General features: G+C 43.2%; 1 protein-coding gene and 1 long non-coding RNA gene across 5 annotated transcripts; both read left to right on the top strand.

The window, feature by feature from the left end:
- Window positions 1-16713: 16713 nt before the first annotated feature.
- On the top strand, window positions 16714-127174 carry Rnf130 (ring finger protein 130). 4 transcript variants are annotated; one of them, XM_052758075.1, is made up of 9 exons: window positions 16714-16986; window positions 44293-44487; window positions 67509-67759; window positions 81470-81541; window positions 83093-83175; window positions 91643-91739; window positions 93355-93559; window positions 97071-97164; window positions 103813-104024. In XM_052758075.1, the coding sequence occupies exons 1-9, from the start codon at window positions 16740-16742 to the stop codon at window positions 103826-103828; spliced, it is 1260 nt and encodes a 419-aa protein (XP_052614035.1). In that variant the 5' UTR covers window positions 16714-16739; the 3' UTR covers window positions 103829-104024. The 4 variants fall into 4 exon arrangements, 3 of the variants coding, with proteins under 3 accessions (XP_052614035.1, XP_052614037.1, XP_052614034.1); XR_008222442.1 differs by lacking the exons at window positions 97071-97164; window positions 103813-104024 and adding exons at window positions 120117-123493; window positions 125571-127174 and having other exon boundaries at window positions 16715-16986; XM_052758077.1 differs by lacking the exon at window positions 97071-97164.
- LOC128122471 (uncharacterized) lies at window positions 67766-77764 on the top strand. The gene is made up of 2 exons (XR_008222443.1): window positions 67766-72596; window positions 73920-77764. It is a non-coding gene; the product is annotated as an uncharacterized LOC128122471 (long non-coding RNA).
- Window positions 127175-130579: the final 3405 nt, after the last annotated feature.

Below are 130579 nucleotides of genomic sequence, written 5' to 3'. Positions count from 1 at the left end.
CCACAGAGGTGGGAAGGGTGTGGTAGAGCAGACAGGAAATGGAGGGGAGGGACCGGAAAGAGAGCAGGAGAGGGGTGGGAGAGAATGGCTCTCCTACCCTGCAGCCTTTCTCCTGCCCGCTTACTTCATCCAGGCCGGTAGCCTGTGGGTTGCTACTGCCCAAATTCAGAGCAAGTTTTCCCTTAGCCAAGTCTCTGTGGAGACACCTTGACAGATGCACAGAGGGGAAGCTTAGCTACTGAAAGGTTTACAACACGCCCCCACGGTCGGGCGTGTTCGCATATGCCCAACAGACACTTCCACCTAGCCAGTTCCAGGTCAGGATAGCCATTTCCGGGTCAGGGCATCTTGCGTGACCAAGATCCGTGACGTTCCATTGGCTACGTAGGCGCGCAACGTGGCCATGTGATCTACGCGCTTGCGTGTAATAGTGACGCTGATCTGTCCACGCCCAGCCTTTAAAATCCGGCGCCATGTTCCCGGTTCCTTCTTCTTCTTCTTCCTCCTTCTTCTCCACACACGTGCTTCCCGCAGGCCTGTTCACTCTCTGTCCCTTTACTTTTAATAAAACTCTTGTTAGCGGATTCTGTCGTGTTTCGTGACATTTCCTTGCAGGGTAAGAACACAACGCAGCCGAAAAACTAACAGCTACCCTCCGGGCTGCTTCTCAAGTCAACACGTTGACGCTCGGGATCCAAGTGGTCAGAGGAAGGAGGAGATGAGGCAATAGCAAGCTCCCCTCCCAAATGTCCATGAGGTACAGTACCATGAGGGTGGGGATCTTTGAGTGTCTGCTGATACTCTAAGTACCCAGAGTTATCGCTCCATAAAAACGTGTTGGGTGAAGGGGTAGATGGATGCTCATTCAGGAAAAAAGAATGGAATTTTTATCTCCTAGAGCCTATAAAGTAGACTCAGCTACTCAAAAGGGACTACGGTAAGCACTAAGTGACCCTCTAATATCTGACACCTTGGTCCCCAGGCAGTCTCTCGACATCCCTCATGGACCTTTATCTTCCACAAAAAATTTCTTGAATTTTTTCCCCCTGTATCTAAGCAGATCTGGAGACCCCATCCCACCCACCTTTATTAGGAGATTCTTACCCTATAAAGCATGTGTGTTTCACTGGGAAGATGTGTCCCCCAATCCCTTCAACTTCTCCCAGGCCAAAACTACTGGCAGAATTAATATCCAATCACAACTCCAGCGGATGTCATGGCCCATCACCTTCTGCCTTTAGTAAAGACATTGGACAGCAAACTGATACAGTTTTTCCATAAGGGTTTATTGCAGGAACACTTCCAGCATTCACATTCCATGTGCAGAAATGATGGTAGATTTTCCTTTAACAGAAGTATAGGCAGTCAAACCAAATTCATGTTTCTTTTTTCCTCAAAGAGATGTAGCTAGAACCAGCCAATATATGGAGAACATCAGAGAGGCCTCAGTGCTGTGGAATGAAGTGTTTCTTCCCACCCTGTGAGCACTTGCTGAATTCCTAATCCCCCAAAGCCAGGATATTTGAAAATGAGACCCTTGGGAAGTCATTAGGATTAGGTGGGGTCATGGGGATGAGGCTCTTAAAATAGAATCAGGGGTTCATGAGAAGAGAAAAAAAGGCTGATGAGATGGCTCAGTTGGTAAATAGCTTGTGTATTCCTGGTGATGCAGGTTCAAGCCCTGAAACCCACATAAAGATGCAAGTATCAACTCCATGCATACCATGGCACTCCTGTACACACATCTCACACACAGGCACAAATAATAATAATAATAGTAATAGTAATCATTTAATTAAGAAAGAAGACAATTGTACTCTTTTTTTGTCAAGTAAAGAAACAGTGAGCAGATGGCCATCTGCAATCCAGGAAGAAAGCCTTTGGCAGAACCCAACTCAGCCAGCAACTTGATCTTGGACTCAGTGGGTGAAACCCTTACTATGCATGCTTGAAGACCTGAATTCAAATCCCCAAAACCTATGTAAAGCTGCCCATTGTAGCACATATGCAATCCAGTGCACCTACTGTGAGATGGGAGAGAGGAGAATCCACGGATGCTCATAGGCCAGCCAGTCTGGCCTACACGGCAGAGAATAAGAAAAAAAGAGACTCAACCTGTCTTAGTCAGGGTTCCTATTTCTGCAATAAAACACCATGACCAAAAAGCAACTTGTGGAGGAAGGGGTTTATTGGGCTTACACTTCCATGTTGCTGTTCATCACCAAAGGATAGGAACTCAAACAGGACAGGAATCTGGGGGCAAGAGCTGATGCAGAGGCCATGGAAGAGTGCTGCTTACTGGCTTGCTCCCTATGGCTTGCTCCACTTGCTTTCTTACAGAACCCAGGACCACTAGCCCAGGGATGGCACCACCCACAATGGGCTGGGCCCTCCCCTCATCAATCACTAATTAAGAAAATGCCCTACAGCTGGATCTTATAGAGGCATTTTCTCAGTTGAGGTTCCCTCCTTTCAGATAACTCTACTTGTGTGTCAAGTTGACATAAGACTAGCCAACACACCACTTTAACAAGTTGGAAGATGTAATGGCTAACCTTGGTTGTCAACTTGAATGCAGATTCCATTGATCTGGAGTCAGCCAATATTCATGCTGCTGGGCACTCCTGTGAAGGATTTTCAAGACCAGATTCTTTGAAGCAGAAAGACATACCCTAAATCTGGGTGGCTGCTTCTGGTAGCAACCTGTATAAAAGGACATGGAAGAAGGAAATTGTATTTTGCTTGCTTATGCTCACTCTCACTAGCAAATTCATCTATCTGTTGCTGAGGCATTCCTCCACTGATATTAGAGTCTACTCCTTCAGGATTCCAACATAGAATAAAAACCAGCAGCTCTCCAGGAATCGTCCAGGCCTCCAGTACCAGGCTGGGACTGCTGAGACATCAGCCTCGTGGACTGAACAACTATGGGATTTCTTAGCCTCTGCACTGTGAGACAGCCATTGCTGGACACACACCACAGCCTGTGAGCCAATATAATAAAGCTTCTTTTAACCTACATATCCATTCTATCATTTCTGCTCCTTTAGAGAACCCAATTGGATCTGGAGAGATGGCACAGTGATTAAAAGTTCTGGCTGCTGTTCCAGCAGACCCAGGTTCAATCCCAAGCACCTATATGGTGGTTCACAACCATCTGTTATTCCAGTTCCAGGGGACCCAACACTCTTTTCTGGCCTACTTAGACACCAGGCACACACATTCACAGGCATACATGAAGCCAAGCACTAATACGTATAAAAATAAATATTTAGAGAACTCTGACTAATATGGATTACAAGGACCAACATCTGAGGTTGTCCTCAGACCCTTGTGTCTGAGGCATGCATTTATTCAGACTCATGTACACACACAAAGATAAAACATTTGTCATTTAGGCCATCCAATTTAGAGGAGCTTGTTAGAGTGGCCTAGCAGACTATAATACAGGTCTATGGAGGAGGATGTCGCTCGGGGCCGCCACCCGACTCTGGGAGCCTCAGTCTTTAGCACTAGCCATCTAGTCTCCCTACCTTCGGTTCTGCTTCCTTCTGCAATCTGACTATTCTCATAGGTGTCTCCTTGGTGCCTCCTGATAAGTCATCAGAAGATCACCTTTTACCATTGCAAAACAGAATATATTTTGAGAAAAGGAAAACAAGGCAGCTAAAAAGTCACCCACAACCCTCCCAAATAAGCCCAACTATTTTTTGTTTGCTGGTTCCCTTCCAGTGCCTGTTCATACATGTGGACTTACCCTACACAGTGTCGACCAGATATTTTGCATTCTCCTCTTGCACTCACCAGAATATCAGAAGCGCTATCCATGTTGCTCCAGCTTCATGATGTATTAATAGCCTCTAATCATCCTCAAATTTGTTGCACCATAATTTTCCTAACAGACAAATGATCTTATTTCCAACTTTTTGTCCCTATAGAAAATGCTGTAATCAACATGCTTGTGCACTGAGTTTGTTTGTTTGTTCTTGTGTTGGAATGTTGGTTTGGTGGCAGCCTGGACTCTGGCATCAGCTGGGGCTGGCAGCTCATCCTGTCCCTCCCAAATCTACAGGCTGCTGGTTATGAAAGAGCTTTGCGGTCCCAAGTATCAGACTCTCCACTGACCATAAGCGACCTGGAAATGATGTGGTCCCTTCCTGGATGATGTCTTAGTATCATTCCTGATGCTATAACCAAATACTACACACTGGGAAATTTACAAAGAATAGTTTGTAGCCCTATGTGAAGGCGCAAATTTGTAATTCTAGCACGTGGGAGGTAGATGCAGGAGGAACAGGTTCAGGATCAGCTTTGACTACATTGCAAATTCAAAGCCAGCCTCAGCTACAAGAGATCCTGTTTCAAAAAACTAAAATCAGAGACTAAGGAGGTGACTAAGTAAAATGCTTGTCATGCAAGCACAAGGGCTTGAGTTTGATCACAAGAACCCAGGGGGTTTTTGTTTGTTTTTGGTGTTTTTTTGGTTTTTTATTTTGTTTTTGTTTTTGTTTTGTTTTGTTTTCTTTTGTTTTGTTTGTTTTTTGAGACAGGGTTTCTCTGTGTAGCCCTGGCTGTCCTGGAACTAGCTCTGTAGAACAGGCTGGCCTCAGACTCATAGAGATCCACCGGCCTCTGCCTCCCAAATGCTAGCATTAAAGGCATGAGCCACTACTGCCCATTCAAGACCCCAGACTTTAAAAAGCCTGGCTACGGATGCTAGGAAGTCCATTGCACCAGCTTAGTATCTGGGGAGGGTCTTGCTGGTTGAGACTTCAGAGTCCCCAAACAGCATAGGATGTCACATGGAAAGCCAGAAGCCTGCTAGCTTAGGTATCTTTCTCTTTACCACTGAAATCACGGGAGCCCCTCCTAAATTACCTCCCAAACGTGCCAAGTATCGTCTTTCTCTTATGACTTTGGAGATTAAGTTTCAACATGAGTTTTTGGGGGTGACACCTAAGCCAGGACGGATGACACGTCTGAAGAGAGAGGCTCACAGCCCCACAGCTACTTCTTTCACCTGGCAAGAAGTGAGATCAGGGAGACTGTGCAAGCATCTGCCTGCATCAGATAAAGGCTGCCATTGTTTGGCCCACACCTGTTGAGCCACGTGGCCCTGGTGGGGCTACTTTTCTGCCATCAGATGCTCCCTGGACAAGGCTGGTGGTCACGGTGTCATGTGTGTCTATACTCCAGGTGTGAGCACCTGGCTCAGATAGAGAAATCTGAGGCAAGACCTGGAGAAACACATTGATGACTGAGCCACAGGTTCCTGATGAAGCTGCTCCCAGAATCCAGCTGCTCAGGTCCCCAGGTTCAGGTGAGGGTGTCCTATCCTTTCTGAGGCCAGTCCAACAACCTTCTCTTTATGCCGAAGAGCATCTGGGTCGCCTCCCCAAACAATCCTTTTCTGTACTGTTGACCAAATCTGTTTCTCTTATTTTCGTGCTGAAGGCCCCTTGGGTACAATAAATCCCCTGGTGAAGGAGCCATTAGAACCCTAAGGATGTCCACTTCAAGTCAGTCTGAGTGCCAACGGTCCGACAAGAGGGCCGGCTGATCCAGGCTGGCTCCAGCCGGCCGTCACCTACTTGCTCTCTCAGCTTTTTGTGGCTCAATCATTCATCATTCCAACCAAAGGGATCTTGACAAAGGGCAAAGTGATACCTTCGATTCTGCTAAAAGGGCAGCCACCCTGGCAGCTCATCCCAGCTCAGCATCCCAGGGGAGGGATCAGGCCTAGGACCCACTCAAATTCCTGGACAGAGCTCCGTTGCAGGTCTCTGGCTTCCTGGACTGAGCCAAATGCAAGGAAACACAGAGTTCATCTGAATCTTGAGCCTGGCGCCAACCTGATGGTGAGATGCAGGAGGGCCCTGAGACCAGCCAGGATTTGGTTTGTTGTCTCTGGCCTCTCCTTTACCCTCATCTACTGGGAAAAGAAGTTACTTCTCTAGCTTCGATTTCCTCATCAAGTATCCTCTGGAGAATTCAATTCTGCTCTGCAACACACAACAGGCTCAGTCCGACCTCAAACTTCCTTTGCAGACCTTGACCTCTTTCTTGGTCCTTTGCCTCCACCTCTCAAGTGCTGGGATTATAGGCATGCACCACCATGCCTAGTTTTGAGGTGATGGTGATCAAGCCTCAGACTTCCTGAATACTAGGTGAGCACTCTACCAACTGAGTTACATTCCAGCCCATCTGTTTATAGACATTTTTTACAGTGGCATCTCACCTGACCCCAAGGCCACTGTGTCCAATATGGCCTGTGAGCCCTGGGCTTGTGGGTATGGTCAGTGTGACAGGTCTTCCCTCTATGCGCTCTGCCATATGGCTTCCCTAAAAAGACTCTGGCAGCAAAGGAAGGATGCCAGCTTCCTTCCTCTAGGCTGTCTACTTAGAGGTAAGGGGAGTCTGACCACTTCCATTTTTTGAGGTTTCTGGTATATGAAAATTAGGATGGTTACAGTAATCATTAAATAATTCCGGTATTTAGACAGAAAAAGAATACAAGGCATTTGTGTTGTTAACTAAGTATTTGAAGAACTCAGTATGTTTCTTGGTAAATTTTGAGGAGTGTAGTCCTGGGCAGGAGACAAGCTTCAAGCCTCAGGAAAGCTCTCTACTTCTTTGAGTATGGGGGTGTGGATGCATGTGTGTGAGTGCACATAACAGCCAGAGGTCAAAACTAGGTGTTAGTCTTCAAAAGCCACCATATATTTTTAGGAGACAGGATCTCTTGCTGGCCTGGAACTATGAAGTAAATAAACCCCTTCTCTTTATAAAGTACCCTTTCTCAAGTATTTCTATAGTGATGGAAAATGGACTAAGACTATCACCAAATAATTCAGGCAAAATAAGAAAGCAATGTAAAAATAGAGCCTTTATGACCAAATGGTAATAAATAGGGCTAAATTCAAGTAGTGAGCATACAGGTGCCATTTAAAAAGCTTTTTCACATACTAACTATTCTTCATTAAGTAATATTAAATTTTGGAAGAAATCACTGTTGTTTGAACTTTTCTTGGGAAGGCATAAAATTTTCTTCACCAAAATGAGCACCAACAACAAACCAAAGAAACAACTCCACTCAAGCCTGGTTTGGTGAAGCATTGAGTTTATTGAGCTTGCTTACAGGAGTGTGAGTAAGGGGTCACTCACAGAAGGAGTATGAGTGAAGGGTCACTCACAGGAGTATGAGTGAGGGGTCACTCACAGAAGGAGTATGAGTGAAGGGTCACTCACAGAAGGAGTATGAGTGAAGGGTCACTCACAGAAGGAGTATGAGTGAGGGGTCACTCACAGAAGGAGTATGAGTGAGGGGTCACTCACAGAAGGAGTATGAGTGAGGGGTCACTCACAGGAGTATGAGTGAGGGTCACTCACAGGAGTATGAGTAAAGGGTCACTCACAGGAGTATGAGTGAGGGGTCACTCACAGAGGGAGTAGGAGTGAGGGGTCACTCACAGAAGGAGTATGAGTGAGGGGTCACTCACAGGAGTATGAGTGAAGGGTTACTCACAGGAGTATGAGTGAGGGTTCACTCACAGAGGGGGTATGAGTGAGGGGTCACTCACAGAGGGAGTATGAGTGAGGGGTCACTCACAGAAGGAGTATGAGTGAAGGGTCACTCACAGGAGTATGAGTGAGGGGTCACTCACAGGAGTATGAGTGAGGGTTCACTCACAGAGGGGGTATGAGTGAGGGGTCACTCACAGAGGGGGTATGAGTGAGGGGTCACTCACAGAAGGAGTATGAGTGAGGGGTCACTCACAGAAGGAGTATGAGTGAGGGGTCACTCACAGGAGTATGAGTGAGGGTTCACTCACAGAGGGGGTATGAGTGAGGGGTCACTCACAGAGGGAGTAGGAGTGAGGGGTCACTCACAGAAGGAGTATGAGTGAAGGGTCACTCACAGGAGTATGAGTGAGGGGTCACTCACAGAGGGGGTATGAGTGAGGGGTCACTCACAGAGGGAGTATGAGTGAGGGGTCACTCACAGAAGGAGTATGAGTAAGGGGTCACTCACAGGAGTATGAGTGAAGGGTCACTCACAGAAGGAGTGAAAGTGATGTGTCACTCACAAAAAGAGTATGAGTGGAGGGTTAGAGAAGTGTGGGTGACCACAAAACAGCAGTGTCACTAAAGTCTCACCAGAGCATGGATGATGAAGTTACATCTATGAAACTGAAGTCCCCCTTAAGTTAACTCTCCACCCTCTATGAACTCCAGCATCTCCCAAGATGACATACAGCTGTGGCAGAATTACTTACAACAGGGAGAAAGGTGCAAGATAGAATGGCCGAACAGAAGGTGAGGGTCTCATGATCCTCGCTCCCCCTTCCTCTGTGGGAGGTTCTTGTACTCACAGATAGGCAATGGGGGGCGGAATCCAGGCATAGTTTAACCACACAGGTTGTTTGTTTGTTTGTTTGTTTGTTTTTAAAGGAAGGGATGCATAACTGGTTATCTGCCCAGAAGGCTGGGAGTAAATAAAGTTAATAGCTTGGTGAGCTTTGCACTATTTATATAGTCAAGACCACATTGGATCCTCCCCAAGACCCTTACTGGAGAGTGTCAATCTATAAAACCTATCTCCTCTGTTTGTGTAATTTTTTTCGGGACAGGGTTTCTCTGTGTCCTGGAACTCACTCTGTAGACGAAGAGACCTCCAAATTCCTCCTATGAGGGAAGTCAACATGTGTGACCTTGGCCTCTTGTGATCACAGCCGCTCTGATTAAGATGGTAATGGCTGTTATACCTGGAAGACAGCATTCCACAACAATCGCTGACACTGTGGATTTTCTATGTTGTTGTGCCCTGCCAGCAGGGTGGCACCTGGTACCCAAGTGTGCAGGACGCTGGTCCACCTGAGCATCCATGCACTCAGGCTGGCTTGTTCCAGGGATGTCTGTGGGAGAGCAGGACTTCAGACTCATCTGACCATGAGCTAGATCTTTCCAAAGTCCTTCTGACAAGTCATGAGGAAGTGGGCTGGCTAGTAGCTATAGGTTGCAGGTGCCCATCACCAGAGGAGCAGCTGTTAAAAATTAGAGGGATAGGAACTACATCTCTACTTCATATAGGGATGCTGACCTGGAGGCAAGGGGACAAGCAGACACCATACAGCTGACCTATGGCCAAACACTTATGTGAACCACTGGCATTGATATAAATCATTCTGAAAAATAAGGAAGAACTAGAGGGAGAAGGAAAGAAGGAGGATGTAGAGTCCTGAGGACATCCTGGTTCCTAGGGACTGTCAATTTTCACGATGTAAATATTAGCCCGATAGCACGGTCAGTTTCAGGGTACCATTGGCTCTCTACATTCCTGAATATATAACACGCTCTAGTGCACCACTGATGTGAACCCAGTCCTGGTGTCTCTCTCACACTACTCTTTTCTGTTGGTATGTCTTATAATTTGACTTAAAAAAATCTATTTCAGATTTTCACAATATTCAGGTTCCACTTACCAATTACTCAAATAATTTTTTTCAAGATTCTTTCCTTCTTTCCCTTCTTTTCTCTTCCCTTCCTCACATGCTTTATTTTTCTTTGTGGTTAGGGATAGGATCTAGGCTCTCATCAATGTCAGCCAAATACTCTACCATTGAGCTATACCTAAAGACGAGTGATTTGACTATCATTGAAAGTCAAATCATTCACCGCAAAGGAGAAGATAATATTGAAATGAGAGTTTTAAAACCAGACATGCTGGCACACCTGTAACCCCAGCGTTTGGGAATAGAAGCAAGAGGATCTGAATGTCAAGGTCATTCTCAGCTACACAATGAGTCCAGGCCAGCCTGGCCTACAGGAGACTATCTCAAAAAAAGAAAGGAAGGAAGGAAGGAAGGAAGGAAGAAAGGAAGGAAGGAAGGAAGGAAGGAAGGAAGGAAAAAAAGAAACAAAGAACTTTGAAACAAAGTCTCACTCTATAGTCCTCACTGGCCTGGAAATCAAGGTGTAGCCTTTGAACCTTGAGCCATTCTCCTGCCTCAGCCTCCTGAGTGCTGAGATTATAGCTGTAAGCCACCACATCTGGCTAAAATGAATGAGAATGGCCCCTGTGGGTTCATATATTTCAATACTTGGTCACTAGTTAGCAGAACTGTTTGGGAAGGATCAAGAAGTATGGCCTTATTGGAGGAGATGTGTCACTAGGGGGTGGGCTTTCAGGTTTCAAAAGCCCACATTACTCCTAGTTAGTTCTCTCTGCCTCCTACTTTCTGATAAAGAGGTAAGCTCTCAACTAGTGCTCTAGTAATAGACCTGCCTGTCTGCTGCCATGCTCCCTGCCATGATGAGCACAGACTCTAACCTCTGGAATTGTGACCCCCAGTAAATGTTTCCTTCTATAAGTTATCTTGGTCATGGTGTTTTGTCACAGAAATAAAAAAGCTACTAGGATACTGTGTGTGGGATCTGATGATCCAAAGATTGGACTCTGGGACCCTAGAGGCTGTCCCTGTGAAGCCATTATATGAAAAGGACACGGCTGTTCACATCATTCCCAAGGAGAGAGGGGGGAATCCAAGGTGAATATGCTAGCATGAGAAGCAGTTCCTACATAGATCTGGGTTAGGATTACAGGTAACCTGTAGCACTCTGAGGATTGGCTGACCCACAGGACATACCTCCAGCACAGCCTGCTCCATAGTATTGGATCAGTTTCTGTAATAATTTATCCATGGTCACAGCTTGGGAATGGGATGTGATCAGTAATAATAGTGGAGACATCCAGCATGGAGACAGAAAAGAGAGGTTCAAGTTGGGAGTCCAAGAAAGGCTGCTAAGAAAAGGTAGTAGAAAAGGTACTTCTTCCAAAGCTAAGTACACCTCTGTCTTGGCTCTAAAGCTCATACTCTTCGGGATGCAAATAGGCAACACCCAAACCACGGACACTGTCCAATTCCTGTTGCTATAGCACATTACCTGAGATTGGGTGATTGATAAAGTGTAGATGTGTATTTGGCTTATGGTTCTGGAAGCTGAGAGGTCCAAGATCATGGCCTCGACATTTGCCAAGGGCCCTCTTGCTATATCCTGTCATAGTAGAAGGCATCTCGTGGCAGGGCAGAGCCAGCAAGCCAGAGAGCACTTGCTTTTATAACTAAGTCACTCCTCAATAACTCACTGGTTCATTACTCCAGAAATCCATAAATGGCTCAATCTATTCATGAACCAGCACCCTCCTGACCCAATTACTTCCAAATACCATCAACATATGACTTTAGGGATTAAGTTGCCAACACATAAATACTCGGGAATAAATATTCAAGCCATAACAAATGGGCTGTATATAAAACTTAGTAGTAGAACAATTGTCCTGTTACTTTGAACAATCTCTTCATTGGTATATTTGTGGAAACAATGTAGGGCCCCTCCTAAGATGGGGTATAAGTCACTGTGTGTGTGACATCCCCATAGGCCACCACATTCACTGGCTCCATGAGGCCTCTTGGTTCCAGGATCCTCCCTTCCAGGGGAGCTAGGCCAGTCTTGCTGCTGTCTACTGTTAAGGACTGTAGGATGTGGGGTCACACACCAGAGCCCAGACTGGGGCCAGCAATTTTGACCTTGCTGGGATCCACAACATCTTTGGCAGGGAGAGGCTGCCAGGGATGTGGAAACCTCCATATGTGATATCAAAGTCATAATCCCTCAGAGCAAAAGTAAGGTCACAGGCTCAAAGTCCAGTAGCATGAGGAGAGGGGGCAAGGAGGAGGCAGCATAGTAAACAGTTTCTTAACGCCTCTGTTGGTCATAGTCCTAAGAGAAAAATCAATCACAGTGCTCATCAATAGGATAATAAACAAATCAATAGTGGAATACTACACAGGAAATAAAAAACAACTATGACTGACTAAATTAAAATGAAGGAAAAGAATTTCAGCCATAATGTTAAGAAACCAGTGGCTGGAGCGATGGCTTATCAGTTAAGAGTGGTGACTGCTCTTCCAGAGGACCTGGGTTCAATTCCCAGCACCCACATGGCAGCTCACAATTGTCTGTAACTCCAGTTCCAGGGGATATGATGCCCTCACACAGACATACATGCAGGCAAAACACTGATGCACATAAAATAAAAATAAATCATTTAAAAAAGAAAAGAAACCAGACACCAAAGAGTATGTGTTGAATGGTTCTATTTATGTAAATCAAACTAACCTATGGCCACAGGAATCAGAATACCAGGGTGCTCATCATTGAGAAGGCCAGGGAGATTTTCAGAGGTTCTAGTGATGTTCTCTGTCTTGTTCTAGATAGTTATTACAAAAGGGTTTTCACCTTGGAAACATTTGTTGGGTGTGCACACAAGATTTCTGCACTTTCCTACAGATGTGATCTTTGTGTGCGTGTGTGTGTGTGTGTGTGTGTGTGTGTGTGTGTGTGTGTGTGTGTGTGTGTGTGTGTTCACTGTGTGGTGGATGTGTTTATGCCATGGTGTATGTATGGAGGTCAGAGGACAACCTTGGATGTCTGTCCTTGCCTTCTACCTTGTTTGAGGCAAGGTGTCTTCTGGATATTTTCCTATCTCCACCTCCCTTTTTCCCATAGGAACCCTGGGGTTATAGACACGTGCTAACATGTCTGCCTTTATGTGAGTTCTGGGGACCAGAACTTAGGTTCTCACACTTTCACAGTAACCACTTCATTCCAGAGCCACCTTCCCAGCCCCTAGATGTTACATTTCAGCATAAACATTAATAAATGTAAAGCTAAAAACCAAATGTAGTACTGAATGAAGAGACTGAAAGACAGAAGATATTCATAACCCAGTAGTATTTAACAATTAAAAAGTACATGATGTTAGAAAACACACATCTTGAAAAAAAACATGGAGACACATTAAGTACATTAGAATAGCTGTCTGTGGGACAGGAAATGAGAATGGGAGGGGGGATAAAAATGAACATACCGATAATAAAAAAAAAAGTAAGGTCTGGCGGGACCAATGGATCATTTAGAAAATTTAATAGGCTGGAGGGTATGGTGGCACACGCCTTTAATGTTAGTACTCAGTGAGCAGAGGCAGGCAGATCTCTGTGAGTTTGATGCCAGCCTGGTCTACAAAGTGAGTTTCAAGTCAGTCAAGGCTGTACTACAGAGAAACCCTGTCTCAAAAAACAAAGAAAGAAAGAAAAAGAAAATTTAATAAAATAAACAAGGAAGCACAAGAGAAAGAAGATGTGAAAGAGGATTTGGAGAAGAGGAAAGAGGAGGGAGAGGAGGAAGGGGAGGAGGGGGAAGGACTGGCTTTGAGAAATCTGGACAACCCTTTGAGAGTTTCAGCACTGCCCATGGGACCATGCTTAGGCTTTAATCCCTGGAGCCCCCCAAGCACTGTTCAATGAGCCTTACACACAGGATCTACATCCATGATCCTGAAGAAGGTAAACACTGCTGTGAGGTATAGATCAGATCCTGATAGATTGAAGCCCTTAATAAGTCTGGAACCTCGGAAGGCCGTAGCTGAGATCTCGGTGGCACTCTGGGAAGAGGGGACTCTGACATACAGGTGATCTAGGAATTCTTATGAACTGGGAGATGGGATGAGAGGCAGGTGACAGATTTGTAGAGAAGAGGAGAGTGGTGCTTGGTGAAGACAGGGAGAAGACTCTGTCAAGGTGGGCATGAGGGCAGCTCACTCACAGGCAACTGAGGCTCTATTCAGATCTCAGTCCATGTCTTCCATGAGACCTGCCACACCCAAGTACCTCAAGTGTGCTGTTCTTATTACCAAATACCTTTATACGTTTTGTTTCGATGACAGGATCGCAGGTATCCCAGGATTGCCTTGGTGGCCTTGAACTCATTATGTAACTGAGGATGACTTGATCCTTCGGCCTCCATCTCCTTTGACAGCTGGGATTACAGGCATCTACCACCACACCTTGTTTACATGGCGCTGAAAAGTGAACCCAGGGCCTTGTGCAGGCTAGGCAAGCACTCTACCAATTGAGCCACATTCCAAGTCCCTACCTTATACTTTTAATGAATTCATCTTTAACTTGATTTTTAGGGGTAAGTGCATAGAGAGATGCTTGACACATCACTAATCAATAGGAAGATGCAAATCAAAACTCCAAGGAGATACCCCACCACATCCACTACAATGGCTGTTGTTAAGAAAATAAGAGAAATCAGGTGTTGGTGAGGCTGAAGGGCAAGTGGAACCCTGGCCTACTATTGGTGACTACGTAAAATGGCACAGCGGCTGTGGGACACAGTATGAGTGACTCAGCACCCCCCCAAGACATGCAGCATAAAATGACTGTCTGGTCTAGAAATTTCACTTCTGAGTACATACACAGAGCAACTGAAAGCAGACTCTTCAAGAGAGACTCACACACCTGTGTTCACAGCCCCCTTTCTTAGCAATAGCTAAACTGTGGGAGCAACTCAGGTGGCCCTCGGTGGGCAAATGAAAGTGAATCAAGACGCTGTCAGCCTGAAAGAGGAAGGAGCACATCGTGACAGCATGGATGGATCTTGAGGATGCCGTAAGAAAAAATACCGGGTAGTTCCATTTATATGAGACTAGAGCAGTCGACTCCGGAGAGATGGTGCACAGGCGGTGGCCAGAGGCTGACAGCATGAAGAATTTGGAGTTGTTTGATGAGCACAGCTTCATTCTGTGAGATGACAAGCATCCTATGGATAAATAGTGGTGATGGTTACCCAAGAATGAGCATTTAGTGCCACCACTGTACATTGTTAAAGTGCTAAAATGCAGTTGTGTGTGTTTTACTCTTTGAAAATAAGGCAACTTTCTATCACTACTATAGTGAAGTCAAAGACAAGGACACCCTCCAGAACAAAGTGGCCTTAGCATCGGCCGAGATGCTGGTGTCTACTAAGGCTGTGCATCAAGACCTCCTCTTAAAGTGGAGGTCATAACCAGACGTGGTAGCACTCCTGAGGTAGAGGCAGGAGGGCTGCTGTGAATTTGAGGACAGCTTGATCTATATAGTGAGTTTCAGGACAGCAGGGCTATATAGCAAGACCCTGTCCCAAACAAAAACAGTGTATGTGGGGAGTCCCTCAGTGACTGTCAGGGGAAAGTTAAAAGCACTCTGGAGGACTGGAAAGATGGCTCAGCACAGTGGTTAAAAAGCTCATACTGCTCTTGCAGAGGACGCAGGTTTGATCCCCAGCACTCACATGGTAGCTCACAACTATCTGTAACTCCAGTTCCAGGGGATCTATTTCCTGCTTCTGGCCTCCAGCATGTATGTGGTGCACATAAACCCATGCAATCACACAAACATACACTTTTTTTTTTTTTTTTTTTTTTAGTTTTTCAGGACAGGGTTTCTCCATGTAGCTCTGGCTGTCCTGGAACTCACTCTATAGACCAGGCTAGCCTCAAACTCACAGAGATCCTCCTGCCACTGACTCCCGAGTGCTGGGATTAAAGGCGGGCACCATCACCGCCTGACAACACATTAATTTTTTTAAAAATAAATTTTTTAAAAGTGCTCTCAAATCAATTTCCTCCTTGATAAACTCACAGCAGCTGAAAGAGATCAATAGGAGCACCCCCTTCTTGTGGCCTGGTTTAATAGGGTGGCGTCTGTGGACTTCTGCAGTATTACTTCTTGTCAGGGGCATAAGCATCCCCCACACTGAAGACCCTTGTAAGGGCAAGAACTAGGGGCCATGAGCATTTTTAACAGAGAGGACAGAGCACAAATGGGAGGGGCAGAGGAGATTCTTATTAGATAAAGCCCCATGTAGGCTCTAAACATAGCCTGCGACTTTCTGGCAGGCAACTCCAGGGTCTCAGGTCTGAGAATGGGTGCTCTAGTCCTCCCTGTGAAGAAGGGCCCGACTACAGGAGAAACAGAGCAGAGCCCTTATTAAATGCTGCAAGTACTATACCATTTCACAGAAAGGAAGTGAGCGTCTGTGGATTTGGGCATCCTGGGGGGAGGAGAGGATCGTATCAACCTTATGAGGTTTACATCTGTCTCTAACGGATCTTGCTAACCACTCAGATGCCTCTACTGCCAAACACAAAGCCACCTCCCGACCGATGTCAATAATTATACAATATGCAACCGACCCGGTGGGAATGTTATTTCTCACAGACATTTAATTTAAAACAACGTTTAGCTTGGTTTCTTTTATAGTCGTATCTCTAACATCTCTATAGGTTCTTGGAAAGCTTCACGGATCCAGGTCGTAGCGGGCTATGAAGCCCGGGGCAATTCACCGAGCCGGGTGCCAGCAAGCAGGTGACTGGACCGCCCCTGGCCCTCGTGCGGGAGGGCGGGAGTAGGCCTGGCGCGCATGCGCGGTGGTCGGGTTTGCGCGTAGCCGCCCGGCTGAAGAGGACGGGGGGGGGGGGGCGCAGCGGGCACGCGCTTGAGGCGGCATCGCTGACCTGGGGCCGTCGGCGCCCCTCCTTCCCATCCTCCCGAGTCCTCTCAGGCGCCCTGTCCACAAGCCTGGTCCCTCGGCGTTCCAGCGGCCCTGAAGAGGCAGCACGCCGCTTCCTCCTGAGGGCCCCACGGGCGCGTACTCGCGCGCGGGCCGCGGACGTGAGGGCGGCGAGCGGCGGGGCCGCGGCGCCGAGGAGGGCCGTGCTCGTGCCCGGGTCGTCGCGGGGCGCGCGCGCGCTCCCGCCGCAGCCCGGGCCGCGCCCGCCCCGCCTCTCAGCGCCGGCCCCGGAGCCCGGTCCGCGAGCGGCGGCGGCGGCGGCGGCGGCGGCCGGAGGGACGATGAGCGGCGCGGCGCGGGCGGGCCCGGCCCGGCTCGCGGCGCTGGCACTGCTGACCTGCAGCCTGTGGCCGACGCGGGCGGACAACGCGAGTCAGGAGTACTACACGGCGCTCATCAACGTGACGGTGCAGGAGCCCGGCCGCGGCACCCCGCTCACGTTCCGCATCGACCGCGGGCGCTACGGGCTCGACTCACCCAAGGCCGAGGTCCGCGGCCAGGTGCTGGCACCGCTGCCCATCCACGGAGGTGAGGCTGGGGCCCGAGCCCGAGGTCGGGCGGGGGGCAGGGGGCCGCGGGGGCGGCGTGGCCGGGTGTCTGCGCGCGGTTCGGCCGCCAGCTTAGGGAATCGAGGTCCCCGCGCTGGGGAGCCTGGCCTGCTCCCCGCTGGGGAAAGAGGCTCCAGAAAGCCTGCTGCATCTCCTCCCTAAAATAAAAAAAAATAAAAAAATAAAAAAAAAATAAAAAAGACTTAGAACGTCCCCCTCTTTTTCATTTAGGTAGCTTGTTTACTGGAGGGCACTGAAATGCGAGTTTGCAGGGACAGTTGAGACAAAGGAGGTGGTGCAGGGGCGCAGAACTACTTCATGGTGGACGAGATGCTTAACCTGTATTTTTGGAATCGGCAGGTTTGTTCCTGAAATCCCACGGATTTATTACTGCAGTGAATCTCGAGGGATGAGAGCCCCCGTCCCGTCCCCCCCCCCCACCGCCCCGAACGTCAAAACGTGCCGGTTTTTTTCTTTAGTGGCTAAGGGGAGGGGGGTCCCTGTTGCTTTTGGCTTTCTCTGGCCCGGGTAGTTTTGCTGTCATGAGACGCTGGAGATTTTCACATTATAAAGAACGCGAGAGTAGCTGAACTAGTAGCCAAGTCTTCGATCACGGGTGCCCACCCAGAGGGAAAGTGGTAAAATGGTCAGGAGTTGTCTTTGAAGCCATTTGATGTAGCCTTACGTCCCCGCCCCCGCCCCGTGTATTCTGTCTGTGCATAGCTAATGATTTGATGTAAAACTTGTATCTGTTAATTACTGGTAGTGTTTTAAAGGGCACATATCTCCGTGGAGTGTGGTATTTGGGGGCTTTGGCAGGCAGAACTTTGGGGAGATGTCTCCTATCCTCTCTATACACTCTCACATTTAGAATGTTGAAAGGATTTAAAAACAAAACAAAAAAAAAAAAACAGCTGCTATTCGTGTTCAGATGACCTATAGTCTTTAGGGTAATGGTGTTTGCTTTTGTAGTCTAAAATATTTTTAAAAAAAATGCCCCTCTGGGCGGGCTCTGTATTTGAATGATAACCCATACTAAGCTGTTTTCCTTGAGACATACTGGCTGGGGGTGGGGGTGTCACATAAGGCTTTACTGTACCTGTCTTTCACTTAGACTGGGCTCCTAAACGTTCATTTTACACCAGTGACCAAATGCTTATGGTGTTTTTCTTATTCCACTAGGTTAGAAGCAGCACTTAAGGTCCCTACTTGACCATAGAAGCAGTTTTTGTCTTTGCTCCATTCAATAAATATTTGCTGCCTGCTCTGTGCCAGTCACTGTGGTTGGGACATGCAATGTTGCCAAACTATGGCAGTAACAATGCTATACTATTTTCTGATGGGGAAAAGAACCGTGAGGGTCATGTGGAAGGGGAGGAAGAGGAAGAAAGAGGCAAGCTCCTCCGCAGCAAGAACTGTACAGTGTTGTGAAATCTGTGGTTTGCACTTGGGGCTTGGTTCCCCCAGGTACCCCAAGACCACCGCCCTCACTTAAGATGCTAGACTCCAAAATGTTTCCTGTGCTACTATGTGTTGCTTGTCACCCCCAAATTAAGCCCCATCTTGGAGAACGCTTTTAGAGGTTCCAGCTGATAGGTGTTGGGAACTGAAAGTCAATCGTCTTATCCTATCACTGGGAAAATAGCATTGTGAGGTTAAAGGCTCCGTCCGTATCAGACCTGTGCTGCACATACACTGTGTGATACTGGCAAAGTAATTCTGCCTAGTGGCTTCATTTCCTATCCAAAAAATAGACTGATAATGTATTTGCCTCTCCCGTGGAGAAGAGGTGTCATTATTGTATCTTTAAAAAACATTTACTTATTTTATGTGTGAGTATTTTGCCTGTATGTATGTGTACAATGTGTGTGTGGTGCCCACAGAGACCAGAAGAGAGTGTTGGATCCCCTGGAACTAGAGTAGAGTCATCCTGTGGGTGCTGGCAACCGAGCCCTTGTCCTCTGCAAAACCAACTGCTCTTAACTGCTGAGCCATCTCTCCAGCCCTTACACATGAGAATTGTTCCAGGAGTTCTCAGGATGATGATGGTGGGAACCTGTAGGTGGCTTCAATCAAATGTTGGACAAATGGTCTTTGCCCATGTGGCCTCTGAGTCCAGCAAGTGCTGATTGAAACTCACAAGCACCATTAAAAGCCCTGGCGGAAAAGGAGGGCAATAGCCTGCAGTAGAGCTCTTAAAAGCATCTTTAAGAAGCTCCCATTCAGAGGGGCTCTTTTCCCAGGTAGTCTACTATAAGTTGTTTCTGCACCTGTGGGTTTATATGGAATCCAAGGTGACGTTCTGCTTGTGCACTAGAAACCCAATAATGTATTTTAAAAAGAAGACTGTAGTAGAAGACTGGTAAAATTATTCATGTTTAAGAAAACCATTTAAAGCTAGGTGTAGTGGTGGATGGGCATTTGTTATCCCAGAAGTGGAATTGCCTGAGGACTGATGCTCGATAGTGGGTCCCAGGACAGCCTGGGCTATGGTGTAAGGCCCTGTTCCCCAAAACAAAAACAATAGTACCTTTTCAAAAAGACAAAAGAACTTCACAGTTTTCCTAATGCTTACTGTAATGGCTAGTTCTATATCTATAGCTTGATTTGTGAAGTTAGAAACTCTTGTTATTTTGCAATGCTCCTTATGGGCCACTATGAGTTGCACAGTTAAGCATGTATGAATTACTGAGTTTTACTGTCCTGTCTTTGTAAATGACAAATTGGCTTTACTTTTCCTTAGAAGCTTTGCTATTTTAAAAGTACATTTTGGAAAATGTTACCATTCTACTTTGTAAATTGCTTCCTAAACAAGTATACTTTGAAACAAATATTTTTTATTAAACCAGTTGCAGTGAGTGAAGATGCTCTTTGTTCTGGGCTAACGTTTACATGTTACCTGATAAAGTGTTCACTTTCAGAAAGGGAGTTTTGAAGGAGTCTGTTGTAACATTTATGAACAGATCATAGTTGCTTTTTGACTGCTTGCTGCAGTGGCCATCTTTGAATTAGAAACACATAATCCCTTTGCAGAGCAGACCTCGCTAGTGTGCGGCACAGACATTGTAAATGCGCTTGATGTGCATGCACACTAGCTTTTTGTTTGAGCCCGGAGTGGGGGTTGGGGAAGGAGAAAGCCCTGTGGTGGTGATGTAATTAGTATGTATGCAGATTGCTGGCAGCAAGAGTTTGGCATTGACCACTTTATGCCTTGTGCAGAAAATTTCAGGATGGGGTGTTAAAAGCTTAGAGAACAGCTTTGCCAAGTAATAAACCTTACCGATACCTTGCTGATTGTAGGGTTGCAACACCGTTTTTAAAAGGTTTATCTTAGGTTTTTATGTTTAAAATTGTGGTCCTGTTGGAACCCGAAGTTGGATTTAGGAATTTTCATGAGCAGTGAAGGAGACTGACATAAAAACAGAAGGTGAAAGAGATCATGTAACATTAGAGTTGATAATAGCAGAGGAAAGCTACCAGACATAGAGATGTCAAAATAGTTACAGAAAAGGTACATATGATCCTGGGAGCAGGTACTCTGAACATTCAGAAAGAGCGCTCAGAAGAGCTGAAGGCTTTGAAAACAGTGCTGAAATAATTAAGTAGCTGGGCAAGAAGAACATGTGGGGGGGGGGTGTTATATTTGTATTCAGCTTTGCAGTGTGGACAATGTTTTTACATGGCTTGTTTTCCCCTTCACTTTTTGGATGATTTCTATTAGCATATAAATGTTAGGAAAAATCTAGAACCACCCACCCTCCTTACCAGGCTCTCAACTTGCTACCTTCTTACTTCAGTGTCTGTTAGAACAAAGTGTCTGATAAATGTTTCTTCACTTGCTGCCTCCACTTTTTCCTTCTGCTCTTTCTTACATGATGAAAGTCATTGATTGCTATGCTAGTGTTAAAACAACAATAACAACCTATTTAACTGATACATTGGGTGACATGGTCAGGATTCCTAACGTCTCAGTATCTAGAATGGTGGGTTGAAGTTAAAACAAAAGGTTTTAACTTTGCTAAAGATAAGTATATTTATTTATGTATTAATTAAGAATTAAGAAGCATTGCCTTCTTTGAGGGTTGCTCATGGAGATAAGATTTAGCCATCACATGTCACATGTCATGGCCATCACATGTCACGTGACGCAGCTGGTAAATTTTCCTGACTTTGCCCAGGCCAGTACGAGGTTGCATCTGGATGTAGGGTGGCTCCACCACTCTTTGTAGAGGACACACTTTTAGTTTATGGTTAATTCTGATTACAAGTTGTAAGAGACAAACTGCAGAATTTCATTTTGAGTGTCAGAAAAGGAATCCTTCACTGGTAAGAATAGACTAATGTCTTCTAAGATCCTCTCACCTGGCACAAGATGTGACTGAAAGAATAAGACAAATCTTTTAAGAAACCTGCCAGAATATACTCATTAAAGAGAATATTGTTCAGTTTTCTCTTTGTAGTACTCGTGGCTAAACTCAGGGCTCACCTGTGCCAGTCAAGCACTTTATCACTGAATTATATCCTGGCCCAAGAATATTGTTCTTTTTAAACCAGTCACATTGGGAGACTGTGTGTACATACACATGTACATTTATAGTAACAAATCATTAAACATGATATTTGCTTTGTGTTTTTTATTAAACAGTTAAAAAACTTATATACCAAATCTTTAATTTCTAGGTAAATTTGAATTTTGACAATCAGAAATTGCTTGTAGGCAGTTGGGAGTAAGTACGTTTTATTTAAAGCAGAGGTGGGACTAGAGAGATGTCTCAGTGGTTAAGACAGTGTACTTCTTGCAGAAAACCTGAGTTTGGTTCTCAGAACCCGTATTGGGTTGCTCACAACTGCCTGTGACTGCAGTTCCTGGGGGTTCCTCTGGCTTTCATGGGCAACTGCAGTCATGTGCACATACCCTGCATGTAATTTAAACTTATTTTAAAAATATTTTTAGAGGAGTGGAACAGAAAAGTCAGAGAGAGGGGGGATGGGAGGGAGGGAAAGCCCATACTCAGGGGGCTATAGCAAGAAGATCAAGAGTTCAAAGCCAACATGGTTCCGTGTGTGTGTGTCTGTGTGTGTGTGTGTGTGTGTGTGTGTGTGTGTGTGTGTGTGTGTAAAAGAGAGAGGAAGTGTATGTGTGTTGTATACTTCATCGTTTGTATAATTCCTGAAGAGGGAGGTTTAGTGGTTGGGTCATATCAGTGTTAGTGGGATGAATGGAGTGTCTTTATGGCTAGTTTGTTGTTGTTGTTTAAGTATAGCACTCTTGACCCATTCATAAAACGCAGCCATTAAGTTTGTCTAGACCATCACCCTTTATTATCTTTAAGTTTTCTGAGTTTTTTTTGTGCACTAGGCATTTATTATTTTCCATAAGTTTAATGGTGCAGCTTTCCTGTTGTTGGAGGTAATTTTGAGTAAAACAAAGAGAACCCTTCAAATGCCATCAAAAAGAACTTAAAAGCCTACTCTGTGCTTGTACTATACCAGCTCTGTGTGTGCACAAAAGGAATGTGTGTAAATTCTAACCTGAAAGAACTTTGGGTCATCTTGTTGACAAGATCAGCCTTGGCTGGGTAGCACAACTTTGGCATAACATTCTGAAAAACTGAAGGCTTTGTGTAGTTTGCAGGTGGATTTTGTTCTGAAGCAAGGGCTTCCAGAGCATTCTATTGGAATACAGCTATGCCTGTGTGTTAGCTGGCATCAGTAGCTGCTTTCATATTGTACCTTCAGAGTTTGTGGTTATGGAGGGTCTACAGGACCTGTGATAAAACGTTTCTCTCCAGCCCCTTTAAGAAAATACCATATTCCCCATTAAGGACTGCATTATAACTGATGCTCTGATTGCTAAGTTGTCCAGGCTGAGCTCTTGGAGGTAATGGGTCCTGTCTTCTCCACTTGATCCAAGCTAGTAAGGTTGGGCTTGAGACAATATGTAATTGTGTTTAATCCTGTGGCACTTGGTGAAAGTGACAGCAGCGTCTTAGGAGAGGCTAGAGTAGGGTGGACAGAGAAGGGCTCCATTATTGTCCTCTATCGAACTTTAAATAGTGTGGAGACCAGACAAGTGAAAAACATTACATGAGCTTGTGGTCTAGAAAGGTTTCATTTTCAAAAATGAGATTTGTTTAGTTGGATGTGTTGGCACATGATTTTAGTCTTAGCTCTTAGGTGGCAGTTCTGAGTTCAAGGCCAGCCAGAAATACAGAGAGAAACCCTATCTTATTCCTGCACAAAGGGGCTTGAAGTCAAACCTGAGAACTTCCACTTCTGACTGTAATAGATCAACTGATACTGGTTCCCTCTCCAACCTTCACTGATCAGAAAACCGGACAGCCTGTGAGCAGCAGTTTTAGATAAGGTCAGTAGGCAGCACAAGATGGGGGTCCCTGAGAGAACAGAAAGGTAAGGGAGCCCCACCATTGCCTCCTACTGTCTGGGGATTTCTAACCCAGATGCAGGTAGATAGTCTTATGAGCTCATGAGCCAGAGTACCAGGAGGGTGAGGCAGTGCTGGAGAGGAGGAGGGGGCTACAGAGAGCCAGTGGCTGCTGCAGGGGACTGACTTTCAGTCTGGGCACTGACCTGCATGAAAAAGTTACTGGAGGCTGGGAATCTGTGAGGTTCTCATTCATCAGAGTAGAAAAACTTCTGATAAGCAGGAGCATGTAGTGAGGCCAGATTACTCGTAGAGCAAAGCTGTCCTGGGACCCTCTCCCCATTGAAGCTTAAAAGCAAACCTTTAAAGAATCTGACTGATGGAGGCCATGTAGTTTATTCCAAAATGGCAGGGTGATATTTAAAGGAATGCCTTAACACCTACCTCCAGAAACCATGAAATCTGAAACTGACATTCAATCCAGAATCACCAGACTTATGAAGAAGAAGAAAAAGAGAACCTATAACTAGATGTCAGGATTGAAGATGGGAATGTTAAACCAGTCTTTAGAAGTATGTGCTCCGTGTGCTCAAGAACGGAAAAGGAAACATGAACACAAGGAGAGAGAATGAACGGTAAAAACATCCTAGATCAAAATTCTTTGTAGAGCACTAGCCTTGAAAATGCGTAAGATTTCTACTGACTCGTGGGTGGGGGTAGGTTGGTGTTCTCAGTTTATCCCAGGCAATAATGTAGGTAACACGTGCAGGATATGTGCTGCAGGGTATGTGCTGTGTTCCAGGATATGTGCTGCAGGGTATGTGCTGTGTTCCGCAAGTAGTGCTGATGTTTCACACCGAGTGTGTTTAATCTTCCTAAAGGCCGCAGGTGGTTCTCTTAATCCTCTTTTGGTGCTTAGGGAATTCAAGGCACTCCAGTCTTTCATTTGGTGCCTGTTTTCTTTACAGCACTTAACATAACTGAAATTATGTATCTATTTTCTTTGTTTCTGAGGGCAGGGAGCTGTCTCTTGTGTCCACTCTTGTACGCTCAGTGCTGCATATGGTGTTTGGAACATAGTAGAGGGGTTCTGAGCAATTAATGTTAGGTAAATTCAAAAGAGTGAAATAGCACACCCTGGCCTTGGAAATTGGGCAGGGCCGGGGCTGGAGTAGGCCTGCCTGATTTTGTCGACCATACTCTAACCACCTCTTTGTGTTGCTTCCCAAGTGAGTTTAATAAATTATGATATATCCACTCAGTGAAATGTTACACAGCCATAGAAGAGGACATCATTAAAGCTCTGTATGTGCTACAAAAATAAATGCAAAGTGTTTGAACTGTGACTGAGTTAAGCTTGTTTACAGTGGACAAGGACTCAAAGTAATACGAAAAATAAAAAGGGGTTTGTATTGATTAGATCATCAGTGGCATTTCTCTAGATTAAAACAAATTGCTGCAGGTCCATGAGCTCAGTGATGTATGTGTGCTCCCCCTGAGTATGAGCTCCAGGAACAAACACAAATTACTAGTTTTCATTGAAAAGAAGAGAGAGTAGGCTGGTGCGGTGGCTGAGTGGGCAAGAGCACTTGCTGTGCAAACCTGACAACCTGAGTGTGATCCCCAGAACCCTTAAAGTAGTAGGAGAGAACCAGCTTCACACAGCTGTCCGCTCACCTCTCTGGGAAAACGGTGGCTTTTAGAAAAGATGAGGAGGGCGAGTGTTCATGAGGACAAAAGGGGGTATTCACTGCCTGAAGGGGCTGGATGACTGAGGATGAAATATCTGGAAATTTGCTTGTTTTGCGGTGTTTAGCCTTGAGCCCAGGGCCAGGCTCATGTTAGACAAGTACTCTATGACTCAATTATACCCCCATCCCTTACCTTCAGTAAGAACAGGATGACTTCACGGTTTGGTTAGCATGAGCAGGCACCAAGAATATGTTGAAAGAGTCTGCTTTTCTTTAGTAAAATAACTAAGACCAGCTAAGACTGGTCCAGAGGTAAAGCAAGCTAATCTAGTATATGACTTTGAGTAAGAAGTCTTGGAAAGGGAAATGAGATCCAAGTTCAAGGACTCAACTTTTCTATGTATTTATAGGGTGGGAGTAACATTTATTTTAGTTATAGTTTTTCACTGTGTAGAAATGATCTGGTGATTAAGCATGGGGGAGTAATTACAATTTCAGAGCAGAGAGTCGGTGTTTGTGACCTTAAGGATGTCTAGGTAGATGACAAAGCTGAAGAAATAAAGGGAGAAAAGCGTGTTAGCCAGCTCTGAGGGAACCAGTGGAACCCTCTCACGGGCTTGCAGACACTGGAAGGGTTTCACCACACAGGAAAACAAAGAAACAGTAAAGTCAAAACAGATTCAGAAGAATAAGTGAATTGAACCTTCTTTTGTGACAATCACAAATCCACAGGTGCTGTGTAAAGTTGACAAACCAAGAAATGATGGCTGCTGTCTTTTTAGAACTGTGAAGGCTGGCCAGCAGAAGAGCTAAAAACAGAAGTTGGTTGCCCCTGGGGACCAGAGGAGTGAGGGGTAGCTGTACTTGTTAGTGAGCTGTTGAATGAATTTGCCTTTTCTTAGTGTAAAATCCCACCCTTTCCCCTCTGTTCACAACAAGTGAATCTGCTTTCTATTTTTCTTTTCCTCTTTTGAAGGAGTTCCCTATTTTCCCAGTGTCTGAGATCCTTTCTGCGCAGACTCCAGTGGCATGCGGTATTTAGGATTGTGTAGAGACTAAGCTATTTCTCAAGATCTACTTGATCTATGAGATCAGTTGACTTTGTTTTCCTAAACAGATCTAGGTTCATGGACATAAAATAATTTACTGTTGTAGTCACCAAATTGCCTGGCTAGTGTTTTCTTATTCTTTCCAAGGTACCTTCCTTACCACTATATGACAGTTTAAACTTGAGTTCATTGAACTGTTTTCCTGTCCCCACTGGACAGAATGAGTTTCTGCCTCTTCTTGACTTCTAATGTGACTCTTCCTGCATATCCGTCCCTTTTTTCCTCTGTTCTAGATCACCTTGGCAAAACCATCATGGAGGAGGCATGAACTTTTTCTTTCTGTCTTACTTTTTTTTTTTTTAACCATTTCCAAGTTTCTTATTGCCAAGGCAGCTGAATGCTGGGGGAAAGCAAGGAACTTTATAATCCAGCTGAGATTTGAGATCATAAACTACAAATAAAACTCAGTGGGCAATTAATATCCAGTAATCAGAAATATTTTCTTTTTTAAAAAGTTAGGTACATACTACACATGTGTGAGTAATGTCAGCTACTCAGAAAACTAAAGCAAGAGAACTGCAAGTTCAAGACTAGCCTGGGCAATATACCTTGTCCCCAAAAGTAGGGTTAGGAATGTAGCTCTTGGTGTAGAACTCTAAGGCTCTAGATTGGATCTCCAGTACCACTAATTCAACTCTCTGAAGGCAGTTCCTATGTGCCTCCTGTAATCCTCTTGTTGATGGTTTGGCTTGTCCTCGGCTGAGTTCTAGATTCTAGATTTCTCCGTTTAAATTCTACTTGCTATATTTACTTAAATATCCTAGAGTCTTTGAAATGATCAGTCCCAAGTGGAGCTTTAGTTCTGTTTTCATCCCCCAGTCTGCTACCATTGCTGGCTAGTATTCCCCCCCCACTAAATACCATCCCCGTCCATCCCTCTTATTTAGACAGAGTTAGGGGTCATGCTTGCTTATTTCTCTGAAGCTCCACCTATAATCTGTCCCTCACAGTTTCTTTGTTCAATGTGTACTTGTCGTTTTCAGAATCTCTGATAGGCAGCTGCCATCCCCCCCGCCCTTTTCCCCCCCTTGGTCTCTGATTTTTTTCTTAACTTCTATCAATCTTTTGCAGTATCCAGAATTTTCCTAAAATTTTATACAGCCATGCCACTCCTTGTTTAGCTCCTTCAGTGGCTTCTCATCCCTAGAATGGGAGTCTGAACTCTGATTTAGCTCTAACCTCACTCTCCCTTATGCCATTCACTCAGCTTACCATTAGCAATTTACTTGCTAAAACCATTCAATGCCCCTTTGGTTCTTAGGACTTCTAAATTTTTTTTATCATGTGTACCTTATGGCTGGTGTCTTGTCCACCCATACCCCTTCCCCTACATGCGCTCTTGCATGCACACGCACACACAGAGTGTTTATGTTCTTGGTGGAGCTTTAGAGTTCTGTATACTTGACATTAAAGAGACAGGTATGGGAGACAGTCAGAAACTCCGAATTCAACTTGTTGATGATCCACAAACCTAACCCTCCCATCAAGGCTGCATCTTACCTAACCTATGCTTGAAAAAGGCTATGACAGAGATCAACCACCCCTCAACCTTTGAAAACTTAGTGTTACAAAGGATTTTTCATCCAAAAGAAAAGTTAGTTTAAATGTTTGTAGATAGTTGAGAATTTCCTTATCTGACTCAAGTCCTCTAACCTTTGGACTTCATATTCCTGTTTCTTTTGGCCGTTCTTAGAATGTGGCATCTTAGGTCTCAAAGTGTATCCATCTGTCTTATTAATATTCCACCCAGGGGGTCTTGTGTGTTGCTGTGGTCTGAATGTTGGTGTTCTCCCAGAATTATTGTGCTGGACCTTGGCCCCCCAGAGTGACAATATTTAGAAGTGGTACCTTTTGGAGGTGATTAGGTAATGAGGGTGGGATCCTTATGAATGGGATTAGTGCCCTTATCAAAGAAGCTGAAGGGAATGTCATGCTCACCTAGAACCTCAGTGGGACCTTGTTTGGCAATAGAATCCTTGCGTATGTCATTAGTTAGGGATTAAGATGATAGTTTACTAATTAACATGAGCCAAAATTCTAGTGACTAGTGAGTAACAGGAGGATACAGAGAGAGGCACGTAAAAGAGGACCAGAGGGAGGAACTAACCAGAAATTCTTCCACAGCCAGTGAGCACCAAGGATTGTCAGCAGGAACAGAAACTGGAAGAGACCTGACGGGATTTCTCTCCAGCCTGCAGAAGGAATCAGCCCTGCCAATACCTTGATCTTAGACTCGTGGCTTCCAGAATTCTGATACAACAGACTGTTGTTGTTGTTGAAGTTGTGCCAGTGCACACGCCCACCTAAGTTTTTTTTTTTTTTTTTTAAGATTTATATTTATTATGTATAGTGTTCTGCCTGCATGTATCTCTGCAAGCCAGAAGAGGGCATCAGATCTCATTACAGATGACTGTGAGCCACCTTGTGGTTGCTGGGAATTGAACTCAGGACCTCTGGAAGAACAGCCAGTGCTCTTAACCTCTGAGCCATCTCTCCAGCCCTGACTTCTGTTATTTTAACCCAACAAGTTTGTGATAATTTTTTATAATAGCCATGGGAAACTAATAAAAAGAAAAATCCAAAGTTGGACGGTCTTGCAGGGTTTGATTTTGTTGGTGTAGAAGTGCAGCTCTTTCTATCTCTGGATAACGGTCTAAAGTTCTACAGATGATTCTGGAGATCCGAATGACTGACTGATCCTCAGCTTACTTGTAATTAAACCTGGGGTCTTTTTCATAGCGTCTCATCCTAAGCCACATAATTTTTGTATCTTCGCTTCGTTCAGCCTATAAAAAGCTGAATGTCACCCTGATTTGTCACCAGTCTTTACTCCTTCCAGTAGACTTGTGTCACTGTTCAGTCGTGAACATATTTTCTGCATCTTAATCCAGGGTTTGGGGCTTATAGATCTTGACAAAAAGCCGTGGCCCATCCTATAGGAAAATGTACTATATATATATATATATATATATATATATATATATAGAGAGAGAGAGAGAGAGAATATGTGAGAAGGCATAGGTTCTAGGGATAAGACATGGTCATCTTTGGGGGAGTCATTATTCTCCTGTACCTAGTTAATGTATCAGCACTGACACCCTATGATTACAGCTTTCTCTTTCACAGTGTCTACAGATTATTTCTTTATGATCATTTTTTTTTTAGTTTTGCTAATGGTTATCAGTATCCTAACTGGTCCTTTGTTTGCATGTTTCTCCATTGTTATTTGTAAGTGTTGAAGTGCTATTTACGGTAGGTAGTTTCTTATTGTCTATTTTCGGTGATTCCTCAAAGATCTTACCAGTGACGGAGTTTCTTGTTTCTATGTCGTCTCCAGACTAACTCATGAAACTAGAAATCTACATTTGGGTGGTGGCAGTTGCTCTAAGTTTTCATTTGTCAAGTATTTAAGTATTTCATACTCTGCCTGTGTGCAGTTGCTAGCAAACATAAGGCAAGTATAATATGTACTCTATAGTGGAGAAAAGAGATAGGAAACGAAATTTTAAAAGTAATTATTAATAGTCTCTGTGAGCCTTCTGAAATACTGTGATACCAACAGCTTGCCCTCCATCACTTCCCTAAAGAAATGGTATTTAAGCTGAGGTAGAAGCATGTGCATAAGCAGTTTAACTAAAGAGGAGGACGGAGGGGAAGATCACTTCCTTTTTTTGGCATGAAGACCAAAGGGTCCAAATACTCACTGAAAGGCATTTAGAGAGTAAGGGGAGAACGGTCTACAGAAGGGCTGAAGAGAGAGGCAGTGTCCCTTAGTCTGTTGGGGTTTGGGATTTTACAAAAATGATGAAAGATTATTAGAAGATGTTTTTGTGAAAAATACTTTTATTGTGGAGCTGATTTATTTAAAGGTAACGTGTGTGTCCTTAGCATCTATGGTAGTCCTTAGTGACAGCATCATTCTGAGTGGGAGTTCATAACTGAAAGAATGGACTGATCATCAGCAACATCTCCAGCCAGCATGTGGCTCAAACTTCAGTTCCCAGCATCACAAAAGTAAAAAAATAATGATAGGGTGAGCTTGACAGGAGATACTGCTGCCTTTTTTGTTTTTCAGACATCTTTATGAGCACATAGTGTACAAAATAATTAGTTTCATTATGACACTTTCATAGATGTATTTGATTTATTTTGATCATATAAAATTAATAAAATTTTAATTGTAACAAAAAGTGTAAGTATAAATTTAGCATTTTTATAATTTGAGAAGATATAGTTCATTAGTGTTAAATACATTGATGCTATATGAACCCAATTTTTAGAAAGCTTTTCATCTTGTAAAACCCAAGTTCCATGAAACTGAAAGTATCTGTCTCCTCCTTGCTCCAGCTCCCTGCCCCTACCAGTCTCTGGAAATAGTCTTAACAGACACAGTCAAAACACTGCTTTACAAATGTCCTAAGCATCACTCAGTTCAGTCAGGTTGACAATTAAGATTAGCCATTAGGGGCTGGAGAGATGGCTCAGTGGGCAAAGTGTCTGCTGCAGGAATGTGAGGACCTGAGTTTGTGTCCCTAGTACTAATGGAACATCAGCACTGGAAGGGCAGAGGTCTGGATCCTGGGGAGTCACTTCCACCCAAAATCGTGAGTTCCAGGGTCAGTAAGAGACCCTACCTCAAAAACATGTTGTGAAGAGTGGTAGAGGAACACGGCCTATGTCAACCTCTGACCTCCTCAGGAGTGCACAGGCAAGCACACCCACACACTTGTGTGTGCACACAAAAATTAAAGTAAATTTAAGGAAAAAAAGAATAATTAATTTATTAGCAGGGCCTGCCTCTTCAGATTCTTAGTGGTCTCGCTGTAGCATTCCTTCCTCCTAGGCAGGACTCTTCCATGAATGAGAGTTCTCAAGGGAGAAGGGATAGAGTGACCTTGTTAGGCTTTACACTTCCTTTGGCAGAGAGGGATAATAGTTTCTGTGACTACCTGAGGGAAGGATAATTGTGAAGTTCTGGTTTCTCTGAATTGCTTAAGAAGAGAAAGATGGACAAGAGATAGGAGTTGGACAGAAGTTCTCTGAGATCCTTCAGTGAGATCCTTCAGGGTCCTATAATTAAAAGTACTGCCCGCCGGGCGGTGGTGGCGCACGCCTTTAATCCCAGCACTCGGGAGGCAGAGCCAAGCGGATCTCTGTGAGTTCGAGGCCAGCCTGGTCTCCAAAGCGAGTTCCAGGAAAGGCGCAAAGCTACACAGAGAAACCCTGTCTCGAAAAACCAAAAAAAAAAAAAAAGTACTGCCCTAGGAGGTGTCGTGTCTGAGCCTAACCATACTAAGAATGGCCCTGTCATTCCTAGCATTTGTCTGAGACAATTCATCTCCTTTCCTTCAAAACTCTGTCCCAGCTCCATCCAGTGTCATCGTTTATCATTAGCACCTTCACGATCCAGTTGTGTTTACCAGTTTACCAGAAACTTAGCCCTTTCCTCTTTAGATCCCCAACCCGTATCTCATTGCCAGACATGATGATCTAAAATGTGTTGATTTCCACATTCATTAGCACTGTTACTCATTGCTTAGACTATAGTTGTTTTTTTTTAAGACTATAGTTCTTATCTGCGTCCCAAATCCATTGTTTCTTCCTGCCCAGTTGGTTTGAGTGTATGCATGTGTGTGTCCACGTTGTATGCATTGTCCTTAGAAGTTTTTGTTTGTTTGTTTTTGTTTGTTTGTTTTTTGAGACAGGGTTTCTCTGTATAGTTTTGGTGCCTGTCTTGGATCTCGCTCTGTAGCCCAGGCTGGCCTTGAACTCAGAGATCCGCCTGCCTCTGCCTCCTGAGTGCTGGGATTAAAGGCGTGTGCCGCCACCACCTGTCTTGTTCTTAGAAGTATTACGCACTCAATTTTCTTTGACATAGCTGGCATCTTAAGGCCTAATACTTAGATTAATGATTAATAACAGATGAAATAAATCTATATTTCTAATAGTTTCATGTTGCTGTGTAGTTTTTTGGATTTCTTTTCCAAATTGGGTTTTGTTTTGTTTTTTAAATCTTTATGGTAGCCAAAGACAGCAGATTCAGGAGTTGAAGTACTAACTCTGCCAGTTTCTTCTTGTGTTTCTTTGCAGAGCTTTTTAAAGGCATATTAGTTTAGTAACAGACATTTTAGTTAAAAAATAATGTGTGTGTGTGTATGTGTGTATGGTCTAAGTAGCACATGCCATTTTTTTACATTTTTAATCCTTTATTTTATTTATGTGTATGCATGTTCTGTCTGCATGCATGTCTGTGCACCATTTTCATGTAGTGCACAGAGGCCGGAAGAGGATGGGACTGGAGTTAGAAATGGCTGTAAGCTGCCAGCGGGTGCTGGGAATCGAACCAGGGTCCTCTGTAAGAGCAGCCAGTGCTCTTAACCACTGAGCCATCTCTCCAGCTCCAGTATTCTTAAGATAGCAATACTTGGGGCTGGAGAGATGGCTCGGTGGTTAAGAGCACTGGCTGCTCTTCCAGAGGACCTGAGTTCAATTCCCAGCACCCACATGGCAGCTCACACCTGTCTGTAACTCCAGTTCCAGGGAATCTGACACCCTCTCACAGACACAAAACACCAATGCGTATAAAATAAAAATAAATCAATTATTAAAAAAAAAAAGATAGCAATACTTTCTGAATTGACCTATACAACCATATAAAAATTACTTGTTGGTTTTTTGTTTTTCTTTCCTTTTTGTGTTTGTTTTAGAGAGATTGATAAATTGACCCTAAAATCCACATGAAAGCACGAGAGACTCAAATTATTTTTTAAAAAATACAGTCTTGAAAAAGAACAAAAAGTTAGGAACTGAGGAGATGACTCAGTCACTAGCGTCTGCTGCACAAGCGTAAGAACCTGTGTTTGGGTCCCCAGGACCCTCATAGAAGCTGGGCATATCAACACACAGGCAAATAGCTAGCGCTCATTGGCCGGCCAGCCTAGTGGAGTCGGTGAGTTCCAGATTCTTTGAAAGACCCTATCTCAAAAAATACTGTGGAGAGTGATGGATGTGCATGCACACACACACACACCCCCTGGACGGTACATATTTCCTGATACTAAAACTACCTACAAGGCAGTAATATGAGATCAGATGCACAGATCAGTGGGATGGGACTCAAATCCAGATATCAGACCTTAGGTTTGGCCAGTTGACTTTTGACAAGGTTACCAAGGCAGTTCTGTGGGAAAGAATAGTCTTTTCAACCAGGGGTTCAGGGAAGAAAAGCCAAGTAGCTTTCCTTGTCTGACACTAGGAGGAAGGTAGTGTGCTGGGGATGGAAAAATTCTTTGCATTTTGTGCTGTAAAACACTGTGGGAATTTGAAAGAAATCACACAAGAACACTTGAAACCACCTGCTCTTGTGTGATCTCTTCTAACTGTTCACACAGTTTTTTTCTCCGGGACTGAGTGAATGGTTGTTCTCCTTCCCCGTCCTCTTCCCTACCTCCTGAGTCAACACCTCATCTTAAATGCCTCTTGACACGTATCTTCTGCCCTTAGTGTCGACTACTCATTTCTTTGCCTGTCTCCTGTATATCATTGGACCAGATTGGGTTAGTCTTTGTTGGTCCTGTCATGTACTGGAACTAATGGTACTAGAATAAAGAAGTGATTTTAAAACAGAAGTGCACCCATTTCCTTTATATTTCTGCCCATGTGTTTATTTCTTAGACACTGTTCTGGATTTTTGAGATAGGGTCTTGCCCAAGCTAGCTTTGACCCCTTGGGTTCAAGTGATCCTTCTGCCTCAGAATACAGGGAGACTGGGACTATAGGTTTACACCATTGCGTTCAGGTTCCTCTGAATTCTATTGTAATTGTTGAGACAGGTCCTCACCATGTAGCCCAAGGCTGACTTGACAAAAATCTTTCAGCCTCCCTAGTGCTGTGATTACTAGCATGTGTCACTGTCCAGCTTTGCTTTGGATTCTTGGTAGTGTCCTAGATATCTGTGTGCATTAGCCATTTTGAGTCAGTCATTAACTTTGGTGGGTCTTGTGGCAGGAAAATCAGAAGACTGTTGACTGAGCTGAGTATCTCTATAGTTACTTCCTGGTTTTTAATAGGGAGTCCAGTCTCATGTGTTTAAGTTGATGATGCTGTGGACTAGGAATTTAGCACCACAAGATCACATGAGTAGAAGTACAAACCTGAGTAGCAGACAGTTGAGTGTTAAATGCTAAATGTCAAGAGAGACTTAGATATTACTGTCACTAAGAAGCCATGGGAATGGATGTGTACATCTTGCTGAGAAAAGTGAGCAGAGGACAGAACCTTGGAAAATGAGAAGGAATAGTCACAGGCGAGAGGAAAGCATGATGGACAGCCAAGTAAAGAAATGGCCTGAAGGAGTCATACTCAATACTGAAATCCTTTCATGGCTAGGCAGTAAGGCAGTTTAAATACTTAACACTCCTGTTGTACTCTGGTACCACTTTTTGTCTGAGAACTGAGCTACATATTTTCACTTACTTTGATTTATAGCATCTCTCTTGAATGAGATATTTGTTGTATCAATTGTAATAGAAATTATTTTTGAACATGACTTTTCATGTAAAGTGATTTGTATTAGCCATCATTTAAAATTGCTTTTAAGATGCTTTTTATTATGTCATGGAGAACATCCAACAAATATATTTGAGTTCTGAGGATGTGAAAAATAATCAAAATCCATTTGAGATGTACGGTAACTAAGTATAGAAGACAAACGATAATGGATAGCTATTGACAGCTCAACTTGCTGACAGTTGAGTTGAGCTGTGCAGGACTCTTCTTGCAGTGCTGTCCCATCATCCAGAAGACATTTTATTGCCTCCTTAAAAAATCTCTATACAAGGAATAACTTGTGATATGTTCTTTAGAACGTGGCCAAAGGAGTAAAAATTGCCAACTAGGAAAGTAGAAGTATATACTTTGAAAATTACTATATTTAAAAGTAAAAAGTGGGGCCGGGCAGTGGTGGCGCACGCCTTTAATCCCAGCACTTGGGAGGCAGAGGCAGGCGGATCTCTGTGAGTTCAAGGCCAGCCTGGTCTAGATGAGCGAGATCCAGGAAAGGCGCAAAGCTGCACAGAGAAACCCTGTCTCGAAAAACCTAAAAAAAAAAAAGTAAAAAGTGAGTAGAATAATGTTTAAGAGAATACACAATTCAAATATTTTGTCTTCATTAAAAATAAAACTAAGGGATAGTTATAGGGAGCTTTAATTTTTTATTAATTTTATTTAACATTTAAACTAATGCTCATTCAAGAATGAGAACAATGGAAGGATGTTTTCATATGTAAAAATGCAAGTTTACTGTAGTGTTCTCCTTAGAGGACTTTCTGAGGGATGAAGACTACTGATGAAGGGAAAGGTGAGATATGAAAAGGACTTGATGTAGGTGCTATATATATGTCCACTTCCTGGGTGCAGGGGTGCTGAAATACTGGTCTTACGTTGTTACGAGCATTTCTGTGGGAGTGTTTTTGGATGGTGTTAACATCTAAACTCATAAATTAGTGAAAACAGATAGTCCTTCCTAATGTGAGTGAGCCCTGTGCATTCAGTAGCAGGCTTGTAAAGAACAAAATTGTCTGCTTTCCCCCTGGGAAGAGCATTCTTACCTGCCTCCTGCCTCCTGCCTCCTGCCTGCTTACCTGCCTTTGGCTTCCGCCTACCTTCAATCTGAATCCTCTTTTCCCTGGTTTGGTGAGATACTGAAAAAAACCCTTCCCTCAAATATGTTACTTAGGTTTCTTACTTCTGTGTGGCTTACTCTGTGCTTATCTCTCTGCTCCCATCCCCTCGTATTCTTAGGGCTAGTGTGCAAATAGATGTCACACTCAAGCTCATGGCTGCCTCGAAGCAGATGACTGGATTGAGTAGGATTTCTAGGGACTTGTGGTTTAGCTCAGAGTAGAGCACTTCCCTAACGTATCTAGGGGTCTGTGTTCAATATGATTTCTGGTGTTGTGTTTTGTTCGTTTAAATAAGCAGATACTAAAAGACAACTTGAAGAGTTAACTTCAAACTGTTCTAGTGTACTAGTGAGGGGATAGACTATGAGTAATTAGTTTCCTAAGGAGATTCCAGGCAGAGAGAAAGCATCAGAAAAATAGAATCGGAGAAGCTTGAGCTGCTCCAAAAGGAGCTCACCTCACAGTAAGGGATCCCCACCATTCTGATGACCTGTCTCACAAGGAAGGCTACATCTGCACATTCCCAAGCCTTTGTTGTATCTTTTCTGTAAAGTTACAACACTGCTGCAGAGGGAAACTAAGAACTTTCTCCCTAGTTGTGACTAGAAGTATAAATAAACCTTTCTCCCTTGTTCAGTTCCTGTCCAGCAGTATTCTTTTGGAAGTGGCCTCCTGGTAGCAGAACAGCTATGTGGTCCTATGGTCTTGCCTAGGAAGTGATGCAGAACAGCCTGTAAATGGATAAGTAAGAAACAGAATGATTAGACGTAGAAGGACCTGCAAAGACTTCTTCCAGGCCTCCTTTCCTGGAACTTGGTTGGAAACATTCAAGAGTTCCTGTTAACTCATAGAAATCAAGACTAGAGATTGTTCTTGGAATGAGAAGAAATGGATCCCCTTCCCTGTGTAAACATTTCCCATTGTCCTCTCCTGATGCTGTTGACTTGATTTAACTGTGTATGTTGTGATACTCACACTCATCAAAGGGAAAGAGTGACAAGTACACTTTAAAAGCTTTATATATGGTGTTAGGAAGTATTTTATTCTGGTAAGAAAAGACATATACCATGGGAAAACCCTAGACCATCAGTTCTCAGCCTGTGAGTCGTGACCTTGTTGTGGGTCAACTGAACCTTTAACAGGGGTTGCCTCAGACCATTGAAGACACAGATATTTACATTATGATTCATAACAGCAAAATAACAGTTATGAAGTAAACAAAGAAAATAATTTAATGGTTTGGACTCACCAGCACATGAGGAACTACATTAAAGGGTCACAGCATTAAAAAGGTTGAGAACCACTGCTCTAGACCTATGTTTTAGGGGCCAGAGTCTCATAAAACACCACCTAGAGATCAGGTGGAGAAAGAAGAGATAAAGACAGCGATAACCCAGGAAGCTATGAAGATCTGCAGTTTGGAGGAAATCACAGTTGAGTTGTCATTGTTTAGATCAGTAGTTCTCAACCTTCCTAATGCTGTGACCCTTTAATATAGTTCCTCATGTGCTGGTGAGCCCCAACCATAAAATTATTTTCATTGCTACTTCATAACTGTAATTTTGCTACTATTAAGAATCATAATGTAAATATCTGTGTTTTCCCATGGTTTAAACAACCCCTGTGAAAGGGCCATTCAACAGCCCCAAGGGTTGAGAACCACTGGCTTAGAGGTCAGTTTGGAGGACAAAGAGTGTCCAGTGAAATGACCAATGTATAAGTCCACAGTTCCAGTGTAGTGGTAGGAGGCAGAAAGGCTAAAAGTGAAATGTTGGTGGGGCAAATGGATACCAGCATGTGGGTACAGACCACTCCTGAAAGGGCAGCAGTAAAGGGCAGTTTTAAGATCCTGTTTTCACTTTTTTGAGACCAGCAGGTTTAAGCAGAGGGAAGCAAAAGCAGGAATGATCATTGATAGAAAGTTCCTGAAAAATGAATAAAGAGTGTGCTTCTGTTACTCTGTGTATTATGCTACCAAACCCTACGAGGGAAAAAAAGGGATTAGAGGAATGAAGCAAACTTACATACTAGATGGGCACATTTCATCAATAATGGGTGTGTGTGTACCCAGGCGGTCCCATAAGATTATATCGCTTAGTGATGTCATCTCCACCTTAGCTTGTCTGAGCATACCCTTTAACATCCATGCTGCAAGGATTATCTCCTAGCCACACAGTTCTCAGAATGTGTCCCTGTCATTAAGCAATGCATGATCCGATATACAAAGTTGAGAGAATTGAAATGAACAGAAAAGAGAAAAGGAAAAATCAAACATTTTCAAGAATACTTAAAACCCAGTAAAAGTAAGTAATAGATCTGGCTCAGTGGAAGAATAGAAACATGAGAATAGGCCCCGTCTGTAGAAGTGGATAAGAGAATGAAAGCCACAACACAAGTCCAGTAGCTGGACAGTAAAAGTACATTCTTAAAATTAGGAACAAAAATAGAGAATTTTCTTTTTTCTTTGCGTCATAAGGCTAGAACTTTGCAAACACAGGCAGGCAGGCAGGCAGGCAGGCAGACAGACAGACAGACAGACAGACAGACAGACAGATAGATAGATAGATAGATAGATAGATAGATAGAAAGAACTGGGAAATCTGTAGACTAAAGAGATTATAATATTCCAAGATAGGAAAGGGAAAGTAATCAGAACACATCTGCCAGTGGAAACCTTCAACTCAGGCAAGTTTAATTTTGTTTATAGAAATTAACTGATAAAACATGAGTCATCAAACAAAAATCATTGACTCAAGAGACTAGGGAGATGTCTCCACAGGTGATTGCTTGTCACACAAGCATGAGGACCACAGTTAGGATCCCAGAACCCAGTGGAAAGCTGGGTGGGCATGGCAGAGATGGGATCCCTAGAGCAAGCTGGCTAGTTAGACTAGCCCAGTGAGTTCCAGGCTCAGCAAGAGATCATGCCTCAATATATAAGGTGGAGAGCAATCCAAGGAGATGCTGGACATCAGCCTCAGGCCTTCACATGCATACATGTGTGTGCACCTATACACATGTGAACACATGCACATCATACAACACATACGCCAAAAAAATATACATGAAACAAACGTTTAGTCTCTCTTTTTTCTTTCTTTCTTTTTCTTAATTTCACTTGATCACTCTTCTTACATCAAAAAATTTTTTTGTTGTTTTTGTGGACTAAGAAGTGAAACTAGGGCTTCACACTTTACTAGGCAGATGCTCTATCACTAAACTATATCCCTAGCTTCTCCCTATATCAGATATGTTAAGTATTTCCTATGTGCCAGACATATTGGAGGAGATACTGGATCACACCTTCTAAAAAGAAAGATTCAGAAATAAACAGGCAGTTACTGATATAGTACAGTGAATGCCAAGAGGGATACAGTTCTAGGGTACCATGGCAACTTGAAAAATCTGCCCAACTCAGTCTCTAAAGGAAAGAAGCCATGTGAAGAAGACATTTAAGCAGAACTCCAAAGCTCAGAAAGTGGTTAGCCAAGAGTGTGGTACGATTGGCATTCCAGGAAGAGGAAATAAGACACATAGGCAATGAGAGCAAGAGGCCCTGTGAGCTGGAGCAGCTGTCTTAACTGAGAGCAAGAGGCCCTGTCTTAACTGCACCAACAGAAGAGTGCTTTGCTGGGTTCTTGATTCTGCACCACTCGCACCCAGGAGGGTTACAGCAAACTCATGGTTCTTGGGGCTAGGGAGGAAACCATTCACCCACACAGAACAGGGTGACTGTTCCCTGTGTGAGGAGGAATTTGATTTTTAAGAGGTGAAATCCTGTTAAATTAATCATGTGCCAAGTTTTAGACTATTAGAATGGAAGAATAGATTTTATCCATTAATTCATATAAATAACCTTAATTTTTTACATTTTTAATAATTTATTATCTTGTGTTTATATCTATATATTGAACTAGTGTATGGCATGGTATGCATATGGGAGTCAGGACAGCTTGTGGAAGTTAATTCTCTCCTTTTACTGTGTAGATGCTAGGGATTGAACTCAGGTCATCAGTCTTGGCAGCAAGTGCCTTTACCAGCTGAGCTATCTCACTAGCCCACAGCCTTTTAAATATTTACATTTCAAGGACTAGAAGTAAGGTCAGTAGTAAAACACTGGGCCTGGTATGCCTAGGGTGGATCTCCAGCACATAAGTAATACAAATAAAGTAAAATCCCTAAATAGTTACATTTTCTTCATACTGCAACATTTTCCTTCTCCCATTCCAAATAAGGTCTTTCTAGAGCTCCGTCATCTTAAATTTGTGTTACAGCTTCTGCTGTGTATCCATCTTTCCTGAGTCTCACACAAGTTCAAAATACTCACACACACACACACACACACACACACACACACACACACACACACACACACAAGTGTGTGTGTGTGTGTGTGTGTGTGTGTGTGTGTGTGTGTGTGTGTCTGGTGGATTTAAGGTTCGCTGTGTTTGTTGTTTCACTGCTAGGGATCAGCCCGAAGGCCTCATGCACACTAGGCAAGCATCCAGCTGAGCTGCATCCCCACCCGTCCTGTATTTTAGTCATTTCCGTGCTCCGTCCTTTCTGCTTGGGCAACTTTTCAAGGGTTCTGTTTGGCTTTCACTGGCCCTTTACCATATGTTCTATCCTTTCCTGCATTCTAAACACTCTGCTTCCTGATGTTCTCTCATACTGTGTTGAGATTGTGTCAGTCATACCACCTCAGTGAGCTTAGAGGGGCTGTGAAGTCGAAGGACAGTGTTTAGTCCATTTTATTTGTCTTTGATACTTGGTTTGCTTCTGTGTACATAAGTTAAAAATACTAATTAGGCTTGGAAGGTGGTTGGTAAAGTGCTTGCCTTGCAAGCAATAGGACCTGAGTTGGGTCCCCAGAACCCACCTAAAAAATGCCAGGCATAGTGGAGTATGTTTGTAATCCCAGAACTGGGGAGGTGGAGTCAGGAAGATCCTTGGAACTTACTGAGCAGCTAGTCTAGCCTAACTGGTGAGCCCAGACCAGAGATCCTGTCCAAAGAAGAAGAAAGAGTTCCTCAGGGTGTCACCTGAGGTTGTCCTCTGGCCTCGACATGCACCTGTACACACTTGGATACAAAATTCATTGAGGTGAGAATCCCATGCTTGTTTGGTACCTATCAAGAAGTAAATGAAAGCCTTGTTCTTGTTTTTACATTCAGCAGGAAAGTCTATATAGGAAACAAAACTTAAGGGTTTTGGTTTTGTTACTATCTTTTGGTGGTGCTGGGGCCTTACCCTAGGGCCTCACATAAACTAGGCAAGCACTTCACTGCTGCGCTATTCTCGGGCCTCAAGTTATTATATAGTGTAATATTTTATATGATCTATAATTTCATTATGACTTGTTAGTTTCCTCAGCTCTATAACTAATAATTGCAAAGAAGTCAGAGGCAGCACTGTCTTAAGAATATGAAGTAAAGTGGTTCTGAATTTTAACAGAATTGCTAATGACATATTTTAATAGTCCATAATTGCATATATCTTCCATGCTTCAATATGTTTTCACAAAATAAATTGTTCAAATACAAACAAATGGCATTAAATTTGCAGTAGTACCACTTAATCACTATGTGCAGCTGTTTCAAAACTATTATTACTATTTCATTGTTCATTTATTTTTATAATTAGAAGGAATATTGAGATAGAATACATACACTGCAGTATTAAGTGGTTCTGAAAACCTCATTTTCTTCTTCTGAATAATAAATACTGCTTCCTGGAACAGAAACCCACATGTCTCATTCTTCTTGTTCCACATTTCATTCTTACTGATGTTTAGCTTTTGGAACCTTTTGCATTTGGGTGAGTTTTATGGAGTAGGAATATTCTTTTGCATATACAGTCTGTTGTTGGAATTCGTTTGGACCCAGCAGTTGTCCTAGATTCTGTTCTTAGTGGGTAGGGATTCCTATAGAATTTCAAAGTTCTCTTCAGTAGGTTTCATGGATTTTGCTTGGTACACCTTTGCTGTTCCTTGGCAGCCTGAGAACACTAGGCGTGTTCTCAGTAGACTGAACTGTCAGAAAGACAGAGCCAGCACTTAAGAGCTCAGAAACGTGGAGCATGGCCTGTTGCAGAGCCACAGTGGAATTTCAAAGACACTGGCTTCGAACATCCCCAGGGAACTGAACTGGATTGCTAGGACAAGACAGGAGGGACACTGAGGAAAAGAAAGAGAAATCATTTTAGGCTCTCTAGAGTAAAGAGACGATGACTAGCTTTTTCACATATGTAACTCTGAGATGACAGTATCAGGCTTAGGGCGTAGCTCAGTGGTAGAACGCTTGTGTAGTCTAAGTGAGGTCCTGGGTCCAGTGCCCTGTCACCACCAGTCAATAAGTCCAGTTTGGTAATAATCAGAAATTTTAAATCAGTGAGGTTAAGAAACCCATCACAGTTGCTCAGCTAGTAAGTAGTTGGTTTAGACTTTGTACCCCTTATATTGCTGATTCCATAATTCCATAGTTTCCTCTTGACTGCATTGTAAAAGTATGTGAAACCACGGGGAGAAAGGACACCACAGAAAATGGAAGTTTCATATAAAACAAACGTGCAGATCCCTTTGGGCATTCTGTAATCTGCATTTTCTGCCAGGGTTTATATAGCAGTCCACTTTGAAAAATAACAAATGAAATACTTGAAACCCATTTCTGGTTACCTTATTTGGATATGATGTTGGACAATTTCCTAAGACTTAAGAGGTTATCATAAAACATCTTTTCAATGCTTGTATTTTAAAACAGCGTAATTATCTGTGTAACAGATACTGCTGGAGGTAAACAATCTGCTTCAGAATTTTAAAGTTTCATAATGTGATGACTGTGTCTCTCGGTAGTTGAGAAAAATTGTTGACAGACTTTTTTTCAATTTAAGTTTTCTCTGATGCTGGGATAGAAGTCAGGGCTTTACATGTGTTACTCAAATGAACTGCATCCCCAGCAATCTTCCCTAACAGTGTTATCCTCCCTCCCACACACTCACACAGACCGCCCCTTGCCTCACTAATGAAGGATTAGTGTATTAAGGAGCAGAAGTTGTAGGCCGGTAGCAGGTACCTCTCATGACACGTTGTAGAAGCATCACCTCCTACTGTGAGTATCTAAAGTCCTTTCATAGAAAGTGCTTTTATTCTATCACCTTTCTCTCTCCCTCCCTCCTTCATAAGAGAAATTAATGAATAAAATCTAAGTGGGAATGGTAGGTGTGACTTTTCATATCAGTGACATCTTTACCTTTTAATAGACAAATATTATAAGCATCTGGTTTCTTTTGCTTTGCAGTATGCTTACAGAAAACAAGCATTTTCCTACTAGTGTTCTTTCTGTATAAATTATAATTATCCTTTATTACTAGCACTCAATACTTAGTTGTGATTTGTCTGTCTTTGAGGTTACCCTTTGGAGTCAGTGTGCTGTGATCTCCTTCTTCTCTCCACCATACACACAGGACTGATAAGTGATCGACTACAGGAGGCAGAAGGCCTCTGTCCCCCCTGCTCCCTGTCCCTGCTTGCCAGCTGATGGTCTGCAGCCCTGCCTTTGGTGGCTTCCTTCTCCCTATAGACCATCCTTTTCTCTCATTTTGACTTGTTCTAAATGGGCAGGGGAAGCAGGGGCTTCTTTGTGGATTTACAGAAAGTGTCATGTGTGGGATCAAAGATTGAAGAACTTAGTTTGACCAATTCAGATGCCTTTGTAAGTATTTGCAACAAAGTCTCTCTAAAAGTCTGTATCTGTGGCCATGTAATTTGTAGGACTAAGGGGTAGCTTGGTGTCTCCTTGTATCCTGTATTATATAGCTTAATGCAGATATATAGAGTTACTTTTCCAATAAATGTAAAGTAGAAGAATGTTTTTTCTTCATATCATTTTCACTATTAAATATAGGCCCAAATTTAAGTTTTATGATTTCTTTTGACATCTGTTAAGAAGTTTATTTGCCATGCTTGCATTTCAACATGACCACTTGATAGCTGAATTAAAGATTACTTTGGCCTCCTCATTTACCCCAAGCAAAATTCTTCTGTTTTCTCCTGGTGGTGGTGACAACAGCAGTGTGTTTAGAAGCTGGTAAGTGCAAGTGAATGGGCTGGAAGATGGCGAGGACTGTCACCTTGGTTTGTATGTTTTCCTTTACTCCTCTCTTACCAACCTACCCACCCTGGTTTTTACTGGCCTTTTCATCTGTAAAGTTAAAAAAAAGTTTCCATTGTTTTACTTTGTAGTACAAGAAGCATTTTAGTAAAGCCCCTCTCTTTCTCCTACAGACATTGGTTAGATTCATTGTGTTGCCCTTTGTGGAAATACATACAGCCTTGCTTCATTGAGCTCTGGATCTGCATAGTATTTGGAGAACAGGACTTACTGACTTCATCTTTAATTCACTTTTCTTTTTGTTATCTAGTTGCTGATCATTTGGGCTGTGATCCTCAAACACGGTTCCTTGTCCCTCCTAATATCAAACAGTGGATCGCCTTGCTGCAAAGAGGAAATTGTACCTTTAAAGAGAAAATATCACGGGCTGCTTTCCACAATGCGGTTGCTGTAGTCATCTACAATAATAAATCCAAGGAGGAGCCGGTCACCATGACTCATCCAGGTAAACAGGAAAAGGGGCTTTAGATTTTGTCTTTCTTTTTTAAATTATTGCTTTGGGCATTCTTCTACCTTTGGTGAAATCATAATCTTCAGTGTAATTCTATGATTATATTAACTTTTGGTATTGTCACTTGTGGATGTCTTTTTTTCCCTTTGGTTGTTTTTTCTTTAATAATGACCAAAACAATCTGTAACGCTTCCTAATGGCTGGCTGAGATTGAGTTCATAGTAGTTTAGCTCTTACACTCTTTGTGTGATGACTTCAGTTATCCTCTGTTTGGTGTGAGGTCCTTTTCCCAGACTGCTGTGGGCTCTCAAGGGTTACCTGTCCAGGAGGGATTCTTTCTGTGTCTTTAGAGTAAGTGTTGAAGCAGCCTTAGTAATGAGTGCATACAGCATTTCTAGATGATTTCTTCATTTCTTGTGTGAAGTGCTTAGGGGAACTGTTTGCATAACCATAGTTATAATTTACTGAGCATTTGCTCTGTGTATGTATGTGTATGCCCACTACCTTGCTGTGGGTTCTTAAGAAGATCTGCTACTCTTGCAGAGAACCTAAGTTTAGTTACAAGCATCTGTGTCAGGTGGCTCACAACTGCCGTAACTCCAGCTCCAAGAGATCCGACACACTCTTTTGTCTTCTGTAGATGCATGTGGGCACACACACGCACAAAGTATATGCACATACATACATACATATAAACAAACCTTAAAAACAAATAGATGTTTGGGGCAGTCCTTGTAGTCACATATGATATAGGTTCTTCCCCAGTCTTACAGATCAGAAGACTAAAGCCAGTAAGAGCCAGCAGAAGAGGGTTAGACCCAAGTTTACTAATGTCCATTCAGTTTCATGAGCCTGGCTCTGAGCTTCTGGGTTTTAATTTAGCTTTACATTCATGAAGATTTATAATATAATGTCTTACTTAAGAAATTGCCTTTTTAATTTTTTTTTTAGAGAAAATACCCTGGGTTTTGTTTGTTTTTACATTTATTTGTGTGTGTGTGTGTGTGTGTGTGTGTGTGTGTGTGTGAGAGAGAGAGAGAGAGAGAGAGAGAGAGAGAGAGAGAGAGAGAGAAAGAGAGAGAAAGAGACAGAGACAGAGACAGAGAGAATGAATATGGGTCAGAGAACAACTAGAGACATTAGATTCTTGCCTTCCACATGGTGGGTCCTGGACAGGTGGATCCCAAGAGCTAGATGACCAGCCAGCCTAGCTGAGACAGCAGACTTCTTGTTCAGTGAGAGACTCTGACTCCGAGACGTAGGGGCAGTAGAGGAAGATTCCTGACACCCTGCACCCGTGTACCTGCATAGTCACATGCTTGCACCACACACACACACAAGTGAAGAGTGGGGAGTTTGTCCGGTAATGCAGGTTTCTCATCTGCATTCCTCACAACATCCCTTTATTCTGACACGCTATGGAGAACCCAGTGAAGAAGAAAACATAAAGGACAAGTTTTGGGAAATGCTTGGATTAGTGTACATTAGATACATTGAGGTCTCAGATGTATGTCTTAAAGGGACTAACTCTTTGATAAAATCATTTGCTGAACTTGATTGACCACACAATTCTTTATCATCGATTATAGTAACAACAAAAATAAAGAGGTTCAGAAGCAAAGTACAGGGTGAATTCCAGAGGAACTGCAACTTCTGTAAGGCACACAGAATAGAGGTGTACGTACATAAGGCAGTAACAAATGGCATTGCATTGCGTCTAGAAATACTGTATGTCAGTCCCATTAGAGAAACCTATGAATCAGTAATAAGATAAGCCTAATGTTAACAATAGATAAAGGATTTGGTGATTAGACATTTCAGTAATCATTAGAAAAAATGCGATCTAAACAATGAGATACTGTTTCACACCCATTGGAGTAAATGTAACTGCTGTTGGGACTATGGAGCCAGCTTGGAAACAGTTCAGCAGTTTCTCTAAACTTAAGCATAGATTTACATACAAGCCACAGTCTTACCTCTAGAGGCCAACACAAGAGAAACAGAAAAAAGAAAGCAAACAAGAGGGGAGTATCCACAAAGACGTACATTTAAATGTTCTAGTAGAGTATTTCAAATATCCAAACTAGAAACAACCTGAATACCCATCAGTTAGTGAGTCAATAAACAAAACAATGTATGTCCATAAAGTGGGATGCAATTTATCAACTAAATGGAATTAACTGGGCTACAGGAAGATTGCTGTGGGCTAGGGGCCAGACATGGCTACATATTGAGTTTTAGGCCAGCCTGGGCTACAAAGTGAGACCTTGTCTCAGAAACCCTACTGAGTTTATATATGGATAAACCTCAGAAGTGGTATGTTAAATAAAAGAAGCCAGACACGAAAGCCAACTGTTGCCTGGTTCTAGTTTATATAAAATATCGAGGAAAATCAGATTTAGAGAGACAGAAAGCAGGATTAACGGATGAGAAAGATAACTATTAATTGAGTGGGGAACTTTCTGGGAATGATAAAAATCTTCTGAACTTGGATTGTGGTGATGTTTGTACATCACTATAAACTTACTGGGTTGTGCACTTACAAAAGGTCAGTTTGGGCTGGAGAGATGGCTTAGTGGCTGACTTCACTCAGCACTTGTAACTCCATATCCAGGGGGCATGATGCCCCCTAGCCTCTGTGTAGACCTGTACTCATGTGAACATGCCCATATACAGACACATGCATTTTTTTATTTATTTTACATACCAACCACAGTTGCCCCTCCCTCCCCTCCACCTGCTCTCCCCACATCAAGGCTGAGTAAGGCATCCCATCATATGGAATGGGCTTCAAAAATCCAGCCCATGCACCAAGAATAGATCCTGGTCCCACTGCCAGGGGTCCCCTTTTAATCTTAAAAACAAAGAAATATAAATCTATGACATGTAAATTATATTTCGTTAAAGGTATTTTAATGCAGACTAAAGATAAAAAACAATATAAAATAAATTTCTGCTGAGAACTTGTCGTTTTAGTCTAATACTGAGGGAACATGAGACAAGGCAAAAAAAATCAGAGGAGAATAAAGTCACAGAAATAGTCTGCTTCCTTTTGCTAAAAAGGACATAATTGGGACAGTTGACAAAATAACAAAATAAGAATTTTTTTTGTTGTTTGTTTTTGGTTTTGTCTTGGGAGTTTGGGGGAACAGGCTTGTTTTTTTGTTGTTGACAAGGTTTCTCTGTGTAACCACCCTGGCTGTCCTGGAACTTACTCTGTAGAGGCTGGCCTTGAACTCACAGAGATCCACCTGGAAATAAGATTGTTTAACTGAAACAGTTCTGAGTTATAGGTCGTCAAATATTTTTACATTGATACATTGTCAAGTGTTCATGGATAGTCTGTTGTTACTTTTATTCCCATTTTAAGGATTCAGAGTAGAAATTAAAAGTCTGTAAGGATAAAAACTATATTTCAAAGTAGGTGTAAAATAGAGAAGTGCTTTGCCTCCTGATAGTGAAGACATGTCAGGTGTCTTTGAGGGTTAAACTGAATGATTAGTGACAGATCCAAAATCTGCTTTTTGGTCAGATATAAGCCGAAGTACACTATTAGGGTGTTTTATTTAAATAGAAGTTACATAATTATTCAGATAAAAAGCATGGACATAGTCTTAATAAAAAGCAGTAGGAATAAATTCATCCATTGAAAGGATTTCTATGATACAATTTCACTTAAAAGATTTGACAATAGTATTTTATTTGGGAATTATCTGTAAGAAGGCTCATATTTGCATGTGCAAGGCCTTTAGGTTGTTCTTGATAGGAGAGCTTTTGCACTGTTTTGTTTGAACTCCTAGGCTGTTGCTCATTGCTTCCTGTTTTCCAAACCGAACAAATTCTTTGTCTCAGCCTGTTCAGTGAGTTGAGACTCACTGTCTTAGTTAGGGTTTTCTATTGCTGTGAAAAGACACCACGACCACAGCAATTCTTATAAAAGAAACATTTAATTGCAGTAGCTCTCTTAAAGTTTCATCAGTTTAGTCCATTGTCATCATGACAGGGAACATGGCAGCGTGCAGGCTGACATGGTACTGGCTGCGTCCATTGTCATCATGACAGGGAACATGGCAGCGTGCAGGCTGACATGGTACTGGCTGCGTCTTGATCAGAAGGCTGCAGAAAGTCAACTGACAGTCACACTGGGTGGTGTCCTGAGCATAGGAAGCCTCAGAGCCCACCCCCACAGTGACACACTTCTTCTAACAAGGCCACACCTCCAAATAGTGCCACTCCCTTTGGGGGCCATTTTTTTCCAAACCACCACACTCACCATCAGAAAAACATGACAGTGAGATATATATATATATATATATATATATATATATATATATATATATATATATAGCCAAGAGAACCAGACTTTATTGATCTTTACTGAATTAATGTGGCAACCCCAAATTGGCAACATTAAAATTAAAAATCACCCACATCCAGGGGATCTGATGCCTTCATCTGGATTCATGCTCGTGCTGCAGACACATAAATTTAAGTTTAAATAAATTTTAAGTCTAAAGCTGAAACTGTCCACTTAGTTCTCCAAGCCTGGAGTTCCCATTGTACCTGGAGTTTGCATTAGTACCCCCTCCCATCTAATGTATTGATAATAAGTGAACACTTTAGAACAAGATTTCAAACCTTAAGGGACAGACAGGGGCCTGTGAATGGTGCTCACAGGGGACAGTGATTTTTGTCTGGCTTACTGATCTCCATTTATGGTTGTCCCGGCCTCTTCTATTTTGTTCTAGTCTCCAAGTCATGTCTAAGTTTGTCACAGGGCTAGGGAAGATTGCTTGCCCTAGTAAGCCTGATAACTGGAGTCCAGATCCCCAGAACACACATAAAAGCTGGGCACAGTAACACAACCATTTGTAATGCCTGTACCAGGAGATGGCAGGCAGAAATAGACTCACCGGAAGCTGATGGCCCAGATAGCCTGGTGTAGGCAGCAGTGACCAAGAGAGGCCCTGCCTCAAACAAGGTGAAGAGTGAGGCGCAGCATCCAAGCTTGTGCTCTGACCTGCACATTTGTGCCACGTCCTGCATGCTTGCACTCCTCTACACTGATATGTACACACACAGTCTTTAAAAGTTTATCACAGACTTCAAATTTGCCACTCTAGTTGTAGAAACAAAATTAGGTTTCTGGCAGATGATGTGGCATCTTTAAAATGGTGAAAAAGAATTTGGCATGTACAATTATAATATTGTAGTTTGAATCTTATATCAAGTTGTAATTACAAGGCTTGTGAGTTTAGAAAAGTAAGTCTTTAAAATATATCTTTATTTGTAAAACACCTGAAAGGTGTCTGTCTACTTATCTTCCCCTTAGAGTGAGTGTGAAATTTACTGATATATAATTTTTAAGTTATATAATCTTTGTGCCTATAATGACAAGTACCTCTTAAAAAAAAATTATGAAATCAGCCGGGCGGTGGTGGCGCACGCCTTTAATCCCAGCACTCGGGAGGCAGAGCCAGGCGGATCTCTGTGAGTTCGAGGCCAGCCTGGGCTACCAAGTGAGTTCCAGGAGAGGCGCAAAGCTACACAGAGAAACCCTGTCTCGAAAAACCAAAAAAAAAAAAATTATGAAATCAATGTATTTATTCCTTTAAACTTAAGGCTGGTATTTGTTTTGTTTCCAAGCATATTTTTCTTCATTCTTTTGACATGTTTTTCTATACAAGCTAATTGTTTTTAACTGTGTTTAGCACAAAAGTTCATGATAAGAAGTTATATTTGCTGTATGGCAAACGTTCTGTGAAACACACTGTAGGATCCAGAATGTGTTCCTAAGGAACATGTCCACCACTAGAGAGACAGACATGCATGAAGTGAGGGAGCTTCTGGGCTTAAAGGCTCCTGACTGTTAAATGGAAGGGATTTTTCAGAAGACTTGATTGTTGAGAAAGCGTCATTCTTCTAGGCACTAAATATTTCAGATGATTTAAGATTTGACAGAGAGAAAGATACTCTCGTTAGAGGAACCACATCATTCCAGACAGTGACAGTTGTGGAGGAAGTCTGAGGGTAAATAGCAGAAAATTAGGCTGCGCTAGCTGAAAGCAAGTAGAGGGGTTTGAATCCTTCTTTATGATACTGGTTCTCTTTTTTTGTGTGCGGTCTTATTAGACCTGTAAGCATAAACTTGGCACACATGACACCTCTTTTCATGGACTTTGGTCATGCGTAGAAAATAAACACTGAATTATGACTACAAGAAGGCTTTAAGTTGAAAGGATCTCAGGGGGTTCCCAGATGTTTGAGGAAAAAAATGGTCAGGAGGTGCTTTAGGAGTGAAAGATCTGTGTGGAAAAGAGCAAAGCAAGAATGATTTTAAGGGTGGGAGTGGATGGGAGTAGGGTGTGAACTAATCAGTGTGGCTGAGTACAGAGGGGTGGTCAAGGTAATAGCAGACGAAACTTACAGGCAAAACATGCCAAAGGCAAGAACTATTATGTAGTAACAGTTGGTGAGGCTTTTGAAAGAAGGGAGGTGGTGTTCCCTGAGTCAGTAAGGTTGATAGCATTTATTGACTACTGCATTGTCCCAGCATGGTACTAGGTTTTCCAAGGGTGTGAAGCCTCCCATCTGTAGCAGCAAGGTAGCTGAGCACCACCCCCACCCCCACCCCCGAATAGGGTGTCTGGCCTCTTCCCTAACATCTAATAATTGAGTACTTTAAAAATCCTGAATGCAGCATTGGGTAAGACTTGTGTGGCAAAACAGGTCCTACAAAACAGTTCTCCAAGGTGAATGAAATGCTGTGAGGAAGAGAACAGAAATAGGAGAGGCCAGGGAGAAGACCTGACTGATATCATTTGAAATTTGGTTATAGAAAGGTAAATGTTTCAGCCTTGTTATCTATTAACCTATTAGCCTATTAACCTCTGAGAAATACTATTAAGTAGAGTGAACTTTTGTATGGATCATCTGAAGCCCTCTGGCTCCCATCCTTTCAAGGAGGTATTCCTTGACGAAGAGTCTTTAAAACTGTGGTCCTCTTCTACCTCCTATTCCCCAACACTCATTTATATACATACTACATACTAGCAACTCTTTATTCCCCATCTCACTTACAGGGCAGTAGGCTCTAACCCTCCCCAGATACCACTCTCATCCTGTATGGCAGCAGTTCTTGTTCAAGGACCTTGTGGCAGAATTACTTCTGGTGCACCTATCATAAAGATACTAATTCCAAGACCCCCTCCTTCCCCTAGACCTGTAACTCGGATTCTGAAGGGGTGGATGCAGAGGTCCATGTTGAGCCTGCTTTTGCACTTACAGCATTTCTGTCAGCCCTTCACTGCAGTAAAGGGATGTTGGATCAATGCTTTTTGTTGCTACGCATTTGAAGATAAACGAACAAAGAAACAGGTGCCTGCCCTTGGTGAGTTTACAGTCCAAGGCCCCTGTCATCTTCAGAGACCTTCTTTGTACCTGACAGTGCTGTCCTTTTCCTGTTAGGCTGCCCTTTTCTTACTTGATTGGCAATATGGAAAAGATCCTAAGTCTCTTCAAGTTGAGATTTTGTGTCTTTTCTTCTGTTCTCTGTAGTGGTCAGTAGTATGCTATAAACAGAGTAAACATGTTGCTTTGATTCTTTGAGCTGTTTGGTTTTGATATTAAGCTTTCTTCTCATATTGCTTAAAATAGACCTTAAAATTCTACATTTTAAGTGAAATACTGTGTTTTCTTGCTTTGGCCATGCTTCCAGAGCTGGTATGTTCTCCTTGTGAATGCCCTTCATCTGGTGGCTGAAGGACATCTTCCCGATGCAGAGTCTGTGATATCAGTGACAGGAAAGACGTTCAATATGTGGTTTTACTTGTTAGCTCCAGTTAGCAGAATGAGTTCTTTGTTTGCAGCCAGCGGATGTGTGTGGTAGTGTAAAGGAATTATGGGCTCTTGGATAGTAGAAATAGAGCACATCTGTCTGAAAACTAAGACTGAGTTTTACTGGTTTAGATTTTTATATAGATTTTACTGCTGCTCTTTAGTAGCCTGAGTAAAATCTTATCAGATCATTGCCTAGTTGGAATTTCCATCTAGACCTGTATGTCTTTAGGAATGTGTGGATATTCCTAACCATGTAATAGTGTTGCTTTTTAATCTCCATGTCAGTCAGCAGTAGCAGTCTCACATTCTCTGACTCCTGAACGGAAGCAGTTGACTGGCTCTTGTCCTTTTTCCATGAGTTCTTAAGGAACTCCCTTAGCTATGGACTTAGCAATGAGTAGAAAATATACTTCATAAAATACAGAAAACTGACTTTGAATATAAAAATATACCTTACAAAATTAGTTTAAAATGGCCACACACTGCAAAAAATACCTTTACATATCAACAATATGAACCCACTTACCATGAATGATTGAATAATATAGTCATGCTGCTGTTTTGTCATTTAAGGGTTTTTTTTGGGGGGGGGTTGGTTGGGTTTGTTTGTTTAGATTCTTATTGACTATGGACTTAATTACCTCAGAAAAGAGTGAGCCTGCAGTTTTAATTGTACTGTGAGGCAGGCAGAGTTTAAATTGTATGTTCAGTTTTGTCTATGTTTCCAATATTTCTCCTGTATTTTCTATATAGTGCATATATTTTTGTAAACATTAAAAAAAAAACTGTGCCATGTGTGGTGGCACACATTTTTAATGTCATCACTGAAGAGGCAGAGGTAGGTGGATCTCTTGAGTTCAAAGTCAGCCAATTTACATAATGAGTGAGTTCCAGGACAGCAAGGCTACATAAAAAACCCTGTCTAAACCTCCCCTCCCCCAAAAAAAGGACAATTAAAAGAGTCTAAAACGGATACGGGTTTTTTTAAGGTCTATTTTTATTTGTATGTGTATATGTCTATAAGTATATACCACACCTGTGCTGATGCTCATAGAGGCCAAAAGAGGGCCAGACACCCTGAAGCTGGAGTTCCAGGTGCTTGAGAACTACACAGAGTGAGTGCTAAGAGTTGAACTTGGGTTCTCTGGAAGAGCAGCTTTTAACTGCTGAGCCATCTTTCCCCTGAAGCAGTAGTTAAAAAAAATAATAGAGCCGGGCGGTGGTGGCGCACGCCTTTAATCCCAGCACTTGGGAGGCAGAGGCAGGCGGATCTTTGTGAGTTCGAGGCCAGCCTGGTCTAGAGAGCGAGATCCAGGAAAGGCGCAAAGCTGCACAGAGAAACCCTGTCTCGAAAAACCTAAAAAAAAAAAAAAAAAAAAAAAAAAAAAAAAAAAAAATAATAGCTTCAAAAAATAATATAATGAATCCATTTTAAAACTTTCCATGGCTGGAGAAACCCTTCTTTCTACTTCATGGGTGCTTGAGTATGACCTGCGCTACTCCTTTCTTGTTTGACCCATCATTGATTTATATCATTGTCTGTCTGGTGCTTATCTTTTCCCACTGGCCACAGAAGAGGAAGAAGATAAAGTAATATTAAGAATCTGCATAGGTGTGGAATTCTAGTTTAGAAATAGGGACCTGAGTTTAGATCCCCAGCACCCATATATAACAGCCAGGTTCTGTGATGTATGCACTTGGAGTATGGAGACAGGCAGATCCCTGGAGCTTATTGGCCAGTCAGCCTAACCAGATCTGTGGGCCCCAGATTCAGCCAGAGACCCTGTTTCAGAAAGTAAAAGTGGAGAGCCAGTGAGACAGATGAGCAGGTAAAGCACTTGCCTCACAAGGCAAGCCTGACATAACCTGAAGTCAATCCTCAGAACCCACATAAAGGTGGGAAAGGAAAGCACCAACTCCGCAGAGTTGTCCTGTAACCTCCACATGTGTGCAGTGACATATGGATGCCCCCTAAATTATAATAAATTAAAATGTAAGGAGTTTTTAAAAGGTAGAGAGTGATAGAGAAAGACAGCCAGTGTCAAGTTTTGGCCTCCACACACACATGCACACATCCTCATGAACACATGCATGCACACCCCTACATCTACACACAAAATAGAAATCCTTCTCATAGGTTACAGATTAGAAGACATTAAGAGATATGTAGAGTTCTGGTGGTTGGTGTGAAAGTTAACATATAGGCTACTCTCCTCCAGCTTAAATCATCCCTGCTTGGAATGCCTGACTGTGTGCTTAGCCACCTATTTAAAAGTATTTTATAAGAAAGTTAAAACAAAGCATAAATCTAAGAGTTTTACTCGAAAAGGACACAACACTAAGGAGATAGAATTTTGGAACACCAATAACAAATAATAAGGTATTCATTAAGTTAACATGCAAATTGGCTTATGAAAAATCAGTAACAAAGGTTTGTGGAGATATCTGGCTTAAGGAAGAGTTCAGGTGAAGAAATCCTAGGACCCTTCATTTCATTATTATTGGCTGATGTGTGCCAGGTTACTAAGAAAACCCTGGCTTTGTCCTTGTGGACATTCTCTAATATGAGGTGGTAGTCTTAACACTACTCTTGATATTAGAAGCATTATATTCATTTTTAGCATTTTATTTTAGGAAGAAACTTAAAATACTGCTGTCTAGAAAAGGATAAGATAGAAAAACTGTAAACAGGCTCTCCTAATGAGTATACTTGGAATTTGAATGTCAAAATGAACAATGATAGTAACTATTTTAATCTGTGACTACACACTCATATAAAAGGTAAAAAAAATGGAAATTTCATGACGGATGGAGTATTTGCCTGGTCTAAAGTGCTTCCTCCCAGAGAGTTCCTGATGACACAGGGGAAAGAGTGGCTTCCTGGTGCAGATGTCTGGAGGACATCGCTTTCACAGATGATCAGAGTAAACACTGGTAATGGATGGATCAAAACTGCACCATCTGCTAGTGAAAAGCACACACCATGGCATCTATGTTGGTCCTGCCAGAGGTGCGTGACCTGGACCTAGCTGTGAGGAAGCACCCTCTACAGAGTAGCTGAGCTGAAAACTCAAGGTCATCAACATCAAAGAAAGACTGAGTGACTGTTTGAAACTGACAGTGTCTTTAAAAACCTAATGGCTAAGTGCTTTGGACAACTCTGATCTACACTTCTATAAAGGGCCTTATTGGGGAAACTGGGGAGACAGGAAAAGGATTCTAAAATGAGATGGCATGATATATCCATTTGTATCCATTCTTACTTTGGAGGGGTTCTTTCCTTCTCCCTCTCCTCCCTGCCTCTGTCTCCCCCTCCGTGTGTGTGTGTGTGTGTGTGTGTGTGTGTGTATGTATATGTCTGTCTTTGTATGTGTGTAGGAAAATACATACTCTATATCTAGGATAATGAAATGAGTCATCAGGCCAGCAACTCGCCCTCAAAGGTTCTAGGTTTTAAATAAATAGGTAATTCCAACTTTTCTGGAAGTTTTGTATTTTTTAAAAATTAATGAGTTGGAAAATATATATGAAAACTACATTGAGATTCCATCTCACCCCTTAAGTGCTGGTGAGGCTGCTAGGGGAGGTAGGATGGCAAGGAACCCTTATTTAAAACCAGTGGGGATGCAGATTAGTCCAGCCACTATGGAAATCAGCATGGATGTTCCCCAAAACAAAAATAGAACTACTATCTCATGCACTTGTACCACTCGTGTGAATGTATCTGAGGGAATCCAAGTCAGCATGTTATTGCAGCAGTAGTCTTAGTAGTCAAGCTACAGAACCAGTCCATGTGTTCATCAGCAAATGAATGGATGGAAAATGTGGTATATATACAGAATGGAAGTTTTGGGGGCTTTTATTGTTTTCCTTTGTTTTGAGACAAGGGCCATAACTTATGTAGCCCTTGCTAACCTAGAACTCAGAGGGGATAATTTGGGGGGGGGCGCTCTATGAATAGTTCCTTTGCAGGGGGAGCCAGAAGTAGGGCTCCAGGGAAGATGTTTTTGAATAATTGAAAGACTGTTGTGCGGGAAGGGGGTTTTCATTGCTTCTGGAACACACAGTTTGAAATTGTAACGTTTCTTAAAGTCAGTGCCACCTCATGATTTATTGACATGACTTTCCCTTCACGATGTGCAATGTTGTACCTTAACAATTGATATTGTGGTTAGAGAGATGGCTCAGAGGTTAAGCTACTTTTCCAGAGATCCTGAGTTCAATTCCTAGCAACCACATGGTGGCTCACAACCATCTATAATTAAATCTGGTGCCCTCACGTGGCATGAAGGCAGAATACTGTATACATAATAAATAAATAAATCTTTAAAAAAAAAACAGTTGATGTTGTTTGTACCATCAGTAGATGAGATATAATGTACTTGGTGCTGCTTTATCTAAGGACAGAGCCAAGAGTTACGGATGACATTTAGCTATGGATGGGCATTTGGAAGTCTTTATTTGGGCAAAGAAGATTTCCTTTATACTTTAACTACCTGTAGCTAAAATTGGTTACCTTGAAAAGGCTGGTATTTGTAGGGTTCTTATAATCTGTTGGATATGGGTCACCATTCCAAAATCTTTCAGCCAGATGTACATAGGTCTTTGTTCCTACCATCTCTTCATTTTTAAGACACAGAAAGACCCAGGCCAAGATTACCAAGTAAACTCACACAGTCAGGAGGTAATGTGAGAAAAAGAAGAGTTGGCATTTAAGTGCTTGTCTTAGTTAGGGTTACTGTTGCTGTGATGAAACACCATGACCAAAAACAACTTGGAGAGGAAAGGACTTTATATGGCTTATACTTCCACATCACTGTTCATCATTGAAGGAAGGCAGGACAGGAACTCAAACAGGCAGGAACCTGGAGGCAGGAGCTGATGCAGAGACCATGCAAGGGTGCTGCTTACTGGCTGGCTCCTCTTGATTTGCTCAGCCTACTTTCTTATAGAACCCAGGACTATCAGCCCAGGGGTAGACCCACCCACAATGGTCTGGGCCCTCCTCCATCAATCACTAAGAAAATGCCATACAGGCCTGCCTACAGCCCTGTCTTCTGGAGGCATTTTCTCAGTTGAGGTTCCCTCCTCTCAGATGACTACAACTTGTGTCAAGTTGACATAAAACTATACAGCACAAGCCGGGCAGCACTCGGGAGGTAGAGGCAGACAGATCTCTGCAAGTTTGAGGCCAGCCTGGTGGTATACAGAGTGAATTCTAGGACAGCCAAGGCTACAGAGAAACCCTGTCTTGAAAAACAACAAAAAAAAAAAAAAGAGAAAAAGAAAAACACCAAAAAACTATAGAGCTCTGTATATTGTCTTTTAGCTTTGCTGTGTGAGACTGAAGAATTTCTTTTCCAAGGAGTAAAGGAACATGGGCTCAGTAGACCTTGCTCTTTTTGAAGATAACCTAGTCTAGTGTCCTAGTGAGCCATCAGTGACTGAGACCTCCCTTGGTAGCAGCCACGGTTGGCTCCCCTGCAGTCTTCAGTTGGTGCTGTGAGATGTGTGGATTTGGGTGGATGTGGATGTCGTCATCATAACTCCACCACAGCTGCTTTGATGCCAGTGCACTTCCATGACAGAACTGGATCTTCCAGTGTCATGAGATCCACGCTCCCTCTGTCGTCGTTTACTGCCTTGTTCCATACATCGCATGTCTTGACTCTCAGCTACTTACCCACTCATAGTTCTGCTGTAACCCTGAGCAACTTCAGGTGAACATTTTAACCTAAAGGGATTTCTTCCTCGGGTCCTTCGACCATTCATTTCTTCCGGGACCTGATCCCATAGCTGTTCTCCTGGATCTTCCCACCTCACTGAACTGTTTATCTCAAGTCCCAAACCCAGTATCTTGCTTTCTGATCACTGCCTCTGCCTAGTCTCCCCTCTCCTTTCATTTTGCTTTCTTGAAATTTCCAGTTTCTTCAACACATTCTCCATCTTTTTCCTCTTGACTCCACTATGCAATTCTCCCTAAACAAACCACTACCAGTCACTTTTAAGTTTTCTTAAAGATTGTATTATGTGTTTATCTTCATGTGTGTATATGCACCACATGTGTACCTGGTGTCCTCAGAGGCCAGAAAGGGTGTTAGGTCCCCTGGAACTGGAGTTAGACATCTGTGAGCCACCATGTGGGTGCTGGGAACCAAACCTGAGTCCTGTTAGAGCAGCCAGTGCTCTTAACAGCTGAGCCATCTCTCCAGCCCTAGAATCGGTTACCTTGACCAGCAGTTTCACCGGGGCAAAGACTGTCCAAAATATGGCTCACCAGATACCCTGTGAACCATTTGGTTCTCCAGATTCCTTGAATGTTAGGCTGAGGAATTTGGACTTTAACTTTACAGGAAGGAAACAGCAAAGGCTTTTGAACAAGAGTAACAGGTCAAAGCTGTGTTTTGAGAAACGAGTAACAAATCTCGGGAAGAAATCTATCATTGAAACAACCATCCCTTGAATCTATCGAAATTACTGCTATGCCCCCCTCTAATGCTGGAGAAAACCTATTGCCTCAAGCTGGCTGGGCAGGTACTCTGCCACTGAACTACACCCTGGTTGTGGTGGTTTGAATGAGAATGTCCCCCATGGGTTCATACTATTGGGGAGAATTAGGAGGTGTGGCCTTCTTAGAAGAGGTGTCTCATTGGGAGAGAGCTTTGGGGTTTCAAAAGACTGGCTCTCTGCCTTCTACTTACAGATCAGGGTGTGAACTCTCAGCTGTTCCTGCCACCATGCCTTTGCTCTGTCATCATGGACTCTGACCCTCTGAAACCATAAGCCCAATGAAAAGCTTTCTTTTCTAAGTCACCTTGGTCATGGTATTTTGATAGAGCAATAGAAAAGTAGTAACTAAGATGCCTGCCAAACATGAAAAAAGGAAAAACTACACACACAGCTAAGGACTTAAGCCAGTGGAGCCATCCGTGAACAGACTAGACTGATAGAGGTGGAGGCAGTGTGGGGTTTGGCTGTCTCTTGACAGATGAACAGAGTGCTGTTGAAAACCCCTGAATTACACCTGTCATTTCACTAGCCATTCTAGAACTTTGAGGTGATTTAAATCTCTTTCACTTAGCTTGTGGTGTTCTGGTTAACATATGAAAGGTCGCTGGACTCTGCAGGAATAACTCTAGTGCCGTTGCCAGTAACTACCCAGTTATAACTTGAGGGTGCTTACTATGAAAGTGAAGTTTCCTGAAATTGCCTATCTGTGGGTTTTGAAACTCCTTAGAGCTTTGCATGGTGACTTGAATGTAACAGACAGATTCAGCTGTTGGCCTATTTTGAGTGGGATCTTCCACAGAGATGGGATTTTCTAGAAAGCAGGTAAGCTTGCAGCAGAACAGCTGAAGTGCCTTTCTCCGTTTGTAGTCTGAGACCTCAGATAGCTCCCCCAGCCCCTCTTCTTGCATCCCAGCTGCACTGGGCTAGTCAGGAGACTTACTGCAAGGCAAGGTAAAAGGAAGGAATCTGTTCTTTCCTCCTGGGAGACTCGCTTTCGGAGCTGAAGCTGAATCTTCTTGGAATCAGGAGGGTAGTGTTGGTCTGCGAGTAGCTGAGTGCTTCCTGAGCTAGTGGGAACAGCTGAAAAGGGAATGGAGTCCTACATTCTGGAGTAGGATTGTGAGTTCCTCCTTTTACTTTCTGTGAATAACAATGGATAAACTCATTAGCTATAGCATTTGTTACCATCTACCATGAAATTTGCAGTCAGTACCGAACTATTTGAAAAGAGAAACTGATGTTCAGAAGGGTTCCTCAGATTACAGCCTCTGATTCCAGAGACCAAAAGGAGGGCAGTTCCAACATTCCTAATTTGGCACCTTAAATTTGATTTTATTGTAGGCATAATTATAGCAGTATGGTATTTTTCCACTCATCCTTTTTTCTCATTGGAATATAGAATATCTGGTAATCAGGTGTCTTTCAGAAAGACAGATAGCCCAGCAGCTCTGCGGCCATTGGTGGTAGAAGCTTTTGTGATCCTGGGACTTGAACTAGAATATTACACATGCTGCACTTTCCACTGCCGCTGAGCTGTGCCTCAGCTCCTTTACATTTACTGTTTATTTATTGTTGTTTTTGAGACAGTATCTTACTCTGTAGCTCAGGCTATCCTGTACCCAATGTAATCCTCCTGCCTCAACTTCCCCAATGCTGAGTTTATAAACATGATCCACCATACCCTGCTTCTTTTTAACTATTTTATTATTGCTTTTGGAGACAGAGTCTTGTGTATCCAGGCTGGCCTCATAATTGATGTGTAGCTGAGGATGACCTTGAACTTCTGACCCTTCTACCTTCTGAGGACTGGGGTTACAAACATGAACTATCATGCCTGATTTTGTGTGGGGCTGGGGATCAGACCCCGGGCTTTGTGCTTGCTAAGCAAGCATTCTCTCAGCTGAGCCACACCTTAACCCTCCGTTTTTATTTTTATTTATTTTGAGACAATGTCTTGTTGAGTTAACTAAGCTTCCCTTGAACTTTCCAGCCTCTTGCCTCAGCCTCCTGAGGAGCTGTGATTACAAGTGCACAACACCAGGCCCAGCTTCATTTTGTGTTTTCATGGGGGTGGGGAAGAGGAACAGAAAATATTGTAAATGGCTCTGATGACAGAATCACTTCTGGAGATTAGAAAACAACAGTTTGATAGATGTCATTATAGTAATTATTTCATCAGTGGATGCTGAGAGCATTGAGTAAAAGCTTTTGAGGCTCTAGCTATTCACATGATCAGAAAGTATTACTCTACAGATTGCTTGTTAATTAATAGAAATACATTTATTTACAATAAAATCTGGCAGGTACTAGTTACTCAAGTCATAAAGTTTGCCATCAGTAATAAAAGTAAAACCACCATTTGCTTCCTGAGGTGATTCCCTGGAGAGGGAGGGAGGAAAGGAAGGAAGGGGTTACCTCATAGCTCTCTTACCAACAATAAGAGAACATCCATCAGGAACTGATCAAATAAGCCCAAATAGGAAGGCATTTTCAAAATATCTCAAATGGCTGAAAGGCATTTAAGGAATTGCTCAACATCCTTAGTCATCAGGGAAATGCAAATCAAAACAACTGTGAGATACCAGCTTACACCTGTCAGAATGGCTAAGATCAAAAACACTGAAAACAGCTTATGTTGGAGAGGATGTGGAGCAAGGGGAACACTCCTTCACTGTTGGTGGGAATACAAACTTGTACAACCACTCTGGAAATCAGTATGGAGGTTTCTCAGAAAATTGGGAATAAGTCTTCCTTAAGACCCAGTTATACCACTCTTGGGCATATACCCAAGGAATGCTCAATCTTACCACAAGGACACATGCTCAACTATGTTCATATTAGCATTATTCGTAATGGCCAGAACCTGGAAACAACCTAGATACCCCTCAAATGAAGAATGGATAAAGAAAATATGGCACATATACACAATGGAGTACTGCTCAGCAGTAAAAAACAATGATATCATGAAATTTACAGGCAAATGGATGGAACTAGAAAATATCATCTTGACTGAGGTAACCCAGACTCAGAAGGACAAACATAGTATGTACCCACTCATAAGTAGATACTAAATGTGAGGGAAGGGATGGCCAGACTGCACCCCACAACTCCAGAGAGGCTAGCTAACAGGGAAAGACCCTAGGAGAGATACATGGATGACCCTGTGAAAGAGTAGTGGATGAGGTCTACATGAGTGGACTGGGTGTGTGGGGGGTGGCAGAGGGCGAGGAATGGGGGATGAGAACATAAGGAAATGGGAGGGTCAAGCTGGAACAGGGACAGAGTGGGAGGGCAGGGAGGAAGATACCATGATAGATGAGGACATCATGGGAATAGGAAGAGGCAGGGTGCTGGGGAGGCTCTCAGGAATCCACAAGGATGTCCCCACCTTGGTCTGCTGGCAGTGGTTCAGAGGGTGCCTGGACCGGTGTACTCTAGTGACCAGCCTAGCAAATAACCTAGCTGTCATCATAGAGCTTTTGTCCAGTGACTGATGGAGGCAGATGCAGAGATCCACGGCCAGGCACCAGGCTGAGCTCCGGGAATCCAATTGATGAGAGAGAGGAGAGATACTGCAGGTGAGGGACGTCAAGATCATGATGGGAAGATGTGCAGAGATGACCGGCCACACTAGTGGAAGCCCATAAACTGTGGACTGGTGGCTGTGGAGCCCCCATGGGACTGGACTAGGCCCTTTGGATACGGAAAACAGTTGTTTGGCTCGAACTGTTTGGGGGGCACCCAGGCAGGGGGATTGAGATCTGTCCCTGGTCTATGGGCAGGCTTCTGGAGTCCGGTGCCTGTGGTGTGACACCTTGCACAGCCTTGGTGCAGTGGGAAGGAGCTTGGACCTGCCTAGGCTCAGTGTGCTGGGCTCTGCTGACTCCCCATGGGAGACCTCGATTTGGGGGATGTGGGGATGTGGGGTGGCTTGGAAAAGAGGGCTGGGGGTGGGAGGAGGGGGGACCTGTGGATAGTATGTAGAGTGAGTAGAAAATTTCTTAATAAAGAAAAATGAAAGAAAAAATATCTGCCGTAGACTCTTCAGAAAGGGCAGCACAGACAGCTCGGTGGTTCACACCTGTAGTCCCATTACTTGAGGTGGAGGCAGGAGTATCAGGGCCATGAGGTGGTCTTCAGCTATGGCAAGTTTTGAGGCCAGCCTGGACTATGTAACACCTTGTCTTGAAAAATAAAAACAGGGCTGGCAAGACCCAAAGGCACTTCCGAACAAGCCTAGCAACCGAAGTTCTGTCCCTTGGGGTCCACATGGTGGAAAGAGAAAACTAACTCCCCCTGCAAGTTTTCCTCTCACCCCAAGCACATCATGGCACATGCACACACACATACAGTGAATAAATAAAATCTATATATTTTTAAAGTCAGTTTCATGAACAGTGGACTAAAAATGACTGAGAAACTATTTTAGATCAAAGGAAACTATAATGAGACAAGATAACCAGGTGCAGTATCCACAGCCCTTGGTTAAATTATTAGGCTGAATCAGAATATTTTAATATAAAGTATATTAAATACTATATTATTTTATCAGAAGTAATTTTTAGTAGAATTAATAAATTGTGAGCATCTGAAATAATCTTGTTCTTAGTAGATATTGTTAAATTATTAAAGATTGAAGTGTCCTTTTGGTTGTAGTCTGTTCTCAATTGGTCCAGCAAAAAGAAATACATGTAGAAAGGCCAAAGTGTTTCCTGTTTGCTAACCTAAACAAAGGTACATAAATGTTCCCATAGTGTTGAAACTGTTCCATTTGAAAATTCTCAGAATACAGGGGCTGGGGAGATGGCTCAGAAGTTAAGAGCACTGGCTGCTCTTCCAGAAGACCAGAGTTCAATTCCCAGCACTCACATGGCAGCTACAACTGTCTATAACTAGTTTCAGACACCTTCACACAGACATACATGTAAGCAAAATACCTATGCATATAGAATAAAAATAAATAAATTATGAAGAAAAAAGAAAAGAAAATTCTCAATAAAAAGAGGAAGAAAAGAATTGCTAATTTAAGTAGCCACACTAAGGTACAAAAAAGAATAAGTTGGAGGGCTGGAGAGATGGCTCAGTAGTTAAGAGTGCTTGCTGCTCTTCCAGAGGACCTGAGTTTAATTCCCAGAACACACATTGGGCAGCTCACAATCACCTGTATCTCCAGCTTCAGGGAATCCAATGCCCTCTTCTGGCCTCCACAGGTACCAACATACACATGGCACAGATATACAAACATATACATAAATATAAAATTAAGTAAATAAATCTTTAATTAAAAAAGTAAAATGAAAGTTTTTTTTAAGTAACTAAAAGCAAGGATTACAGTAGTCTTCATTTGATTGTCAGCTCTAAGAAATTAATACTATCTGTGGCAGTTTGAATGAAAAAGTCCTCCGTAGGTGTGTAGATTTAAACACTTGATCCCCAGTGGATGGTACCATCTGGGGATGTTCTGGAGGTGTGACTTTGTTGCAGGAGGTACATGTGGAGTCCAGCTTTGAGAGTTTAAACTCCTGACATTTACTGTTGCTCTCTTAGCTTAGTGCTTGCGGTTCAGGATGTGAGACTCGAGAGACGACTCAGAAGTTCAGAGCACATTCTGCTCTTGCAGAGCACCTGAGTTCGGTTCCTAGCACCCACATCAGTCCTCTCACAACTGCCTGTAACTCCAGCTCCAGGGGATCTGATGACCCTTCCTGGCCTCCTCAGGCAGCTGCAACTGACGTGCACAAACCCACACACATAAATACATAATTGAAATTAAAATGAACAACTTTTAAAAAAGAAGGTGTGAGCTCTTAGCATCTAGTTCCTGCTGCCATGCCTGCTGTTTGCTGCCATGTTTCCCTGCTATGGTGGACTCGTTCCCTCTGGAACTGTAAGCCAAATAAACCCTTCCTTCTGTAAATTGTCTTGGCCACGCTGTTTTATCACAACAATAGAAAAGTGATGCATAGATGCCTGATTGTTGAAATGCATGGAATTCCAAAGCTATGTCTTGGTGTTGCAGAACATAGGCATAGTGATGGACTTAACACATATTTTATGTCTGCTTAAATTGTTTTCATCCTTCTAGTTTAATGAATCCTTCTCTCCTGCCAGTCACTGCTCTTCTGATTCTGATTTCATCCTGAGTGTTAAATTCCCTCTGTCGTCATCCCTCCTGAATATGGAGCAACACTCCCAAGATCTTTTTTTTACTTTTTGTATGTGTGTGTGTACCTACATGAGACTGTGTGCACCTTGTGTGCAAGAGCCCTCAAAGGCCAGAAGAGTGTCAGTTCCCTTTAGAATTAGAATTACAGTGGTTATGAGCTGCCATGTGGGTTCTGGGAATCAAATTCCACCCTCTGTAAGAGCAGCCAGTGCTCTTAACCATTGAGCCATCTCTTTAGCCTCCATCCTCAAATGTGTAAGTGTCTGAGCCATCTTAAGTTAGGTTCTTTGAATCCCGCCGTCCTAGCTGCCGGTGTTGGAGAGAAAGGGTCTGCAGTGTACTTGATCAGGTCTGTAACAGACCACTGCCTCCACTAGTATTTGGATGTGCTTGGATGACTTGTTTATTTCATCACTTTCAGTCTCCCGTGCCAGCACTTCCCAGTCTCTTCCTTGTGCTGGGATGATAAGGCTATACCAAGATTCATGCACTCTTGCCCTCCTGAGAGTAGATTCCCTTTTCACATGTCAGTTAAGATCAGATCATTTCCTTATCCTTTAAGAAGTGAAAGGAAAATGAAAATTAAAAGAAGTGGAAGAAAACCTTGACCATGGTATGTGCTCAATGAATATTGACTGGTGTTGAACTAATTAAATGTTTCTTTCCCAAACAGCTCTCCTGTTGAGATTAGTTGACTCGTCCATTTAGTGTTCGGTTAAGGAAATTACTGGATTGGTTCCCTTGGCTACCTGTGCAGCTCTCCCCACTACTTTCCAGCTTGAGTCTTCAAGAGGGAGCCTCAGAACTGATTTCTAAAACCAATTGTACTTGGTGTGATTATAAAGCAATGAGACTGATTGTCATATGTCGTTTGTGGGATCCGTCTCAGTTACTTTATAGCCATACCTGGTATCCTACACCACAGATCATGCCTGTTGATGAACATTGTAAAAGCACAAACTTAAGGTTTCTAGGTGGAAATTTAAACTGGTTTAGCATTATTTTATGATTTCTTTTTTAACTTACTGGCCAGAGGCAGGTATTAATTTCTAATGCTAACTTTAATTTTGTAGTTTTGTTTTTGTTTATACATTTTTAAAGCAAAAAATAAAAATAAACTGATAAACTACTATACTGATAAAATGACTAAAACAGTTTTGAATACAATACATTGGGCTGTATTTTTCTTAAAACTTTTGTTACTGAGTTTCTGTTGCATGTCATCTTGACTGCTAAACATAACAAAATATATAAAACCAAATAAATATTTTTTAATATTCATTGAAGGAGCTTTCAGAAGGTCAAGTTTTGGGGTACTCTGCTTGCTTGTTTTTAGGGGATATTTTATATTTGGATGCGCAACCCTTCTTCATTCTTCACATGGTGGTTATAATTTTCTCTTTCCCAAAATAAAATGGGAAGCCTAGCCTCCAGTTTTTCTCTGGGTTCTTTGGAAGAGATGCATTATAAAAGTTGCATGTTGCCACACTTAACTCTCCCTTTAGAAAGGACAGCTGCTGACAGTTGCATGTGGTAAAGAAGCTTCCCTGTCCTCTTAAAATAAAGTGAAAAGCTGTTCCCTATTAGAGGACAGACGGGATAGTGATCCATGATATCCTTGGGGGAGTAACTACTTGCTTTGACTTATTACTGTCCCTGGAAACCATATAAGAAAAGGACTTAGAAAAACAACCGAACCATCCTTGTAATTAATTTACATAACGTGTGCCTGTGGGCAGACTTCTGAACAGCTATTAGAAGCTGAAGGCTTTGGATTCCATTCTGGGTACTAGTCCAGAAATTTGAAACTTGGACCTGCCTAGAGGATTTGAGTGCACTGAGCATGGTTAGACATGATGGGATTCTGGGACAGAATATTCAAGTTTGAGGCCAGCCTGGGCAACATGAGATACTGTCTCCATTTTGGGTAGGGAAAATTGTAAGTTTTCGATCCAGAAGGGCTCTGGAAGGAGCTTTACTCCTGTTAGCTCTAGACAGAAGACCAAAGTTAGTTTCAAGTGTTACCAGTTAAGTCACTCTGTAGCCAAGTGTGTGTCCTAAGACATGCTTCTTTCTATTCCATGTACTAGTTCTATGCACAGTTGTTACTCAGCAGTGCGTGTCAGAATGATTAGTGCAAGGACCACCTATTCATACCATAAGTGACAGCACTTTTCTTAAGATCTTTTGCTGTAGACTCACCCTGAGTAAGTCACAGGTGGCTGGCTTCATCATGTTCTCGATGCAGCTGTAAGGCAGCTCATGCATTGTTAGGACTACAGTTGTTCTATGCCTCGCCTGTTTGTCTGGAGTACGGCTTGTGTTCTCGCTCCTGTCAGTGTGCACAGCTGCAGCCTCATGTCAACTCAACAGTGGAGTCTGCAAACCTTTCTCAGTAGCAGAAATTGTGGTAATTTCTCTAGGGAACATAGATGTATATTTATTTGTCTCTATGAATTTCAGATGTCACTTGAGTCTGTGTATTTGTTTTACATTACAGGCACGGGAGATATTATTGCTGTCATGATAACAGAATTGAGGGGTAAGGATATTTTGAGTTATCTGGAGAAAAACATCTCTGTACAAATGACAATAGCTGTTGGAACTCGAATGCCGCCAAAGAACTTCAGCCGTGGCTCTCTAGTCTTCGTGTCAATATCCTTTATTGTTTTGATGATTATTTCTTCAGCGTGGCTCATATTCTACTTCATTCAGAAGATCAGGTACACAAATGCTCGCGACAGGAACCAGGTGAGCTAACTAGTACTCTAACCAGCCATAATCCGTGAAGACCCTATGATCATGCAGCTTAAATACTTCTTTATATAATATATTTAAAAACAAAACCAACAACAAAATAAAAACCTGTCAGGAGTGGTGGTGCATACCTGTGATCCCTGCACTCAGGAGTTTGAGGCCCGCTGGGCCACACAATGAGTTCCAGGCCAGTCTGAGCTAAACTCCATTTCAGTTTAAAAAAAAAAGAAGAAGAAAGAAAGAAGACATTACTTCACATAACCACAGTATGATTATCAAAGTCAGTAAATGAACTTTTTTTGACACATTTCTTAACCTATAGGCTCTCAGATTCTCCAGCTCTGCTCAAATGTGTTCTTGGTAGCAAAGAAAATCCCAGGTTGGCTAGGTCAGAATGTGGGTTACTTCGGTTGTGCTGTCTTTTTACTAACACTGGCATCTCAGGAGAGCACAGGTCAGGTGTTTTGTACTTGTCAGTGTGACGTGTCTCATGGCTCCATCCAGACTGTCTGCATTTTGTCAGCTTCACCAGCTCTCTTTGAAGTATTAAGGTAATGGTAACCTTGCTGTGATTGATCAGAAGCAGTAGAGATCCATTTCCCCAATCATGGCCTCTTGCCTCACTGTAGTAATATCATAGCACAGGTCCACTGCTATTGCTGAGTCCACTGATGTCTTCAGAGCTGTCCTGTGTAATTTGTGCTCATTTATGTGCATGTGTGCTTCTGGTCAACTCCATCACATGCAGAGTCATGAGCTCACCACAGTCAAGCTGTACAGAAAAGGTCATCTGTTGTCTCATAGCCAGAGACTCCCTCTTCCCCTAGCCCTTCACCACCACTAACCTGTTCCCCATCTCTGGTGTTGTCATTTCAAGAATGTTGTATAGCCAGGTGGTGGTGGTGGTGAGTGCACTGGGAGGCAGATCTCTGTGAGTTCAAGGCCAGCCCTCGTCTACAGAGAACTAGTTCCAGGACAGCCAGAGCTATCAGAGCTATGCAGAGAAAACTGTCTTGAAAAACAAAACAAAAAGGAGTGTCATATGCACTTTACCTGGAGAGCTAGGTGTCTTCATCTTCATTCAGCATGGTTCTCTTGAAGTCCTAAGTCTTTACGAGCTGCGTACATCAGTAACTTTTTTTATTGGTGAGTAGTATTCCATAGTGTGAATGTACTCTAATTTACTTAGCCACTCACTCATTGAAGGATAGCTGAATTATTTTCAATTTGAGGATGTAAGAAAACAGCTATGAATACTTGTGTACAAGTTTTTGTCTGACCATGAGTTTTTATTTCCTGGAATAAAAATACAACTTCTGAACACAATGTAAGTAAATGTTTAGTTTTTTAGGTTTTTTTTTTCTTGTTTGTTTTTCAAGACAGGGTTTCTCTGTGTAACCCTGGCTGTCCTGGAACTTGCTCTGTAGACCAGGCTGGTCTCAAACTCACAGAGCTCCGCCTGCCTCTGCCTCCTAAGAGCTGGGATTAAAGGTGTGTGCCACTACCACCTGGTGGCTAGTTTAGTATTTAAAAAAAAAAAAAAAAAAAGACGTCCTTTTCCAAAGTGGCTTCATCATTTTACATTCTGCTGGCAGTGTGTGGCTGATCCAGTTCCTCCATGTCTTGACAGCATTTGGTATACATTTCTCTTTTTGTTACTGTAATGTCCATTTCTCCAGTGGTCATAATTGAACATCTTGCATACGTGCATGTGTGATTGTTCTGTGTAAGTACATATGCATATATGTGGAAGGCAGAGGTCAGAATTGAGTGTGCTGGGGTTACAGACGGGTCCCACTGCACCCAGGTTTGTGGCTGCTGAGATGCAGATGCAGGGCCTCATGGTTGTGTGGCAGACACTGTGCTGACAGCTATCTCCCCACCCGGGTCACCCTTTCCAGTGTTTCAGGGAAATGTCCACTTGAGTCTGTTGCCATTTTCTTCCTGGGTTGTTTGTCTTTTACTGTTAAGGATTTTTTAAGAGATTTTATTTATTTATAATTTATATGTTTGCCTGGATGTATGTTTGTGTACCACGTGCATATACTGCTCAAGGAGGCCAGGGAGGGTGTCAGATTCTCTGGAGCTGGAGTTACAGGCAGTTGTGAGCCATCATATGGGAAACAGGAATCAAACTCAGGTTTTCTGGAAGAGCAGCCAGTGCTCTTACCACTGAGCCAGCTTTCTGGCTCCCTGCTATTGAGTTTTTAGACTCTGTGTATTGTAGAGATAGTAGTGCTTTGCAGGTGCTTTCTTCCTGCTCTATACTTCGTCTAGTCAACCACTTTAACAGTCTTGAAAGACAAAGTGTTGGGGGGTTTTCTAATTTTGATAAAGTTTAATTTGTGAATTTTCCCTTGAAATTGTACTTTGGGTATCAATTGTAAAAAGCTCTTTGTCTCACAAAGATTTTCTCCTTGCTTCTGAATGTTTAAAGTATTTATTACATTTTAGAGTCAAGTCTACAGTTCATTGGTCTGAAGCTGCTTCTCTTCTGATGCAAGTATTTTGTGCTATAAACTTCTCTCTGCACTTCTGAAGAAATGCTAAGGCTCTGCCTCACAAATTTTGACATGGGCTTTCATCAGTTCCTCATTCTCCTCCCTCAGGCCCCCCAGTGCTGGGAAGGTAGCCGTGCACCAGCGCTCAGCCTCGTGTGTTTTTTCATTTGACACTTCTTCTTTAACCTGTGTGTTAAGAAGTGCTTCATTCCCCTTGTTTACAGAGTCTGCTGTGAAGGAGTGCTAATGATGCCTGTTTGCTTGCATTATGATCAGAGAAAGACTTTCAGTTCTTTTCTAATTCTTAGACTTGCTTGTGACCCATGTATGGTTAATCATGGTGCTTAATGTATGCAGAAGAGCATGTGTGCTCTGCCGTTGGGGCACATCCTGGAGAAGTCAGCTCAGTGCACTCCGCTTGCTCCTGTGAGCAGGTAGGGTTGGGAGATCACCTTCCCACTGAGGGCACCTAGTGCCAGATTCGGGGGAAGAGTAAAATTTTCTCTTTGGCATTTGGCTAAAATAGAGCAGACAGTGTTCTGAAGGTTTTCTGACATGAGTTCCCTCTTTTCCAGGTGTTTTGATTAGGACAATCAGGCTTCTCTTTGGCTGATCCTGCAGGCAGTTCTGGGCTGAAGACTTCTGTAGCACATTGTTGGGAATCGGTGGGGCAGGGCAGTAAGGGAGCCCAGAGAGCTCAGCACCCAGTGTCCCCATTCAAGGCCAAGGCCCTAGACAGCCCTTCCTCTTTCCCTGGAATGACAGTATGCGCTAGCTTTAAAAAAGAAAAAAAAAAAAAAGATTGAAGATTTGGGTTTATTATTATTAAATACCATATGAATAATTAATAAATATTATTAAATGCCATATGGAACACCAAAAGTAGAATAATCAGGAGTTCTTCTGAAAACATTTTAATCAGAAAACCAATGATAATATCAGAGCTGAATGGGGCACATCCAAAGGCCTTTGAAACACTCACAGTTGTCCTGGGAGCCTGGTATTTGATGATCTCGCATTAATTAGCACCCTCCGTGGGGCCTGTATGTGACGAAGGAGTAAAAACCTCACCATCTGCCACAGGCCACAAAGGATGCTTGTTTCCTAGCGTTTGTTGCAGCTCCTTTCAAAGCATCCCTCTCCAGACAATACTTTAGTCGAAAGTGATGTTCTGACCTTTTTTCCTCCTTCCGTTTTCCCTAAGGTTGAGAAATGCTTGATGAAATTTTTATGTGGCTTAAAAAGCTTAGCTCATTAAAGTTTAATGTGAAGGTGGCACCAGCTGAACTGGTTGGAACCTTAGGCTGTTTTAAAAAGAAGCCTGAACTATTAGCAAGAAAAAAGCTGAACTGAAGGGAAAACTGAGATTTCCTCACAGAATTCTGTCTTGATGCTATTCTTTCTACAAAACATGCTACTCAGGAGAGCCACACATTCTGAGTAACTTGGCCACCATGGAGCAGTAGTTACACTGCAGATCATTGTACATGTAGTATGACAACCACTGCTGAGCCTGTAGTGTGTCTTCCTGAAAAACTATTGTGTGGATACCAAGATGATATGTAAATTTAGACCTGCTTCTTGTGTGTATGTGTACCCACACACACTCATACACACACACACACACACACACACACACACACACACACACACACACACTACCACAAGAATGTGGAGGTCAGAGGACAACTCTCAGGAACTGGTTCTCTCCTCTACCTTGGGTTCTAGGGATTGAACTCCTGTCATCAGGCTTGTACAGCAAAGACCTTTCACCATGAACTCACAAGCCTAGCTTAGACCTTTGAATCATTCAGTGACAGTTATTTTATACCAGAAGTAGATGTCTGGTACTTTTATATTGAAAGGGTTCATGAAGATTTTTTGAGAGATGTCAATTTTTAAAAACAATCCAATGATTAATATTGTGCCTTTGTATTAGACCTTTAGTCACCGTGACAGAGTAACTGACACACACAAGGGAGGAAAAAGAGTCTGCGTTCCCAGTGTCAAGTGTAAGTCCATCATCACAGGGGCCATTGCCTGTAGGCCTGTGACAAAGAAGCAGGAGGGGGCTGGAGAGATGGCTCAGAGGTTAAGAGCACCGACTGCTCTTCCAGAGGTCCTGAGTTCAATTCCCAGTACCCACATGGTGGCTCACAACCATCTGTAATGAGATCTGGCACCCTCTTCTGTATACATAATAAATAAAATAAATCTTTAAAAAAAAAAAAAAAAGAAGAAGAAGAAGAAGCAGGAGGAAGGACATGGCTCACATCGTGACAACCAGCAAGCAAAGAGGAGAGACAGGACACCGACAAGGCACCCTTCAGGTCAGGTGTAGTGGTGTGTACGTGCTTAGAGACGGAGGAAGCAGCTAGTCAAGGTTGTCCTTGTCTACATAGTAAGTTTGAGACCAGCCTGGGCTCTGTGAGAGGAAAAAAAGATACCTTCAACTCCTAGTGGCCTGCTTCCTCCAGTTAGGCCCTGCTTTCCTTTCTACAGTCTCACCATCTCCAGATAGTCTGTTCAGATTCCATTCCATCAGTGGAGTGCTTAAACAACTGATTAGGTCAGAGCCTTGATAACCTCATCCTCTGTAGAGATGCATCATAGACACTCAGCGGTGTGCAGTACTCATTTCCTAGGCATCTCCCAATCCACTCAAGTTGTCAAGATTAAACAGCAGTCTTTAATCCTAAAGCAGTCAAATTTGATTCCTAAAGCAGTCAAATAAAATTGTTATTTTAGTGGTGAAGAATAAACCAGATATAAATTTTTTTTCACAAGCTAACAACCTCCAAAGTTTAAAATACCTTCTTGGGAAATTTTCTTAGAAAATGCATATAAATTATCAAGTATTTAAACTTGTAAGTACTTTAATACTTGTTGCTTTAATATGCATATACAGTATTCTTGGCTTTGTGAATACCTCATGGTTACTGAAATAACCTTTTATTGCCCAATTTTGCCTTAGATAAGTATCAAATCAAGAATGCACCGTATGCCTGGTGTAGAAATACATTGAATTAAGCCAGACATGGTGGTGCACACCTTTAATCCCAGCATTCAAGAGGAAGAGGCTCTGTGACTCCGAGAGTAGGCTGGTCTACAAAGCAAGTTCTAGGACAGCCAGGACTACACTGGGAAACCTTGTATCAAAAACAAATAAAAATATATATTGAATTTCCCTGCATCAGGAAAACTAATGCTTTGCACTTATACAGTTAATCTTTGAAAATGACAGGTTTTACCACTTTCTAAAGTGGGGTAGATGGAAATGGTGTATATATTGTAAAGATTTTTCTCCGTTGAAAGATTCTATGATCAAAAAAGAGATTTATCATTTTAAGATGGTAGAGTGAATTTTTTATGTTTCTTCAGGAATTAACAATTTCTGAAGAATTGGGAAAGGATATAATTTGAGCAAAGTAGTTAGTATTTTGTCATTTGTTTTAGATATTGCAAATACTCAGATACCTTCTTTTTCATGTCTCACTCTAATGATCAGTTTATGTAAACAACTAATAATACTTTCCATAGAGAGACTTTGTACCTTCTAAATGCTATACACGAGCTTACGGTTTTTGTTTTTGTTTTTCTGTTTTAAGATCAGGGTGTTGTGAAGACATTCATTGTAAATCTTTATGATTTAGCAAAGAGCCTGCCTGGCGTGTCACACTGAGTTGGTGCAAATAGAGAGTGAGCTTCCGCTCTTCTGAGAAGGCAGACAGGTGTCACCCAAGCGCTGTGTGTAGAGTTCCTGTTTGGAGGCAGTGATGTTGCTCTTGGTGAGTCAGACACTTCACAGAGGACGTAGTGATGTTTGAGCGGAATTTCATTTCAGAGAATGGGAAAGACTTCATCAGACAGGCTGAAGGGAAATTTCAGGAGTGGATCATTTTCCACAAAGAAAAGGAGAGTTGAGTAGCGGAACATTGAGAAGGTAGGAAAGAAAAACGGGGCCTGTGAGCCAGTGTTAGATGGGAAAATTGACTACAGTGGAGTTGAATCACAGGCTGAGGAGTTTGGGGTTTTATTCTCTAAGAAGTAAGGGATCAACCAAGGTTTTCTAAAGGTACAATAATGCTAAATATTTTCCCAGCCAAGGATGGTAGAAACTGTATTCTGGAGACAGAAGCAGGAAGATCAGGAGTTCAAGGCCAGCCTGATCTACATGAGCCCCTCTTTAAATAAAAAGAAAAAAAAGGAAACTTTCTCATGACAGGAGAGACTTAAAGGAGAAAACGAAGAGCGAAGGCAGAAGATTAGTAAAGCAGATGTGTAGAGGTCAGGGAACAATTAGGGCAAGGGAAACAGTTCCTGAAAAAAACAGACGCTGGAGACAAAAAGAAAAAAGTGGTAGTGATGAAAAAGTAAATGAAAGATGCAGACAGGATGGTCTGAATCCAGAGGAAATGAGATTCATCGCCCCTGGATTTCACCAGTGTTTCAAAGAGAAGGCCCTACTGTGTGCTGATAGAGACCTAGTTCTGTATCTGTGGGAAAGCTCTGATGACTGGAAGCCCTGATACCTCATCAGAGTGACCTGTCCTCAAAACAGTGATCCTGGATGAATTCTTGTCCGATTAATGTTGTGTGAGTTGTTTTAGGCTGGTCATTGGGTAGCACTTGCCACCAAACCTGGCAGCCTGAGTTCAATCCCCTCAACCCCCATGGTAGAGCAGAGGACTGATTTCCATATGTGTGCCATGATGAATGAGCACATGCACGTGTATACACACACATACTCACACAATAAATAAATAAATAAATAAGTTAAGCAGTATGAATGGTTTGAAGTTGTCCTACCAATTTAAACCATTTTTGATACTTTGCATTCAAGTACAGAAGTGGCTCAGCAGTTAGAGTTTTTGCTGTGTAAGCAAGAGGACTGGAGCTTGCATCCCAGCACCCACACGAAAGCCAGGTGTGAGCTCCTGTACCCTGGTAACCCAAACATGGATCAGAGACAGGCAGATCCCAAATGCACAGTGGCCAGCAAGCCTAGCTTGGTGGGGCCCAGGTTCAGTAAGAGGCCTTGTCTCAAGGTGGACAGCAAGAGGAAAGATGCCCAATGTCATCCTCTGACCTCCACACATACATACATAGACAAGCACATCTGTACATACGTATATGCCACACACAAATTACATAAATGATAAGTAAGTAAAATGAATAGAGAGCACCTTAAAATGAACTGTATATAATCTTGAAAATGTTAAATACTCAACCTCCTTCATAGGTTAGATATATGATAAGACCATATTGAAATAGCATTTCTTATTGTTCCATTTGCCAAAGAAATCTAAAATTTGATGACATGCTTTCTTGGCAAGGTTGTAAAGAAAACAGATACTCTTGTAGGTTGATAATAGTTCTTAGGAGGCAATTTATGATACCTAGCACAATTATATGAGCGATTATCCTTTGTCTTAGCCTCACATCAGACTAGTAGTCTAGCCTGATGATAAATTTACAGATGATAAAAATAGTAGCAGTACCAGGTGTTGGTAGCTCACCCCTTTAATCCCAGCACTTGGGAGGCAAAGGCTGGTGGATCTCATGAGTTCGAGGCTAGCCTGGTCTATGGAGCAAGTTCCAGGATAGGACTACACAGAGAAACCCTGTCTTGAAGAACAAACAAACAATAACAACAACAGATGCTAGCTGTGCTAGTCTGTTCATTTTAGTGTTGTTTACGAGAGCAAGACTTGAAATAACCAAATGTCCACCAGTAGATATCTGGTTGCTAAGGTAGTGCTCTACACAGCCAGCACTAAGTGCTTGGAGTCATCTATAGCTATAAATGTGAAGAGAGTGCTGACAGTCTCTGTGTGCTTCTGTCAAGCTGTCTCTAGGGTGTATTATTCAGGGAAAAGCAAGATATGCACTTGTAAGTAGAGGAAGGCTATGAAATTACATTCATATATATGGCTATATAAAGCATATGTATCTATCTACATGTATGTATACTTAACACATATATGTTTATTTTCAAATTGAAACAATGTAAGGATAAAACAGCAATTATTATTTGGGGAGGAAAGGAAATGGGATGAAAGAAACTGGAAGTTAAACTTCCTGTACTTCATGTCATGATTTTGAGTTTAGAATCACATGTTTCACATGTTTTAATTGCTAGAATAAATGGGAGGTTGTGTGATGGCATATATTTGTAGTCCAGCTACTCAGGAGGCTGAGGCAGGAGGATTGCTTTGTGTCCAGAGGTTGAGGCCAAGTCAGCCTGGAAAACACAAATGAATAAGTAAGAATTTTTAAAAAGGTAAACAAATGACTATTTGAGACGGTGGCCCAAGTGCAGCGACAAGACACTGTCAGAGAATCTGTGTTAATATAGTGTTTTTATTCAGATCCCAGTCACCTGCTCATTCCTCCTGGATCCACCCACCAACTTCCAGCTTCCTGTCCTCTTTAAAGAACTCTGTATCCAGTTTGTGCTAGATGTGGAGCGATCCACCAGAGCATGCTTGACCTACCAGGGACCACATCCTTATGAAAACTGTCTCTCCCTCCCCCAGAAGCCATCAGCTTGTCAGTACCTCCTCAGCTAGGAATGGGGGCTCGTGAACCCTTTCCCTCCCCATGCTTGTAGGTGGATTTTTCGTTGAGACCGTTGACGCTCCAATAATGACATGGAGATTTACTATTAATTATGAAAGCCTGGCTGATAGCTTAGGTTTATTTCTAACTAGTTCTTATAACTTAAATTAATCCATTTCTATTAATTTACTTCCTGCCTGTAGCTTTATTACCTCATCTCTGTATTGTCCGTCCTGTTGGCTCAGTGTCTCCTGGTGTCTCCGTCTTTCTTCCTAGCATCCACTATGCCTGGAAATCCTGTCTAGCTATTGGCCATTCAGCTTTTTATTAAACTAATCAGAGTAACACATCTTCACAGTGTACAAAAAGATGATCCCACAACACGTGCTCGAATATTGACTGGCTTGATCTTGTACCAACAACCAGAGCTCCTGTGAACTCACGAGTGTTAGTCCTGTCGTGTCAAAGAAACACTGTTTCACTTCAAGGAACTTTTTTACAGATTGATTGATTTTTATTTTATGTATGGCAGTGTTTGTATATATGCCTGTATGGCACCACATGTGTGCTTAGTGCCCTCAGAAGTCTGAAGAAGGCAAGGGCATTGGATACCCTGGAACCAGGGTTATTGATGACTATGAACTTGTATGTCAGTGCTGGGAACTAAACAGGTCTTCTGTGAGAGCAACAAGGACTCTTAACTGCTGAGCCATCTCCAGCTCCAAAGGAACTTTTTGTAGTAGTACATTTCTTTTGGAGTATAACAAAAGTAAAATTGATAATTCTAGATTATATCAAAAGCAAGGATACAGCCAACAGATTAGAAAGGCATCCATGAAATGTAATGGAATTGTAACTTGTAGATTTTATAAAGGATTAAAACACAGACTATATAAAGATCTCCTCCTACATTTCATTAACAAAAAAAAAAGATTTAGCCGGGCGGCGGTGGCGCACGCCTTTAATCCCAGCACTCGGGAGGCAGAGCCAGGCGGATCTCTGTGAGTTCGAGGCCAGCCTGGACTACCAAGTGAGTTCCAGGAAAGGCGCAAAGCTACACAGAGAAACCCTGTCTCAAAAAAACCAAAAAAAAAAAAAAAAAAAAAAAAAAAGATTTAAAAAACAGGCAAAAGACACGAATACAAACTTCTCCAAAGAGAATATGAAATGGCCAGTAGGCAGATTTAAAAAATGCTCAGCCATCTAATTAGGAAGATACAAATGAAAGCCATGTTGTTCTTCATATCAGGATGCTTAGAGAGAAAGAGAGAGAGAGAGAGTTATAAAAACAGAAAATAACAGCTACTGGCGTGGATACAAGGAATGTAACGGTAGTGCATTGCCAATAGATAAATTGATGTGTCCACTATGGAAACACAATATGACAATTTCTAAAAATGATAGACATTAGCAGGAATTTAGATATATTTGTAGCATCATAATCCACATTAGTTAAAAAGTAGAGGCAGTTCCAGAGTTTATCTACACATGAATGGCTGAATAAAATGTGATATGAACTGGGCATAATGGCACATGCCTATAAATCCAGCACTTGCTAAGCTTAGGCAGAGATTGTCAAATGTGATACCAGCATAAGGAGTACATAGCAAGAGCCTTTGTCAAGAAAATTTGTATATACATACAGTAGGATGTCACTCAGCTTCAGAAAGGAAGGGAATTCTGAGGCGTGCTACCATAGCAGTGAACCTTGGAAAATACACTGGTTACAAATAGTGTGTGATTCCTTTTCTATAAGCTACCTAGAATAATCACAATCATCATAGTAATTACCAAGAGCTGTATGAGTGAGTTTGGATGCACTGCCACAAATATACTTAATTTACTGAGCCACATACTTTAAAAGTAGTTAAGATTGTAAATTTTATGCTACATACATGTTAACCACAATTTTTAATTTTTAAAAAAATCTGAAATTCAGGACAGAGCTAGGGCTATTACACAGAGAAACACTGTCTTGAAAAACCAAATATATATGTGTGTATGTATATTATTATATCTAATAATATAGTATATATAATATATATGCATAAGACTAAGGAGATATTTCAGGAGCATGGTGCATGTATAATAAGTGTTAATGTAAATAGGTAAAAAGACTGGAACAAGCCATACCTTTGTAACACAAATTAAAATAAATTTTCAAGTGGTTACATTAATGCCAGAGTAAATTTCAGAGCACAGCTGTCACTGGGGATTGAAGTTGGGTTTTTTTTGTTTGTTTGTTTGTTTATGTGTAGTAGCCCTAGCTGTCCTGGAACTAGCTCTGTAGACCAAGCTGGCCTCGAACTCACAGAGATCCGCCTGTCTCTGCCTTCCAAGTACTGGGATTAAAGACCTATACCACCATCACCACCACCACCCAGCTTGAAGTTATTCTTTTTTGTTTTGTTTTGTTTCTGTTTTTCGAGACAGGGTTTTTCTGTGTAGCTTGGGAGCCTGTCCTGGAACTCGATCTGTAGACCAGTCTGGCCTTGAATTTACAGAGATCCGCCTGCCTCTGCCTCCCGAGTGCTGGGATTAAAGGCATGCGCCACCACCGCCTGGCTTGAAGTTATTCTTTTTTTTTTTTTTTTTTTTTTTTTTTTTCTGGAGCTGAGGACCAAACCCAGGGCCTTGTGCTTGCTAAGCAAGCGCTCTACCACTGAGCTAAATCCCCAACCCCGAAGTTATTCTTAATAAAGCAGTCACTTAAACAAGAAGACATCACAGTCTTGAATGCTTAGTAACAAAACTTTAAAAACAGGAGGTGAGAACTGCTGGCCTGCCTTCTCAGTCACTGAAGGATAGACAGCCAGAGAGCAGCTAGTGTAGAAAAGACTTATATGGCCAGCTGATTTAGCCTGGTTAACATTTGTAGAGAACTCCGTCCAACAAAACAGACTCTACGTTCTATTGAAGTACATTCTAGGCCGTAGAACAACGGAGGCAAGTTTACACAAAATATGATTTGTCCACTGACCACTTGAAATTAAATAAATCAATAGCAGAAAAATCTCAGGAACCCCCAAATATGTAAAAAATTAACCCATGGTCTTAGGAAAATCAAAAGAGAAAATGTAAACCATTTGAACTGAATGAAAAGCAAAACAGTCCATCAAAATTAGAATGATATCTCTAACACAGTGCATGAAAATAAACTGTGAGCTCTAGCCACAGGGTTTTAACATGTTTTTAAATGACTATCACATGTACCCCTTAAATGTATGTACTTTAAGTCCATTATATCACTATAAGGCTGGTTGTTTATTTTCAAGTATTGTAGATGGGACTCAGGCTAAAAGAGACTTGAGAAACATAGCAACTAAATAATATTTAGACTTTACATGTTGATTCATACAAGCCAGCTACCAAAAGACGTTCAGGGGCCTCCAGATGATGGTTCAGCAATTAAGAGCATTTACTAAGTAGAATAGTACCATCAAACAAAAGCCCCTGTCAGAGATGACAAATGAAGACTGGATGAAGTGACAAGTCGGTAGCCTTGCAATACAGGGGGATTGTTAGATGAGATTACAAGTAAAATATTGATAGTTAAAGCTGGGTGATAGATACACAGGTGTTCAGTAAATTATTTTATTTTGAATTTTAATTTTCCCATAATGCTCTCCTGTTTTTGTTTCCTTTTAAAGTCCTTACAGCCTTACAGTGTGAGGAGGTCTCCCTTGGTTTTTCCCCTCCCCATTCCTTCGGCTTTTTTATCTGCCACTGCTCAGTTTAAAATCGAATTGTATTTAGAGTGCTGCCTGAGACAATCTCAGTTTACGTCTATTATCCCGTTGTGAACTCAGACTCACAAAGCATTCTGAGTCTTCTGTCCAGAATCCCATCCTGTCCCTGGCTCCTTACTAGGGCCTCCTTGCCTAGTTTCCCGAGTCTTAGCGCTGGCATCACTTCCTCAAAGCCTTCCCTTCCCTGGCATTCTTTCTTCCCTATTCCATCCCCATCACCACATGCAATGTAGTCTTTGGTCATTTCCTAAATTCAGGTGGCTCCTTAAGGCTGCAGATTCACCGTCAGGTCATCTTTGGGTTGTTGGTGTCCAGCACTGCTGTTTGTGACTGGCAATGTTGGATAAGTACAGTTTTAGAAATTACCTGAGTTAAACTTAGACAAGCAAACACCTGAGATCACAGAAAATAGTGTGAGCTGAACCCGGAGTAGACTTGTTGCTATGTCTGTTCTCAGTGCTGTAATGAGAACTTAGTGGAGGCTTTGGAGGTTCTTTTTGCTAAGTTCATGTCCCTAACAGTGCTTATTCATAGAGGACACTGGGAAAGCTCTCGGGGCAAGAGTGGGACTCCAGAGGATGTAGCAGCACTGATAGCATGGCATCACACAGTACACAGAAACAGAAGTGACTGGGACACATAGTTTTCTCACCAAACACACTTTTGATTGAACTAGAATGAAGAATCTGTGGTATAACTGCCAGGTTTTTCATTTGTATTACTTTTCCAGAATTTACTTACATAATGTGACAGAAGTGGTCTAGGATAATAGAGACATAATATCTTTAATTATTTAAAATAAAGATCATGTGCTGACTTCAGCATCACATACTAAAATGAGGACCATTATTCAGAGATCTTCCATTTAATGTTTTTATTTTTTGTTTTCTTAGCGTCGTCTTGGAGACGCAGCCAAGAAAGCCATCAGTAAATTGACAACTAGAACGGTGAAAAAAGGCGATAAGGTACAGTAATGAATTACTTTCTTCTTTGAAGGCAGCTTGCTCATGCTTTGTCTGTCTGGAAAGCCTGCAGCTAGTCTCCAGCTTTCCTGAACGTCAGGTGCTCTTGCCATCAGTAGCATCAGTGACTACTCACAGTTAACATGACTGTTCCTCTCTAGTTTTCTACGGTTAAAGCCGAGCACACGTCTTCCAGGAGTTCTAATGAGACAATTTGCACCTAAAATAGCCAAGAGAAGTACATTTTCTTCTATTTCTTAGGACTGCCACGTCTGTTTGGGGTTTTGCTTCTTCTCAGTTAGGACCTACCTGAAGACCTTCCTTTCTAGTTTGTCAGCGTTGGGCCCAAAGGGGGCCAAGTCAAAGAGACAGCGACAAATGGCAGAGTTGAAACCTTGCATCAAAATCCCTAGGTAGAGCTCAAGTGCCAGTACCATCTTATTGTCAGTTTCTACATCAGTATATTCAAACTTAACCAGAATTAAAAAAAAAAAAAAAGAAATCTCAAAAGGTAAAAACCAAGACTATCTGGCACCCCACACCCAGTGCTAATATTTTAGCAGAGAGCTCTGGAAGGATATGTGGTCTCTATTTTTTGTGTTTTGCCACATTTTTTCTTTCACCGTTTTTATTCCTCTGCCTGTGAATACTGGAGCGAGTTGTCCTCAGCACAGCTGCAGAAGTAGAGACATTCTCACTGGGTGTCACTGCGCATACACTAAGGAAGGAAAGGACACTTGCAGGAAATAGAGGCTACATCAAGACAGCTGCACTTAACCCTAGACCAGTTCCTGGAACAAATACTTTCTTGGCTTGGCCAGCTGCTATTAATTAGAAAATCCTTGGATTTCATACAGCCTACCTATAGGTCCTCTACCCCTCCCCGGTACTAAATAATCTTTCCTTAAATCATGAAAGCTAGCACACTTTTTATACCCCCTGCACCTGCCAACCTAAGCCAACCTAATGGCTTCGGCTATTGGCATACTTGGCTTTATGACAGCTATAGGGAACCCTCCTCAGCTCAGAGGATGAAGGAAGTCAATTAACCTGGAGACCAAACAACTGGTTGGTCTTTCCTGATTCTTCATAAATACTCAATATTGAGTTAAACCAGTTACTGCCCCGAGTCTATGAGTTAGGACTATAACAGAGGAATCTACTCATCACTCCCCATTATTTGTAGCTGTGCTTTAGAAATTGATTGGCTGAATGAGCCTCTTGCTGAGGCTCTCAGTATTTTAGATTTTAACAGTGAAGCCTATTGAGACTAGGTGGTAATAAAGGAATTGGGGTAGACACATGATAATCCAAGGTGATCTGCTGTGAATTGTTGAAAACATAGAGCTCTGACTTATTCTAAGATATCATAAATAGAATTAGTATGGATTGTATGATTGTCTCATATGTAATTTGGGTCAACCTACTTAAGCAAATGAAAAGTTACTATTTTTCACTCCTTTCCCTTTGTGGCCATCTGCTTGCCGTAGAATTGTCTTAGCTGAGTTGTAGCTCTTGTGTGCACACGCTCAGCTCCTGTGCTTCTTGTTTCAGGAGACAGACCCAGACTTCGATCACTGTGCAGTCTGCATAGAGAGCTATAAGCAGAATGATGTTGTTCGGGTTCTCCCCTGCAAGTACGTCAGAGTTCTTTGTTTGAAAGGAGTGGTATTAATGTCTTGTGTGTCTCCCTTCCAGAGTGAGTATCTGCTTGCTTCTGTAAGCCACCTGACCAGTAGCTCTCCTGACGGGCTGAGGCCCAAGTGCTGGCAGTGGGAGACATGATTGACTCTGGCCAGTGTCTCTCCCAAGAATTGTTTGCATATGTGTATAAGAAACACGTGACAGGTGCCCGCCTTTAATACTAGCACTTGGGAAGCAGAAGCAGGTGGATCTCTCAGTTTGAAGCCAGCCTGGTCTACAAAGCGAGTTCCAGGACAGCCAGGGATATGGAAAGAAACCCTATTTAAAAAAAAAAGAAAGAAGCCGGGCGGTGGTGGCGCACGCCTTTAATCCCAGCACTCGGGAGGCAGAGCCAGGCGGATCTCTGTGAGTTCGAGGCCAGCCTGGTCTCCAAAGCGAGTACCAGGAAAGGCGCAAAGCTACACAGAGAAACCCTGTCTCGAAAAACCAAAAAAAAAAAAAAAAAGAAAGAAAGAAAAAGAAACAAACAGGCTGGAGAGATGGCTCAGTGGTTAAGAGCACTGGCTGCTCTTGCAGAGGTCCTGAGTTCAATTCCCAGCAACCACATGATGGCTCACAACCATCTATAGTGAGATTTGGTGCCCTCTTCTGGCCTGCAGGCATACATGCAGGCAGAGCACTGTATACAGTATAAATAAACCTTAAAAAAAGAAACAACCAACCAGACAGATGACAACACCTAGATCATAACCTACAAATTTATATTCAGTGACCCTCCTGGGCTAAGCTGTTAGCTCAGCCGTAGAGCACTTGCCTAGCATGTACCAAGTTGTGTGTTTGATCCCTAGTACAGACAAAAAAGCAAACACAAAACACTTTTTGTTTCATTCCATCTCCAATTAGAGTCCATTACCAAGCCCTCCCATGAGCCCTCCACCTGATCTACCTGGCTCTGGATTCCACTGTGGTAAGGACCTGAGTTAGGCAGAATGAGAGGACTGCTGTTTGCTTTATAGCTGCTCTGAGACAGTACACTGCTCTGTGCAGGTTACATACTGTTTCTCTGGTCCTCCCAACAATCCAAAGAGGGTGCCTCTCTCTTGTTATACTGGTTAGTCTTCCATTCTGTGGCAAAGGATCTGACACGGCTGCTGAAGAAAGGGGTTAGCTTAGAGAGTCTCGGAAGTTCTCTGTGCAGCATCCAGTGGGCCCTGTTGGGTTAGCCTCTGGTGAGCATGGTAGAGGGCAGCATACACAGTGGGAGTCCGTGTAGAAGCAAGAGGACAGGACAGCCCCACTTGCTGCTTTTGTAGCAGCCTCACAAGCACCACCAGAAGAGTCCCATAGGAAATACTTCACACCACCAGTAGCTTAGGACCTCCACTAGGTCCCATTCCCCAGAAGTTCTGCCTCCTACCAACTGTACCCTCCTGATGACCAAAGTTTTCACCACAGGGACTCTGGGAGGGACACTCAGACTACACCCAAACCGTAGCACCATTGTCCAGTGAAAGATAGTAAAGCCAGCAATGGATTCCAGGTTTGAAAATATGGCAGATCCAGTAAAGGGGTCTGACTTCAATAGTCATCATTCTTTACATAAGATCTCTAGCTAGCATCCTCCCTCTCTGTCTCTCTTTCTCCCTCTCTATCCTTGCCTCTCTTCTGAGGTATATCCCCAGCATTCTTTTTACTTTGAGACAGAATCTCATTAAGTTTCCCAGACTGACTGTGAACTCATTCTGTAGCCCAGACTGACCTTCAGCTTGACAAACTCATATTTCATTTTCCCAGGTAGCTGAGATTACAGGCCTGCACTACGAGGCTGGGCTATGCAAATTTCCTTTATAAGCATGTTGATTTCTACTATGGTTCTATGCCAAGCTAGGGAATATAGAACACAAGATATCCTGTTCTGTGTAAAATGCAAAGTCACCTACTAAGAAACCTAAAACCAAAGATTTCTACTTTCTTCTCTTAATCTCATGAAGATACTCACATGACCTTGCCTTGTGACCTTGTGACTGAATAAGATATTTATAGGCAGTTGTGTCTCCATGAAACTCCCAGTCCTATTTTACTTACTCAGAAAGTAACATTTTGTGCCTAGGAAATACACACAAAATAGATTACTTTTTTGTTTTTGTTTTAAATTTTTAATCCTGGATCTCCAGAAGAATGCTGTGTACAGAAATAGAAATCCAAGATTCTGGAATAAGCATTCCAATTCTAGGTTATGTAAAGGAAGATCTTACCCAGCTCAGTGTAAGCAACCATGTAGAAAATGAGGTACTGACCATTTTTCTTCATTCAGTTATTTAAAATCCAAATGTGTGAGTGAGGCTGAAGGAAATACATTTATGAAGCGAGTCGGGAGGGTTGGTGGGGTACATCAGAAAGCAAAGCCAGCAATGCCTGCTTTCCCAGGAGGAAGCTGAGAGTTAACTTTCTTGTCTTCCTGTCCCTGCACAGGAACCCAGGGACCCAGCTGGTACCTAAAGCAGAAAGGAAAAAAGTCATTCACTGTTGTTATTAAAATGAAAGTGTCTTCCTCAAGGGAGTCTGATCCTAAAATAGAGGACTCTGAGCTGCTTGCTCTCATTCTTGCCATCCCTAAAGCCTTGGTTTTTCAGGTTCATTCTGAGTGTGCTCTCTCTCCCTCCTTCCCTCCCTCTCACCCTCTTCCCCTCCCTCTCCTCCTTCCCCTCCCCCTCCCTCCCCCTCCCCCTCTGTTCCTCCCTTTCCTTCTCCCTCCCTCCCCCTTCCCCTCCCTCTCCCTCTCTTCCTCCCTCTCCCCAGTTTAACTCAGAGCTTTCTCAACCCGACTCCCTGTCAGATCAGTGAGCGACTTTATAAAGACCCTAAGTGGATCCCCGCCATACATCTTTATTTGAGTAAGTCCCTGAGTGATTCTGATACCACAGAGTCACACTCTCCCCTGAGGTCCACAGCCTTGTGGGACCTTAACTTTCTGCAGCTGACACAAGACAGCTGCTGCTTAGCCTTTGTGTTTGTGAGCTGCTTAAAAGAGTGCCAGTTTGCTCAAACTTGAGGGAGGTTTGGCACTCTAGTGCAGCACTATCCCCTCCACTGTCTGTCTGTCCGTCCCTTATGCTAGATGTGCTGCACTGGCTGTGTCTGTTCTCCATGGTGCTTTGCAGCCAGCTGCTCTCTCAAGTCTCTAAAGACTTCTCTCTAAACTGTAGTGTTTGGTCTGCTCAGAACATGTTGTCCCTCACCTTAACAACAGTGCCATCCTCAGGTGCAGTAAAAATTAACTTGTCCCATTGAGCAACTTTTTGTGACAACCTTTGGCCTCTACAGGGTTTCTCAGCCCTGGCACTGCTGACATTTCAATCAGATGAGTCTTTGTTTAAAGGAGAAGGTGAGGGAAGCTGTCCTGCATGTCACAGGACATTTAGCATTGTCCTTAGCCTCTGTCCACTACTCCCCAAAAGTACCTATACCACACAGTCTTGATAATTCAAATGTCTCCAGATGAGAATCACTGACCTAGAAGAGGTTAACCCAGGAAGTTCTTCTGACCCCAAGTCTTCTCCAAGCTTCAGTGACTTTCTAGTACCTGTGATAATTTTCCCTGGTGCTTCTGTTTGGTGTCTTTCCACCTGGAATACCCCTGCTTCCTTTTATCTGTATGGTCTTTGACCCTGAGCCTTCCCTGGATTTCTCCATTTCATGGCTCAGCACTTTTGCCCCTCACTGTCTCCACCTGGTCTTTGAACAGACTAGACAGAGTTCCACCCCTGGCTGGATGCCACGTGCTAACCAGAGCCTTTTTCCTATCCTTGTTGGCCCTCCCTGTTTACCACAGCAGTGTCTCTCTAAACAATTCCCTAACCCCATTGCTCTCACTCTCAGCCAAGTGAACTTGACAGTAATCAACTTCATAGAGAGAACAGTTGTTGGATTTCCCTGAGCTTTCTATCACCAGGCCTCCAGCATGTCTGCCTCTATGCCCTCCTTGGCACCTCCTAGCATGGAGGAGGCAGCTCAGCCCTGGTCTGGTGCTGCTATTTCTGCCTAGGTCTTTGCCTGCCAGCTCTTTCCCTTTCTAGGGGACCTTGATCTATTGACTGTCTGTTCCCTTGGCTTTGTTCTGTCTGTCTTTGCTCCTCAGCATTTAATCATACTCAAGCCTTTGAGACTCCAGTTTGTTTTAAATCTGTCCCTTACCCATATGACCGTGCAGCTAGCTTTTGGTAGAATCTTTATTTGCTGTCTCTCCTCAGTCGGAAGACAGCCAAATGTCTATGTCTGTCCGTCCTTCATTTTTAACAAGCCTATTCTGAACCAAACCTTTCTCTGTAGTATCAAACCTCTGGTGAATTGCCTTGTCACATGACCTTTTCTTTTTGTCCTCTGTTGCACTGATTTATTGTGGACAGATGGCAGTTGGCATTGCTTTGGGGACCTCCTGCTTGTGTCAGTTGATTACAGTTGATCACCTTTTGGATGTTAGCCATCATGGCTCCAAAACTGGGAAACAGCCGCCTTATTTAAAGGTTAGCCACAAGATTTTAGCAGGTAAAAATACTGAGAAGGAGGGTGCCGCAGCATGAAGATGCCAGCCGGAGCTAAAACAGGTCAGGAAGCTGGCTGCTGCCTGATTGGGGAGTTGCTGCAGTCACCTCCACCTCAGAGGGAGATTGGCTTAAACAGCATCTGCCAAGCCTGGCTGGGGAAGGAGTTCTTGTCTCTGACCTTTAATGATCCTGGGTCCTTTCATGTTTGCCAGGTCCTGAACAGGGCACCCAGGGGCTGCAGAGCTGTGAAAATGACTCACCTCCAGTGTAGATGCCGCCCCTCCCCTCAGCCCCGCTGCTTTTTGACCTCTCTATTTCTGGCCCCTGGGGAGCAGAAGGGAGGTGGCACTGCATTTCAGTGTTGCAGGCTTTGTCTCTTCCGTGGTCTATGCATTTCCCATTGTGTATCTCACAGCGTTTCTTACAGAGGTAAAGGACACAGTGGAAGCTCTGATTGTTGCTCTACTGTTCTCTGTGTATCCCGGTCCACCGCTTAGCCCCTCTCTGCTGCTGTGTGTATTTTTATCACAAGAGTCTTTCAAGACAGTGAGGAAGAACTGCTTTTCAAGGTCTGGCCCCTGTGGTGCACTCTCTGGCTGATGAGAGGGCACTGTGATGGAAGTGCTAGTGCCTAAGGCTTGTTTCAAAAGTGTTGCCATTTATTGGGGTATTGTATGGAACATTAAGGTCACTTTGCCTGTTTAGCAAAGCTTTCCTCTCTCGACCCTTAGTGCTTCTCAGAGTATTCCAGGTACGGTTTTCATGTGCTTCAGTTGGCACCATGAGGTAATCCAGCCTTTCTTCTCCACTCTCCCACCCATGGTCCTTCAAGGCAGACAGCTGAGAAGCAGGAATAGTGGTGGGCCAAGGATCCAGATGCTTAGTAGCAAAACTTAGCCCAGAAACAAGAGGAAGGACATGGTGGGTATGGTGAGCAGTAAGCTGAGGAAGTGATCACAGGAAAATGGAAAAAATAGGTTAAAAAAAAATGGACAGCTGCAAGCCTGAGCATTTGTTCACAAAGGCGGCCAGGAAGGAGAGTGCAGGATTGTTGGAGGCTGGTGGTGTTTGATCCAGAGAAGGTGTGGGAGTTAGAGGTAGAAGGTCTGGAGTCAGATGCACAGACGCTGAACTGGTGGTGGAGATGGGAAAAGATTGGCTCTGGGTTGTGGAAAGAGAGTTGGATTCGTTGTGTGGGGTGCGGGTGACAGCTGAAAAGAACATTTGTTTTTAAAGAGAGTTCTTTCAGGTTTTAAGTTAACGAAGGAAGAAGATTCTTATTGGTCTCCAGATAACCAGTTAGTCTTTATTGTCTTCTATAACCACACAAAGGGGAACAGGTAATTGTCTAATATAATAGGACAGTTTTTCTTCTAGGTCACCACATCTATAAGAAAATAAGTACTTAAGAATTCCAACATAAGAAAAATCCACTTATGGCTCATTTAAGGTTAAAGAAACAGACAAGTTGTAAACCCTTAAACTCAGTGTGTGAAAATTTCACAGCATGACAAAAATGGGTATGGTCATGTGGACCTGTTATCCATCATTTGGGATGTGAGGGCAAGATTAGAGATTGAAGATGCTCCTCAAATTTGAGGCTAATCTGAAATACATGAGACCATGTCACCAGAGGCACGGGATTAAGTAAGGGAGGTACACCATTTTGTTCTTTTCTGAGTAGCCAGTAATTTAAGTAATAGGAAAAGCAAAAACAGTGCCCAGGACAGGCTAGAGCCAAATCCTTATCCATTAAAGACAGCTGCTGCTTGCTTATACTAGGGTTTCTACCATCTGTGGTTAAGATTCAGCTACCACATCACCTTCGTACCTCTCACTCCTGAACCAAAGCAGCCCTTTTGGAAATAACATGATCTCTTCTGCTCTGACAACCAGCCAAATCCCATCATCCATCCAGTGGCCAGAACACCTCAACTGTCCCACTCTGTCCTGGCACTAGCTAAGCCCCCAGACATCTATCAGCTGCTCCCAGATGTATGTAAATTAGATCATCGTAGTTTAGGTTCTACAGTTTAGATGAGATTTAAAGGGACCTTTGCATGCCCCACAGAGGTTAAGAAGTATTGTTCTGGGCTGGAGAGATGGCCTAATGTATAAAGGCGCTTACCACCAAGTCTGATGACCTGAGTTTAATCCCTGGAATTCATGTGGTTGTAGGAAAGAACTGACTCCTTCAAGTTTTCCTGTGACTACCACATTGTGAGCTTATATATGCATACCTACAAATAATAATGTTTTTAAAAAGAAACAGCAATAACAGTAGCTTGTTCTGTTCTATGTTCCACTGCAGCCCACCTTGGCACAGTTGAGTGATTCTGAACAGTAGCTGCAGATGACCCTCAGTAAGGGTTGAATCCTCAGAAGTCCCTCATCCTTCTCTGGAGCACTTTCTTATGTCCTTAATAAGTAGTGAGAGGCAGACATAACACCTTGTATTCTATAAATATCAGCCTCTCTATGGATTGATAACTTTCCAGCCTATAAAGCCCCTAAAGAAAGGTACTCAGGAATGAGAATACCCTATCTGAAAGTTTCAGACTAGACTGATAAATCAAGACTAGACTTCAAGATCTTGATTCTGGTCTCCAAAGAAATGGGTTATAAGGCCATCAAGTGGAATAGTATATATTATTGGCTGAAATTGTCAACCCAGTAAAAAGTTTTCTAAACCATCTTTTAAAATCAAAACTGCATTTTCAAATAGTAACCAAAATATTAAATTATAATTTTTGTTTGTTTGTTTTTTGAGACAGAATTTCTCTGTGTGGTTTTGGTTCCTGTCCTGGATCTCACTCTGTAGACCAGGCTGGCCTCGAACTCACAGAGATCCACCTGGCTCTGCCTCCTGAGTGCTGGGATTAAAGGTGTGCACCACCGCTGCCCGGCTTTAAATTATAAATTAACAATCAAGGTTTTAAAGGTATATGATGGCCCAACTTGGTATCTCTTAAATTGTCTTTTATCCCAAACTCAGATTGCAACATTTCTTCTAAAACTGCCCAAATATCTAGTGATGCCCCTTCATGTCAGCCCAGCACTCCAGGCTCCCCATGGTGGGTTGCAGCTTCATCAAGTTCCTGTGCAAGGGTGCCAGAGTTTGGGCATGACCTTTACCTATCCTTCAAAGTCTTTCTCCAGACTTCCTGTGAGAACAAGTTCCTATTCTAGGAATACAGACCCTCCCTGAGTGGCTGACTCCATCAGGAGGATGTGACTTTCCGTTCACATGAGTAGGAGAGGCTGTCATTGTCCCCCATCCTCAGCCCTTTAACATTTCAGCCGAGAATCACCAACTGATGATCTCATTATTAGATAGAGTTCACCATCCTAAAACAGTTCTAACTGCCCTGTGACTTGTACCAATATTCAACCTAGGTTGAGTTCCATAAAACTGACACTTATCCAGAGAATTCTTCATTTAACTACGACTTAATATCTATGTGAAATTCCCTTTTTCTACATGAGCTACTCTTCTAAAACATAGCTTATTTATAAAGTCTGGTTATCTTTATTCTTAATAAATTTTTCTAGATTTCTTCAAGTCTTTTTTGGAATTCAGTGGCATGAAAAGGCAAGTTGGGTACAGTAGTTTACACTTATAGTCCCAGCTACTCTCTCATCACTTGTGAGCTTGTGGCCATCCTGGGTAACACAGCAAGCCCCTGTCACTTACACACATGTGAGACAAGTCCAAGCATCTGTATCCCTCTCATTCTCATTGCACATGAGATTAGGTGCAGAATTTCTGTAGGTTGTGTTTTTTATATGTCCCACTATTTATCTCTTGGGTGTTGAAAATCTAAAGCAGAAAAAATTTAAAATTCTGATTCTTTCCATTTTGACCTAGGAGTTCTTCAGTATATAATTTATGACATAATTCTCTGTTGTTTTCTAGGCATGTTTTCCACAAATCATGTGTGGATCCCTGGCTTAGTGAACACTGTACCTGTCCTATGTGCAAACTTAATATTTTGAAAGCCCTAGGAATTGTGGTATGTTCCCTGTTTGTACTACTTTTGTGTAACATCCTGTCCATGTGCATTGTGATACAACTGGCATAATAGAAGCCATGACCAGCTCTCTTTGGAATACTCCAGCTTTCTCTGCCACGTAGACCTTGTCTGAGCAGCAGTGCCTTTCCTCAGATGACTTCAGAGTTCTAAACTACCTCGGGAACATGAGAGTGTAAATAACTAGACTAGTCTACTTTAAAAGGGGTGCTTCTGATTGAGGGGACACAAGAGAAAAAGGGTATAGAAAACTGTGGTCTAATAGTGATTTTTCTTATATTTGGCATAATATGAACGATGTCATATTCTGCCCTCTTCAACTTGCCTTTCCTGTCTTTGAGTGTCAGTAACTTGCAGGCAGTGAAAGCAGATGGTAAGCACAAAGCCCATAGAGAGCCTGGAGCGACTTGACAGCCAAGTATGTTAGCCAAGTGTGCTGCACTGAGGTCAGCTGGGACGGTGCTAGAGCAGTACAAGGAGAATGTTGAAGACTTTCTTGCATTCCTTGCTTAAGAAAGATATATAGGGTTGGAGAGCTAGCTCAGCGTTAATGGCTAAGGCTCACTACTAAAATGTCAACAAAAGCATATATCCAGGGTATACTTTTAATAGAAAAGAATGAAGTCACCATTGCTAACTGTCTGTCCTCTGGGGGCCAAGTTATCCTCCATGTAAGACTATTTTAATAAATAACAGAGACTATCTCACATGGCCAGCATGTGGAAATAGTAACTTGTCCTCTGTCCATGTTTAATGGAGCCTTCTGGAATAAAGGTTAGCTGTCATGATTCTTTGGATGTGACAACTGTAAGCATCAGCTCTTACACTGCACTTTTAATTTTGTTTTTAGTAGAACTTTGAGAGGCTCTAAAAGATAATTCTTTTGCCCTGGAAGCAGTAGGCTCTGGGTCTTGACTGTCCCTTTTGTCAGCCATTTTTCTAAGCTCTGTTTTCATACTCTGTCTTCTGCAGACAGAATGAGCTGCATATTACTCTGCTGTGAGTGTTCACACCCACCTCTACATGGGTAGACTTCTGGCTGTAGCTGGAGGCTTAGGCTTTGAAGCAGATTATTTTCTTATCATTTACAAGCCTGAGCTTTGATCTGCTCTTGCTTGTGTGCTTTGTTTTTAAAGGTAGATGTTTTGTTTTCTTTACTAGATACCAAATAAATGGAGCATTCAGAGAAGTTACAGTATAAACAAGGTATTTTGTTACCTGCTGCCCTTAACAATAATAATACTTAATATTAAGATAATGAGGTAAATTTTCAGTCTGAAAGTGCCAGCTTTATAAATGGTATTAGCCTCCCTCTGCCTGTGACTGAGGCCACAAATGGTTATCATTTCTTTGCCTCACTACAGCGGACAGTTTTGAGCTATGAATTTTGGTTTTCCTTTGTACCACTTTTGGAAGGAAATCAGCTTGTTCTTTGAAGAAAGCTTCTTAAATGACAGTAGGAAAGATAGATGGGCAGGTAAATGAGAAGTAATTATGTGGACAAAAGCATGGTGAAGTTCTTAGAGTGGGTGTTAAACATTCAGCATTTTATAAACTTATTCTTGTAATGATTTTTTAACCTGGAAATATTTTTCAGCCAAATCTGCCATGTACTGATAATGTAGCATTTGATATGGAAAGGCTCACCAGAACCCAAGCAGTTAACCGAAGATCAGCCCTCGGGGACCTTGCCAGCGACAGTTCCCTTGGCCTTGAGCCACTGAGAACTTCGGGCATATCGCCTCTTCCTCAAGATGGGGAGCTCACTCCTAGGACGGGTGAAATCAACATTGCAGTAACAAGTAAGTGGGCCTTTGCCCAGGCACCGGACAGCATTGCTGCCGGTGTTGGGCAAGTGGTGACTGTCACGGAGAAAGCTGAGGCCACGTGGGCCAGCGGTGTCATAGAGGGAAAGAGAATATATTCATTCAAACAGATGTTTAGAATTCCAGACTCTCCTTATAATAAGGAATGTGCATGCTGGTGACAATGTGGTTAGTTGTTTTAAAAGTTTGTCTTAATGGCTGTTCAGTAAGCCTTGTTTTGAAGTCATTGCGTTGCAAATGGACACTTTAATGGGAGACACTGGAGTGCGTTGTGGGCTGGCGGGCAGCGGTGCTGGTATGCTGTGTGCCGAGCACTGCTGCCCATGATCTCCCGTGCTATAAGCAACTTGGTGAAAAACTAATGGAGAATTTGAACCTAAAAATAATCTGGGCCAGTTATGAAATGTCTTGATTGTTGAACTGTTAATAAGCAAAAATGTACTGTTGTGCGGGCAGTGGCCGTCTGTCTTCAGTGTGAGTGGGTTGGTGGTGTGTGTATGGGTGTTGTAGGCAAGGCATTCATCCTGTAACAAGCAAGTCCTCTTCTCCGTTTTCATTCTTTACATGCAGTCTCCATCTAACCACCTCCCACCCATCTCTCGTCGCCACTCTGGTGCTGCCTTTTCTAATAATGCTGCTGCTTACCCAGGACTTCAAGCCTAGCGTTGAGGAGGCTCCACTTACCTCTGGGAGTCAGTAACACGCATGGGGGAAGCAGTTTATGGAAGAACTTGCTCTTTACATGTTAAGGCTTTTGTGATCTGTTTTGTTGAAATGCATGGTTTTGAACCATCCAGAGGTTGCCATTTGTCTGAAGGCCAAGAGCTTTCATTCCGATAAGTAAAACTATTCTTTGATATAGTGTGGCTCAAATTTTTTTTTTTTTTTAACCATTTCCCAGTGCTTGTTTTAGCAGCATTTCATGGTTTCCTACTTTGGCATTTAGATTTTATGGTCTAGAGTTTCAAAACTTGGTCTAGCAGTACAAAAGGAGATAAAGGTGACTTAAGATTGCGTTTTTTAGAAGCCCTTCATTTATCAGGAATTTATTGAGCACCTACTACATTAAGCACTCATCTTGTCATTTTTATGTGGAAATGTCTTCAAAATCTTGATAATAAAATCTTTTGATGATAAAAATATACCAAATAAAACACCTTTATCAGAATTTATACAGAATGCCAGTAAAGAAAATTCGCCGGGTGGTGGTGGCATACGCCTTTAATCCCAGCACTCGGGAGGCAGAGCCAGGCGGATCTCTGTGAGGTCCAGGCCAGCCTGGACTACCAAGTGAGTTCTAGGAAAGGCGCAAAGCTACACAGAGAAACCCTGTCTCGAAAAAAAAAAAAAATCATGTGATTATCTAGACCTAAAGTATCTCTTTTCCTTCCAAATAACTGTATTACCTTAAGCAAGGACAGTCCCACTGTGTGCAAGACATTGTGCTGATAAGCAGTGGGATTGCAGAACGGTGGCTCGGCAGCAGCAGATTGCTGCTGAAGTACTCTTGGATCTGCCAGGCGGTGCGGTGATGGTGTGTCTCACGTACAAAGACACAGAAAGATATATGTGTTCAGAATTCAGAAATATAGATGGAACTGAAGTCTCTAAATGATAGTCTCTGAGCAAAGAGTTATGAGAAGGTGGGCTTGGTGGCAGCTCAGTGCTAGCACACAGTGGCACATGCCTATAATCCTAGCATTCCGAGCACTTAGGAAGTTGAACCAAAAGAATTAGAAGTTCAAGACCAGCCTCAGCTACAGCTAAAAAGAAAAGAAAAACAATGAATATTGTTACTCTTCTTGCTGTTGATAATAATCCATCTCTTGAATTTTAAAATACTAGTATACATATTCCCAACTAAAAACATGCATAGGTTAAAAAGTGGGTTTCATGTGGATTCTTAAGTATCCATTTTGACTTAAATAAAAAGCTTCAATCTGCCAGGCGGTGGTGGCACACACCTTTAATCCCAGCACTCGGGAGGCAGAGCCAGGCGGATCTCTGTGAGTTCGAGGCCAGCCTGGTCTATAGAGTGAGATCCAGGACAGGCACTAAAACTACACAGAAAAACCCTGTCTCAAAAAAACAAACAAACAAACAAAAAAAAGCTTCCATCTGATGCCGAGGAAATCTGTAATCCAGGAGCAGCGGCTGCAATGTCACATGAAAAGAGTTCACTAAGTGTTTTAATCATAAACCAACCAGACAGCCGAGATTTAGTCCATAGAACAGAGTCGGCATCCTGGAACCCGGAGAGCAAGTTCTCTTAGACTCTTCTAGAAACAAAGCCTGCTCACACACAGTTTGTGCAGTTTTAGGGTTCATGAAACCCAGACTAAGAAATACCCAAAGTAGAGTTGTTAGGAGCACTTGATACTCTTTCCAAGGACCCAAGTTTGGTTTCCAGCACGCACATGGGGTGCCTCACAACTACTTGTAACTCCAGCCCCGAGGGGTCCCACACTGTCTGGACTCCATGGGCACAGGTGCTCACATATACATACACGCGTACACATAACTAAAAATAAAAAAATTTAAAGAAATATGTTACATATATAAAGTCATATGGAAGCCATTACTTTGTATACTAACTAAAAAATGTTAAAATGAAGAAACGTTCCTGTTAGGCACAGTTTTGCACATGAACACTTGCCATGCCTTGTTACAGATGTAGAGGGATTTTATAGAATTACTTTGGTAAACCATCCTGATTAAGCTTACCCTTGGCAAAATTTTATAGTTACGACTTTGGAGCAAGTCAGATTGGTTTTCAGGCCCCAGTTTAGTCTCCCTCTGTCCCCGTGTATGCATGACTTGGATTTTAACTTCTACACACCTCATCAGTCATGGCCCCTCCTACTTTCCTACAGACTGAAGGACCAGTTTCACTTCCCAGCAAGAGTCGTGAACATATTTTCTTGGCACAACTGTAATGTGTCTTTTTAGTATGAATACTCTCAGTAAACTGATAGATACGAGAAAATGCGAACATGAGTGATGGAGGAGCAGCTTTCTGCTTAGCATACCCACATGACTTTGGAGAACCCCACTCTGTGTTCCTAAGCCTTATCTAAGATTGAGTATTAGAATCATGCAGAAATGGCAAAAAGGAAATTTGAAAAATGATTATAAATATGGTTGTTCTACTGTCATGTAAATTCACAGTAATATCTGTCCATGTACAGTTCTCCTACATAATTTCCCAGGCCTTTTGGTGGTCACACTTCTCGTGTACTTCTGGATCTAAACTGAAAGAAATGGTTGAGCCATGCTTTCCTTTCTCCTTGCAGCTTTTCCCAGTACTTCCACTAACCTTCTCTAGTTAGTAGCTTTCTGGCAAACTTCCTCCTGCTTGACTTCCTTGAGCCAGCCTTGGCTTACACCTCCGTTGACGTCTGCTTCGTTGCATTTGAGGGAAGTGTTGACATCGATTTGACTTAAATCTTCTCCCCAGAGTGATTTCCTCCCTTTCCTTTGTCAACAGAAGAATGGTTTATTATTGCCAGTTTTGGCCTCCTCAGTGCTCTCACACTCTGCTACATGATCATCAGAGCCACAGCTAGCTTGAATGCTAATGAGTAAGTAACAAATTGTTTTTTGGATTGCATGTGCCAGATGATCCCAAGAAAACAAGTAATTTTCATGAAGGTGGTGAGACTTGGCTTCCCACCTGTTTCATGCTGATCCCAGTGGGATCATAGTTAGCAAATAATTTATTTCATGAGCCATCTATTTTTAGTCACACAGACTGGGAATTCATTTTGTTCATGAAGACCATCATACATGAGCAAAGCTCTGGAGGCTCGCTTGAGTACAAGCTGGATCCACAGCATCATGCAGATGCCAGGACACCAGAACAGTCTTAGTATGTGAAGAATGTCCATGACCTCACCATTGGCAGGAATAGCCCCACTCTATGTGTGCTCCTAGGATTTTACCAGGAGCTTTAGTCAGCTTTTGGGAGAACACTAAGACCTTTGCCTGTGGTCAAGGACAGGAAAGAAGTAGGAAGGAAATCCACTGCTCTCAGAAGACTGTTGGGAGGTAGAGCTGTCAGAATAGACTGTCTCTCCAAGGGCAGAAAGAGGCCATGTAGGTTACAGAAAGGCAGAGTTGGCCTCCATAAGGAAAAACACCAGTCAGGCTTCTTAATGGTGAGATGGTCTTGCCACAAGGAACGCACAGAGCTAGGAATGCTGGCAGAAGCTGCATGTTGCTATGAGGGCTACTGTAGGTTAGACATCTTGATCCTTTTAATACAATGACTTTCCAGAAGTAGGATTCCACAGTAATATGATAATGGAAGAGTTTGTTTTCCATTGTTTTAAATGTTATTGGCTGTTCAGTCCTTTCTTTTACCTGAGTATTCGTACTACTTAGAGATTAGCATAACCCTGGGCCAGTGCCCAGATTTGAGCCTGCATTGCTACTGATGCATATCATGTGCTCTCCACATTGGAGTATGGCCTCGCATTTTAAGTTGTCAACAGTAAACAATCTCCTGAAAAAATTTAATTATTGTTCAACTGTGGAAACACAAAACTTTCACTTCCCCTGTCATATTACCTCTAACCTGATCTGTTGACAAATACTTGCAGGGAATATCTTCTGGCATCCATGACCTTGTACATATTGAGAGGCTACTGTGGTACATTGGTGTTCTTCACTCTTTATATGAATAGTCTTCACCTGTCCATTAGGTCAGTCAGCAACCAGCTACGTCTGTGGACACCGTTAGATGCACTTTTCCATCAGAACACAGTATCAGTCGCTCAGATTCTAGAGTCAGTCACACCTAGATTTGACTCTCACTCAACTCCTCCATTTTCCAGTTGTGAGACTTAGGCATTTAAATTTATCTGAAGATTATTTTAATCATCAAAATAAGCAGATAATGATTAGTCTACATCATAGGGCTATGGACTTAGTACGGTGCCTAGTATGTAATAAGTGCTCAATAAATGTTAGCCAAACTAATTCCGCCAAGATTCTGCTACAGTCTGTAAATAAGATGGCCATCTGGGGCCAGGAGGGTGCCTCAGCAGGGGAGACACTTGCTGCCAAGCCTGATGGCCTGAGTTAATTCATCTTCACAAGTTGTCCTCTGACTACACACATACACACCATGGCACATGTACATATGCACCCAGACACACACAAAAAAGGTAAATATAATTTAAAATTAAGAGATGGCCATCTACCTTTATAAAGCAAATTAATTTAATTTTGTCAATGAAATTAGATACAGTGTATAGGAACTCTGTGGGCCCATGATTTCAAAAACACTTGCATTCAAAGTGAAATCATTGTTTTGTCTATAGCCATTTGTCTTGCTTATTCCCAATCAAGCTAGATAATAAGCCCAGTTCTTTTTTTGTTTTGTTTTTGAGACAGGGTCTTACTATGTAGCTCTGGCTGCCCTGGAACTCATTCTGTAGACCAGGTTGGCCTCGAATTCATAGAGATCCACCTGCCTCTGCCTCCCGAGTGCTGGGATTAAAGGTGTGCCCCACCACCTCCCAGCAGAGCCCAGTTCTTAAGATTTTACTAGTGAGGGGGATGGTGAGATGATTCATTGAGTAAAGGCATTTGCCGCCAAGCCTGACGAGTTCAGTCATAGAATCTACCATGTGGAAGAAAAAAAAAAAATTCCTGCAAGTTGTCCTCTGACCTCCACACACATGTCTTTACAAATACCACATGCACACACACACCAGGACATAAAATAGGTAAATGTAATTAAATATTTTTAAAAATTCAACTATGAGTAACAAGCAGTACAAATCAATAGTGATGCTCTGGGCACTTGTATAGAATGACTAGACAGTTTAATGGTCCTCTTACTCAGAATCTTCCCAGATACTCAGTCTGTACAACAGATACTTCAGAGAATGCTAAATAGGAACCCAAGTGCCTGGGTCATACTGCTTCAGTTCCATACATGAATGCATTACTCAGAACCTAAGTCATGGGTCTTCACAGCCATGTCTTAGTCAGCCCTTCTCCCATTAGCCTTTGCAGATGGTTGATTTGCAATTGTTCATTCAACTATTACTTCTTTGCCTTCAAACCCATCCTAAAGGACAGTATTCATAATCCCATTTAGAGAGAAAATTGAGTGAGTGTGTGCGTGCATGTGCACATGTGTGTATACACACCTGAGGGTCCATGAAAAAGATAGTCACCAAAGTATTAGTGGTGAGTATCTTAGGTCATATTTTTAGGATGTTTTCCTCTCCATTTGAGCTTCTGTGTGACTTGGGGGTTTTGTTGTTTTTGCAAGTATGAATCACTTGATTTTTTCATTAAAGACCATTTTATTGTGGGAGAAAAAGATCAGTCACTCTGTGCCAGTGTCTCTCTAAAAGGTTGGTGGAAATTCCTAAATTATTTTATTCCAGATATAAATTTTTTAGCAGGCCGGGTGTGTTAGTGCATGCCTTTAATCCCAGCATTTGGGAGGCAGAGGCAGGTGGATCTCTGTGAGTTTGAGGCCAGCCTGGTCTACAAAGAGAATTCCAGGACAGCCAAGGCTATTACACAGAGAAATCCTGTCTTGAAAAACAAAACAAAAAAAGTTAGCAATTTTTAACTTCTTTGTTCATGGATTTTTTTAAATCTACCTACTCATTTTGCCCTAATCTACCAATAAATTTATAGCCAGAATGAGGTCCTTTTTAATTTTAATCATCCTGGTTTAACCTGTCCATTTGTGTGATGGTATTATCTATAAACAGATGGAAAGACCTGTTGACATTTTAGTGACCGTCTGGAAACTAATAGTAACCCCAGCACAAAGGTACCCACGAGGACAGTTTTCTTTCCTGACAGCTTCAGCAGTGCAGTGTGTTCATTCAGAAAACCCTGTAGGCAAGAGCAAGCAGCATGAGCAGATGTTAGGGCAGCCATGCCAAACCTAGGCAGGTCTGGGCCCCTTGTACTTTGCTGTAAGTACATTGATGACCAGCAGGGAGCAGCGTCCTGACCTTATTTACAGGTACCATTTACCAAGGATTCGATGCTATTGGCTGCATCAGAAGTCTGTGTATTTTGGAGTCCTTCTGTTTGGTGAAAGAGTACTTATTTAAGTACTCTTCTGTAACTAATTATTCCTTAAAAGCTTCTAGCACTGCAGACATTTGAGACTACAGATGTAAACAGGATGACGGTCAAAGGGGTGAAATGCACAGCAAACGCACACAGGCTTCAGCTGCCTTCTCACACTTGGATTCTCAGTACCTGCTTCAACAAGACTGACTGCTGAACTTCATTCCCCAGGGAGTTTTGTTCAACCTATTCCAATAAGCCTATGAAAGCCCAGCACCTGCCCGCTTATATTTGTGACATCTTTCCCTCTCTGTGAGAAAGATATTTTCATCCTTGTTTTTGAGGAACACATAAGTAGATGATATAGGAGAGATTTTTAAATTGAGTGGGAAGTTGGACTATATCTCTAGGACCCATCTCTTAGTTTATAGACTGATTCTAAAAAATCACATCTTAAGATTTATAGAGATAGGTAGCACAGGTACTCAGGATTTTATAATTGGTCTGGGCAGCAGGAAATGCATATGATTAATGTGATCAAGTACGCAGAAAGACGCTTCTGTGCTGGGACCTAACATTGAGAAGCCCTGGCTTCTGGACTCTTCAGCAGGTAGATGGGTCCCATGCCTCACTGACAGTTCTGGTGAGCTTTCCAGGTGTGATTGTAGACATTTATCAACCAAATAAAAGCAGTTGATGATCCCAGTTTCCTCTATACTGAATATTTCTGTAGTCTATTTAGAACTCTTGCTTTCTGGAGTACACCACTGCAGCCAGCTAGTTAGACTTCTGTTTTAGAACAGTGACAGATGAGCAGAGTGTCGATAGAGAAGGGTCTGAAAATAGAACCATTAGATGTCTTGGGGATGCTTTGCTTAGAAAGGAGGAAAGAGGAGGTGAGAGGTCTCTCAAGGTGTCCCAAGGACAGCTAGAAAAAGGAGGATCTGCTATGGACTGAGCATCCCCTTGTGTTCACAGTAGCCTCACACTGCACAGCCAGTGCAGAAGTAGAGTAAGGCTTCTGGAGCCCTGGTGCATCACAGAGGAGTAGGTTTAATGGAAGAAAACAACTTCTCTCAGGCAGAGTTGTCCATATGGACAGTTGGTAAGCTAACGAGCTCGCCAGCTGTTGCCTGGCTATTCACCCCGAAGCTACAGTTTAGGGCTGTGAGACAGGTCTTTGAGTGCATGCTACTGGGTGGGATCAGAGCCCATGTGACAAGGATTGGGATTGCTTTCTAGTTGCCTTTTTCAGGACTTTGAATTTCAAAAGCAGAGTTTCCAGACTTCACCATCTCCCAGAGTGAGATCTGTTTGGCTTTGTGACCTAGCACTCCCTCATACGTGACTAAAACAAAAGTGGTGGCTCTTACTACCTGCCACATCCTGTCTTGTACTTTATTTCTCTATTAATGCAAGTCATGGAGTTCCAAACTGACTTCAGGAATAGTTTGAGAAGCACTGGGCAAGAATTTCAGATGTTTACTTTTTCAGTCAAATACTCTTGGTCAGGCTAGCATCCATCTTTGTCTTTTATGTTACCAAGAATACTTAACATTACTTTCTGAGGTATATGCTCGGAATAGATCTTCTTCCTTCTTGTCATATTTATTCTCTTTTAGCCAAATTTTAGTATTTACACAGAGGAGTACTGAGACTCAGAGGGATTGAGTGGTCCCTAACAGATGCTTAGGAAGGACAGTGGGATGCAGACCAGTACCTCTGCTCTCAACTTCTCTTTGTACTCTTGGCCCTGACTGCTCCACAGAACACTGAGGGGTTCATTTGTGACCAGAGAAGTTTAGTTTCTAAGAAGGTGGTGTGGAAGAAGAGTCCCAAGCAAAGCAACAGTTACCTTTGGTCTTTGCAATGGCCATTTTTCTTTTTCTCAGAAGCACCTAATGTTATAGTGTTCCTAAAAAGCCCTTCCATCTCATAATATCCAGTTTTTCCGAAGAGGTACTACAAGGAAGATGTGGCACCTTCAGTAGGGACTATGAGAAATGAGCAGAGGTGCTTAGGAAAAGTGACCGTTGTTCACACCAGAGCTTTTTCCAGAAAAAGTTGGCTAGCTCCCTTAATCATTTTAATGCCATGCCTCAGTGCTCACTAGGCACTGGCCTCATGGGAACAGGGGATGAGTTCCGAGACCTGACCTTCCCTTCCCTGCAGGAGTTGGAAATGAGGAAAGAAACAGAAAGGAGCGAGGGAGGGACACCCAAGAGAGCTGCTGCTTGTGCACCAAGGAACCTCACAGGAGAAAGGGGCACAAAGTGAGGGGAAGCAGAGCAGGTTTCAGGAGTGTGTGGTTCGATGCATCACCAGAGGCAGTAGCACTGGGAGCAGGCAGACCCCAGAATTCAGACCTTATTCTTATAAACAGTGGTGAGGGTCTGAGGGTTTTCATGGTGGCTGAGATGGTTCTCTGAGGGTAGAGATGGAGGCAGAAAGTTAGGTAAAAGTCAGAATTGAAGGAAGAAGTCCTCACATGGTAGGGAGAAAATGAAGAGGCCCTGGAGAATCGTATGATAGCCAAAATCAGGTGGTTTGCAGCATGGATCCTCAGCACAGAGGAAACGATCAGAACATGGCGTGATTTAGGGCAGTGCACACACCAGGCATGGTGGTAGGAAGGCCTTGCTTAGGGAATAAGCCAAGTACAAAGGGCCAGGAAGTAGAGTGGTCTCACAGGGCCAAGGTCTGCAAAGAAGACAAAGGATCCTGTGGGCACCAGGAAACTTTTCAGAAGACTGAGAGCACTCTTTAGCACCTGTTACAGAGACGTTAAGATAATACTGGGTGCACCTCAAACCTGAGAGATTCCTGAACAGAAAGCTGCACGTCCCTGAAGTCTGTGCTCTTCAGCTCTTTCACATAGCCATGGTAGTCTGGAGTGGTAAAGAGCAGCATGTGCAAATCCAGCTGGGATAGCAGCTACCCCTGTATGTTAAACAAGGCACTGTTAGCCTGGCTTCTTTTTCCTGTATTCGGTCTGGGAAGATTAACGCAGTTCTGAGAAGATGAGCTGCTCAACTACTGCTCGGAAACTGCTAGTCTCAGGCAAATGCTAGGGCTGGGGCAAGTCCCAGGCCACCCTGCAGGATCATGTCTCTTGTTTTAGAATGTTGACAACCACCCTTTAACTAATCAATAATCTCTGTTTCCCTTTTATTCCATAGGGTAGAATGGTTTTGAAGAAGGAAAAACACTGCTTTCTGACTGATTGCCTTGAAGGAAAAAAGAACCTATTTTTGTGCATCATTTACCAATCATGCCACACAAGCGTTTATTTTTAGTACATTTTATTTTTTCATAAAATTGCTAATGCCAAAGCTTTGTATTAAAATAAATAAATAATAAAATAAAAGCACTGTGTTGTAAGTGTCCTTCACCAGCGTGTTTCAGAGGCTGATTTTAATACCGCATATAGAATGTGCTCACAACTTCATAAGAGGGCAGGACAGCGTGGCTGCTGGTATCTAACTTGGGCAGAGCAGAGACACCCTGTGTGGCGCTGCCCCCTCCACTTTATTTTCTTCCAGGAGGCCTTTCCACTCTGGTAACTTCTCCTTCCTTTGTTGGTGATCCGTGCACCTTCACTAGGACTTTAGCTCCACACTGAGAACTTTCCCCACACCTGGGAATGTGCTTTGCATGTAGTAAGTGCTCAATAAATTAATTTGTGGGATGAAGGAATGAGTTGTAAGGACTTCCAAACCAAGATATTCCTTTTGCTTAGTATGTACATTACAAATTTTTGAAAGAGTGAAGTCGACTTAGCCAAGAGCCATTTTATCATGTGGTAATGAAATATTTCTGCCTTACGAAGAAAATGATGAGCTAATTTGTCATATTGTATGTTTAAAGGATTGTCGGTATTTGTAAACTCTCAAGCAGTAGATTCTTGGCCTTCTGCTTTAGCATCCCTGAAATACCATGTTTCTGTCGGTATTCACAGGCCATGCAACCATCACAGGTGTGCTAATTCTAGAACATTTCCATCACCCACAAGGAAACCTCACACCCGCTAACAGAACTTCCCACTCCTGCCAGCCCTGGGGGCTGTAAATCTGCGTGTTTCTCTGTGTGCCTATTCTGACACTTCATATGAGTATAGTCTTACAACAGGTAGTCTTTTTTTTTCTTGTTCTCAGTGTGTTCAAGGGTCATCAGTGTTGTATCATGTAGCAGTACTTCATTCCTATACGAATGGGATTTATTTTATATGCTGTTTTCACAGACTTGCTGAACTTGTCTTTAGAACTTTCCGTGTACAGGATTCTGTCTTTTGAACATACGGGGTCTTTTATGTGTCTTTCACAGTCTATTTTATTTTCTTACTTGTTCATCCTTAAGTAGAACCTCATACTGCCAGGTGGTTGGATATAAAGGATGTGAATTGATTTTCATGTTTTGTTAACAATCTTGGTGAGGGGGAAGAGAGAGATTAGTTTGTGAACATTGAGTTTGAGGTTAGCTACAAGATTTTCTTAGAGTATTCCCCCATCAAGTTGAGAACATAATATATTCCTAGGTTATGGGGTATTTTTATCACAGGACAATTTTTTAGGGTATCAATTGTTTCCTATGTCTATTGCAATGATCTTGTGGCATTTTGTTCCATATTAACATAGTATATGATACTGACTTTTTTTTGAGACAGGATTTGGCTGTTCAGTCCAGGATGACCTCAAACCTACAGTCTTCCCAGATGCTGTCAGCAGTCACTATAAATCCCAACCGTTACACTGGGTTTCTGCTGAGCCAACCTTGCAGCCTAGAATAATCTCACTGATTGTAAGCGTCATTTACATTGCTGGATCCAGTTTGCTAGGATTTTGCCGATGGTTTCTTCAGTCTTATAAGAGATACTGGTCTAAAGTTTCTTCGTTTATCTTTGGTATCATTGCAGTGCTGGCCTCACAAGTGTGTTCTGTATTTTGGAAGCGTGTAAGGGCTGATGGTAGTTCTCATCCTCTCGCTGTGGTCTTGATTGGCCTGGAACTCTGAATGTAGACCAGGCTGAACTCACCAAGATCCACCTTTCCTTCCTGTAAAGTGAAAGATTAGGTTATTGGTACTTGGTCTTTGAGGAGTTTTTTGTATTTGGGTTTTTGTTTGGAAACAGTCTCCCTATGTGCCAGGCTGGCCTGGAACTCATGGGTTCAGTGACCCTTCCGTCTGATGTCCTGAGTGGATGGGATTACCAGTGCATGCCTGGTTTCTTTTTAAAATACAAATACTCATAGCCAAAAATTTCCCCCAAGTCCTATTTTGCCTAACCATATTTATTTCTACTTAATAATCTCTACTTTTCCCTGTGATTTCTTTGACATCCTGGTTATTTAGCAGTTATATTGTTTAAGCCATACATATTTGTAGATTGTCCAAATCTGTTATAAATTTCTAATTTCATCTTAGATTCTTCCAGATCCATTAGTTGGTTGGAGAAGGGTTTTGTGATCTTACCCTGTTTAGTGTTTCAAAGCTTTCTTTTTTTTTTTTTTTTTTTTTTTTTTTGGTTTTTCGAGACAGGGTTTCTCTGTGTAGCTTTGCGCCTTTCCTGGAACTCACTTGGTAGACCAGGCTGGCCTCGAACTCACAGAGATCCGCCTGGCTCTGCCTCCCGAGTGCTGGGATTAAAGGCGTGCGCCACCACCGCCCGGCTCAAAGCTTTCTTAATAGCACACCGCATCTGTCAGAGAGGGTGCTCAGTGCGCACCCGAGAGGACTGTATTCTGCTGTAATTGGGCACAGCTCTCTAAGTGTCTGTCATGCATTCAGTTCTCCTCTTTCCTTGCTTCTCTTCTGTCTGCCCTGCCAGCTCTCACAGGTTGGTGCTGATCTTCAACGGCTGTTGTTCAGTTCTTGGCTTCTCCCTTCCATCCTGGTAGGTTTTGCTCCATGTACTTTGGGGTTCTTTGGTCGTGCATATGGAATTGGAGAAGTGTTTAAACCACACAGTTTGCTCATTGCATTCCTCCACACTGAGCTTTGCTGGTTAAAGGGCCTTCCTGATGGCACAGCCGTCAGCGACCTGATTCTCCAACACAAGGGTGTGTTGAGCTGACGTCTTCCTCAGTAGAGTTGGTCTCCTCTTGGCAGTATTTTTGTGTGCATGTGTGTGAGTTAACAGTATAGTCCCTGCCGCCTAAATCCATTCCAGTGGAAGTCAAAGTAGTCCTGCCTTTCCCATTTCTTCTCATTTGTGATTAGCTGTTTCCTTTCAAAGCAGTCATCAGATGAAGGACCTCAAAGGGCAGCCTTGCTGTCTCTGCTAGTTTAATGGACCGCCTCTCTTCACACATTCTGAGTCTTCAGCATCACGTACTGCTTCTTTAAAAATAAGTACTGTGCAAGCCAGGTGTGTAATTTTGACACGAACTAAAAGATGAAAAGGAGTAAGTTTAAAAGTTGAGACTGGAAAGATGGTCATCAACTGAGATAAGAACCTGGTATTCTTTAGCTTTGATACTTAATTGGCATCAGGTTTTCATGTTCTTACCATGATCTCGGTAATCAAGGAAGGGGTGTGTGTGTGTGTTGCACATTAAAATGTGGTTTTTGTTCCTTTGAGCTCAATACAGAATTAACATCAAAATGAAGTTTATTTTTAGTAGACATGATATGAGTAAAATTAATAAAGTTGAATAATTTCTTTACTATTTTAAAACTTAGAAAGTAACCATATTTAGGATGGAATGGTTGGTTATTTTGGCTCTAAATCCTTGGGGAAGCTTTTGCAATAGGTAAAGCGTAAGTTATTTTTGCTTTAGTTTTTCTAACAAAAAGTACAATTTTTTTTTTTTTTTTTTTTTTTTTTTTTGGTTTTTCGAGACAGGGTTTCTCTGTGTAGCTTTGCGCCTTTCCTGGATCTCGCGCTGTAGACCAGGCTGGCCTCGAACTCACAGAGATCCGCCTGCCTCTGCCTCCCGAGTGCTGGGATTAAAGGCGTGCGCCACCACCGCCCGGCCAAAAAGTACATTTTTTAAGACTACTTTATGTTACCAGTGGTGGTGGCACACACCTTTAATCCCAGCACTTGAGAGGCAGAGGCAGGCAGATCTCCAGGTTCATGGCCAGCCTGATCTACAAAGCAAGTTCCAGGACAGCTAGGGTTACCACAGAGAAGTCCTGTCTTGGAAAAACAAAAAACAAAAACTTTGTGTCAAGGAAACCCTGGCTTCAGTTGGTAAGCATGCCTAAAGGGGCACTTGCAGAGCTCCTAGTCCTGTGTCAGACCAAAGGCAGCTGTAGCCACTGAGCCTGGAGAAATCAAGCCTCATTGAGAAATCAACCCTTTGGCTAGCAGAGTTCTAGCTTTAGATTTTTTTAAATACAGAGAAAAGACCCCCAAGTGTTCTTAACATTTTACCTTTCCAATTGTTTGGTTATACTGTACTAAATTCTTCATGAAGAATTTAAGAATAGGATTTAATAGCAACAAACAACCAAAAAAAAAATCAAAAACCTGTGATTGTCTCCTCACTCACTTACCTGTTTACTTGTGGGTATAAATGCATGGCAGCTCTGCTTTGGTCTGGGACCCTCCCATTGGAAACAGGGACAAGCAGCAGAAGCTGTGGCATTAGGCTCCTGTCCAGCCAAGTGTAGCTTTGGGCAAAGTAAACTGGATCTGTGCTGTCTCTCCTGAGTGCTTTACCTGTGCCCCAAGCTAAAGCTGATATCAAACCAGTGTTTTCTTTATGTTGATTTCATCTTCACATTAGAATGTGCAGCAGACAAGCCTGAGTCCTGGCCCAACCCCTGCCTGACTTGCTGAGCTTCCTCCAACCTCACTCTCCTCATCAATGAGTAAAAGTTACTGTAGCAGCATATAGGGCTTAGAAGACTGGGAAATGTGTTTGTGAAGGTGCCTGGCATGTGGTGCGGCTCGGCAGTGTCTGCGTTTCAAAATCTTCCTTTATAGAAAGCTGATCCTGCAAAGTCCTTCCTGTTGTGGGATATTTGTACAGTGTGTGAAGGTGTAGTGCTGGGATTGGTGTAATAAAAAGCTAAATGGCCAGCCGGGTGATGGCGCACGCCTTTAATCCCAGCACTCGGGAGGCAGAGCCAGGTGGATCTCTGTGAGTTCGAGGCCAGCCTGGTCTACAGAATGAGATCCAGGACAGGCACCAAAACTACACGGAGAAACCCTGTCTCTGGGAGGGGGGGGGGGGACAAAACTGAATGGCCAATAGCTAGGCAGGAGGTATAGGTAGGATTTCTCAAGAGAGAAAGAGGAGAAATCTATGCGCACGGGAGATGCCAGGAGACACATGGAGAGGAAACAGGAGATACAAGATGAAAGAGATAATGCCACTTGACAGAACATAGATAAAAATATGGATTAATCTAAGTTATAAGAGCTAGTGGGACAAACCTAAACCATAGGCTGAGCTTTCATAATTAATTAGGAGCTTCTTTGTCATTGTTTGGGAGCTGGCTGGTGGGACAGAGAAAGACTCCTTCCTAATATTGAAAAGAGAAAAGGCTTTTCAGGCATATTCAGCCCAAGAAAGGCCCTGGGCCACTAAGGTTACAGCTCATCTTTGTTTGATGCCTTGGGACCATCTAGATCCACTGCTTTTCCTTCCAGTTCACAAAGTGGATGCAGTAGACTGGGCTGTGCTCATCACTGTGAAAGAACAAGAGGTCCCTCTGTTGGGGAGAATGCTTAGACTCTCAGGAAGGCTTGCTCTCCACACTCACTGGGTTATATGAGGAAAGCTTTCTGTGGAAATCCTACTCATGCTGCTTTCCACCTAGGTAGTAACCATTAAGCCTAAGGCACATTGATAAAATAGCATTTCCACCTATGATCATGTACCTTTATCAAACCAGAAGCAGGGCTTGTAGGTAGGATGGACACTGTACTGAGAAAATTGAAGAAAATAAAACCCGATAGCAGGTAGAAGCCCCCTTCCTGGAGCCTGATCCCAGAACCCCAATAGCCTTTCTAAAGTAAAGATCAGAGCAGATTTGAGCATTATTTATTTGTTTTTTTTTTAATTTATTTTATTATTTATTTATTATGTATATAGTGTTCTGGCTGCGTGTCTGCCTGCATGTCAGAAGAGGGCACCAGATCTCATTACAGATGGTTGTGAGCCACCATGTGGTTGCTGGGAGTTGAATTCAGGACCTCTGGAAGAGCAGCCAGTGCTCTTAATTGCTGAGCCATCTCTCCAGCCCTTATTTGGTTTTTTAAAGAAGAGCCAAGACAATAGATTTGTAAGCACTGTTAAATTTCAGAGTGTGTTTCCATAGTGAAAGGTTTGGGGCTGCTTTGTTGTTTTGAGTTGGGGCCTCAGGTAATCCAGGTTGGTCTCAACTTTGGTATGTGGCCAAGGGTGAGCCTGACCTACTGAACTTCCTGCCTTCTTTCTCTCCGTGGTGGGGCTCAAACCCAGGGCTCCATGCATGCTAGATTATCACTCTTGTCAACTGACTACACTCCCTAGCCTTTCCAAACTAATTCTTTTTTTTTTTGATTTTTCGAGACAGGGTTTCTCTGTGTAGCTTTGCGCCTTTCCTGGATTTTGCTCTGTAGACCAGGCTGGCCTCGAACTCATAAAGATCCACCTGCCTCTGCCTCCCAAGTGCTGGGATTAAAGGCGTGCACCACCACCGCCCGGCTCTAATTCTTAAACTTTGCCAAAACTTGGAGTTATTTAGTGAGTTTGTTAGATACCACTGAGCAGAAGACTGCCTGCCTTCACTTTGTGATGGTTTTTAATTTCATCCGAATAAGTGGAAACAACCTTGGATCTGCTTCATCTGAAGATCCTGGAAAGCCGTTGATGAATTTTTGTATTTTGATTGTGTCAGAAGCTGTTGTCACCAGGTCACTAGACATTCTAAGGTCTAAACAGTTCTGACTTAGGCTGATTGGGCAAAGCGTGGCAGGCAGTCCCAGCATTTGGGGAGCTGAGGTAGGAGGATCCTGGCTACATAGATGATGTAAAAGAGAAAATCTTTATACGTCAGAAAAATTATGACAAATGGAAATTCAGGAGAAAATAGACAACAGAAAAGGTAACTAATTATAGTGATGGTTAAATGCTAGTAATGTCTTAAAACTTGTATGATGCAGCTATTCATGTTAGAAACCTGACCATGAATCCACAAAGGCTAGAAGCCAATGTTCTAGGCATTTCTCTCAAGAACAGCAGACTGAATGGAGAATAAATGCTTAGTCAAATCAAGCACAAAGGCATTTTTTTTCTTTTTTCTTTTTTTTTTTTCCTGGAGCTGAAGACAGAACCCAGGGCCTTGCGCTTGCTAGGCAAGTGCTCTACCACTGAGCTAAATCCCCAACCCAAAGGCATTTCTTTAAAATGATAATGAAATGAATGTCCCGATTAAGGAGACACCAATACCCAATACTAGGAATGAAAGAGCACATCACTTCAGAGTGCACACATCAAAAACTGCAAAGAAACAGGAGAATAGATGGTCAAGAGTTCTGGGAAGGGAAAATGGAGAACTGCTTGACGGGTGTAGAGCTTCAGGTTTGCAGGTTGAGAAAGTCCCAGAGACTCCCTTCACAATAGTGTTTTATATGTAAACGTGCTCAAGATGCACTGAACGTGTTTTTTTAATGATCAAGATAGCAGGGTTTCTCTGTGTAGCCCTGGCTGTCCTCCAACTTGCTTCGTAAACTAGGCTGGCCTTGAACTCACAGAGGTCCACCTGCCTCTGCCTCCCAAATGCTGGGATTAAAGGTGTGCGCCACCACCACCAGGCCTGTTGATATTTTTTGCCACAATTTTTTTTTTTAAGTTGTGATGGGAGCTGTAGCAGCAGTTCACAGCATTTCATGTTCATCCAGAGGGCCCAAGTTCAGTTCCCAGCTCACAACTACCACTTACTCCAGCTCCAGGGGATCTGACACCCAACCTCTCTGGCTTCTTTGGGCATCTGCACTCATGTGGCATATACTCATACAGACACAAACCCATTAAGAAATAAAAAAATTTTAAAATAATGATAAAAGTGTATTAGAATTTTGCCAATAAATTCTGAAAATTTAGTGTTGGTAAATTTCAATACAAATATCAAAATTGATATGAGAATTAAGAATTCAAACTCACCAACATCTAAGTAATACATTGGATCCATAAGTTAAAATCATTCCTCAAAGAAAATTCTAAAGTTTAGAGGGTTGAGAATTCTTTGTGACATTTAAGGAAGACTAGAAAAAGGAAAACTTCCCAAGAGTTTTTGTGATCAGCACAGCATCAATACCAACTAACTGTAGTTCAAAGGGAAAAAAAACAGACTAATTTATTTTGCAAATAGAGATGCAAGTGGTTTCTCAAATTGTGTGTGTGTGTGTGTGTGTGTGTGTGTGTGTGTTGCCTACACTTACATCTGTATACCACTTGCATGCCTGATGCCCCAGAAGGCAGAAGAAGGTATTGGATCCCCTGGAACTGGAGTTCCGGGTGGTTATGACCTGCCATGTGGGTGCTGGGAGTCAAATCCAGGTCATCTGGAAGAGAGCCATCCCAGCTCCCAAGATTCAGGTGTTTTAAACAAAGTATTAGGGAAAAAAATCTTAACAACATGCAAGTAGGAAAACCTAAGAGTTTGTGTGTGTGTCCCTGTCTCTGTGTATGTCTCTGTGTCTGTGTGTGTGTCTGTGTGTTTCTTTGGAGAGTGTGTGTGTGTCCGTCCTTGTCTCTGTCTCTGTGTCTGTGTCTTTCTTTGGAGAGAGAGAGAGAGAGAGAGAGAGAGCGAGAGCGCTCGTGTGTGTGTGTGTGTGTGTGTGTGTGTGTGTGTGTGTGTGTGTGTGTGTGTGTCCCCATCCCTGTCTCTGTCTCTGTTTCTGTGTCTGTGTGTGTCTGTGTCTGTGTGTTTCTTTGGAGACAGGATTTTGCTGTTATCCAGACTGGCTTTGGCCTTGCAGCAGCCCTGTCTCAGCCTCCCAAGTGCTGGGATTACAATATGTACCACCATACCTGGCCATCTTTAGTTTTGTTTCTTTGAAAGTGAGTATGTTTGAACTCATTGACAGGGGAAAAGTGGAAGGTTATGTTTTTATCCTAATAGTTACAGGAGGAAAAATTGCTAAAATTCCAAGCCGTTTCATAGAGAGAGTGACCCACAAAACTGCTATTTCCATTCCAAATGAATTTATTGAGTATACAGCAGGCAGGAGGAAAAGAAGCAAACAGCATCAGAAGGACAGTAGCTGTTAGGTCAGACACTTCCACCATCCAGCAGACCCAACTGAAAAGTTTGGGCAGCAGGCAGTCCACTGGAGTGCCTGACCAGGCAACGCATCCTCTCTTTCCTGACAATCAGCTCCCCCTGGTGCTCCTTCATCATGAGATGCACAGTAGCTGAGACTTACGCTTTGTGAAGAAGCCTGGGATTCTTGACCACCTTCCCCACCCTAGCCATGTTCAATACAGTGTTTTTGCTAAGACTAACCACTTATCCTGTTCCTAAGGACATGACATCCTCACTCTTGGGCTGTCTTGTTGCTCTCCTTTCCCTTTCTTAGAAGGCAGCCCCCCGACTCCCCCACCCCTGGCTGTCGTGGACAAGGGGGCAGGTATGTGTGGCAAACACCACCTCCAGAGCCAGCTTCTCCCTCTGCTTAAACAGCACATGGCAGTTTACTAACACAATGTCTGTCACACATTCCAGATCTTGAATGTGAAAAAAAATGAGCTATTAGTGATGAAGAGCAGAGTGTTTTCAGAGTCCTGTCTGAACCTGGTAATGTGTTTAAAACAACCAGAAGCATCGTGCTGAAACCATGCTCCTTCAGACTCTGACTAAGGGTACCTGCTGTGGCTCGCTTTCCAACTGTTAGCAGCATTAGCTGTTATGATAAGGCAAGAAAAAGAAATGAAAGGTGTAAGTAAAGAGTAAGAAGAGCCAGGCAGCGGTGGCACACACCTTTAATCCCAGCACTCGGGAAGCAGAGGCAGGCGGATCTCTGTGAGTTTGAGGCCAGCCTGGGCTACAGAGCAAGATCCAGAACAGCACCAAAACTACACAGAGAAACCCTGTCTCGAAAAACCAGAGAGAGAGAGAGAGAGAGAGAGAGAGAGAGAGAGAGAGAGAGAGAGAGAGAGAGAGAGAGAGAGAGAGAGAATAGAACTACCATCGTCCACAGACAACTTAAGGAGAAAATTCCATGAAACCTGCAGACCAGCTCTTAAAATGAATAAGCAGATTTGGCAGTCAGTTAACACTTCAGTACCAAGCCAGGCCCAGTAGCATGAACCAGCTACCCAGGCTGGGGGGCGAGGGCCATCTGACCCAGCAGTTTTGCACCCAGTCAGCAAGCTCCTGTCTTTTTACAATAATATATCAACAATAAGCAATTAAAAATACAATTTTCAAAAAGCTATGTTTACAAGAGTGTCAAATATGAAGGAATATATCTAAGAGAAAATGCAGGGCTTCTATGCAGAAAGACATTGTGCATTACTAAGACGTTCAAGGTGACGTAACAGAAGGAATGTAACAAGTTGGAGGATGAAAAGACTCAGTACTGTCTCATATTAATCTGCAGATCCACGGAAGGTTCCTAAAGATTCCAGGAGACAAATGTGGAGAGGCATAATTTGACAAACTTGCTAAATTCTAGAGTTTATATGGAAATGAAAAGGGCCAGAATATCAAGATCTCCTGAGGGCAGATAAGCAGGAGGACTTACAGAAAGACTGCATAAACCAAGGGCTGTTAGGACCACACAGTCTGGCTGGAGGGCAGACTAAGAGAATCACAGTAACTCCTGAGCATTGTGCATCTAGGGACATTGTGTGGCATGGGATCAGGAGGGCCTTGCAGGATTCTGCCATGTCAGCTGATGTCTGTACAGGGGGAAGAGAATCCTAATTCCTACCATACTTGAAAATTTTTAATGAAATGAACCATGGACCTAAATGTGAAAGGCTGAACAACGAAGCTTCCAGAAGGTAGAATTGCATGTCTTTTAAAACTTTGCATTTGGGCAGAGTTAATCATGACTTTTAAAAAACACAAACTGAGCTGGGTGTGGTGGTGCATGGCTTTAGTCCCAGCATTCAGGAGGCAGAGGCAGGCAGATCTAAGTTTGAGGCCAGCCGCCTGGTCTACAAGGTAAATTGCAGGACAGCCAGGGCTAAGTAGAGAGACCCTGCCTTGAAAACTCAAATAAGATATGATAGATTAATTGGTCCACACTACAATTAAAAAATTATCAGAATACACTATTTTGGGAGAAGATTCCTGAAAGTTATACCCTTCACTAAGGACTCACCCAGAATAAAGAAGACTGCCAGGCCTAGTCAGGTAAGCCTGTAATCTCAGCACTCAGAGTTCAAGGCCAGTCTGGACTATACAGCAAACGCTGTCTTTTAAGACAAGAAGAGAAAGGGTTGGAGAAGAAAAGAGAGAGAGAGACTGACAATTTGCCTTTTTTAAAAAAAGGAAGGAAGCCGGACGGTGGTGGCGCACGCCTTTAATCCCAGCACTCGGGAGGCAGAGCCAGGCGGATCTCTGTGAGTTCGAGGCCAGCCTGGACTACAGAGTGAGTTCCAGGAAAGGCGCAAAACTACACAGAGAAACCCTGTCTCGAAAAACCAAAAAACAAAAAATAAAAAAACACGTTAGACTAGTACTGTGCAGGTTGAACTGGAAACCAAGATGGAGAGGTTAGAAAACAAACAACCAATTTTTTATTGGGACCTGACTCTCGGGAGCCACTTTGTACAGACAGTAAGTAAGCATCTTTGAATTGCCCTGGGTTTTAAGATGCAGATTGTTTTTTCTTTTTATTGTTTGTGGATGGGTATTTTGCCTGCTTCTGTCTTTGCACCATGTGCATGTGGTGCCCCAAGAGGCCAGAAGAGGGCATCAGATCTCTGAAGCTGAAGATACAGGAGATTGTAACCACCGTGCTCCAAACTGCTGAGGCATCTCAGCAGTCCAGTGGCTGTGTGCATAAAATGGAACACCAGCCCTTAATTCCTACCAATTCAGACATAAGCAAACGCTGAACTTGTGGATGACGTCACAGGGGAAGACTCTCAACAACCTCGGAACTGGTGCAGTTCCCTTAAACTGACACAAAAGTGCAGGCTGTGAAAGGGAAAGTCAATAAATTGAATTTTACCAAAATTTGGAGCTTGCTCTTCAAAAATCATTGTTATTAAAATGAAAAGCCTCTTTTGACGAAGTATTTTCAAAACATTTTTGACAAAGAGCTTGGATCTCAAATTTTTTTATGACTCAGAAAACGAAAGCAAGTGGCAAGCCTCTAAAGAACTCCAGGACTAGCCGGGCGGGCGGTGGCCGAGCACGCCTTTCATCCCGGCAGAGGCAGAGGCAGGTGGATCTCAGGGAGTCTGAGGCCAGCCTGGGCTATGTAACAAGTTCCAGGACAGCCAAGGCTGCACTGTCAGAAGAAGGGGATCTGAGGAGTGGCTCCATGGGGGAGCGCTGGTCTAATGTGCACAGTGCTTCAGGCTCCAGCCCCAAAACCTACCCCTCAAAAAGAAAGAGAGTTGCTGATACACACATGAAAAGATGCCCAGCATCGTTAATCGCCAGCAAAGGACAAGTTAAAGCTGTAAGGAGAGAGCCTAGAAAGATGACTCAGCAGTTAAGAGCACTTGCTGCTCTCAGAGAGGACCCAGGTTCCGTTCCTAGTACCCACATGGTGGCTCACAACTATCTGTAACTCCAATACCAGGGAATCCAATGACTTCGTCTGATCTCTGTGGATCCCAGGCACATACATGATACACACACATACATACAGGCAAAACACTCATACACATAAAATGGAAACAATCTTAAAAAATAAGAGGAGAGCTGGGTGGGGTGGTGCACACCTGTAATTCCAGCATTACTGGGCGGTGGTGGTGCACACCTTTGATCCCAGCACTTGGGAGGCAGAGGCAGGGGATCTCTGTGAGTTAGAGCCAGCCTGGTCTACAAAGCAAGTTCCAGGACAGCCAGGGCTACACAGAGAAACCCTGTCTCAAAAAAAAAAAAAAAAATTGATGCATCATTGACCAGAGGAACTGGGATTTTCACCCACTGTGCCAAGGACTATAAAACAGCACAGCTGTTTCCATAAAACAACCTGGGAGCCCTTACAGAGTTAAGCCTAAATCTAGCTAGACAGTCCACTCCTGGGTATTTAACCCAAGAGATAATGAAATCACGGATTCATGCAGAGCTTGTATGTGAATGTTCATAACAGCTTTCAATGATTCAACATTCTAGAAAGATGCAAGATAAACTGTTTCCATGGTGATAGGAATAAGATGGGAAGAGAGGAAGGGATTACTAAAAGATTTTAGGAAATTTTCTCTTAACTGCTGAGCCATCCCTTCAGCCCCTGAACTTACAATCATCTCGCCTCTATTTCCCAAGTGCTGGGATTCTAGGCCTGGGGTTCCCGCTGGTCTTATGTGGGACCCTCTCCCCACCTCATACCAGGGGTTGAACCTAGAGTTTTATGTGAAGGCTCTATTACTAGGATTTATGCCAGTCCTTCTTTTCGTGGAGACAGGCCCGGCTAAGTTCCCCAGGGAGGCCTTGAACTTGCAGTGCCCTGGCCTCTGCTTCTTCAGCAGCGGAGAGCACAGAACATTTAGGCAGGTGTTGGGTATGTTCATGTTTATGGTTGGTAGGCATATGCCTAAAATCTTTGTCTTCTAGATTTATCTGCTTGTGTGTGAGAGAGCACACACAAATGTGTGCTGGTGTGCATGTCTGTGCAGATGCAGAGGCCAGACGAGAGCCTCCGATCCCTCAGACCTGGAGCTATGGGTGTTTATGGAAAGCCTGGCTTGTTACATGGGTGCTGGGATTGAAACTCTGGTCCTCATGACTGTGTGGCGGCGCCCTCCTGACCACTGAGCCATCTCTCTAGCCCCTGTAAGACCTCCTGAAGTTGTACGTTTTAATCACGTTCATTCTCCTTTATTTCCCTGCTACCTCCATAAAGTCACAGCAACAAAACAGGGCCCTGCAGAAAAGAAAACAGGAGTGTGGCTTGGTGACAAGCAGTCAAATAGTACAAGCACTGAATGTATTAAATTATCAAAAAATAACTAGTTGGGATGGGGTGGTGGTAGAGCACGTCTTTAATCCCAGCACTCGGGAGGCAGAGGCAGGTGGATCTCTGTGAGTTCGAGGAAAACCAGAGCAATACACAGAGAAACCTGTCTCGAAAAACCAAAATAATAATAGTAATAATTAATAATAATAACAACAGTAATTACTCGGTACAATGTTTATGGGGAGAGGGAGGGGCTAGAAATAGGAAAAAATGTCCTAATGTTCCGCAGTGGAAATTGAATATAAAGTCTAAGAATGAAAAAATATGAGGCTCAAAATTGGTACCTTTGGGCTGGTGGGATCAAGCCTGATGACCTGGATTTCAGTCCCTGGAACCCACATGGGTCTACTCCTGAAAGTTGTTGTTCTCAGCCAGGTGGCACACGCCTTTGATGCCAGCACTCGGGAGGCAGAGCCAGGCGCATCTCTGTGAGTTTGAGGCCAGCCTGGTCTACAGATCGAGATCCAGGACAGGCACCAAAACTACACAGAGAAACCCTGTCTCGGGAAAAACAAACAAACAAACAAAAAAACTCTAGGTTCAATCCCTGGTATGGGGTGGGGAGAGGGTCCCACATAAGACCAGTTGGAACCCCAGGCCTACAATCCCAGCACTTGGGAAATAGAGGCAAGATGATTGTAAGTTCAGGGACTAGAGAGATGGCTCAGCAGTTAAGAGAATTTGCTGCTCTTACTGAGGATCTCAGCTTGGTTCCCAGCATCCATGTGGTAACTCATAACTGTCTGTAACTCCTCCAGTTTTGGGGGATCGTGCAAGCAAACACTCATATGTGTAAAATAAAGTTAATGTTCAAGGCCAATATGGCTATGCTACATAAAGATATACTGTATACTCCCTCCCCTGCCCCCCCAAAAAAACACATTATATTTAATTAATAATTTACCAAACCATGTGAAGGTGTAGCTTTAATATTAATTAAAGCTTTTTCATTTGTGTGGGTGGTTGCACATTTGTGTGGGTAGATGTGTAAGAGTGTGTATGAGGAGGCCAAAGGTCAGCTGTGGGTGTTGTTTCTTAGTCATCTACCTTGTTTGAGACAGGGTCTCTCCTTTGACCTGAAGCCCAATTCTTAGACGTGACTGTCTGGCCAGGGAGCTCCTGGGTCTGCTTGTCTCTGCCTTCCCAGAGTTGGGGTTACACTCAGCTTTTCTATGTGGATTATGGACGTGGAACTCAGGTCCTTATGCTCTGGAGCATCTTTTGCCTGTTGAGCCCTAAATTAAAACTTTAATTTTAAAAATTGTTTTCTTCCATTTGTGTTTGTGTTCATGCCTGCCGTATAGAGTTCTGTGAGGACAGCTTGCAGGAGTCAGTTTTATGCTTCTACCATGTGGGTCCTGGGGATCAAACTCACATCATCAGGCTTGGTAGCAAGCCTTTACTCTCGCTCTAGTCCCAAACTGTTAAATTTGTTATTAGGATCCTCGACACTCGACACCCAGAATTCCCAGGTTTCCCCAGCTGCTGGAGTGCTTCTGTGCACTCATCCCTGCAGGCCAGTCTAGGACAGAGGTTCAGAGAGGGACAGGATTTCTTCCTATGATTGTGTCACTCAGAAGTCTTCAGGTTGGTCAATAGAATCCTTCCAAGAGCACCAGGTAGCTTTTGCTCTGAAGACCTACAGTGACAGCCTCTGGGGAGCCTAACAGAAGGATGTACGTATTTGGGGAGGTTTTTTAGATTTACTTATTTTTATTTTATGTGTATAAGTGTCTGCATATATGTGCGTGTACTAACTACGTGTGTGTAATGCCCATGGAGGCCATAAGGGGATGTCGGGTCCCTTGGAATTGGAGTTACAGATGAAAACTGAACTCCAAATCTCTGCCAGAGCAGTAAGTGTTCTTAACTATTAAGCCATCTCTCTAGCCCTGGAAATGTGCATATTTAAAACATGCCTACAAAGGGCTGGGGAAATGGCTCAGTCGGAAGAGTGCTTGCCTGGTGTGCACAAGGCCCTGGGTTTGATTCCCCCGATTCTCATAAACTAGACACGTAATACATGCTTGTAATCCCAGGACTCAGAAAATGGAGTCAGGAGGATCACAGATTCAATGACATCTCCAGCCATAGTGAGTTCAAGGCCAGTCATGCCTACATGAAACCCTGTTTCAAAAAACAACAGACAAGTCAGTCATGCTTACAAGGTATAAGTAAAGGCAGCTCTGGTGCAGGGCTCCTTCAGCATGTTAGAGGCCCCGGGTGCCAGCCCCAGCAGTGAGAAACATAATGTCTACGTTATTTCCATCTAGTGATAAGAGGCCACACTGAAGGAGACACTTGTGGAAGTGCAGGGTTTCAAAGCTGATGAACACCCTCCAACGTCCGACGGGACCCGGGCTAAAGGCCACACTGAGTATGTCTTTCTTGTTCCTTCTTCAGGTGGGCGCTTCTTTCGCCGGAACTCCCTGTCACCTCGCAGCCTGGTGTACGAAAGTGAATTCTCCACCATCGAACCATCCTTGGACATGTATGATGAGAACAAAACCTGATTGTTTTTTAAATGGGCTGCTGGGGGTCTCTCCTTTTGAGATTTAATTTATGGTCACCTTTCTTTTGTATTTTTCTGTCATCGTCCGTTTTGGAAGAATGGCAGTACCTCTGGGTGCAAGTTGGGGTTCAGAGTTAAATTGCAGAGTTCCCCCAAGGTGAGGTTTGAGGACAGCATTATTGCCCAGATGAGCCTCATGGTACTGACTACCCACCCAGAGCCAACCACTGAGCATGGGCACCCCATGACCCTTGCCGTTTCCAGAGAAGAGATGGGGCCAGGAGCTAATGAGGCGTTTGTTGCAAATGTGTCCGTGTCCCCAAATAGTCGCACGCTGTTCTGTGTCAGGGTGGCATTGGGGTTTTGTAAAATACATTTGTGGTCCTCACATGCACATGAAAGCCTGCAGATAAAATGTCCCACCGATGCAGAATATGAGTCTTGGACCCGCTTCACTTTGTCCTCTGTCTCTTACTGTATTTCCCGGTAAAAGGCCTCTTCCTGTAGGGAGTCCTCCAAGAGAAGATTCATCTTCCTTTCACCCTCTAGACTCGGACAGCCTGTTTTCCTCCAGAGCTTGGAGGACACAGGCCACGGGGCCAGAGTCAGCTCTCACAGGATCAGACAGTCATCACTTTCCAGCATCTGTGATGAGCACGACATAGGATGACAAGTATTTACACAGACACTAGACATGGAAGGCATCTGTCCCCACTGCCTGTGGTGTATATGGGGAGATGGCACCAGGAGCCTAGCACGATGACCACACGGGACAAGGTTAACAGTCATCAACACCAGAATAGTTTTGAATGTTTTATTGGGAAGTGCAAACCAACATCCTATGAAATACCAAATGGGGGACCCCTCTTCCATCTTGATTGTCTAGTCCAGTGCTATCCTGCCAGCATCAGCACCAACATGAAGAAACACTGGAGTGCTGGCCGCCAGACTTTGAGAAGAGGATGCTGTGGCCAGCATGGTGGACACTGGGGACATATGTGCTCATCCCACACATCCAGAATGACATCAAGTTAACTAACATATGAGAAACGTACGGCCTACAGTATGGGACCAGGATGAGCAAGTCACCTCCTTTCTACAGAAGTTCATGCCACAGTCGGCCTGCTTCTCACAGAGCTGTGAAGATGGTCAGATCCTGGTTAGGAGAATGCAGCTCCAGCATCCAGACACGTGTGTGACGCACAGGCAGGTGGGGAGGCTCCCATCCTGTCACTGTTATTGGCTCTGTGGGTCGTAGGTTTGAGGCATGTGTGTGCCATCTTCACACACGTGGCTGCTTCTGTCTCACAGCATCTTGTAACATGTGTCACTAAGATCCCTCAGGTGCCCTCAGAGACCCTTAGTGCTGACCGCCTGTAAGAACCTGGTCGCAGGGGGAGCCCACATACTTCGCTTGAGTAATTTGAGGCTGGAGCAGGGCCGACCTCTAAGGTCCTAATTGCTTCCACTCTTCACTGCTTACCAAGGGCTTTTGTCTTTCCTTTTTATAGTCTTTGTACTATAAAAATATTTTTGATAAAGTTTCAGGAGATTGCCATTCTGAAAGACAGGTTCTCAGTGAGAGCATTCTCAACAGGAGAGTAGACTGCCGAGGTCCAGAGGCCCGGGCGGAAGGGTTTGGTGTGGCAGACGAGGCAGATGCTGTAATTGTCATGTTGTCCGTAGCCTAGCCTTGTCTTCTCCATAACCAAAACTCAGATCCCAGTGAATCATTTTCTTCAGGTCTCAACAGTCTTATAAAGGCAAATATATTAAATTCCACTCTAGACAATTTCTTTACGAAAAAAAAAAAAAAAAGGAAAGGAGAGGAACTGCTTGGGGGGAAAAATATTTAAATTGAGTCTTCTAAAATTCGACTGAGACAGTGTTTGAATCCCTGGGAAATCAGGGCATGTGTTCGCTATAGGACATTCAAGGAGGCAGTCCTTAGGAGGGAATTTACTCAGAATAGTGCTCCAGACACCAGGTTGACCCCTTTTCCTGAAAACTCCAGAATGTCCTGTGTTCATCAGGAGGGGACTGGCTTCTTTGTTGAGGGCATGTGCTTTGGGAGGACAGAAGATAACGGCTTCCTGCCAGCAGCTGTGATGAGGGGACTCCCGTGAAGCCACCCAGGTCTCCAGGTGGAGCTAGGTGCAGAACCATTACCACACACGCCACAGAAGACACACCCAGCAGGATCTACAGCCACAGGCAGCCTTAACTGTGGACTGCAGCAGCGTGAACACAAAGGCTTAAGCTTTCGAGATGCCTAGCTCCCTGTGGAGGAGGCACTCTGGGCCAGTCACTTCCAGGAGAAAGGAGAGCTGACTGGCTGGATGTCCAGGTGTGAAGCCTCCGGAGGGTCTCTGGAAGTAATGAGTGTGTCCATCCAGGGTCTTACCTTTGCTCCCCTCCTAGGAAAACAGGCTCTACCACCAACAGTTTAAAACTCTCTCCAAGGCCCCCACGCCTTGTTTTTGAGTCAGGCTCCAGCTCCTGGCCCCTCTTGTCATTCCCTCACTGGAACATCTACAAGGCACGTCCCTGAACGCCAGTCCGTCCGGTAGCTGAGTCTCTACTTCCCAACTGCCCTGATGCGTGACAGCCCCAGATGCCAAAAGACGTGGTCAGAAAGGCATTAAGCAAAAGATTACTGAATCTTATTAATTGGTGCATCCTACGGACTTTATAAGTCTTCCCAGTTTTACACCCCTCGCCGGCAGGCACACTTTCACTGATCTATGTGCTAAATGACACCGAATTGAGGAAAAATCCACATGCCCTTTTGCTGTAGGGGACCTTGTTTGCTACAAGAACACAAGACTATGATTTTACATCAGGGGTCCTCCCGACAAGGGATCACTGCTCATAAATGTCAAGAAAGGAAGCTGCCAAATTTAAGACCAGGATCATGGAGTTAGTTTTGTCAATGGTTTGTTTTGAGACAGGGTTTCTCTGTGTAGCCCTGGCTGTCCTGGAACTCACTCTGTCGATCAAGATGGCCTTGAACTCAGAGATCCTCCAGCCTCCTGAGTGCAGGGTTTAAAGGTTTTTGCCACTAGGCCCAGGCTGTTGACAGACTTTTTATAAAGTTCTTATTGTGTACCTGACTCGTGCACTTGGAGTTAAGATGGATTGGTAGTCATGAAGACTTGGAGGGTGACGGTGCATCTCAGTGGTCTGACACCTCAGCGCTTGAGCATATCTGCTGTCCTGCTAACTGGCATGCTGGCAACAGTCCGCAGAGTGAGAGCCATGAAATGAGGTGGGTCTTTAGGAGACAGTTCCCAGAGCACAGGTGGAGGGCGGGCGTGCCTGCTGAGTAGGGGAAGGGCCCTGAGGAGGACCAGGAGTCAGGCAGGGGCCTTGGGTTGCAGCAGCTCCCCTTGTGGGGCAGGGGAAGCTCCAGAACTTTACTTGGAAAAAGAACACTGTGAGCAGTAGGCTGTGTAGGCAGGCCCTGTAGGGGGCTGACATGCTAGCACTTGGCTTAGAACCAAGGGACCCCAGACTGAGCTGACTAAACAAGGGGCCTGTGAGATAGAAGTGGGAGTCAGATTTATTTATTTATTTATTGTTTATTTCCTTCCTTCCTATTCCCGCACCCCCCCCCCCACAGAGTTTCTTTGTGTAGCTGTGGCTGTCTTAGAACTTGCTCTGTACACTAGGCTGGCCTCTAACTCACGTAGATCCACCTGCCTCTGCCTTCTGAGTGCTGGGACTAAAGGTGTGTGCACTGCCACCACCCATCCTGGAAGCCAGATTTCTAATCTCAGTGATTGGGTGAATGTTGGTTGGGTCCAAAAGAGCCCATAAAACCCAGCCCTGATGTGGTCTCTACGTGATCACAGTCCCTGGGAGGCGCTGTTTCTTCCCCTCTGCCACCCTGTGCAGAGGTTTGTGTACTAGGCACATATGCTCACCCTGGCAGAGGTGAGCCCTTAATACCAATGATGGTGTCAGCCGGAGAGAAACTGGGCTAGGGAGCGTTGATTGGTAGGGATAGCAAACAGAAGAAGCTACTGGAGACACTAATGTAGAAAAATGAGTGTGAGTAATTGCCCCATTCAGGAAAGGTGGGCCTGCCAGCCCTCCTTCTCCAGTGAACAGAATGGGAGGTCTGTGCGCTTAAACTCTAACATGGCCCCTTGGAGAGGAGGTAGGAGGGAGTCATTATCACAGGGCAACTGTCCTGACACCACAGCTTAAAACAAGTGCCTTCTGCCCAGATCCAGATGAGGGCAGTGCTTACAGAAGTGCATGGGGCCAGTCGGCAGTGGCGCATGCCTTTGATCCCAGCACTCAGGAGGCAGAGCCAGGCAGATCTCTGTGAGTTCGAGGCCAGCCTGGGCTACAAAGTGAGATCCAGGAGGCACCAAAACTACACAGAGAAACCCTGTCTCGAAAAACCAAAAAAAAAAAAAAAAAGTGCATAGCATTCTGCCTTGTTCGGGCCCTGTGGGTACATCATTCAAAAACTTTGGCACAGCCCCCAGTTAACTTGTCTGGAAAAGGAGGAGTATATAAGATGCTTGGATGTGGTTGAGGTCACTGCCAGACTGGAAAAATGCCTTACAGGCTGTAAGTACTGTGACGTCAGAAAAGGAGCAGGAGTGGCGGGCACTAAGATGCCTGTGTCTGTAGCACAGGACTCTGTTTGCCTGAGTGTATCTGCAAACAGCAGGAGAAGCAAAGCTAATGGACAGCTGCTCTGGCAGACTCCTTGCCTCTGACTGGCTGGCCCCTTGGCCCTTTGCAGATCACAGTATTTACAAGTCACACCAGCCTCGTGGAGCCTGGGTGGCAGGGGCTGAAGTTAGTGGTCAGGAGGTCCTTGTAGCCAAGGACCTCCTTCGGGGCTCTGGCAGGATTGATAGGTCCCACTCTTCTTTATCAGTGACCCCAGAAAACTGACCTTTGAGGAAGACAGGCCAGGTGGGCCCTAGCAGGCCTGGAATAAAAGCAGTCACTCGTGTCTTCCAGAGCTGTGACTCCACCAGCCTACAGTGACTGTAGAGGCAGAGGGGGCTATCAGCCTCAGCTGCTAGAAGGGTGACATTTCTGCATTACACACATGGTTCTTGGAGCTCTAAAGAGGCCCTGTGGAGGCTGCCTGTCCCTGATTACCCTCCTGCAGCCCTCCACTCCATAGGTTACACTTTTTTTTTCCCTGCTTTCTTCACTCTGACTTGGGAAAAAAGAAGAAACGTATGGCAAAAGGCAGAATAGCCTTTGAACTTTGTGCAACCCAAGTATTGAACTTTAAGGTGGATTCATTGCCGCCAGAGTAACTAGGGCCTCTGCCCCAGGATCACTCACTTTCCTCCTATTGACTCTTTAAGACAGGAGCGAGGTGGCCCGGACCCCACTTCACAGCCTAAAAGAGTGATCTTTCTCAGAAGCATTGGTGATGGCTGGAGCTGAAGATGGAGCCCTCACTCAGCAGTTAGCGCTTTTACAAACTGCCCTCATTCCCCTCCTGATTAAAGGTGGGTCTGCCAAGCTGCCCACCTCCCCCCTGTAGTGGACTCCCCAGCCCCTCACCTCCCAGCATCCCTGGAACATTTGATGCTGATGTGACTCATGTCTCTCCAGTCCCCTCAACTCCACTTGCTGGTCAGGTGTATGCCTGGGAAAGGGACATGTTGGCCACCAGCAAGCCTGCTGTGGCCTTTCATCAGATCACCTCTTCCTGTCAGCGACCCTCACCTGTTTCTACACACCTCTTTCCAGCCACTGGCAACAGTTAACATTGTACTAAGCTACATTTTTACAAATTTAACCCAACAGAACTTGAATTCTAACCTGCTTTTGGAATTACCCTTCATCTACAAATAAGTCTAAATGTATTTACATTATGATATTAAAGGACTTTTCTAATGACTGGAAGGCATTGAACCAAAATATTGTTCTAAAAAATGTAGAAGGGTTGGGTAAAATGTGACATCCCAAGCCATATTTTTCCCTTCAGGTAAGCAAGCTACATCTGCCAACTGCCACCCATGCTTTATGTCTCAGTTACTAGATATGGCCGGCTCCCATGCCTAGACCTTTTGGGGGTAGCCACAATGACACATGCCATCTTCCTGGCAGCCCTGGCTGGCTTGCTGACCCAGTTAGAATACAGCTCTCTTGGCTAGTGCTTTGGAGTAGAATCTGGTATCTTCATCCAGCATGGGACTGAGATGGACTCTTGAGTGGCCATACCTCTTCCAAGGAAACTGGACCAGTGTTGTTTACAGAAACAGAAAAGAGTCCACGCTGGGAGGTGATGTGGGTGTGGGGTGGAGAAAAGCACTGTCTCGTAGTCATATGCTGCACCTGTAGAAGGAGAGGCCTCAGTTTCAGTCCTAGGCCCATGTGTCACACTTTTCTCAACTCAGTAGCTTTTACACTCATAGAAAATACTGACGTCACCCCTTTCGTATCTGGGTTATTCAAAGAGCCCCCACTCATTCTGGGTTTCTGCTGACTATGCACAACATCTCAGAGGATGGCATACAAAACTATTTTTCTAACCTTAGCACAGGTAACTTGGGGTGAGGAAGCTCGGAATACACCCAGAGCAGATGACAAGGTGGGGCGCCTTGAGGGGTAAGAGGGAAACTATGCACTTGAATTTCTTTCACCAGTGGACAGCTTGTGCCAGAAAGAGCACACATCGAAGATTTAAGAAGCAAAATTGCTCGTTAGCTTAATTCAGGACTCACTGTAGGGGGTTACCCTGTCAAGAACACAGACACCTGCAAATACAACGTGAGCTGATTTCTTGACAATCAGATCTGTCAACCCCTGGAAATGGGCAGCACAATTCCTAGGTCCACATGGTTGATGTAAGTATAATTAAGTAGTGAAATTGTCTGGCATGTACCTCGATGCCAATAGTGTACACCTGTATGTGTGGAATTTGCTAATATCGTTTCAATAAAAACCTATTGGAAAAAGCTGTTTGTGTCATGTGGAATACTCTCAGGGGTTGCAAGTGACAGAAAACACAGACTGGCTAAAGAACATGGTAGGAAAAGAATCCACACCACGATGACCTCACACACTCTAGAAATGGCTAGACGGGGGCTAAACCATACAAACGAACTCTGACACACTGTAAGAACACCAAATGCTACAGCTGCTTTGAAAAAGAGTTCAATGGTTGCTCAGAAGCCTGCCTCTCCAGGGCTGGAGAGACAACTCAGTGGTTAAGAGCGCTGCCTTTTCTCCCAAAGACCCGGGTTCAATTCACAGCACCCGCATGGTGGCTTACAACATCTGTAAGTCCAGTTTCAGGGGACCCAACTACCTATTCTGGCCTCCACAGGTACTAGGCACACACATGGTGTACAGACATACACGCAGGCAAAACACCCATACACATAAAACAAAAAAGTAAAATCTAAACTTTTTGAATATAAAAAAAAGTCAAGGTTGGGTGTAGTGGTACACACCTTTACTCCCAGCTCAGGAAGTGGAGACAGGTGCATCTGTGTGAGTTCAAGACCAGCCTAGTCTACATAAGGAGTCCCAGGATAGACAGAGCTGCACAGAGAGAGGATATCTTTAAAAAAAAAGGAAGAAAAAAAAAGCAAGAAAGGAAAAAGAAAAAAGAAAAGGAAGGAAGAGAAAGTATGGCTCTTAAAAATATTATTTTATTGGTTCTTATCATACCCAAAAGAATTAAAAATACTTTCATCCAAAACTTGTACACAGGGCCTGAGAGATGGATCAGCAGTAAGAGCATTTGCTACTCATAGGAATTGGAGATTACAGACCCTCATGTACCGAGACAGGCACACTGAACACACTTGTATCCCCAGTTTGTGGGGTCAGAGACAAGAGGGTCAATGGAACTTCTGATTTCCAGCCTAGCTGAGAATACAGAAGCCTCAAAATCAAGGAAAGGCCCCTGCCTCAAAGAAATAGGTAGTGAGTATAGAGAAGAAGACCCAGTTCCCCCTTCTGGCTTCCACACACATAGGGACATGCACGTAAATACGCCATATACTCAGACACACACAAAGCAGAAATCTTTTAAAAGATATGCACAGTGCCTATGATGATAATAGTATTAAGATCTGAAAGATAAAAGGTGGCATATCCCAACCATGCAATACTCAGCCATAAAAAATGTCACTGACATGCTACGACATGGGTGGGTCTTAGACGTGTGATAGTGAGCAAGCCAAACACAATGGGACAGATTATTCCATTTACATGAAAAATCCAGAATAGGAAGATCATGAAGGCAAAAGCAGATTGGTGGTTACCAGGGGCTAAGGAAGAGAAAGATGGGAAGTAACTGTGATTTCTGTTCGGAACGATGAAGAAGTTCTGAAATTAGACAATGTTCCTGACTGCTAAACAATGTGACTCTATCAAAACCTGAATTTTGCAATTTTATCCATGAGGTAAATTTTATAGAATATAAAATCACAGAAAATAGAAAAAAGACGTAGGTTTTCCCCCTATATTTCGTAGCATATATTAAGTGCTCAATAAGTATTATTTTCCTTATAAAGAATAGTCCTGGGCCATGTGTGGTGGCGCACCCCTCTAATCCCAGCACTTGGGAGGCAGAGGCAGGTGGATCTCTGTGAGTTTGAGGCCAGCCTGGTCTACAGAGCGAGATCCAGGACAGCCAGGGCTACACAGAGAAACCCTGTCTCGAAAAATCTAAAACAAAAAAGAGGGATAGCCTCCTTACAGATTGGTCTCTGGGTCAGCAGCAGCACCCAGGAGCATGTGGGATCTTCAGAGACATAGGCAATGCCATGCCCAAGATCCATCCATGTCATCTCGTGTCAGTGGCTTATATTGCATGGAGGTTTACGCCACATTGTTTATCTGTCAGTTGATGGACATTTCAGTCTTTGGGCTCTCGAGTATACTAAAGCATACAACCTCTGAAATGAGGATAGACAGCCCTTTACTACACTGTACCATGGTAACAAGTATTCCCATGTTATTTCTCAATTGCATTTATTGTTTGTTTGTTTATGTGGAAGTCGGAGGACAACTTGCAGGAGCTGTTTCTCTCCTACCATGTGGGTTCTGGGATCAAACTCGGGCATCTCACTGGTCCTCAAGTACTTGCAAGTTCTTTTTACTATTATTTTTTTTATAGGTTTACTTTTATTTATGTGTGTGTGCATGCACACAAGTACACATGCTCAAAAGTGGGGTGTGTGTGGGTGTGTGCGCGCGCGCGCGTGTGCTGTTGCTGTTGCTGTTGCTGTCAGCAGCCAGAAGAAGGTATCAGATCCCCTGGAGCTGGACTCCCATCTTTTGCTGAGCCATCTCTCCAACCCTCTACTTGCAAATTCTGGTTTTTATTTATTTATTTATTTTTATTATTTATTATTTTATTTATTTATTTATTTATTTTAGTTTTTTCGAGACAGGGTTTCTCTGTGCAGCTTTGTGCCTTTCCTGGATCTTGCTCTGTAGACCAGGCTGGCCTCGAACTCACAAAGATCCACCTGTCTCTTGTTTTTTATTTTTTTTATCCTTTATTCTTTTGAGACAGGATCTCTCTATGCAGCCCTGGAAGTCCTAAAACTTGCTATGAAGACCAGGCTGGTCTCAAATTCACAGAGATACACCTGCCTCTGCCTCCCAAGTCCTGGGGTAAAGATGTGTGCCACTAGGCCTGGCTGACTTCCAGATTCTTGAGTGTAGAATTCTCCAGAGAGCACAGTGGCATCAGTTTATGCTTCCAAAACTCCACTTTCCTATTATTAGAACACACTGATATGATAGACTACAAATCTAGTATGTGTAAGACGATGAGTTTTCACACATGGCTATCACACTCACTCCCCCATGTAGTGATAGGATGGACAAACAGACTGACGGACTGCTGTGTACCCTGTCGGGATAAACCTGAGTACATTGTGCTTCAGAGTCTTAAGGAAAATCGGTCTCCATATCTTGAAAGCTGACTGAGTCACAGGGTGCATTTCAGAAGACTGTAGTTCATTCACTCCGGCTGTCACCCATCTGCCACACCCAAGACCCTTGAATGCCAGCGACAGAACCCAACTCAAGGGGCTAAGGACGCAGTTGAGAGTGCTTGCCTAGCATGTATGAAGTCTCCAGTTACATCCCCAGCACGTAAGTCAGGCCGGGCGGTGCATGTCTGCAATCCTAGCAATGGAGATGATCGAGGCAGGGGCATCAAAGCTTCTGATGCAGGTTGGCCTGAAATGCAGAAATATTTAAGACCTGATTTCGAAGAAAACCCTTGAAACTAGCTCAAACCTCCCAGAATGAGTCTACCCTTCCTTCTTTTCATCCTCCTGCTACATCAGGTGACATGAGACGCCTCATACAGCTGTCTCCTTAGCCTTGACCAAAA

The sequence above is a fragment of the Peromyscus californicus genome, unplaced genomic scaffold (assembly GCF_007827085.1).
Source record: "Peromyscus californicus insignis strain IS unplaced genomic scaffold, ASM782708v3 Scaffold_3__1_contigs__length_106647218, whole genome shotgun sequence".
NCBI lineage: Eukaryota > Metazoa > Chordata > Mammalia > Rodentia > Cricetidae > Peromyscus > Peromyscus californicus.
Note: the sequence above shows the minus strand (reverse complement) of the source record. Positions and strands in the feature narration are given on the sequence as shown.

Excerpts from the sequence above, each read along its gene's own strand:
- Rnf130 (XM_052758074.1), top strand. The coding sequence starts at position 16,740 with ATGAGCGGCGCGGCGCGGGCGGGCCCGGCCCGGCTCGCGGCGCTGGCA. Across the intron at positions 83,176-91,642 it reads GTTCGGGTTCTCCCCTGCAA|GCATGTTTTCCACAAATCAT; the intron begins GTACGTCAGAGT and ends GTTGTTTTCTAG. Across the intron at positions 93,560-120,116 it reads AATCAACATTGCAGTAACAA|GTGGGCGCTTCTTTCGCCGG; the intron begins GTAAGTGGGCCT and ends TTCCTTCTTCAG.